Source organism: Podarcis tiliguerta (genome assembly GCF_965153285.1).
Source record: "Podarcis tiliguerta genome assembly, chromosome: 1".
Lineage (NCBI taxonomy): Eukaryota > Metazoa > Chordata > Lepidosauria > Squamata > Lacertidae > Podarcis > Podarcis tiliguerta.
Window position 1 is genome coordinate 124,505,279 of NC_139534.1, and position 123,582 is coordinate 124,628,860.

General features: G+C 45.9%; 2 protein-coding genes and 1 long non-coding RNA gene across 5 annotated transcripts in view; 1 reads left to right on the top strand and 2 right to left on the bottom strand.

The window, feature by feature from the left end:
• Positions 1–5,849, bottom strand: part of MTHFD1 (methylenetetrahydrofolate dehydrogenase, cyclohydrolase and formyltetrahydrofolate synthetase 1) — an 81,134-nt gene extending 75,285 nt beyond the window's left edge. The window contains exon 1 of one of the 2 annotated variants that reach the window (XR_014509848.1): positions 5,533–5,848. Coding sequence is in view for 1 of the 2 variants with exons in the window: in XM_083435084.1 (XP_083291210.1) it covers positions 5,533–5,573 (41 nt within the window). In the remaining variant the exon portion in view is untranslated. Of the gene's footprint in view, positions 1–5,532 lie in introns of both variants that reach the window. The other variant, XM_083435084.1, reaches the window with a different exon arrangement.
• Positions 5,850–55,135: 49,286 nt separating this feature from the next.
• On the top strand, positions 55,136–121,620 carry ESR2 (estrogen receptor 2). 2 transcript variants are annotated; one of them, XM_083437919.1, is made up of 9 exons: positions 55,136–55,501; positions 75,777–76,250; positions 78,725–78,900; positions 83,569–83,685; positions 93,812–94,111; positions 100,381–100,519; positions 102,464–102,597; positions 107,001–107,175; positions 117,187–121,620. In XM_083437919.1, exons 2-9 carry the CDS (start codon positions 75,826–75,828, stop codon positions 117,362–117,364), a joined length of 1,644 nt encoding a protein of 547 aa, XP_083294045.1. In that variant the 5' UTR covers positions 55,136–55,501; positions 75,777–75,825; the 3' UTR covers positions 117,365–121,620. The 2 variants fall into 2 exon arrangements, with proteins under 2 accessions (XP_083294045.1, XP_083294044.1); XM_083437918.1 differs by lacking the exon at positions 117,187–121,620 and having other exon boundaries at positions 55,138–55,501; positions 102,464–102,618; positions 107,016–107,127.
• On the bottom strand, positions 91,089–110,921 carry LOC310677976. Its single transcript, XR_014511542.1, has 3 exons — positions 110,424–110,921; positions 95,504–95,622; positions 91,089–92,747 (listed from the first exon to the last, which is right to left on the bottom strand). It is a non-coding gene; the product is annotated as an uncharacterized lncRNA (long non-coding RNA).
• Positions 121,621–123,582: the final 1,962 nt, after the last annotated feature.

Sequence of the window (123,582 nt, forward strand, 5' to 3'; positions counted from 1 at the left end):
ATCTGGAGGCAGTTTCCGAAATTCACATTTTGCACCTAGCTACTGGCCACTTGTGACCAAGTGCAGATGCTGGGGTGCTAGGACAGCGCCTGATACCTCCAAAATCTGGAGGTGCAAGCCTAGAGATCCTTGGACTGTGTTCACACACTAGTAACACATCCTGAAGAATTCTATCCGTTATATTTTATCTGCACAATCAGAATGGATTTCAGGAACCAAAACGCTTTTCCTGCGCAGCCTGAACAAGAGTGGTAAACAACGTTGTAGTTAATTGTCGTCGCTTGTCTTCACTTACCCCCAGCCCACTGCCCTGCTCACAGTTGTGAAGAATATTCTGACGTCATGAACACTCTGTGTCACCGTTAAGAAAAAGAGGTTGAAATAGGCCAATATATATGTGGGCTGTCCCTGGATCAAGCGACTTTTCTATTTTTTAGTTCTCAAAGTTCTTAATCTAGCTCAAAGTTGTCATCTGAACTAGGCAGATGTTTAACTTAGAATCAATCACAGTCAGGAAAATAAAAGACCTATGCCAAAATGCTAATTAGACATTCCATTTTAGCAACCGTAACCTTGGTTTGAGGAGCCATTTGGCACCTAGGTTATTATATAACCGAGTTTCTAACACTATCTGGAGGGTATAGGTAAAGGGGACCCCTGACCATTAGGTCCAGTCGTGACCGACTCTGGGGTTGCGGCACTCATCTCGCTTTATTGGCCAAGGGAGCCGGCATACAGCTTCCAGGTCATGTGGCCAGCATGACTAAGCCGCTTCTGGCGAACCAGAGCAGCACACGGAAATGCCGTTTACCTTCCCGCTGGAGTGGTACCTATTGATCTACTTGCACTTTGATGTGCTTTCGCACTGCTAGGTTGGCAGGAGCAGGGACCGAGCAATGGGAGCTCACCCCGTCACGGGGATTCGAACCGCTGACCTTCTGATCGGCAAGTCCTAGGCTCTGTGGTTTAACCCACAGTGCCACCCGCGCCCCATATCTGGAGGGTACCAGTTTGCTAAAGGTTGCTCTATAGTGATCTGATTGCTATGCAGGAAAAATGCAATGTGCAATGTGGCCTTTTGATAAGTAAACTACTACCACCGCCAAACAAAAAGGTCCCTTTTGTCTTCTAGTGTAAAGTGAAGTGTTGTATGAACTGTCTCCCCAACTGCAGAGCGCCCACAGCAGCCTAGAGCCCTGCTTCAACAGAAAACACAGATTCAAAGCTGTTCTCAAGTTGTAGGTCATTTCAAAGAATAATCTGGATTGAGCAGCTGTAAACAGAATTTCCCCATCTGTAAAATGGGGAACAGTAATAAATAAATAAATATTAAGTTGCTTCAAATAATGGAAAAAATATATCTCTAAATTTACCTGGCAGAGGGAAAAGCTATGAACTAAACATAAAATTTTGATAAGATTTAAAAGAAAGAGGAGGCTTTGCCCTGCCAGACCTGCGATTGTATTATGAGGCAGCCTGCTTGTGCTGGTTAAAATAATGGATCGTATTGGGAAATGCAGACATTTTAGATCTAGAAGATCATGACATAAAATTTGGCTGGCATGCTTGTCTTTGGTATGGGAAAGCTAAAATTTATATGAGTTTGACAAACCACATTATCAGGAAGAATTTGTATAGATAGAGTCTGGGAGAAGTATAAAAATTTGCTGGAAAGAAAAACACCTCTAAGGTTATCTCTCATTAAGCAATTACAATTAAAAGAGTTACCGGTAATATGGATAGACAATGGGCGACTTATAAGGAATTATTGGATTTTACAAGGAGGGAACCCAGATTGAAACCTTTGGAAAACTTAAGGAGTTGAGTCACGGATTGGTTACAATACCACCAATTACATGATATGTTTAAGCTAAATTAAAAATGGGGTTTTGGACCAAAGCTCACAATTTGAAAGAGAATTATTACAGAACAAGGATAAACATTTATCTAAAATGTATAATTTTTTACTAGAATGGAAAGCAAAAGATGAGCTAGTTAAAGCTTCACTGACACACTGGGCAATAGATATAGGACATAATATAGACTGAAACCTCTGGGAGAAACTTTGGAAGTATGATTTTAGATTTACTGCATGTTATTCACTGAAGGAGAACTATATAAAAATGATTCATAGATGGTATTTAACTCTGAGTAGGTTGGCTAAGATGTATAAATCCGAATCTGATATGTGTTGGAAATGTAAAGAATGGAAGGTACTTCTTTCATATGTGGTGGACATGTAAAAAGGTAAAAGAATATTGGGAAATGATTTATAATGAGCTGGGGAAAAACCCCCAGAGTTCTTTTTGTTAGGAACAATCCAGACAGAAATCCCCAGATTTTATTCCCAGAATAAAGATTATTTATGTATGCTACAACTACAGCTCGAGTTTTGTCAGCCCCAAACTGGAAAGTGAGAGAGGTCCCAGGGAAAGAGGACTGGCGACTTAAGATGTTAGAATAGGCAGAACTTACAGGTTTAATGTATAGAATATGACAGCAAGAAGAATATTTATTTAAGGAGGAGTGGAAAATATTTAGTGACTATATGGAAAATAACTACATTGCTGAAAACAATGGCAGCATTAAAAAACAACAACAGTGTAATTATTGTTTGAGGGACGTAAAAATGGAGAACTGGCAAAAATGGTTTTAGTAAGAATATGCAGGAAGAGTAGATAAACAAAATGAACCAAGGAAGGAGAGGGAGGGAAATCCTTGTTGGATATTTAATGGTATGTAAAATGTCTGTTTTGTTTGTAACATTGAAAATCCAATTTAAACTTTTTTAAAAAAAGAGAGAATCTAGGGGCAGCTGAAAGATTAGCAACTGTATTTCAGTATCAACTTCCATGAACTAATGTCCACTTTACATATCGGATGAAGTCTAGGCTCTAATTCACAAAAGCTGAAACCCCATTAAATCATCGCCACCAAGAAGACACTGTGCTTGTTATAAATCAGATGGGGAGCCTAAGGCAGGCTTTGTCAACCTTGGCCCACCAGATGTTTTGAGACTACAGTTCCCAGCATCCCTGACCACTGGTCCTGCTAGCTAGGGATCGTGGGAGTTGTAGGCCAAAAACATCTGGCGGGCCATAGAAGAAGAAGAAGAAGAGTTTGGATTTGATATCCCGCCTTTCACTCCCTTTAAGGAGTCTCAAAGCGGCTAACATTCTCCTTTCCCTTCCTCCCCCACAACAAACACTCTGTGAGGTGAGTGGGGCTGAGAGACTGTGACTGGCCCAAGGTCACCCAGCAGCTGCATGTGGAGGAGCGGAGACACGAACCCGGTTACCCAGATTACGTGACTACCGCTCTTAACCACTACACCACACTGGCTCTTGAGGAAGCCTGGCCTGTGGCCTTCCAGATGTTGTTGGGCTCAACTCTCACATCAGTCCCATGGCCAATGGATGGGGATTGCGGGAGCTAGAGTACGGGAACTTCTTGTGGACCACCGGTTCCCCACCCCTGTAAAGAACAGATTCACATCGGGAATCGCTTGGAAGACACATTCATGTGAGCATTCCAAGAACCAGGAAAGGAGGAAAGGGCATATGTTGCTGCAGGAATGAAGGAACCTCACAAACAAAGGTCTAAGGCATTCCACAGGCTTGCAAGTTCAACCAGATGAAACTACAAAGGCTCCCTGGTTAAATTTCATGCAGGCCCAGATCCTGTAGTGCAATGCTCTTGCCTGAAGCTGTTTGCTTTGCTGGCTCCCTCGTCTTTCCACTTCTAGCGCTGTGTTAAAATTGTGCAACTGGGTGATGAGCTGGGGGAGGGGGGGGGGAGAAGGGAAAGGCAGCTGCATCAGATGCCAATTATCCGCTTCCAATGCAAAATTGACACATGAAGGTCAACCTGTATGGATTCAGCGGCAGAAATGAAAGAAGTGCCACTAAATTAAAGCAGTCCGCATTGCTCAGCCATCAGCTCTGGTTGCATACGCGCTATACATTTAAAGCCAATGACTTGCCCCTGAATAATCACGGGAACTGTAGTTTACCTCTCGCTGAACTATAATTCCCAGCACCCTTAAATTAAACTACAGCTCCCTGCCTGCAAATTGCCTAGGGACGTATATGTCCAATTCACATATGGGAGACGCAGGGCAGGGCCTTCTCCGTGGTGGCAGCTCCCAGAGTCCCTCCCTCGAGAAGCTCGACTCGCTCCCTCCTTGCTTCCCTCCCACCTTCACGTTCCAATGGGCTGCTGGGAACAGACTGCTTTTAAAGAAAGGGTTGGTGCCGTGCTGCTTTAATTGCAGTTATCCGTATGCTTTTAAGATATTTTATCTATGCATATAGTTTAAATTCGGATTGCTTTCCCTGCCCTTAAGTTTTTAGTGGCTCTTATTTTTGTCCATAAGCCACCTTCCTTGCAAGTAAATAAATATATAATGATAATAGTAAAAAATAAAACGTTGCCCAGAATGGAATGCAACCCTCAGGGTGCAGGGGTAAAATCACAGAATTGTAGGGCTAGAAGGCACCACGACGGTCATCTAGTCTAACCCCCTGCAATGCAGAAATCTCTTGCTTGAACCAATGACCCTGAAATTAAAGAGCCTCATAGCTCGGTTGCTTAGAGCATGGTGCTGATAATGCCAAGGTTGCAGGTTCGATTCCTGCATGGGGCAGCTGCATATTCCTGTGTTGCAGGGGGTTGGACTGGATGACCCTCAGGGTCCCTTCCAACTGGACAATTCTTTGGTTCTATGCTCTAGCGACTGATCTATCGCTGACGACTGGCCATGCTGGCTGGGGCTGATCTGAGTTGCCAGCCCAACAGGAGCTGGAGAGAGCCTAGAGAGGCTAGTCTGCCTTGAGGAAAAGGCCGGTCTCGGGTTCGATTTACAGCCCCATGACGCCACCAGCTTGCAGAGACTCAGCAGCGTCGAGTCTGGCCCGTGCCTGGATGGGAAACCACCTGGGAACCGGGCGTAGGACACACCTTTGGCCTCCAGGCGATGGGAGGAAGGCGGGCGATTTTTATTTAAAGTTAAAACGAACGGCAACTTCTTGCAACAACGAATTAAGTTGGATGGAAGCGAAGGGAAACGGCACGTGGCTTCGGAGGAGTCAGCGTGGGAGGGCTCCCTCCCTCCAAGCACGAGACTCTGAAGCTCACGGTCGTGAGTTCGAGTCCCCCGCTGGGAAAAAGCGCAGCTGATCCCCGTGGTCCCTTCCAACTCCACAATTCCACGAAGCTGGTGAAATCTACGCCAAGTGGCGCGCAAGTCCCGCGGAACTCCACGCGGGCGACTCCTGTCCGGACGTGCGCTGGGGCGCGCAGCAAACCCGGCATCCTTCATCCTAAAGAGGGGTCTGGCCCTCTTGGAGAAGTGGGGCGCAAAGCACGCCCCCCCCCCCACTTACAGCCCCGGCGACCCGAGTCCAGGTGCGCCCTAGCAGGCCCCGAGAGCGATGCATACACGCGTCTCCTTCCTTCCCGCCGCCCGCCTCCCCGCGCGCAAAGCCCGGCCCTCCCCAAAGCCCCGAGGGGGCGGCGGCGGCGGCGACCTACTCAGAAACGGCCTTGCCGCTGATGATCTCGGCGGGAGGCATGGCGACACCCCGGGCGAATGCAGCTCCTGCGCTCAGTGAAGCCCCGATGGTGCCTGCCGAGGGGTCAAAAGAGGCCCGCCCCGCCCTCCCCGCCCCTCTGCACGGGACACCCACGTGGCCGCGAAACTTTTTCCTCTCTCCCCCGCAAGCCCAGGCCGGTCGACCCCGGCCGATCCCCGCCCGCGCCCTCCCCTCCTCGCCGGGGGCGGAGGCAGCAGCAGGAGGAGGAGGGAGCCAGCGGATCTCCAACGCGACTGGCCGCCTCTTCCTCCGGCGCGCCCGCCCCCTCGAGGCCCACGATCCGCCCCTTTGTGCGCGATCCAAGGTGCGTCGGTTCCCCCGAGCGAGTGCAACCGCCTCCCTCCGCCTCCTCCTGAGTAGCTGGGGCCGGTGGGGATCCCTCGCTGCCTTTCGATCTGGTGGAAGAGAGGCCACGGGGTGGAAAGAAGGGTGGTTGTGTCGGACCATAGCTGTCCATTTACAGATTTGAAAATAAGGGACCAGCAGCCTCGAAAATAAGGAATCAGCAGCCAAAGTAAGGGCTTTTGGCTTAGCTTATGCAGAAATCCGCCACTGATGGAGCCATGTTGCTTTGGCTGCGACTGACTGTGTTTTGCAGGGGGTTGGACTAGATCAGGGGTCAGCAACCAGCGGCTCCGGAGCCGCATGTGGCTCTTTTACACCTTTGCCGAGGCGCATTGTGTGCCCCGACACTCCCCACTGTTTTAAATGTCGCAATGGTTTTGCGGCTCCCTTTTTTTTTTCTTCGTCCAAGTGGCTCTTTTTGTCTTAAAGGTTGCAGACCCCTGGACTAGATGATCCTAAGGGTCTACAACTCCGACCAAAGAAGAGTGGCAGACAAAACTGATGAACGACGTCGAGATGGCAAAGCTTACAGGCAGAATTAGAAACCAGGAAGAGGACCTCTTTAAAAAAGAATGGGGAAAGTTTATAATTTAGTTGAAAAGCTATTGTCAAGAGTTACATACATTGGTAGGATTGACAGAAAACTTGTACAGTGGTACCACGGGTTACATACGCTTCAGGTTACATATGCTTCAGGTTACAGACTCTGCTAACCCAGAAGTAGTGCTTCAGGTTAAGAACTTTGCTTCAGGATGAGAACAGAAATCGTGCTCCGGCGGTGCAGTGGCAGCAGGAGGCCCCATTAACTAAAGTGGTGCTTCAGGTTAAGAACAGTTTCAGGTTAAGTACGGACCTCCAGAACGAATTAAGTACTTAACCCGAGGTACCACTGTAGTAAAAATTTGAACTATGGATGGACAAATGATTTATAAAAATAGAGTTATGAAAGGGATGCAGAGGGGGAAATCATTACATTAAGATGCTGCTCTGGTTGGAGGGTATGCTAAGCAGCTCGTCGGGGCTGCTGTTGTCCTGGCGCAAGGAGTTCCATCAGCCCTCCCCCACCCGAGAGAGAGGGAGGGAGGGAGGGAGACTCTCACCCACGCCGCCCGCGAGCCTGGCATGAAGCGCCGCCCTTCTGCGTCCCTCCCCATCCCCTCCTCTTCCTCCTCCCTCAGGCCGCCTCCTGAGCCAACAGTGTGACGCGGCAGCTAAAAAAGCCAATGCAATTCTGGGCTGCATCAATAGGAGTATAGCATCTAGATCAAGGGAAGTTATAGTGCCACTGTATTCTGCTCTGGTCAGACCTCACCTGGAGTACTGTGTCCAGTTCTGGGCACCACAGTTCAAGAAGGGCACTGACAAACTGGAACGTGTCCAGAGGAGGGCAACCAAAATGGTCAAAGGCCTGGAAACGATGCCTTATGAGGAACGGCTAAGGGAGCCGGGCATGTTTAGCCTGGAGAAGAGGAGGTTAAGAGGGGGTGATATGATAGCCATGTTCAAATATATAAAAGGATGTCACATAGAGGAGGGAGAAAGGTTGTTTTCTGCTGCTCCAGAGAAGCGGACACGGAGCAATGGATCCAAACTACAAGAAAGAAGATTCCACCTAAACATTAGGAAGAACTTCCTGACAGTAAGAGCTTTTCAACAGTGGAATTTGCTGCCAAGGGGTGTGGTGGAGTCTCCTTCTTTGGAGGTCTTTAAGCAGAGGCTTGACAACCATATGTCAGGAGTGCTCTGATGGTGTTTCCTGCTTGGCAGGGGGTTGGACTCGATGGCCCTTGTGGTCTCTTCCAACTCTATGATTCTATGATTCTATTCTATGATTCCTCAGCCGCTGCCACCCATCTCCTCATGACCCGCCCCTGAGGGGGAAAAGGGAGAGACGGAGACACGGCAGCTCATGCGCATGCGCTCTCTCGAGGCGGAGGACCCCGAGCCGCTGCTTCCCTCCTGAGCCGGGCGAGCATGAAACCCGGGAAATTTAAGGGACATCATCAATAAGGGACAGCAGCGGGACATGGCACAGGGATAAGGGAGTTTCCCGCCAAATAAGGGACGGTTGACAGCTATGTGTCGGACCCCATCAGTGCTGAAGGCTCACCCAGCCCCGATTCTGTGCGCGTTTACTGTGCTGGGGAGTAAATCCTGCTTTGCCCCTATGGGGACGTTCCAGGGGCTCCCCTTCAAAACTCAGGCTGCCGTCTGAGCACTGGGACAGTTAAGGCATTTTTATTTAGGCTCCCATCTCCCTCACCCCACAATCCACAAGCTAGTTTAGCTGTGGGAAAACTGTCTCTCTTCAAATAGTATGTTGGCATCTGTCCTAGAGACAATGGAGTGTGCCTCCAGGGGTGAAGTAAAAGTGCATGGAAGTGACCTCTCCAAGACACAAACCTGGGCAGTGTGTCTGGAGGTCCTGGGCTGCCCAGACGATAAGACCTGTGGGGTGCAACGGTGGCCCCAGAAAAGAATTAGTTGCCCTGGCATCTGTGGGGCAAACTGCACTTGGAGTAAGCACATTACAGTGGACAATCAGGTTGCGAAAGCGATCCGTGCGGGAGGCACGTTCGCAACCCACAGCGCCATGTCTGCACGCATGTGACACCATTTGGCGCTTCTGCACATGCCCAAAGCATGATTTAGTGTTTCTGGGTTCAGCGCAGTGTGCAACCTGAAAACGCGCAACCTGAAGCCTCTGTAACCTGAGGTATGACTGTACTTTTTTGTAAAAACAAAAAATACTCCAGAAGCTTTTCTTTTGGGAATTATAGGGACAGAACTACCTAAACTGTACAGAAACTTATTCATGTATGCTACTACAGCGGCAAGTGTGTTACTTGTCCCAAAATGGAAAGAAGCAGAAGTCCCAGAAAAGGAAGAATGGATACAAAAACTTACGGAATATGCAGAAATGGCAAAACTTACCGGAAAAATAAGAAATCAAGATAACAAACTTTTTACAGTGGTGCCTTGCAAGACGAAATTAATTCATTCTGCGAGTTTTTTCGTTCTACGAGTTTTTTTGTCTTGCGAAGCACCACTGTGTATTGACGGTTTCCCATAGGAATGCATTGGCGGTTTAAAAAAAAAGGCGCAAGACGTTTCGTCTTGTGAAGCAAGCCCATAGGGAAACCCGTCTTGCGAAGCAACTCAGAAAACGAAAAACTCCTTCGTCTTGCGAGTTTTCCGTCTTCCGAGGCATTTGTCTTGCGAGGTACCACTGTATAAAAGAATGGAAATGGTTTATTGAATACTTACAGATAAATTGTAAACCGATAAGAACATTGGGAGGATTATTGTAATAACCTGCAGTTTCATAAGAATATATATTTAAAGTAGATGTATAAATGAACAAATTAAGTTAATTTGGCTAGGCAGAATATATTGGAAATAAATTTAAGGAACTGCAGAAAGGGGGAAGGAAGTCATGTTTTGAACTGTAAAATTATCAAAATGTATAAAACCCAAAAATCATAAATAAAATTTACAAGCAAGCAAGCAAACAAACAAACAAACAAACAGTGTGCTTAATGTAACTGTGTAGTTTGGCCATCAATCTTTCTTTAAAACCTTGGCCAGGTACAAATCAGAAAGTCAGCCCTCTAACTGGGGCTACAACCTCTCTTTTTAAATTTCAGGTAGGTCTCCTGTTTGAAGAGTTAGCTGGCAGGGAGAAACATAAGGAGTGAAGCTTTTTGCCACTAGATAAATGCAAAAACTGAGAAAGTTTGAATCTTTTGAAATCCGGCTTTGACACAGAAACCCAACCTTAGGATTATCCTGTCCTTCCCCTTTCTCTCATATTATCTTACCTTCAGTCCAGTGTTTTACCAACCAATCCTGTTTCAGAAATTGGAATGTTTGTGAACATTCTGTGTCACTGCAATGGCTCAGTAGGAGGGCCTGAAGCGCTGAAGAGCAGCTTTCAGCTTCATTTGCTCCTATGACCAGCTCTCTCCTTGCTACCATTTCAGCAGACTCTAAAACACATTCTTATTCGCAGTTGCATTTATTGAAGGTTTGCGAAAGGCAGGGGTTTCTATTTTCTATTTTTATTGGGCTGGCCGATGAAATTGAATTGGAAGTAATAAGGTGTTTTATCACTGCTGCTGTCATTATTAGTGTACTGCTTGGTGCTTTATGCGGTTTTAAATTGTTTTTATATGTTGTAAGCCGTAATGGGAAGATAATATATTTTCGAAAGGAAGCATATAAAATAGAATAATATCAATACACTTGCTTTTCAGCTCCTTCCAGATTCAGGACACAAAAATACAGTAAAGATAGTGAGGTTAAAGACAAATACATGAATTGCATCATTAAAATAGCAGCACCAGAGAGGCATAAAACAGCTGGTTCCATTCTTAAAAATAATAATAATTTGCAACGGTTTAAATACAGTCAGGATTAAAAAAATAAAGAAATGCCGATACAGGGCTGCCTTCAGATAAATCTGCTTAATTTTGCCTGGGTGATGCCTGCTATAAATATATATAGGAGATGTCAAAGATCAGTATCTGGGGGGACATGTATTCCAATATTTCATTTATTATTGCATGTGTTATTCCTTCTTCAAGGAGCTCAACGTGGCATATGTAGTTCTCCCTCTCCCTGTTTAACTCCCACAACAACCCTGTGAGGGAGGTTAGGCTAAGTTACTGGGCCAGGGTCACTGTTATGTACTGAAGTTCTCACCCTGGGCCAGCAGGGGGATACTGCAGATCGTTTTCACTCAGGTCCCCATATGCAAATAAGGAATTGAAAGTGACGTTCAGTGATTGGATAGTTACAGAAAGTTGTTACTGTTGCGTTGTAGTGGAGCTCTATATAAGCAGGCTGGCTGAACCCTTCAGTTCAGTTCTGTTCTGGGTCTGTGAATAAACAAGAGCTGTTTGAAGTATTGCCGTGTTGTCTGAAATGTTCACCCACAACTTAACAGTCACCTAGTCAGCTGTGTGGCTAAATTGGGGATTTGGCTGAGTCTCCTAATCTGGCACTGTAACCCAGTGCCTACAAAAAGCATTATTCAGAATAGCCGTTTGCACGACCCACGGAGGACGATAATAGCTGGCCTACCTCATGGAGATGTTGTGAAGGTTGTCAAGATAACAAAGTGTTTGAGCGCTTTGGAAAAGTTCTGTATAAATACTAAGTGGCGTTATTAGCAATCAATGCCAATGAAGTACCGTATTTTTCACTCCATAAGACGCACCAGACCACAAGACGCACCTAGTTTTTGGAGGAGGAAAACAAGAAAAGAAATATTCTGAATCTCAGAAGCCAGAACAGCAAGAGGGATCGCTGCGCAGTGAAAGCAGCCATCCCAGGAGCCAGAACAGCAAGAGGGATTGCTGCTTTAACTGCGCAGCGATCCCTCTTGCTGTTCTGGCTCCTGGGATGGCTGCGCAGCCTGCATTCGCTCCATAAGACGCACACACATTTCCCCTTACTTTTTAGGAGGGAAAAAGTGAGTCTTATAGAGCAAAAAATACGGTACTTTACCGCAACTCCTTTCCTTCCCATCTCTTCCTTGCTGCCCGCACCATTGTGCCTTAAATTATCTCGACAACAACCGCATGCGGCTGTTAAGTGTAATTATTTTACTGATGAGAACCTGGGGTCGAGAGAAGAAAGAGATCTATTAATATCGAAAGCATTTTAGCTGGAGAAGATTTGGAACAATCCCAGAGATGGCCTCAATACGCCCCTCGTTTGAGGTTATCTTGACTCCTCTTCAGGGCGAGGAATGATTCAGAAGGAACAAATGAGTTTACAAATTGACATTTCACACCGCAGCCATAGCAATAATGCTTAGTGTACTTGCAGAGCTGTCTCGATGCTTCTGCAGCATTTTGCCAGCTAATTAACCATGATTGGGCAGGGAGCTGGCGTCCAGCCTCCTTCATCTAAAGGACAGTCACAATATTTGAGTAATCAGAAGTTTTCGGAAGAAACGGGGGCCTGTGAGGAAGATGGTCTTAGGATGAAACAGCAATAATGAGTAGCCAACCGTAAGTAGCAGAGGTAAAGTAGACTCGGGGCTAGCTTTCTAGCCAAGGTTGGGCAAATGGATGCCGCCCCCCCATCACACCCTGAGCTGTGCTTGATATCTTCCCTGGACTTTTTGGGGAAACTGCATTTTCAGTTTGTGACTTAGCAGACAGCTTCTGGTTAAAGAATGGCAGCTTGGTTTCAGAACACAAGCAATTTAAGAATGAAAAGGTAAAGGGACCCCTGACCATTAGGTCCAGTTGTCTCAGAGTCTCTAAGACGTTTCCCATGTCCCATAATTTAGATATCAAGAAGAGGGGGGATAGTATTTCAACTCAGTTGATAAATATTTCCTTCTATCCTACCAGCACTTGCAGTGGGAGTATATTTCCCTGCCTGTTCATATGAAAGTCGGCGTCTTCACCTTCACCCTCACAGGCCGGTAATTTAGTTCTACAAGGAGACTACTGGTAAACAACACAGACCAATCCTTTGAAGTCCTTCTCCCACCAGGACTCAGACTAATATAAAAATTCTCCTTTAGGGCTTATCGTAGGGCCACCGCGGGTCGGTCTCAGATGAAAGGGAAACTCCCAAAGGCCTCACCTTGAACAGGGGAGTTTCTCTTCGAGCAGCTCATCCATCAAACAACTTCTCTCTTGGTGTTTGGCAAGAGAAGGAACCACTACTGCAGCCAATTGGAAGCCACGGCGGATGTTCGGGTTCCAAAGAGTCCCTAGGGTGCTTCCTCAATGTTGCTCCAATCAGCGAAGATAGTGCAGAAACAGAAGCAACAGGAAATGCTGCAGAGTTACTCAGAGAACTAGATATAATATATGGAGCAGGTGATCACAACATTGTGTTTTCGAGCCACTGAAACTGGCAGATTTGTTGCCATCTATATCCCCGATTGTCTTACTCCCACATTACGTTGAACTGCATATCCAAGGAAGGTCAGGACTACCCTTCACCATAAACTCTCAGGGCAGGTTACAGTTCCCAGGCCGTTGCCACCTCAGACTTCTAAGTCAGTTGTGGATGACTCTGGGGTTGCGGCGCTCATCTCGCTTTATTGGCCGAGGGAGCCGGCGTACAGCTTCCGGGTCATGTGGCCAGCGTGACTAAGCCGCTTCTGGCGAACCAGAGCAGCACACGGAAACGCTGTTTACTTTCCCACCGGAGCGGTACCTATTTATCTACTTGCACTTTGACGTGCTTTCGAACTGCTAGGTTGGCAGGAGCAGGGACCGAGCAACGGGACCTCATCCCGTCGCGGGGATTCGAACCGCCAACCTTCTGATCGGCAAGTCCTAGGCTCTGTGGTTTAATCCACAGCGCCACACACGTCCCCTAATTTAAGAATAGGAGCCTCTGAAAAATCCAGCGAATGAGGCAGGGTAAGTGTGCAATAAAAATCTCACCAGGAATAGCCTCCCCCCCAACAAATCTGCTCGTTCAAGACTTTCCCTGACTGCAGGTGGATTTTTCATCAACGCAATCGCCCTGTAGTTACTTAAGCAATAGTTAAATATTAAAACTTCGTATTATGAGCTAGAGTTAGACTTTAACCCCTCAGACCTCCCTTTGCTGTGCTTCGGGTAATTTTTTGGGGTGGGGTGGGGTGGGGTGGGGTGTTACTTAAGTCTTGAATGTTGATCACAAGAAAGCAATGTGAGTAAAATATGAGTAAAAAAACCCCTGTTGTAAACAAAAATTGCCCTTTTCCCTTATCCAAGAGCCCATATAGAGTCCTTACATAGGTTCCCTATTGGTAGGAGAAAATAACAGAGGCCAACCAGAGAATATTGAGAAGCAAAGCAGCTAGTAAGCTTGATCTTTATTGATCTGTTGCAACAGGGTACTCCCTCACACGCAGGAAAGGAGGAGGACCCAGAAAAATGGTGTGCAAGGGCTTATAGAGACTTTTGAAATTGCCACCCTGTAGATCAAGACCACCCCCAGAAACATCATACATACATCACAGAAGGTGTGTAACCTAAGACCACCCCTCAGATACATCATACCTACACCACAGAAAAGGCTGTCTAAACAGAAATTTAAATGTTGTTTATCTCTTGTCCTTGTTTATCTCCTGTCTGGCAGGTTACTTGATTGGGTTGCCTGGGGAGCCTGGCCATTCTTTTGTAATGATAAATACTTAGTTCCTGGGCCATGTCACAAACTCACACCCTGTTCAAACACAGACATACCCTTAAGACAGGATTTGTGAAGGAAAAGACAATGGGGAGGCTTTTCCACTTTGACCTTGCAGAGAAAACATTTGCTCAGTTTAGGAATCAAAATGGCTTCAGGTCGGTCTTCCTGTGCTGATCTATGTACGTGCGGTTATGAACATTGTCATATATGTTATGAACAAGACCATAAAATTCCTATCCCACGTGTATACAGTGCAACAAATAAATGGTGATCAGGTTTGCGCTTCTGTTTGGGAAATATGTGAAGAGCTATCAGTGGGGAACTGGATTTAAATCACTGGTTTTGATGGACCTTTCCCCCCTCTTACTGATTTAAGATGTCTTGATTTAAGTCTGGTACCTGTTGAAGTGTGCTGCATTTGTGCACACTTAACCACAATCCAACTTGTCTTACAGGATATGTGGGGGCTTGTCCAGATTGCTCAGGGGTGCTGCATCAGTGCTCCTCCCCTACCCCGGTGTCTTAAGATCCAGGAATATGATGCCTGTGGTTTTCACTGGTGCAGACCATAGTCAGGAATCAAATCAGCCCCATCAGGCCTTGCACAGTGGTTGGCTTCTCATGCTATCTTCACTGATGTCCTAGAGAAAAGTGCTGTACCCACCTCTCCCCAAGATCCTCTCCTTAATCCAGATTGGGCTCTGCAACCCTGTTTCAGGACTATAGTGGATGCTCGGGTTGCGAACCTGATCCGTGCGGGATGCACATTCGCAACTCGCAGCATTCGCAGCCCACAGTTGCGCGTCTGCACGCACACAGGTTGCGATTTGGTGCTTCTGTGCATACGCAAAGCGCAATTTAGCGCTTCTGCGCATGCGTGACTGCCAAAACCCGGAAGTAACCCGTTCCGGTACTTCCAGGTTCCGGCGGTCCGTAACCTGAAAAAACGCAACCTGAAGCATCTGTAACCCGAGGTATGACTGTACTAGACTCCGCTATCTGGAATAGCACATTGAGGCATAAAGCCAGCTCATGTTTCTTCTGTAACACTGGTGCATTTATCTGAGATAAGTCACGCTACTTCCTTTTCCTTTCTTGATTTGGCATCCATGATTGCGAGGGGTCACAAGACAAGGGAATTCCCTAGAATCAGGGACACAGGCTGGACACAGAGTGCTCTTCAGATCATGCCCAGGGTGCAGAGTGCTTGTGTGGTTTTCGCCAGCTGCACAAATTTATTTCTTCCTTTTTTTCTTCCCAGCACACTGCTTAGTGAGTTTAGTCAGCATGAATCTGGCTGGAGCCCCTTCATTTAAAGCACAGCAGCTAGGATGAAAACCTTCTCAGGGACTCTTTAGCAAGATGGGAACTGATGTTGCTCATGGCTGATTCCTGTTCAAATACAACCTGAAGATGTCTTCAATATCGAGTTCACTGGATTGTCTTAGCAGAGTGCTGCATTGACATCCTCTTTGACAAAAATGTTTTTGTGTGTTTCAACAGTTTCCAAAGTCAGCACGAGGCTGCTGAATACCAAACTGGATCTGGCCCCAAGATATTTACCCTATGAGAGTAGGTTTTAAATGACATCTTCTGATATTTCCTATTCCCTGGAAAAGCTAGTGTCGGGGCATCTGAGGAATTCTCACCCTATGGTCTTCAGTGTTGTAAAATGCAAAGCCCATCTAAGATAGCTTCTCTGAGGAACTGGTTGATGGTAACCTCCCATGTTCCTAATACTTAACTAGATGACAGTCTCTCTCCTGCTCAGCTAGAGCAAACCAAGAACCGCAAGATCCGGGCTTGTCAGTTATACCGTTCCAGCACTTTGCCTGTATTCTCTAGTTCAAGAACTGAAACTCAGCTCCGGCAGAGCTTGAAGGCAACCCTGTCGAGTAAACGGTCAGTAAAGAGGAGTCAAGGTTGGCATGGACCAGAGAGATTTTTTTATCAGCGATGCACTTGGCAAAGACGTCACAGCAGGCTACTGAGTAACTTATGTTTCTAGAAGGATGCCTAGAAGCAATTGCATCACTCTCTACCCAGAAAAACTCTGAGTTCTGCCATCATCGCTAGCATCAAGTAGACATGGAAATTCCTCTGGCCTGGATAGAGGGTACTGACTGCCACCCTAAAACCATATAGCCTGTATTCCAGATGTAATGAAAAGGGGAGATGTCACAGAATTCCAGAGGAAACAGGAGTGGAAATTGCCAATGTTCACTTACACATCCTGAAATATACTCAGAGTCGCAAAGTGATTTCATGCTCTTTATTCAGCTCATAGTGGTGAGGAGGAATGAATGAAAGTCCCCTCAAAGTATCTGCTTTATATACATTATTTACACAATGGGCTGCACATGATTGGCTAATTCTGGAATTCTACTGTAAGCCAATCAGGTTGTGGAGTCACTTATATCTGGAGCATGATTGGGTGGTTCCTGCCAACCAATCATACTGCTGCCTTGTTCTAGGACCAATCAGACTGCTGCAATTTGGATCCTATTGTTCTAGGACCAATCAGACTGCTGCAATTTGGATCCTATTGTTCTAGGACCAATCAGACTGCTGCAGTTTGGATCCTATTCAACTCAGTACATAACACATCCCATGTCCAGAATGGAAATAAATCCAGAAAATATGCTTCACACTCAGGGTTGTTGTTGCTTTCAGCCTACAAATAATATGTAGTTTTCCCCATTTGCATTGGTGTGTTGAAATGAAAAGTGCAATGTAATTAGATAAAGTACGTAAGTTACATACTTTTGCCATGGAGGCCATAGAGACAAATGTGCAGGTTCTGGCAGAAGGCGAATTGCAGCAGAACAGAAACCTCGCTGCATGCAACGAGTGCAGGGGAGAATGCCTTCTTATACCCCATAATCCAGAGTGTCCCACATGGGCACCAAAGGGCAATGTCATCGTTTCACAAAGTAGCACAGTTACATCTTGATGCTGGGGCTCGGTTCCACCAACGCACAATTTTGTGTCAGTGATCAGCTTTATCAGCAGATTGCTGCAACCTCCTGGCTTGGAGGCGCAAACTTTGCAGTACAAATAAAACAACCCCCCAACTACGTATTAGCTGCAAGGGGCAGCCAAGAAAAACAGAAATTTGGCAGGCATCAATTGGGGTAGAGCTCAATGCCCTTTCAAGCATTTCTGCAATCACTGGTTGATATTTTGCCACTTTGCCTTAAGATACTTTTATACTTTATTGTCACTTGTACAACTTGTATACAGTCAGATTACACGAGCACCCCCCACTCAGCTGTCTTATTCTTAATTCCCCTCGTTTACTGACACACACCAAACCCGAAAGTGAGTTGCCCTGTTGTTATCTTTTCATTCAGCAGCCTAACAGCCCATGGATAGAAGCTGTTCTTTACCCTGTTGGTGCGACTAATCATGCTTCTATATCTTCTGCCCGAGGGCAGGAGATCAAGAAAGTGCCGGCCAGGGTGTGAATCATCCCTGAGAATTTTCCTCACTCTCCTGAGGCAACGTTCTGCCGCAATGTCATCCAGTGGATTCATGGGACTGCCCATAATATCTTGTGCTGCATTCACCACCCTCTGTAGGCACTTCCTATCAGTTGATGTCAAACCAGCGTACCACACCGTGATGCAGTATGAAAGGACACTTTCTATTGTGGACCGGTAGAAGGAGATCATCAAATGTTGATGGACATTGTTCTTTCGCAATACTCTGAGGAGATGGAGTCTCTGTTGGGCTTTCTTAACCAGGACTAACTCCCAACTACATAATCACAACATGCACAACCTCAACACTTGATATGGTGTAATGCTTCTGAATACCAGTTGCTGGAGACCACAAGAGGGGAGAATACTTGTGTGCTTGGATCCTGCTCGCAGGTTTACCACAGGCATCTGGTTGACCATCATGAAAACAGGAGGAGAACTGAACTAGATGGGCCACTGGCCTGATCCAGAAGGCTCTTCCAATGTTCTTATGATCAGTACTGGTAGCAGACACAAACATTGCCCTCACACTCAAGGTGGCCCTGGAGGCCACCAGAATTAGATGACAACTCTGTTTCAAAGGGGATGCACAATATGTATTGAAATGAGCTCATTTTCTCCTGCTCGGGGGGTGCGGGGAGGCAGGGCCCTAACCAATGTGTTCCAAGTTACAAGAAAGGAGATTCCGATTAAACATCAGGAAGAACTTTCTGACATTAAAAGCTGTTTGACAGTGGAATGGACTCCCATGAAAGGTGATGGTATCCCTTTCACTGGAGGCTTATAAGCAGAGGTCAGATGGACTGGCCATCTGTAATGGATGCTTTAGTTGAAATTCCTTCATTGCAGTGGGTTGGGCCAGATAACCCTTGGTGGACCTCCCAACTCTACGGTTCTATGATTCTATGACCCAAAATGTTATGGTTTGCCATCACATATCTCCTCCTTGGACGCGGATGGCGCTGTGGGTTAAACCACAGAGCCTAGGACTTGCCGATCAGAAGGCTGGCAGTTCGAATCCCCACGACAGGGTAAGCTCCCGTTGCTCGGTCCCAGCTCCTGCCAACCTAGCAGTTCGAAAGCACATCAAGTGCAAGTAGATAAATAGGTACCGCTCTGGCGGGAAGGTAAATGGCATTTCCGTGCGCTGCTCTGGTTCACCAGAAGTGGCTTAGTCATGCTGGCCACATGACCTGGAAGCTGTACGCCGGCTCCCTTGGCCAGTAAAGCGAGATGAGTGCTGCAACCCCAGAGTCGGTCACGACTGGACCTAATGGTCAGGGGTCCCTTTACCTTTATCTCCTTACGTAGGAGGCCCTCTCAGCAGCTTCATTGACATGTCACAGGTTAATGAATCTCCTTTATATTTAACTTATATGCAGAATTCATCATGCGAAAGGCTGGGCTGGATGAATCCCAAGCCGGAATTAAGATTGCCGGAAGAAATATCAACAACCTCAGATATGCAGATGACACAACCTTGATGGCAGAAAGTGAGGAGGAATTAAAGAACCTTTTAATGAGGGTGAGAAAGGAGAGTGCAAATATGGTCTGAAGCTCAACATCAAAAAAACGAAGATCATGGCCACTGGTCCCATCACCTCCTGGCAAATAGAAGGGGAAGAAATGGAGGCAGTGAGAGATTTTACTTTTTTGGGCTCCATGATCACTGCAGATGGTGACAGCAGTCACAAAATTAAAAGACGCCTGCTCCTTGGGAGAAAGGCGATGGCAAACCTAGACAGCATCTTAAAAAGCAGAGACATCACTTTGCCAACAAAGGTCCGTATAATTAAAGCCATGGTTTTCCCAGTAGTGATGTATGGAAGTGAGAGCTGGACCATAAAGAAGGCTGATCGCTGAAGAATTGATGCTTTTGAATTATGGTGCTGGAGGAGACTCTGGATAGTCCCATGGACTGCAAGAAGATCAAACCTCTCCATTCTGAAGGAAATCAGCCCTGAGTGCTCACTGGAAGGACAGACCCTGAAGCTGAGGCTCCAATACTTTGGCCACCTCATGAGAAGAGAAGACTCCCTGGAAAAGACCCTGATGCTGGGAAAGATGGAGGGCACAAGGAGAAGGGGACGACAGGACGAGATGGTTGGATAGTGTTCTCGAAGCTACAAACATGAGTCTGACCAAACTGTGGGAGACAGTGGAAGACAGGAGCGCCTGACGTGCTCTGGTCCATGGGGTCACGACAACAATATTGATGGATAGCTTGTTGTTGGACTTTGCCTTAGTGGAAATGCATGGTTATCACAATGCAATAGGATTTGTAGACCTACCAGGGAGCTGGAGCTGGCTTTGACTCTCCAGTGAGCAATTACAGCGGCTTCTGTGATCTTTTAATGCAAGGAAGAGGGATGCCTGACTCTCCAGATGTTGGAGAACACCAATCCCATCATCCCTGAACACCGACCATGCTGGCTGGGGCTGGTGGGAATTGGAGTCCATCCTTGACACCACCACCCTGCTCCTTTTGGCCAGGAGAAAGGAGATAGCAATAGAAGGAGGATAGGTTTCATTTCGGGACGCGGGTGGCGCTGTGGGTAAAAGCCTCAGTGCCTAGGGCTTGCCGATCAAAAGGTCGGCGGTTCGAATCCCCGCGGCGGGGTGCGCTCCCGTTGCTCGGTCCCAGCGCCTGCCAACCTAGCAGTTCGAAAGCACTCCCGGGGGCAAGTAGATAAATAGGGACCGCTTACTGGCGGGAAGGTAAAGGGCGTTTCCGTGTGCGGCTCTGGCTCACCAGAGCAGCGATGTCACGCTGGCCACATGACACGGAAGTGTCTCCGGACAGCGCTGGCCCCCGGCCTCTTGAGTGAGATGGGCGCACAACCCTAGAGTCTGTCAAGACTGGCCCATACGGGCAGGGGTACCTTTACCTTTACCTTTACCTTTACCTTTACTAGGTTTCATTTCAACTTTATTGCAGGAAATTGATCCTACATCTACCCTCTAGAACTGCTCCCGCTACATATATCAAACACACGCTGCCTCTATTATCTTTTTGTCTCCTGCTGAAGAACCTCCCTTTCCAACAAACCTTTTAAGTGGAGATTTTTATCCCTCTTCAAGTCTGTATTGAAGCAGTTGAAATTGCGTTCGTATATGTGTTTTATTGTTAAATCACTTCAGGATGTTTTATGGGAAATGATTCACAGACGCAATCGATAATACTTCTAGGGAGGCTGTGCACATCCTGCCCCCATGATGAAGAGCAGCTCCACACAAGACACCAACAGCGCAATCCTGCCTGCTCAGAAGTAAGTCACCTGGAGTGGGGCTTAATCCTAGGCAAATGGGTTCAGGCTTGCGGCTTTAATTCCCTAATGCATTGTTGAGAGTTCCATGGCGTTCATTTTCCTGGAAGTCGCCCAGAGTGGCTGGAGCAACCCAGTCAGATGGACGGCATATACCGTATTTTTTGCTCCATAAGACGCACTTTTTTCCTCCTAAAAAGGAAGGGGAAATGTCTGTGCGTCTTATGGAATGAACGTGTGGTCGATCGCTGGCTCCCTTTCTGGCCACGCCCCCTTGCCCAGGCCTCCATTGTTGAATGTTCTACAGATGGAGGCTGTTTGTTTCCCAAGCGACATGGGACTGGCTGATGAGATTATCTGTCTGGAAACTGTAGAAACGGCTCCCTTTCCTTTCCTAAAGAAGCTGCAGAACGGTGAGTTGAACCCCATAAAAACAGGAGTTTCCCCCTTTGCAAAGCAAGCTCAACAAATTTGAGCTGATCCTCAAAAAAAGGGGCTTTCCCCCTTTGCAAAAGAAGATGCACAACTCTGAGCTGATCCCGCCAAAACCAGGGCTTTCCCCCTTTCCTCCTCTAAAAACTAGGTGCATCTTATGGTCAGGTGCGTCTTATGGAGCGAAAAATACGGTAAATAATAAAATTATTACAGTGGTACCTTGGTTCTCGGACGTAATCCATTCCAGAAGTCTGTTCGTCTTCTAAAACATTTGAAAGCCAAGGCGTGGTTTGCGATTGGTGCAGGCGCCCCAGAAACAATAGCTGACAACTGCATTGGACATTCGACTTCCGAAAAACGTTTGAAAACTGGGACACTTAACTTCCGGGTTTTCGGCGTTCGGGAGCCGAAATGTTTGAGTACCAAGGCATTCGAGAAGCAAGGTTCCATTGTATTTATTATTGTTATTTTCCGTGGTCTTCTTTGCCTCATTAGTGAAATATACTCGGAGTCGAGAGTGGATTTCATGCTCTTTATTGAGCTCATAGTGGTGAGGAGGAATGAAAGTTCCCCCAAAATATCTGCTTTATATACATTATTTACACAATGGGCTGCACGTGATTGGCTAATTCTGGGATTCTCCTATAGGCCAATCAGGTTGTGGATTCGCTTCCACCTGGAGCTGGATTGGGTGGCTCATGCGGGCCAATCATACTGCTGCATTGTTGTAGGACCAATCAGACTGCTGCATTCTGAATCCTATTGTTCTAGGACCAATCAGACTGCTGCATTTTGGATCCTATCCTATTGTTCTAGGACCAGACTGCTGCATTTTGGATCCTATTCGACTCAGTACATAACAATTAGGGATAGGCCTTTCGATCTGCCCTTCTGTCACGGGCATTTCCCAGCCAAAGGAATGCACACAACAGTTGTTTCTACAATTCCAAACACCCATGCACACCAGTCTAGTGTCTCTGGGCAGCTATTCCCAGGTTTGTACTTTAGGGAGCAGTTGCAGCAATGGGGGGGGGGGCACTTCAGTGAGAGGTGGCAGTGCTGTGGACTCTGATGACACAGCAGGCTACAAAGTGCAAAAGCTTCTCTCAGACCATCAGACGAGTCTTACACTGAATTGGAGGAACCACTGTTCACCATAGGCCACCATTCTCCTAAAGAGGAGAAGTCTAGCATGGAAGACTTGCGTATAGTACAGTGGTGCCTCGCAAGACGAAATTAATTCGTTCTGCGAGTCTCTTCGTCTAGCGGTTTTTTCGTCTTGCGGCTTAGCGCTATTAGCGGTTTAGCGGCTATTAGCGGCTATTAGCGGCTATTAAAGGCTTAAGGGATTAGCGGATTAGCTGCTAAAAGGCTATTAGCGGTTTAGCGGCTTAGAAAAAGGGGGTGGGGAGCGGAAAAAAATCTCAAGACGCTCAAGACATTTTCGTCTTGCGAAGCAAGCCCATAGGGAAATTCGTCCTGCGAAGCGCATTGAAAAACGGAAAACCCTTTCGTCTAGCAGGTTTTCCATCTTGCGAGGCATTCGTCTTGCGGGGTACCACTGTACAAGGATCTGAAAGAGCCACAAAGGGTAAACCACCCAAAACAGGGGTCAGCAACCTTTTTCAGCCGTGGGCCGGTCCACTGTCTCTCAGACCATGTGGTGGGCCAGACTATTTTTTTTGGGGGGGGGGGGAGGAATGAATGCCTATGCCTGTCAGGAGTGCATGCAGGAGCCAGGCCCTGTGACCAGTAGGGCCTTGCAGGACTGGGGCCTTCCTAAATTTGTTCTGCAGAGGCAAGGCGTGGCCGCACAGGTGAGGCCAACTGGTAACTCACAGCACCTGGTTGCAAGAGCCGGGAAGGGATATATGGTCAGCATTTCCCTTCGGCTTTTTGCCACAGCAACACGTTTCCTGCCTTGGGCTCCTTGACTCTTTGATCCTCAGAACCTTGACTTCGTGACTCCTTGCTTCTTGATCCTTGGACCCTTGACTTCGTGACTCTCTGCTTCCTGACCATCAGATCCCTGGCTTCAGGACTCTTGTTCCTGCTCCCACCCCACCATCTTGCCCCCGGTCCCAACGTCCTCAGCCGGGACTTCGATCGCCCATAGACCGGACCGTGACAATACCCCACAAATAACCCAGAGATGCATTTTAAATAAAAGCACACATTCTACTCATGTAAAAACACCAGGCAGGCCCCACAAATAACCCAGAGATGCATTTTAAATAAAAGGACACATTCTACTCATGAGAAAACATGCTGATTCCTGGGCCGTCCATGGGCTGGATTGAGAAGACAATTGGGCCGCATCCGGCCCCCGGGCTTTAGGTTGCCTACCCCTGACCCAAAAGATATGCTGAAGAGTTTACTAAAACAGCCAAAGCAGCTGTTGTTTGTAACTCAGAGAAGGTTTGGGAAACTTCAAGCTTCCAAAAGGTCCAAAGTTTAACCTCAGAGGATGCTGAGCCATGGTTAAATGCCATGAAGGATGAACTTGATTCCTTAGAGAGGAACAAGACAAAACCTGTCCTATACAGGTTTACCAAGACAATAGGTCACATTTGTCTTTGCTCACTTCCAAGGGATGTAAACAAAGAACCAAGTACTTGCAGATAAAATTACATCGTGCAAGAGTGTATATCCAGAAAGGACTCATTCAGGTGTCCTACGTGCCAGGAAAAGAAATTCCTGCAGATCTGTTGTGAAAAGTTGTTGACCGGGAACAACTTCAGGTTTATGTACAGCAGCTGCAGTTAGGCTGAAATACTGCAGCAGCGGGTTACATGAAACGGGGGAGGATGTTGAGAATTCCATTCCTCCCGTGCTGCAGATGTGTGAGATTGTTACATGTCACATGTCTGCTTACATTCCAGCACTGATTATAGGAGTCTTGTGAGAGGAAATTGAGATACGCTGTTTCCGCTCTGTATAGCTTTTGCAGCTCTCTCCCCGAGGAAGAAAGACGGAAAGAGAAGCCATGTTTTCTTTGTTCTGTTTACGTTTGATTTAATTTGCAATAAATTAGGCTTAGATGTTAACTCCTCAAGGCTGAGCTTCTGTTTTGAACTCCGCTAATCATGTGCTCATGTCCCTGGATATGGGCCACATCAGTGTGATGGGAGACCGGAGTGATGAATCCCAGGCGATGCTGGATTAGGGGGAGGCACCTGGCCTCGGTGTTATCACCCAACAGTTTATGTACCTTCCCCTAACAGGCTGTGCACATGCACAGAGCACAGAGACTGTGCCTACATGGCAACGTCCTCTGCTCCTCCCTTTTCAGTCCCCTCCTGGTTCTGGATGACAGTTGTGCAGGAGAGGGTGGGGAAGCACACAGCCCTCCACTTGCCTGACCTGCCTCTTCCTCCTCTTCTTCCAACACAACCTGTGCTCCACCCTCCGGCTCTGAAGCTTTCCTTGCCTCTGACTCTTGCCTCTTGGCTGGTACAGTTCCCCACAAATCACTACCCGCCTCTCCTGAGTCAGACACCGGGTCCCATTCCCCTGGTACACTCTCACCAGCATCCTGCCAGTCCCTGACATCTGCTGGACACTTGATGGTTTATTTATTTGTTAGCATTTCCCATATTACTCTAGGCCAGGGGTAGCCAATGTGGTGCTTTCTAGATGCTACTGGACTGCAATTTGGTCTCTTTCAACTATTGGCTGGGCTGGTGGGAGTTACAGTCCAATGACGTATGGAGGGAGGGCACCCTGTTGTCTACCCCTGCTTTAGACACCTCCTGCTCCTCAAATGTCCCAGCCACTGCTCAATAGGTATGAAGCAATCGGGAGAAGCAGGATTAGGTGGAAAAAGGCAGGCTGTTTCACAGGCAGGCACCCAAAAGTGCCAAAGTCCATCGCTTTGGTACTTACGAAACATCGTACTCAGTAGAATAGTTTTCACTTCCAGCTCTGTCGTTGCTTTGTTTCCGATTAACTGAAGCGGAATAGCATATTCTGCGTTTAATTGCATGTTAACCTCTTAAATACAAAAATAAAATTGTGCAGCCTTGCAGCTTTGAACAGGGCAAAGGCAGGAAAGAGAGAAGAGGGAAGCAGTGAAAGAAAGAATATGGGAGCCTCTGCAGGTAAAGGTAAAGGGACCCCTGACCATTAGGTCCAGTCGTGACAGACTCTGGAGTTGTGGCGCTCATCTCGCTTTACTGGTCGAGGGAGCCGGTGTACAGCTTCCAGGTCATGTGGCCCAGCATGACTAAGCCGCTTCTGGCGAACCAGAGCAGCCCACAGAAACGCCGTTTACCTTCCTGCCGGAGTGATACCTATTTATCTACTTGCACATTGACATGTTTTCGAACTGCTAGGTTGGCAGGAGCAGGGACCGAGCAACGGGAGCTCACCCCATCGCAGGGATTCGAACCGCCGACCTTCTGATCGGCAAGTCCTAGGCTCTGTGGTTTAACCCACAGCACCACCCGTGTCCCATGGGAGCCTCTAACGGGTAGCAAATAGGAGGACTGATACACGTGTTATGGGTTTTGATGCAACTGAAGATCTTGCAGTGGTTGTCTCTTCTCCCTGGCCCCTCCTGGTATACTAATTCAACAGCATATCTGGTAACAGGGATGCAAGGAAATGTAATTTTCTCCAGGGCCCTAAACTCTTTGCATGGAAGCCCTGGCACATGCCATTTCCAGGTTCCCTCCGCGGAACAATGCTCTGGGGAACTTACATTTCCCAGGGTCTCTGACGCTTATCATAGAATTGGAAGGGATCCCGAGGGTCATCTAGTCCAACCCCCTGCAATGCAGAAATCTCAGCTAAAGCATCCATGGCAGATGGCCATCCAACCTCTGCTTGAAAACCTCCAATGAAGGAGAGTTCACCACCTCTTGAGGGAGCCCATTCCACTGTCAAACAGCTCTTGCTGTCACAAAGTTCTTCCTGATGTTTATTCGGAATCTCCTTTCTTGTAACTTGAAGCTGTTGGTTCGAGTCTTACCCTCTAGAGCAGGAGAAAACGAGCGTTGTGACACCCACACCCGGTCACATCCAAACATCAAACCTTTTCACAAGACGGGTGTAAAGAGCCATCGGGAGCGGGGGGGGGGGGAGCAGTCAGATACGGTTGTGTGGAACATTCCCAAAATGTTGAGGCATTTGGGTTGCTCCAACTTGCAATTTTGCAATTTACCTGGAATGTGTGGTTATTACAGTCATGCTCCTCTCGCAATCTAACACAAGGAGGAGCTCTTGGCATGGGAAACACTTGGTGCTGGGAAATGTGCAGTGGCCTCGATGTGCTTCAGTGCCAAGCGGAAGCAGACACAAAATACAAATTGGGGACTTGCTTGTGAGGTAGGGCTCTTGCCCTTGATTTGCAGAGCTCAAGGTTACACTACCTGAAGAAAGAAGGTTGCTGGATCAGGCCTTTATAAGTCCCCAATCTGCTGCATTGGGGAAGCTCCAGAAACTGCCTTGTTCCACCTAGTTCAGTAGTGTCTACACTGATTGCCGGCTGCTCTTTGGGATTTCAGACTGGGCATGTTCTCAGCCTTCCCTGCAGATGCCAGGGATTAAACCTGCAATTCAAGCAGGTGTTCTGCCCCTTAGCTACGGCCCTTTCCCCTTGATTTGCTAATAATAATAATAATAATAATAATAATAATAATAATAATTTATTATTTGTACCCCGCCCATCTGGCTGGGTTTCCCCAGCCACTCTGGGCGGCTTCCAACAAAGATGAAAAATACACTAAAATATCACACATTAAAAACTTCCCTGAACAGGGCTGCCTTCAGATGTCTTCTGAATGTCAGGTAGTTGTTCTCCAGGCTAACCTCCTCTTCTCCAGGTAGTTGTTTATCTCTTTGACATCTGGTGGGAGAGCGTTCCACAGGGCGGGCACCACTACCAAGAAGGCCCTCTGCCTGGTTCCCTGTAACTTGGCCTCTCGCAGTGAGGGAACCACCAGAAGGCTCTCGGAGCTGGACCTCAGTGTCCGGGCAGAACAATGGGGGTGGAGACGCTCCTTCAGGTATACTGGGCCGAGGCCATTTAGGGCTTTCAAGGTCAGCACCAACACTTTGAATTGTGCTCGGAAAAGTACTGGGAGCTAATGTAGGTCTTATATAATGTATCCTACCCCACCTTGGGACTATAGAGATGATGCTTGTGTTAGAAATGTTTATATGCATAATTAAAGTCAGCTGTCTGAGCTCTGTGTGTGTGTGTGTAGATATGTGTGTTGTAGGTGTGTGGGGGGGGGTGGATGTAATGTGTATCTATCTATGCAAATGCCACACATACTAAAGTTTATTAACTCAGTGGTTTTTATTTCCATTTATTTCCAACAGGTGTGTTGCTGCAAATTTACTCCTTCAAGTCTCTGTTTTAAACCGATTTGTAATGTTATAAGGGTGTTCATAAAATTACAGAAATGTAGGGTTGGAAGGGACCCTGAGGGTCATCTAGTCCAACCCCCTGCAACGCAGGAATCTCAGCCAAAGCATCCATGATAGATGGCTATACAACCTCTGTTTGAAAACCTCCAAGGAAGGATTCGTTCCGGAGGTCCATTCTTAACCTGAAACTGTTCTTAACCTGAAGCACCACTTTAGCTAATGGGGCCTCCTGCTGCTGCTGCGCCGCCGGAGCACGAATTCTGTTCTCATCCTGAAGCAAAGTTCTTAACCTGAAGCATTATTTCTGTGTTAGCGGAGTCTGTAACCTGAAGCGTATGTAACCCGAGGTACCACTGTATAAGCTAAATACCGTATATACTCGAGTATAAGCCGACTTTTTCCAGCACATTTTTAATGCTGAAAAAGCCCCCTTGGCTTATACTCGAGTGACGGTCCTTTCAGGCTGTTCCATTCTCCTCCTCCGCCTTTTGGGCTGCTTGTTCTTCCTCCGCTGCTGCTGCTGCTGCTGCTGCCACTACCAGGTTTGTGGTGTGGTGAACTGGCTTATTTGTTGTTGTTTAGTCGTTCAGTCGTGTCCGACTCTTCGTGACTCCATGGACCAGAGCACACCAGGCACTCCTGTCTTCCACTGCCTCCCGCAGTTTGGTCAGATTCATGTTTGTAGCTTCGAGAACACTGTCTAACCATCTTGTCCTCTGTCGTCCCCTTCTCCTTGTGCCCTCCATCTTTCCCAACATCAGGGTCTTTTCCAGGGAGTCTTCTCTTCTCATGAGGTGGCCAAAGGATTGGAGCCTCAGCTTCAGGATCTGTCCTTCCAGTGAGCACTCAGGGCTGATTTCCTTAAGAATGGAGAGGTTTGATCTTCTTGCAGTCCATGGGACTCTCAAGAGTCTCCTCCAGCACCATAATTCAAAAGCATCAATTCTTCGGCGATCAGCCTTCTTTATGGTCCAGCTCTCACTTCCATACATCACTACTGGGAAAACCATAGCTTTAACTATACAGACCTTTGTTGGCAAGGTGATGTCTCTACTTTTTAAAATGCTGTCTAGGTTTGTCATTGCTTTCCTCCCAAGAAGCAGGCGTCTCTTAATTTTATACTCGAGTCAAAAAGTTTCCCAAGTTTTTGTGGTAAAATTAGGTGCCTCGGCTTATATTCGGGTCAGCTTATACTCGAGTGTATATGGTAAGCTAAATGCATATAAGTTAAATAAGTAAAATGATCAGGGATAGGAATAAGTAAATCTGCCAATTCTGGTTTCCCTCAGTTTCTCGTTTTTCCAACATTAAGTTCAATTCTCTGCACTTCTCTGCGATGGATTTATTTTTTAAATTCTCATTAGAATTCATCTGCCTTTTAGTGTGGATTTCTCCTCATTTTTCCACATTTTTGTATACAGTTCCCCCAAATTTATTTCACTTATTTATTTCATAGAATTTATATGCTGCTTGATTGTAAAAAAACACTTCAAACACTCAGAAATGTTACTTGTTTTCACCTTAACAGGAAGCGGTGAAACAAAGCGGTTCATGGCTTACAGGTTTTAGTCAGAAAGCACAAAAAAACAAAACAAAACAAAAATCCCACAGGTCTGTATTAATTACATCATTTCCCCTCCACTAGCCCTCCCATCTCATCAAATTTACAGTGCTAATAGAAATCAGGGCAAATAAATGCTAGCCAGGAAAACATCTGTCAGTGGTTTTGTGTGTGTGTGTGTTTACACACACACACACACACACACACAAAAACCCCACCCTGTCATTGGCTGAAAGTCCTGTTGCTTGAGACCTGTTTCCATGGGAACAGGAGCTGGAAACTAAATTGAAAAGTAGCTGATGCAAAGAGCTGAAATAACAGAACAAGGGAAAGCCAGAGCATATGGTCTGTGCTGAAAATGGTGCCGGTCAATTTATATCTCCAATAGAATAAAGCAGTGAGGCTTTTCCTGGACTCGACCCTTTCAGGCTGCAGGTGTAACAAAAATGGGGCAAATACCTCAATTTTGGTTTCTCTCAGATATTCATTTCCCCCCGATCTTAAGTGCAGTCCTCAGCATTTCTGCAACCCTTTGTGATTTTTACAGCATTGACGAGAACTCGTCACCATTTTTGTGCGATTTTTTTCCAACATGCACATTTTTGTATGCAATTTTGCACACTCTTTACGTAATTGCAAAGCGATTTCCCGTAATATAACGCATCTTTCTATATTGTTTGCACAAATATATGCACTTCCATGTGCTCTTTACCCCGCTGTATGCACACGTCACTTTCTGCACATGTCGCTTGGCACATTGTTTCAGAAAGTGAAAATTAGATAGGTTCACCTTTAAGTGTAAACTGAATCAAAATTCTCCCTCAGTCATAGTATTAGCATGTTTACATTCTCCCTAACACACACACACACACACACACACACACACACACACACTGTCTCCAGATAGTCTTTATTTTGCAGGAGGGATTCATGCTTATATCAGAAATTTAGTTAGAGCCAGTGTGGTGTAGTGGTTAAGAGTGGTAGTCTCGTAATCTGGGGAACCGGGTTCGATTCCCCGCTCCTCCACATGCAGCTGCTGGGTGACCTTGGGCCAGTCACACTCCTCTGAAGTCTCTCAGCCCCACTCACCTCACAGAGTGTTTGTTGTGGGGGAGGAAGGGGAAGGAGAATGTTAGCCACTTTGAGACTCTTGAAGGGGAGTGAAAGGCGGGATATCAAATCCAAACTCCTCCTCCTCTTCTTCTTCTTCTTCTTCTTCTTCTTCTTTTGTGCTATTAAAGTAGATGAAAGTGCTCTGTTGCAACAAATCCCTTTGTTTTTGCAATACATCCTTCTTTTTAATTAGCTACACTTACTGTGTTATCAAGCTGGGAACCTGGATCACCTCATTTTGATGCAACACACATTATCATCTAATGAAGGGGCCCTTGTAAGACAATTACCGTATTTTTCGCTCCATAAGACGCACCTGACCATAAGATGCACCTAGTTTTTAGAGGAGGAAAACAAGAATAACAAATATTCTGAACGAAATGGTGGATGTATGATTTTTGTGGTTCATGCTGTGACCACAGACATGATATGTGATTTGACTGTGAGTTTGGGGTAGCCCAATGCAAAAATCCTGAGGATCCATGTGGATCCGTGCTTTGCTCCATTGCGGCCCCACACAACAGTGGGTGCGTGGTTTTTTTGATGCAGGCTGTAGCCATGGACATGCTATGTGATCTCATGGTGAATTTGGGATGACCCAATGCAAAAATCCTGAGGATCCATGGGATTTTACCTCCCCCCTCCCAGGCAGTCTCATTTATCTCTAGTGTCCCTTATCTCCCTCCCCATCACTTGCCGATTAGCTGCTTCCTTTCAACACTCCCTTCCCTCTTATTAAGTGTCTTTTCCTTAACTGGAGCAGTTTTTTGCTCCTCCTTTTCTTCTAATTTCTCTCCTCATTCCTTCCTGTCTCCTCTCCTTACAAGTTCATTGTCTTTACCTCCCCCCTCCCAGGCAGCCTCCTTTATCGCTAGAGTCCCTTATCTCCCTTCCCGATCGCTTGCTGATCAGCTGCTCAGCAGCTTTGTTTCAACACCCCCTTCTCTCTTTCTAAAAAAAAAAAAGAGCACGATCTGCTTTTCACCCCTGGGCAATTCGGCTCCAGGGACCACGCATTTGCTCCATATGATCCATAAGACGCACAGACATTTCCCCTTACTTTTTAGGAGGAAAAAAGTGAGTCTTATGGAGCAAAAAAACAACAACCGGTAACTCCAGGGCCTTAACTATATCACTTACAGCAATACTTGTTTACCTATTGTACACCACTTTAGAACCGATGGCTTTGCGAAGGCAGGATTCAGTGGACTGAGCAGATGAGACCAATAACATCCAATCATTCTATCCATCTTCAAATCCTGATGTTACAAGTTTGTTTTCTCTTTCACGCAAAAAGTCCATAAGAAGTTTCCAGTCCTGAATAAATGTTGATACTGATTTTTCTCTCATTAAACCTTGCCATCTCAGCCATGTCCAATAGTTTTATCGGCCATTCCTCTTTAGTGAGTAGGGCTGTATCTTTCCACTTTTGTGCGTATAACAATATCGCCGCTGTAATCATATATTGGAGTCATTATCCCTGGTCCTTTTCTAGTTGTGTGTCCATTGACCCTAAAAGAGTTCTGGCTTCAATTGAGTATTTAGCCTTTAAAATCTGCTGTATCAGTGTATGTATGTGCATTTAAAGCCTTTTTACATGTCCACAAAGCATGATAAAATGTCCCTTTGTGTTATTGGCACTTCCAGCAAACATTTGAAACATCTTTATACATTCTGAATAGTTTCTCAGGAGTTAAACACCAATGGTACATCATATTATAAAAATCCTCTTTAAGATCATAACATAATGTAAATTTTAACTCCATATGTTCCCACTGTTCTATCTGTATATTATAATCAAAATAAATTGCATCCTTTTCCTACTGAAATGCTCCTGTTCCTGTTTTCGTTACACAGGCTGAAAACTCTCCTTCTCCGTTGGCCCCCAAAGTCCCAGTGGTAAGAAATCTGCAACTTCTGTTAAGCCCTGCACATGCCAGGTCTTGCAGTAAAGAGAGTGCTTACAACTTGTAATAGATGCAATTTCTTGCAATCACACAATGTTCCTGACCTTTAGCTGGTCATAAAGCAAATGTACCTTTACTTATGTCAAGTAACATCAAATTTTCTTTCCTGTTGAATCAGAAGAATGAAGTTATACACTATGCAGGCTAATAGGAAATTTGAGCAAAGTATTCGATCAGAGCTTCGTTGTTAAAAAGACTTTAATGGCCATCAATGCTCTGCTGCAATTTTCTTCTTCAGAGTCTCCCTCCTCTGCTTTTTCCTTGTACATATAGAAGCAGGCGAAGACAACCAAAATAGGGAAAATATTTTGTACGCCAGCTGAGAAGCTCACATTTCAAACGATGGCTTTAAACATGCTCTGTATGAACGTTACCTACATACAAATAATTATAGCTTGTATTCTGCAATATACCCTCCTGCTGCTGGAAGGCTTCCTCAACCTCGGCCCTCCAGATGTTTTTGGCCTACAACTCCCATGATCCCTAGCCAGCAGGACCAGTGGTCAGGGATGATGAGAATTGTAGTCTCAAAACATCTGGAAGGTCAAGGTTGAGGAAGCCTGATCTAGCCTTTAAATCCTTGGGATATTCAACATACCTCAGAAGCTTGGGGGTGGTAGTGGCATACCCTCCAACATTTCTCCGATGAAAATAGGGATATCCCATTCCATAATGCTAATCTTACTATTTATACCCCAGTCGTCTTATTGGGTTGCTCTGGGCAGCCTTCAACATATATAAAAACACAATAAAGCATTAAACCTTTTTAAAAAAAACTTCCCTATACAGGATTGCCTTCAGAGGACTTGGGGGTTGGATTAATCCATACCCTCCAACATTTCTCCAGTGAAAATAGAGACATCCTAAGGAAAAGCAGGACATTCCAGGATCAAATCAGAAACTGGGACAGCTTCTCTAAATCTGGGATGTCCCTGGAAAATAGAGACACTTGTAGGGTCTGTAGTGGCCTGGGAGAGGGCATCTCTGTGGCAGCCCCCAAGTTGTGGGACTCCCTCCAGAGGTGAACCTTGGTAATATGCTGCCCTCTGAGGCCATTTGACACCTTTCCACTGGTTTTGGGAAGGAGGCTATGGGCTCTGGCAGGGTCCTAGAGCCCTCCTACCTCCTTCCAAAAGCCCAAAGTGCTTGCACAGGGCGCTGCTGAAATTTTAGAGCCCCAAATCTGCCACTGAATACAAGTGCTCTCCTGGGCCGCCAATCCCAGAATGCCTCACTCGGTTCCATGTCAGACTTGGTTTCCAGTGCACTGCTGCCATATTAGCAGCAGTAAAACGCTGAAAGTAAGTCACGTTGGAAAAGGAGCAGAGCAGCAGTTTAGCTTGAATGGCGCCATGACTTGCCGACTGGCCCTCCCAAGAGGGAAAAAGCATTTCTTTCAATTCACTTTCTCCATATTATGCAGAAGTTTATTGTCAAGTTGGCCATCCGTGCGCCAGCTTGCAGCTCTTCTAAAGAGTTCCATTTGTAGTAGAGCTTCATATAAAGTTGTTTTTCTCTTCGACGACAGTTTGATTCTCTGGATGAGAAGGCTGAAGGGCCTCTCTTTTCCATGGTAACAGCTTCCAGAATTCTTGAAAGAAGGTCTATTGGAAATGTTGAGAAGTCAAAATTCTGGGGAAGAGGGGGGAAAGCGAGGATGAGCTACACAAGAAAGGGAAACGTAGAACGATAAAGTTGGAAAGGGACAAGGGTACAAAATGGGTTGTTTTGCATACGTCACTGCATTGTAAGTGGCTTAGAAGTCATTTTGGCATTTAGGAAGTATATAAATTAATTTGTTGTTGTCGTTTAGTCGTTTAGTCATGTCTGACTCTTCGTGACCCCATGGACCAGAGCAGACCAGGCACTCCTGTCTTCCACTGCCTCCCGCAGTTTGGTCAAACTCATGCTGGTAGCTTCAAGAACACCATCCAACCATCTCATCCTCTGTTGTCCCCTTCTCCTTGTGCCCTCCATCTTTCCTAACATCAGGGAACATTTGAAGGACAGCTGTGTTTCAGTTCTCATGTTGTTCCAGAAAGTGCAGCATTGATAGATGAACTGAGTCTAATTTCTCACCGACCCCATCTCTTTTGGTACCTATGTGACTACCCTATGGGGACATAAGTGCTGTCATGTCACCCCTCAGTTTTATTCAGGCTAAACATATGCAGTTCATCCAACCTTGTAGAACCATAGAATTGGGAGGCATCCTGAGCTTCATCTCTACCACAGCCCCCTGCAGAGAGATCACCTTAACAACAAAGGTCCGTATAGTTAAAGCCATGGTTTTCCCAGTAGTGATGTATGGAAGTGAGAGCTGGACCATAAAGAAGGCTGATCGCCGAAGAATGGAGGCTTTTGAATTATGGTGCTGGAGGAGACGCCTGAGAGTCCCATGGACTGCAAGAAGATCAAACCTATCCATTCTGAAGGAAATCAGCCCTGAGTGCTCACTGGAAGGACAAATTGTGAAGCTGAGGCTCCAATCCTTTGGCCAGCTCATGAGAAGAGAAGACTCCCTAGAAAAGACCCTGATGCTGGGAAAGATGGAGGGCACAAGGAGAAGGGGACGACAGAGGACAAGATGGTTGGACAGTGTTCTCGAAGCTACCAGCATGAGTCTGACCAAACTGCGGGAGGCAGTGGGAGACAGGAGTGCCTGGCGTGCTCTGGTCCATGGGGTCACGAAGAGTCGGACACGACTAAACGACTAAACAACAACAAAACTTTCCCCCCATAGGACTTGTTTTCTATTCTTCTGACCATGTTTGCTGCCCTACCTTGAACCAGTTTGTCTGCTTAAAGTGAAGGCACCAGCTGAACCTCCCTGGGGACAACATTCCAAAAATGGGGATAACATTCTGCATTAAAAAAAGAAAAAATTAAATAAGACTATAGACAAACTGGATGGTGTGGGTTTTTTGTTTTTTTGTTTTTTTGTTTTGGTCAAACACAAAGCATTTAATTAATGCAAACACAAACCATTTAATTAATGCAAACCATTAATGCAGCAATGGCCAATAAGGTGGTGAGTTTGAAAATAGATCTTGAGAGAGCAGTATGAAGATCTATCCAATGCTGCAAATGGATACTAATAAGCTTCACACTTTGAAAGAAAAGGAAGAAAGAAGGAAGGAAAGAAAGAAAGAACACTTCAGCTACCAAAAGGAGGAGAAAATAGTTCATTTTTTTCTCTCCATTTTCCTCCTCTGCCGAAGTAAATCATTCTGGTCCTTTTAGCAATCCTTAAAAAAACTAATTAGTAATATTCTGATTCATAAATAGGTTGCAGCGTAGTTCACAGAGTGGCAGTTAAAAGAGAGGATGGGAGACAGAAAGAGCGTGAGCCACCAAGTGCTCCACGAAAACACTTAATGTCTTGAGGACTGGCACCTTATTTAACAACCTGAATAAAAAGCTTCTGATAACTTAAAGGTATTTGAGCACTGCATAAAAAATAAAAAAAAGATGAGGAGGAGGCAAAAGCAGACACTCTTCACAAGAAATGTAACCAGCCTACATGGAGATGACCTTATCCATATTATTTTTTAAAAACTAAAAACGATGAGAAAAGTAAAAGAGAGGAATTAAAAGGTGAAAAAAAGGAATGGTTTTCTGAGCCTTTAATTAAAAAGCAATATTGAAGTAGACAGCTATTTCTCCCTAAAGCTGCTCTTCACGGCACCCTTATCACTTCCACTCCTTGATGGAAGCAAGTGATACTCTCTTCACAATTGTTGCAGGGTTGTTTTTTTAGGGGTTTTTTGGTAGCTTGTTGAATTTAGAGAAGCCGCTGAGGAGATGATAGAACTTTTGCATGAGCGCCTTTGATGTTTCTGGCGAAGAGATTCGAAGAAGTCATTTAAACCGAGCACTAAGGAAACTGTAAGAATTCTTGAGCAACTTTTAAGGATCAATGGCTCCCATTGTCATATGTTGCAACCAGGACTGAATATTGGCAGCTGGGGGAGAAAGCTACAAAAACAAGGGACTGTGATGACTTTTACTAGACAAGAGGCCTGAACGTAAGGGCACAAGAAGATCCCTGAAAGATCAGGTCAAAGGGCAATAGCCCTCTCCTGCTTTTGTTTCCCAGTGACTGATGGGTGATATATCACAATAAGATATAGCTATCATGATGACCGGGTGGGACGCAAGTGGCGCTGTGCGTTAAACCACAGATCCTAGGACTTGCCAATCAGAAGGTTGGCGGTTCGAATCCCCACGATGGGGTGAGCTCCCGTTGCTCAGTCCCTGCTCCTGCCAATCTAGCAGTTTGAGAGCACGTCAAAGTGCAAGTAGATAAATAGGTACCACTCTGGCGGGAAGGTAAACGGCGTTTCTGTGCGCCGCTCTGGTTCGCCAGAAATGGCTTAGTCATGCTGGCCACATGACCCGGAAGCTGTATGCCAGCTCCCTCAGCCAATAAATTGAGATGAGTGCCACAACCCCAGAGTTGGCCACAACTGAACCTAATGGTCAGGGGTCCCTGTATGACCAGTAGCTGTTGAGAGTCTCTAGTTAAGCTGTACAGCTTCTAACTGGTGGAGACTGGTAACATGCATTGCTATTGTGAGAAACCAGAGATGTACCACTTGTGAAAAAGCCTAAACAACTTGTTTTGCCACCCTCTGGAAGAAGAAGAAGAAGACAAGAAGAGTTTGGATTTTATATCCCGCTTTATAACTACCCTAAGGAGTCTCAAAGTGGTTAACAATCTCCTACACCAGTGTGGTTAAGAGCAGTGGACTCGTAATCTGGTGAACCGGGTTCGTGTCCCCGCTCCTCCACATGCAGCTGCTGGATGACCTTGGGCCAGTCACACTTCTCTGAAGTCTCTCAGCCCCACTCACCTCACAGAGTGTTTGTTGAGGGGGAGGAAGGGAAAGGAGAATGTTAGCCGCTTTGAGACTCCTTCGGGTAGTGATAAAGCAGGGTATCAAATCCAAACTCTTATTATTATTATTATTATTATTTCCCTTCTTCCCCCGCAACAAACACTCTGTGAGGTGAGTGAGGCTGAGAGACTTCAGAGAAGTGTGACTAGCCCAAGGTCACCCAGCAGCTGCATGTGGAGGAGCAGGGAATTGAACCCGGTTCACCTGATTATGAGTCCACTGCTCTTAACCTGTACACCACACTGGCTCTCTGGACCTCTTATGGAGGAGGCACACGAAGAAGGGCTTCAAATGGTGATCTCAGTGTCCAGGAAGGTTAATAGAGAGAGAGAGAGAGAGAGAGAGAGACGGTCCTTGGGGCATTGCGGTCCTGAGCCATTTAAGGTTTTATGGGCCAAAATCAGCACTTTGAATTGGGCCTGGAAGCTCATTGGCAGCCAATGCAGTCAGGCCTGGATCAGTGCCATATATTCAAACCGTCTTGTCCCCGGTGAGCAACCTGGCCGCCAAATTCTGCACCAGCTGAAGTTTCTGAACCATCTTTGGAGGCAGAGGTAATGCTTCTTTGCAAGAGTACATGCATTTCTCACAAGATGGCAAAGGCTGGCCCAAGATCTTTCATTAGAATCATAGAGTTGGAAGAGACCACAAGGTCCATCGAGTCCAACCCTCTGCCAAGCAGGAAACACCATCAGAGCACTCCTGACATATGGTTGTCAAGCCTCTGCTTAAAGACCTCCAAAGCAGGAGACTCTCCACCACACTCCTTGGCAGCAAATTCCACTGTCAAACAGCTCTTACTGTCAGGAAGTTCTTCCTAATGTTTAGGTGGAATCTTCTTTCTTGTAGTTTGGATCCATTGCTCCGTGTCCGCTTCTCTGGAGCAGCAGAAAACAACCTTTCTCCCTCCTCTATGTGACATCCTTTTATATATTTGAACATGGCGATCATATCACCCCTTAACCTCCTCTTCTCCAGGTTAAACATCCCCAGCTCCCTTAGCCGTTCCTCATAAGGCATCGTTTCCAGGCCTTTGACCATTTTGGTCGCCCTCCACTGGACACGTTCCAGTTTGTCAGTGTCCTTCTTGAACTGTGGTGCCCAGAACTGGACATAGTACTCCAGGTGAGGTCTGACCAGAGCAGAATACAGTGGCACTATTACTTCCCTTGATCTAGATGCTATACTCCTATTGATGCAGCCCAGAATTGCATTGGCTTTTTTAGCTGCCGCGTCACACTGTTGGCTCATGTCAAGTTTGTGGTCAACCAAGACTCCTAGATCCTTTTCACATGTACTGCTCTCAAGCCATCTTGTATTTGTGCCTCTCATTTTTTTTGCAAAAGTACAATACTTTACATTTCTCCCTGTTAAAATTCATCTTGTTTGTTTTTGCCCAGCTCTCTAATCTGTCAAGGTCGTTTTGAAGTGTGATCCTGTCCTCTGGGGTGTTAGCCACCCCTCCCAGTTTGGTGTCATCTGCAAATTTGATCAGGATGCCCTTGAGTCCATCATCCAAGTCGTTGATTAAAGCCCAGCGTCTTTCGCACGTTGAACCTATGCAGTTAAATCAAGCAACACTGAGTTCAACGAAACTTAAACCCAAGCAACTGTTTCCTTTGAGTGGCATGTGCAATAAGCCATAAAGTATAAAATCCTGGCACATCTAAGGGTTTCCCCACAAACACTCCATCGTACAGAACTCTTTTCACACAGGTTGCACCCTAAAAGAGAGGGAGGTCTCTTCTGACTCCCAATTCAGCTGAACTCAAGATATTTCAGTCTCATATTAGACAGCTATTATAAGACTACTGTCATATTGTTGCCACTGGCAATTCATTCACACCTATTATCTTTCTATTGGCTGAAAATATGTTCTCCATAGAGGGTCCTCATTTAGGCTTCATTTCAAAGAGCCTGACGGGTTTGAAACAAAAAAGGATAATTAACCAAGACCAAAAGAAGACAAAACCACCCTTCATATAATTTAGCAAAATATTCTCTCTCTCTCTCTCCCCCTTAGGGTTGTCATATTTCAAAAAGGAAAAACCAGGACACCCCGAAAGACCCCAAAATGGTTGAGATGTTGTTGTATTTAAGGAAAACCCCAAAGTTGCTTTTTTTTCACAAAAATGATACACGATTGACTTGCCTAAAACCCAGGACAAAGCGTCGCCTTTCAGAAATTCCCCCAGGCGTCAATTCCGCCTTTAAAATTCTGGGAAAATCCAGACAGCCTAGACAGCCCTAATCTATCTTTCATCTGTCTATCTTTTAAACAAAGAAATCTTATCAACTTAGCATTTTAACAATGCCCAGCTTTTTGATTGTCCAAAGTGGCCAACAAACTACACTGCAGAGGGTGATCAGTTCCACACACCGGCTCCTTGTGACGTTGCACGTGTGACCTCAGAACATCAGTTACCTTGAGAAGATAGTGCCTCTGTCTCAGGCTGAAAACGACTCCCAGCAGGGGTGGATTCAGAGCTGTGCAAGTTTTAAGAAGAAGGAGCAAGGATCTGACAGGGCCCTAGAGTCCTCCTGCCTTCTTCCCAAAGTCTAGTTAGTGCTTTCCCAACTTTGGGACTCTGCCAGAGCCATGTGCCTCTTTCCCAAAGCCCTGCGCCTCTCTTACCCAGTTCTGGGAAGGCAGAGTGAGGGCTGCTGGGTGTGGGTGTCAAATTTCGACCTCACACAGGGCTCCATATTATCCAAGTCCTCCTCTGCTCCCAGCCCTGATTTATGTGGTTTGTTGGTCACCTTCAGGGCTCATTTGTTGGGTGCCAAGAGCTGGAGTAACCCCACCAATAAATGATGATGTTTCTTCAGAAAGAGGAGCTCCCTATAATGTTCTGTAACAGAGATGGCCATCATCAACTTTGGCCAGCATAGTGGGAGTTTTGATTCTGAACATCTGGAGGGCACCACATTGGCTACTCCTGTAGACCCTGTGAAGAGCATTGGGCTTGCTCATGAGTTAGCTTTTTTGTGACATTACAAAAAAAAACTCACAACGTGGCCCCTGTTTGCACCAGCTCCTTCCCAACATGGAGCTGAGAAACTGTCTATAAAAACACCCCATGTTGGGAGGGTAGCGGACGTCAAGGAAATCTGTGAAATGGTTTTGAAGATGATTCTTCTGGCATTAATAAGAGAAAAATAACAAGCCATTGTCCTTTCCTATAACTGGACTCTGCCTTATGGAGTGATAAATATGGCAGAAAATGAGACTGTCTTGATTACTCTTCAAGCATAAAATAAGGGCTCTTACTAGCAAATCCAGAGGTTTCCTAAGAAATTGGTTAGCCTTTGTGATCCTTCCATTTCTGATGTTATTGGGTAGTTTAGGGCTGCTTAAGCCTAATCATTTTTTTGACAAGGTAAAAAACCACTATTACTGTTGAACATTTTCTTGGCAGAAGAATCTATTTCACAAATTAGGTTCTTGATCATGTTGGCTGGTCAGCGATGTCACCCTCTGTCAAGAGAATGTGTGTGTGCATGCAAAAAAGGAGAAATGCAATGCAAAAAACAACAACACAAAAAACCCCAACAACTCCGTTTAATTGTTTTAGTGGTATGCTTTTCTCTTAACCCCACGTCATTTTAGTTAATGCTTTGAGGTTTGAGTGAACATCTAAAGATTTTCTGCCTTCTTTCTAATATACCCCCTTTGGAGCAATTATCATTAGAGGCAAAAACTCGCACCGATATCAATGGCAGTTCCCCATCCCAATGCTAATTGTTGTGTGTGTGTGCTCTGAGGGGGGCTTTTAATGCCTCAGAAAGGATTATTGTAGACTTGGAAAAGGTTCAGAAAAAAGGCTACCAAGATGATCAAGGGGATGGAGCCTGATGAGGAACAGTTGCAGCGTTTGGGACTTTTTAGTTTAGGAAAAGGGCGAGCAAGAGGTTTTTTAGAATTATGCACCACATGGAGAAAGTGGATAGAAACATGTTCTTCTCCCTCTCTCATAACACTAGAATTTGTGACACCCCATGATGCTGAATTTTGGAAGATTCAGCACAGATAAAGCAAAGGACATGGTTAAACTATGGAACTCACTCTCACAGGTGGAAAAAACAACAAAAAAGGGTTTTGCCCACTTGTTGAACCTGGCCTGTGAGGGTTGAGGAGATTACAATCTGCCTCACCAGGCTAGAAAAGTTCCCTACCCCTATTCTACAGCTTGTTTAATGAGGGATAAACAACCTGTCAAGAATCAATTGCATGTTTTTTCTGAGCAGGCCCAGCCCTACCACTGGCAGAGTGAAATTGTAGCATCCTGCTTGTGGTTAACGCTTAGCTGGAATGAAATATTCAACACAGCAATAGAGAAATTAAAATAATAATTTATTTGTCAGACAAATAAATGATAGGCACAGTGGTATATGGTTACCAAAGCTCTGCACACTCCAGCCCTGATGGCCAGCACTTATATTTCCTCAGCCCAGCCCCCTTGCTCCTCCTTTGGCTGCCTCTATCCAATCAGCCTGGTTGAAATTCCTATTGGCTGTTTGCTAGAACCAATCATAAAAGATACACCCATTTCCTATTACCTTTTATGGGAGACAAAGAGCTATATTTCCTTCTATTCATAAATGGCAAACAAGTAGCCATATATCTTACATTTGCCTCGACAAGGCACCTTAATTACCAGATCACCTTTTGCCCTATTGCCCTATTGCTGTTTTGGCAATAGGGGCAAATGGCTAAAACAGATGCCTCATGGTTTTAAATTCTATCTTAAAGAGAGATCATGAGTTCACCTTCTCACACACCATCAATGAAATAAGAATCTAACATAAGAATCTAACATTTCTTACTTTCTAAATCCTTTGCATTATTAAAGTCAACACGTCTCATAACATAGATAGCTTTTTAGAAGCATTTTCAGAGTAAAAAGAAACTCAGTAAAGAGAAAAACCTCTTCATTTTACACCCCCCTTTTCCCAGCCAGCTGCTGTTCCTATTAGCTCTTGCCCTTTAACCTTAGGAAAATGTGGCTCAAGTCTGATGGGAGGCACATGGTACTATTTTCTGTTAAACTATTTACCAACTCTTAATTAGTGTTTTTGTAGCTTGATTGTATTCTGTAATATGTAGGGGTCAATATAACCTTTGCTCCCTAGCCTGTAATTTCCTTTTACAACTTTGAGGTACTACTATAAATCGGGGGGCCCTGTTCAAGGCGATAAACAACTGCCAAAGTACTTAGCCAGCTGGTTTCTGCCTGGCATGAAACATACAAACATTTTGCAAATATGTTTTTAAGCTCATTTTAAAATGCAGGCCTTGATCAGATGCCTCAAAATGGCAGCCTCAGGAAGCACATAGTTGTTTATTATTATTTTTACTCCTAAGTGGATGTGTTTCTTGGGATTTTCTACCTCAGATACCAAAATACATTGACCAGTTTTGAGTACTAAGCAATCTGCCTGTGGGGAGGCACCAATTGGGGAAGCCTGGGAAGTTTCCTGAAGCATCGGATAACTCAAGAGAATACTAGGCAGACCTCTCTCTCTCCTGAGAGGAATCCTGACACAGAGGGTTTTTTATTTATTTTTTTTTTGGATGGAATACTTCAACTCCCTCCTTTTTTTCTGACTATGATTAAATATTGAAGGGGTATGGGAAATTCAACCATTAAAGAAGCTGATGGATGTGCAAAAATAATAATCCGTAATCTGACATTTTGCCAACATTTTAAATGTTGCGTCTAAAATTATGTCTCTGTGCTTGCCATATGAGGTCAGGCACTGTAAACTGCCATCAGTGTGGGACCTGGAGAAATATAAATAGGCATAGAATATTCTTATTATTAACAGCTCCATCAGAGCCGGCCCAACCACGGGGCAAAGTGAGGTAAGCTCCCCTGGCCCCAGGACAGAGCTGTTAGGGAGTCATTCTGCAAAGAAACAATTAGAAAGTTTCCAGAGTTTTTCCTTCAAGTTTGGGAGTGGTTTAATTAGTGTCAGCTGGAAATGCTAATAAAAAGAAGACCACTCGGCTTCGTTTTTGCAGATGCCGGATAGCAAACGTCTGACCGAAGAGTGCTGCCCTTTGTCATTGTACACCACTTCCGCAAGAGAGGAAGAAAGAAAAGCTCTGCTGGACAGTTTAGAAAGAGGTTTACCCTAACCACCAGTATTAGCGCAGCGAAAGTGTGTGGATGGTAACCTCTAATAAGAGCAACAAGATCTCTCTCCTGGGCCCCCAATCTGTTTGCAGTGGAGGATGCTATCCTGTCGCATCTTGTCTTTCACCTTAGGGCGCAAAATGTCTTGGGCAGGTCCATCAACGTACATGTTGGTCAAAAAGGATTGGGAGTGAGGTCGGCTGATGCCTGAATCAACCGAAGGAGAGATGTTCTTGCCTGGGCCTCTCCTGCATTAAACCCTCTTCCCCCAAATATGCCCGCATGCGGTTGGATGCCAGGATCTAAACAGGAGAGATGCAAAGTACTTCTTTCTGTGAGCGATTGTGGTGGTAGCTAATGTAAGTGCCTACCCACCCCCCATTGATAGAAATGGCTTATGGGGAGGGGGCATGCCCACAGCATTTTGTTTTTCTGTCTCTTTTTCAGCTCTTTTAGGTATGGTGGCCATTTTGTCACACCCCATGGCAGACATTTTGTGACTGGCACCCACAACACTTTCTCAAAATGCGCCCACTGGCTCAAAAAGTTTGGGAACCCCTGATATATAGCCTCAGTGACAACTGCAACAAGTTGAGGAGAGATGCATACATCGAAACATGGTAAACATCGGTCCGGTAGCTACAATTAGTCACAACTCTTCTGCGAATAATTACAATGTGCTTTCAGATATGCGTTTCCTTTTCTACAGGTTGTGGAGTTCACCACAGAGACACATGATGAATAAACAAGAACTTGTCTTTCCCTGTAATGTCAGGAGAGGCCCTGAGCCAAATAGTTTTTTGGGGGGTGTGATAGATGAAATCTCACAGGCCTTAAGGAAAGCAATGAAGTGGGCAAGCGTTTTTTCTCTCTTCTTCTTGTTCCGTGCAACTCATCTTCTTGACAATAACAACAAAGAAAACACTTGTTTGTCTCTCTCCAGCCCCAAATTTTCTAAAAGCAAAGCACTCCAGAGCTAAGTCATTGCAAGTGTTTGCATTGAGCAACGAACAAAGCCCGGCTCCTTCAAGAGATGTGGATGATTCGTAAACAACTTGGCCACTCCATGGGTGACTTCGCCGCTCATCTTTCCTTCTCCTTGTTCCCATCAGGGAAGTAGCATCTCCACCCTGAACTTTTATTTTCTAGTCTGAATGACATTAAACTTACTTTACTTGAAGAATTTTCTCTCCGTAACATGACTCTACTTTCTAGGAAGACCTTTCAGCCAGAAAGCACAGGAGAAGAGCTACGGGGTCCGGGGCTTTTACAAATGTCACCAATAGAAGATGGCCGAGTAAAATATACAGTGGTACCTCGGGATGTGAACGGGATCCGTTCAGAGCCCCATTCGCATCCAGAAGCAAAAGTAACTAGCGATGGCATGTCTGCGCACGCACACTTCGCTTTTTGCTGCTTTTGCGCATGCGCGCAACATCATTTTTGAGCATCTGCGCATGCGCGATCGGCAAAACCTGGAAGTAACGTGCTTCGTTACTTCCAGGTTGCCGTGGAGCGCAACTCGAATGCACTCAACATGAAGCATATTCAACCCAAGGTATGACTGTATGGTTTTTCAATGTTTGCTGTGCTATTTTGCTTACTAGGCATTAGCATGGACAGGCAGACGTTCTTCTAAATGGAATGGGGGGTGATGGCAGGCACTTTTGGGCAGTGCCAGCCTTGAAATGAAGGGAGGGTGACTGTGGTCACACCATGCATGAAGAGCACTGTTAGACCACTTTAACAACCTTGGCTTCCCCCAGCGAATCCTGGGAACGGTTATTTTTAAAGGGTGTAGGGACCTGTGGCTCTAACAACAGTTTCCTTCTGAGAAATTTCACCCCTGCTGTTAATGCTGGATGAAATTATATTGGTTAGTTCAAACTGATAGCTGCAGGAAGCAATATGTAAGAGAGGAAGGCTGGAAGATGTCCACTGTTTCTTTGCAAAGGAGGAAAATAGGGAGAGACCCAGGACACAGAACCAGAACCACACAGTATTTCTCTCAGCAGAGAAACAATTGTGGCAGCAGAGACTCCCCCCCCTTCTGATCCAAAGTAAGACACTGTTCAGTTCAGTTAGATGTTAAGCATGGATGGTATATTTGCAAGGGAAGAGGGAGAACAGAAAAAGAGAACAACTTGGCCGGTCACCCTATGACCTCTCATTGACCACACTCCTGTGACCTCAGTGCAGCCCCACCAAGTTACCATAGTTTTCCGTGTATAGAATCATAGAATCATAGAGTTGGAAGAGACCACAAGGGCCATCGAGTCCAACCCCTGCGAAGCAGGAAACACCATCAGAGCACTCCTGACATATGGTTGTCAAGCCTCTGCTTAAAGACCTCCAAAGAAGGAGACTCCACCACACTCCTTGGCAGCAAATTCCACTGTTGAACAGCTCTTACTGTCAGGAAGTTCTTCCTAATGTTTAGGTGGAATCTTCTTTCTTGTAGTTTGGATCCATTGCTCCGTGTCCGCTTCTCTGGAGCAGCAGAAAACAACCTTTCTCCCTCCTCTATGTGACATCCTTTTATATATTTGAACATGGCTATCATATCACCCCTTAACCTCCTCTTCTCCAGGCTAAACATGCCCAGCTCCCTTAGCCATTCCTCATAAGGCATCGTTTCCAGGCCTTTCACCATTTTGGTTGCCCTCCTCTGGACACATTCCAGTTTGTCAGTGTCCTTCTTGAACTGTGGTGCCCAGAACTGGACACAGTACTCCAGGTGAGGTCTGACCAGAGCAGAATACAGTGGCACTATTACTTCCCTTGATCTAGATGCTATACTCCTATTGATGCAGCCCAGAATTGCATTGGCTTTTTAAATTATAAAATAATTTAAATTTTTGGGTCATCTTAGGCACGGATAGTGCAGGGGGGGGGACGGGTGATTGATTGCAGTCGCGAACATTAGATTGTCAGCGGCGAATGGGCGGGTGATTGGTGGCTGCGGCAAAGGCTGTTGTTGATTGGCTGTCGCTGTGGCAATTGTGCAGACAATTTTCAGCAACCCCCCCCCCCAAAAAAGCTCAACAACTCTGGGCAATCTCCTCCCATTTTCTAAATTTTTAGTCCCCCAAAATAGGGGCCGTCTTATACATGATAAATGTCAAGAACATTTATAAATAAAAGGGCAGCAAAGAAACAGTAAGGTGAAAGTAGGATAAAAAGAAAATGTTCCAATTTCTGATAGCTCAGTTGGTTAGAGCATGGTGCTGATTACAGCAGGGTTGCAGGTTTGATCACCCTATGGGACAGCTGCATATTCCTGCATTGTAGGGGGTTGGACTAGATCAGAGGTTGTCAAACTAAGGCCCGTGGGCCTACTGAGTTCATTAATCCGGCCCACGAACCTTGCGGACCCTGCCATCTGCTCAGTCAGTCCCCACGCTAAACAGGCGCGGCGATTGACTTCTGTGACGCAGCCAATCAAAAGCTGTGGATGCCTCTGGACAGGCAGCGACGCTGGAAGCTCCTGCAGCCAATCAGAACCCGCGGACGCCTCTGGGCGGTGCCCCTTTCTTTCCGCTGAGGTGGCTGAGTGGGGGGAAGCGGCTGCAGCGCGGAGGCTGCCCAGGCCAGCGGCATTGGGGCACCACCCCTTCCTTCCCGCTGAGACAGCCGAGCAGGAGGAATCCAGCGGCATGGGCTCTGTGCCCCCTTAAGACAGAAGACGCCGAAGCTGCAGACGACAAGGCAGCAACTGTGGCGTGTGTGCCATATGCGGGGGGCCCTTTCGGGAGAGGGGGTGCTTTTGGGAGGCGGTGGGTCCGGCCCCCCACAAAGTCTGAGGGACAGTGGACCAGCCCCCTCCTGAAAAGGTTTGCTGACCCCTGGACTAGATGATCCTCAGGATCCTTTCCAACTCTACAATTCTGTGATTCTAATCTGCCTCCCTGTTTCTTTCCTCCTAAGAACGTAAGAGACTGGCTGCTGGATCAGAGAAATGCACACATAGTCCAGCATCCGGTTATCGTATTGGCCAACCGGATGCCCAAGGGAACCTGCAAGCAAGATCTGAGAACAGCGCTCTCCCCATTGTGAATACCAAGATGGTATTCAGAAGCTTTGCTTCCTCCGGTGATGGGGAGAGAATGCAGCCGTCTTGGCTAGTAGCGCCGATAGTCTTCTCTTCCACAAACTGGCCTAATCTTCCCATATGCGCCCCAGATTGGCCCAAAGGCACCAGGAAACCCCCAAACAGCATGTAGGGGGAAGAGTGCTTCTGCAGATGGTGTGTTCCCCATAGTGCAACATGGAATTCCACCCTGAGAGTCCTCCCTTGGTTCAAAAGAAGTGGGAGCAGCTGGGATGTTTGTGCCCTGCCCTTTTGTTTTCCTTTTAAAAAAAGTGGTGACTCAGCATATTTTCCAAAGCACCTTCTTGCCCTGTGATAGCAGGAGACACAAAAGCTGATGGGCAATATACTGTTGCGTGCCACCCCAATCTCTGACTGGTGCGAAATTCCAGGGTTTTGTGTTTCCTTTGGAATTACAGCTGTGGGGGTCTTTGTGATATATGGTTTATGTACATGTATTCGGTCCCTGCTCCTGCCAACCTAGCAGTTCGAAAGCACATCAAAGTGCAAGTAGATAGATAGGTACCGCTCTGGCGGGAAGATAAATGGCGTTTCGTGCACTGCTCTGGTTCGCCAGAAGCGGCTTAGTCATGCTGGCCACATGATCGGAAGCTGTACGCTGGCTCCCTCGGCCAGTAAAGCGAGATGACTCCAGAGTCGGCCATGACTGGACCTAATGGTCAGGGGTCCCTTTACCTTTATATACAACCTGAGTCTATGATGGAGGGGTTCATAGCCATAGCCTTGGATGTGAGCAGAAATCAGGCATGTCTACCCCTCACAGGCTTCAGCCTGCTTCTTCCTCTGGCTTCTAGCTTACACACACACACACACACACACACACACACACCTCAGCTCCGGCCTTTGTCTTTTCTAACTATCTACCAGCAAGTTGAGGGAGGAGGGCGCACCCATTTGCCATCTGGCACAGAGGTCCGCTCTACTTCCTTGTGGGGAGGAGTTTCGGTGGACCACGTGGCCACCCACTCTCCCCCAGGGCCGGGGGACGAAGTCCCACGTTGCCTTGAGGATTCCGGCTGCGTCATCACTCTGCCAGCCAACCCACTGGCTGGTGGGGGCGTGGCCAGGACCATTTAAACGGAGGTGTGAGCTGGAGGGCTTCCTCTTGGCTCGCCTCTTCGATCTCCCTCCCTCCCTCCCTCCCTATTTTGCAGGTTTTTCTTCTTGGCCTTGCTATGGACCTCTATGGACCTTGGTTGGTCACCGTTGAGGGGCCTGGTAGGAATTTTTCCACTTGGCAAAATTGGCACGGGGCCATTTGGTTTTTGCCTACCTCATAGCAACCATCACAACTTTGTAAGGTTTTGCGGTTAGGCATTGTTGGACCTTATGATGGGGGAGGGAAGGTGTGGCCATCACCTGCCCCTCCAAGGTTACGGGTATTCCGTTAAAGGAATCCGGGGGGGGGGGATCTTGTCCGAAGTCCAGAGCAGGGCTAGGGCCATGACACAACCGCGTCGGGAACACTGGGGGGGGCTCGAGTTGGTTTGCATCGACGGGGCTTCCCCTTCTGGTGGTTTACCCTTACCGGACTCACTGCACAGTGGGCAGGAGTCAGATATAGTCCATTCAATGCCTAAGCCAATACCGCTCACATTCTGTAATCAATAAAGTTGTGGCCAAAATTTGCCCAATAACATTAACATCTGTGTTCTGGTGTGTTTTATTCATCAAAGAGGGGTGGTTGCGGGGTCCAGACACACAGCTACTTCGTTTGTTACCCTGGCTATTCCAATACTTTGAACCCTTCCTTAGATTTTAACATTTGGTGGATGCAGGAATTAGAAGAGTCCGGACATACAGCCTACTCCCCCCCCCCCAAACCCCCTCATAACAATATATTAAAAGGTTGACTTTGCATGAAAAGCCCATTTTTCCAATTCTTAAAAATGGAAACATAAATCCTTTCTGCTCCAAGCCCATTAATTTTATTGAGTCCTTTAAATAAAGGGGGGGGGGTGATGGTATGGACTGGACACAGGGTGGGATTTACCATATTTTTCGCACTATAAGACGCACCAGACCACAAGACGCACCTAGTTTTTGGAGGAGGAAAACAAGAAAAAAAATATTCTGAATCTCAGAAGCCAGAACAGCAAGAGGGATCACTGCGCAGTGAAAGCAGCAATCCCTCTTGCTGTTCTGGCTTCTGTGAAAGCTGCGCAGCCTTCATTCGCTCCATAAGACGCACACACATTTCCCCTTGCTTTTTAGGAGGGAAAAAGTGAGTCTTATAGAGCAAAAAATACGGTAGTTATTCTAGCTTAAATGATTAATATGGAGGACAGAGGATCAACCACCAGAGGGCTACATAAAGTAAGGAAAGAGGAATAACTGTCAGATTTGGTTTCTCTCAGGTTCTCAGTTTCCCAGTCTACAGTTTTACTCATTTCCACATTAGTTTGAGATTTATTTATTTATTAGGAGTCTGCATTTATAATGTATATGTATATTAAAATGTACATGTATATTTTTACCTAAAATGTACAATTTTGCAAGCATTCCCTCCCCCAGAATATAATGCTCTCTCTCTTTTTTGCATTGCTTTCACCACTGATTTTTGTGTGCACTTTCCCCTAATATTAGGTACACATTTCTTTCATTGGAGAGCTGCATTGTAAAGAAATCTGAGAAGTGTGAAGGATACCTGCGTTTCAGTTGGTTTGAGAAGTGCAAATGGTGTAGATTCACATCAATACGTGAACCAATCAAATTCATCCCCTACTACTCATCAGGGGCTATTAGAATTAATTACAAACTTAGTTATGTTAGTTTCGGCTATAGCAGATAGCAAGACAAATAAAGTAGGTTTTAGCAGAAGCCGAACTGCAGCAGAACCAAAACAGCGCTGATTACGGCGAACACAGGACGGGATGCCTCCTCCTTACATCCTTAACAGCCATCTTGGGGAGCAAGGTGAGTTCTAACAAGCTAAGAAGAGCCTGCTGGATGAGGCCAAGCCAGTCCACCATCCTGTTCTCACAGTGGCTGAGCAGATACCTGTGGGAAACCATTGATAGCTCACCCCTCCTCCACGATAGGCCTTCTCTCCCATAGGAGGTGGAGTCGTCACCCACGTCTGTTCTGGGAAACAGGCATTGGTAATCCTTGATGCTACCCTGAATGAGACAGAGGAGGACAAAGTACAAAATATGAGGTCTGATCTGTTCAAACACAGACCACCATAATTCCGGGGGGGTGGGGAGTGCAAGTCCTCAAAAAAACGTGACCAGTACTCGTTTTCTCCTTCCCGTCTGCCTCTTTTGCTGAATGTATATTGCTTTGTTCCATTTTGTGTGTGGCTTATAATTTATTTGTTTTCATTATTGTATGTCCTGCAAAGATCACCAGTGCTGAAGCAATGATTCTTCAACATCAACTTCGTTGGGCTGGTCATGTTGTGCGGATGCCTGATGATCGTCTTCCAAAGCAACTATTCTATTCCGAACTTAAAAATGGAAAGCGTAATGCTGGTGGTCAACCAAAGAGGTTTAAAGACTCTCTCAAGGCAAATCTAAAAAAATGCAGTATAAACACCAACAATTGGGAAACACTGGCCTGCGAGCGCTCTAATTGGAGAACAGCCTTTACCAAGGTGTCATGGGCTTTGAAGGGACGCGGGTGGCGCTGTGGGTTAAAGCCTCAGTGCCTAGGGCTTGCCGATCGAAAGGTCGGCGGTTCGAATCCCCGCGGCGGGGTGCGCTCCCGCTGTTCGGTCCCAGCGCCTGCCAACCTAGCAGTTCGAAAGCACCCCTGGGTGCAAGTAGATAAATAGGGACCGCTTACTAGCGGGAAGGTAAACGGCGTTTCTGTGTGCGGCTCTGGCTCGCCAGAGCAGCGATGTCACGCTGGCCACGTGACCCGGAAGTGTCTTCGGACAGCGCTGGCCCTTGGCCTCTTTGAGTGAGATGGGCACACAACCCTAGAATCTGTCAAGACTGGCCCGTACGGGCAGGGGTACCTTTACTTTTACCATGGGCTTTGAAGACACTCAAACTCAGGACGCAAGAGAGAAGCATGTTAAGAGGAAGGCATGCTTGGCAAATCCACACCGTGATCAACTCCCACCCGGAAACCAATGTCCCCACTGTAGAAGGACGTGTGGATCCAGAATTGGCCTCCACAGTCACTTACGGACTCATTGTTAAGACCGTGTTTATGTAAGACAATCTTACTTGGCTACGAGCGATCGCCAAAGAAGAAGAAGACCGCACTCTGTTGTTGTCACCTCCCCCTGGAACCCCATGACGAAGGATGAGGCAAGAAATATTATTCAACAAATAAACAAATCATTTTGAAATATTGGTGGGATGGTTGCTCTGAAGGAGATTCTCCCAAGCCCCTTTGACAGAGTGACAGGTGAAAATCCCCTCAGGAGGAGTCTCGAGCAATATAGAGGAAGAGTTTCCTTATATAAAGAGGCTTTAATTGAGAGACTATAACTGCTTCTTACCAGAACCTTACAAGATGGGGAATGTCTCTCATCTCCCCCTCACCAGCACATTGTTTCTCATCTATAAGCACTCCTTGCAATATCAGCACTGTGGGGATCAGTTGGTTATAAGCTACAAGCAGCTCCCAGCTTTAAAAACCTGCCTGATTTAGAAAAGGATTTATTATTATTTTTTGGAAGGAACAGTGTGGTGCTAGACTTGCATTATCACCCTTGCAAAGCCACTCATTATACATATTTTGTTGTACTCGGTAAGAGTACATATGGCTCCACCATCCCCATATTTGCAAAGTAGCAACATGGCATTAAATTTATATAGTTTTAAGTAATGCCACCCTCCTGTCTTGGAGGCTTTGGTTTAATATTGATTTTGGAAAGAGCAGTGATTCATTCTGTTTTAATTGATCTCACCCCCTGTAGATGTCTGCTGCTGGTTAATGCCCTTCACTGGGAAAGTAGAGCAAGATGATATCTATTGCCGGTAACTGGTATTATCCAGATATATTGCATTGTAGAGCTACCAGATTCTGATGTGGGGAAACTTTAAACCCTTCCAGGCTCAGGGGTTTGCCCAAATCTGGTAGCTCTACAATACTAGTGGGTTCTGGTGCAATCTTGCATGACCTTGCCAAAATCTGGTGAGATCTCGCACGCTCTGAAAGATCTGGCAAGATTTTGTCGGAAGGTGGATGAATCTGTCCATTTTAGTTTCTCTTATCTCCTCGTTTTTCCAGTATCCAGTTTAGTTGATTTGCACATCAGCAGTCTGATTTTTTTTTTAAGTCCTTCTCAAAATTCATCAGGTTTTTAGTGCAAAATTCTACTTATATATCTAGTTCTGTATGGAATTTTGCCTAATATTCACAGAATTTTGCAAAGCAATGGCTCCTTAACATAATGTATTTTTGCGTGTTATTTTCCTGAAATATGTACATTACCCTGCTATATGCATTTTTGTACACTTGATTTTGCTGGAGAATTGCACTGGAGAGGTATGTGAATTTCAAAGAGTGGCTGTGTTTGGGTGCATGTACTTTATCTGGAAAGCGCAAATTATGTAGCTTCACCTTTAATGTGAAATGGATCAGATTTCTCCCCTATGCCTATCCGGAAAACAAGTATCTGTCAGATTTCCTCTTCCCCAATCAACTGACCTGGGATTGTGGGGCAGTAGGTGTATAGGATTGGTGTAGGGCCTTCTCTGTAGTGGTGCCCTGGCTGTGTAAGGGCTCCTCCAGAAGGCCTGTTTACTGATCATTCAGCTTGATTTGCTTGCACAGAGCTTATGGGGAGTTTATATTAGGTCTCTTCCTTAGTGAGGCTACTGCTCATTGTCAAAGCACCTCCCTGCAGTTTTGTGAATAAAAAAATAACATATTATAATAAACGAACATGCAACAACCTATTAAAAAAACCCAGCAGCCTAAAGAACAATAATGCCAGAACTTTGGGCACAGATGAAAATATGGACATCCTTGTGTACTACTAACCTTAACTGCCCCTGTGCATTCTCCAACTAAAGTGTGCCCTCCTTTTTCACATTGCTGATGGCATTTTTTTGCTGGCTCTGCATGAAATGGACTAGAACAGTCATACACACACACACACACACACACACACACCTGCTCTTCGAAGAAACATAAGACTGCCCAGTCTGTAGGGATGGATGAATCTGTCAATCTAGGTCTACTCTTCCAATCATAAGTCCTGTTCTCCACATTTCCACATCAATCTGCATTTTAAAAATAATCTTCATGACTTTTAGTGTGACGTTCTCCTGATATATACTGTATTTTTTGCTCTATAAGACTCACTTTTTCCCTCCTAAAAAGAAAGGGGAAATGTGTGTGCGTCTTATGGAGCGAATGCAGGCTGCGCAGCTATCCCAGAAGCCAGAACAGCAAGAGGGATCACTGCTTTCGCTGCGCAGCGATCCCTCTTGCTGTTCTGGCTTCTAGGATTCAGAATATTTTTTTTCTTGTTTTCCTCCTCCAAAAACTAGGTGCGTCTTATGGTCTGGTGCGTCTTATAGAGCGGAAAATACGGTAATTTTTAAACGCAATTTTTCCCAGGAGGTGCATTTTTGCAAGCACTTTCCCACTTTTGTAGGATGCTGTCCACCAACATGTGCATTTTTATGTACGTTTCCCCCTAGCAAACACATTTTTGCCTACATTACCATGGCTGGAGATACTGCACTGCAAAATTCAGAGAGGTGCAAATTTCAAAAGAGAGACGTGTTTCAGGCCACACATTGCTCCAGGAAGTGCGAATTAAATAAGTCTGCCTTTAAATGTGATCGGAACTGCATTTCTTTCCCATCCTTACCATCCAGTCTCATAGTGAAGATCTGGTTGCAATGAATATCTAGAATGGCTTCTGCTACTCAAGTACATCCAGCGACATTTATCACATCGAGGGGCAGTTATGGTGAGGGTGAAAGTTCGGAAGCAGCCCACTGGTGTTATGTTCATGCATTCATGTGCAATCCCATGCATGCCTGCTCAGAAGTAAGTCCCACTGAGTTTAAGGAGACTTAAGGTAAAGGTAAAGGGACCCCTGACCATTAGGTCCAGTCGTGACCGACTTTGGGGTTGGGGCGCTCATCTCGCTTTATTGGCCGAGGGAGCCGGCGTACAGCTTCCGGGTCATGTGGCCAGCATGACTAAGCCGCTTCTGACGAACCAGAGCAGCGCACGGAAACGCCGTTTATCTTCCCGCTGGAGTGTTACCTATTTATCTACTTTGATGTGCTTTCGAACTGCTAGGTGGGCAGGAGCAGGGACCGAGCAACAGGAGCACAGCCCGTTGCAGGGATTCAAACCGCCAACCTTCTGATCAGCAAGCCCTAGACTCTGTGGTTTAACCCACAGCGCCACCCGTGTCCCTAAGGAGACTTACTCCAAGGTTAATGCAGCCTGCGTGTGGAATCAAGATGCAACTGGCTCTCCTTTTTCCAGATTTAACCAAACTATTGCATTCTGTCAGGGCACAGTCGCAAACTTACTAAATAAATAAAAAAAATCCCTCCCCAACTCCCCCTCCCCCGAGGAATAGAAGGGAGAGAGTTTTTACCAGCAGCACACCCTTAAAAACAATAAAATAAAATACACAGGGACCTGTCCCTGGTTAAGGACACTTGGAGAGTGTGATTCAAATGTTTCCTTTGGTAATTAGGTCTGTGTTGTCAGATAATAGATTATCCTCGCGGTGTCTACAAGGATAGACTAGTTTGGAACGAGCACAGACAAGGCTGGGCACTAGAGCAGGCAATGACTAAGAAGCTTCTGAAATTTGTCATGTCAGGGAAGGAGGGGGAACTTCAACGAAGCTGTTGCTTTTGCCGAGGAAAGAAAACACCGGGCGTCTGCATGTGTGCGTGTGTGCGCACTCACTAGCTGACAAGATACCGCTCCGGAGCGGCTGGTATTTGAGCTCACGGAGGCTGAGCGGTGTGCTGCCGGAGCCGGTCTTGGATACAGCTGTTGCTCTGGTGAGGCAAAAGGAAGCAAAAAAAGCAAACTCGGAAATGCCGGCTCGGCTTTAATGCGTTCCCAGTAATTGCAGAGTCAAGAACGATCCATTCAAAAGCACTCAGGTAGGTGCTTGTATTGAGCTGTGTGAATTTTAATACATATAGAGAGAGATTGTGTATGAGTGATTGAGTGAATGAGAGAGAGAGAGAATAAAAATGATTGCTAGGTAATGGATCATGGAAAGGGGTATGGGAGAACAATAAATGATGCTATTGTTGATTTGATTGATAATAATTCGGGAAAGAGGACAGTTAGATTTAGAAAGCTCAAAATGGCCTTTCTCGGGACCATTTCAGAATTTTTATCTCTTAAAGTTGTCTAGAAAAATTTGCAAAAGTTTGTTTGCTTCCATGTGTGCGTTTAAATGACACCTGAAGAAAAAAGACTGGGGATGGCACAAGTGTTCAAAAAGTCATGTGAATACTTTAACCAAAATGATGGGGAAACTGGATATGAATGAGAGAGAAGCCAAATAATTTATTTTTTCATATGCTTGGAGCTTCCTGTTTCACTGGAGTTTATTTGGGCGAAAAGAACTCAAATCCATTATAAAGATGTGGAGCAGTGGTTTTTGGCTTGAGCCCAGTCTGAGCAGTGGGGGAAATTAAATATGTAATCCTATATACAAATAACTCTGGAGTACTCCTCATTGAGTTCAATGGAGATTACTTCTGAGTCAGAAGACATAGGATCACTATTGGGATGAGTTTTTTCAGCCTTTGTGTCTATGCTCCACGCTTTTTTTTAAGGAATGTTATGAAAGGTGTTAATGCAATGGCATTCCCAATTAATTAATTTCATCAATTCCTCATCCATTCTGCTAATGCCTCGTTAATTCCTAATTCCACTGCATGGAAGTAGCAGTAGACTGTAAACCGGACTCTTATCTGCTGGGTAGAAAAATACTTCCCAGATCTGAGGGGAAATCACACACTGGGCACAATTTGCTCACCGTAAAATGCCTCCAAGTCCCATTGATGTCAGTAGGAAACTTAAGCTGTTGCTTAACTCACTTCCATTGAAACCAATGGGACTCCAAATCTGGCTGGATTTTGCCCAGTGTGTATGCTTCCTAAAACAGAGAGACCCAGACTTGAAGGTCACATCCTTGAAGCCCTCACATCCCTGTTAAGAAAGTTGAATGGGGGGGGGGGCTTGTTGTGGCTACTCTGTACATGCTCAGAACAAGCCTCCTTTTAACTGTATCACATGGTTCCTCTGAGCGTCCTCCTTGCACTGGAAACCTGTCTCCAAGGCATAGTCTTATATGCATCCAATACACATCTCCTGTGGCTATTTCTTGGAGTTGTAGCCCACTCTGTGCCACAGTGATGTCAGGGCAGGTGACGATGCCCTCTCACGCCACGCCAGGGGCTTTGTGCAATTGCCAGCGATGCCTCGAAAGGTTGTGTCTTTGCAGCCTGAAGTGGGGCATTGAAAGGTGAGGGTTCGGATCCTGCCCTCTTAGGGCTTGGCTTCATTACCGTTTTGCATAGCCTTTCCACGAGGAGTGGGTCACATCTCAGACGTAAAGCCCATGCGCTGTCTGCTGCAGATCTCTGGTTCAATCCCACACATCTCTACCCAAGTCCCTGGGAAGCCATATCCAAACAAAGGTTGCAGCAACATACCGAGTTAGCACAACCAATGGTTTGGCGCAGACAAAGGTGGCTTCATGTGCACTCAGTGGCGTAACGTGGGTTGTCAGCACCCGGGGCAAGGCAAGTAATTTGCGCCCCCTAACCCAGGGCAAGGCAAGTAATTTGCGCCCCCCCGCTGCACTGTCCCTCCCCCAGATAGTCCCTCACTCTCTCTCCGCACCGCACCACACGCCTGGCACCCCCCCTCCACAGTGGGCGGCGACCTGGCGGCTTGGATCGGATTCGCACAGCCAGCACTGCAGTGAGAGAGAGTGAGTGAGCCAGGTAGGGGCAGAGAGCTGCGAGTGCGAGCGCCCCCCCCCCCCAGATGTTGCGCCCGGTGCAGCCGGGCCCCCCTGCATCCCCCACGCTACGCCACTGTGTGCACTGTGTCCTTGAACCTCACAATTTCCCGCTTGTTTAAAGCAGGTAGAGGGATTGATCCAGGTAAAGCCCCCCTCCTTCACAAAATGCACACCATCTGTACTCATTTGTTCCTCCCTGACAAAGGCTACTCAGACGATTACTCAGTCCACTTCTTTGGAGAAGCCCAGTGTGGCAAAAGGTCGAGAAGATGGAGCGTTATGCAATTTCTATGCGACGCAGAGATGTAGAGATTGTAGGATTAAACCTCAAGGTAGCGTTTTGGGCTGACTGGTCACATCCGTTAAAAGGGTCTGTGGTTCCGGATCCGTGCAGCACAGCCTGTGTTTATTATATAATTTTGCAGCCGTCTCTTTTATTTTTAATACTTCGCTGAATCGCAATGTGTGTGCGTTCACATTTTTGGAATGCCAATGATAAAAATGGCAAATAGTTGGGCAGAGATCCAGTCCCTGAAAAAAAGAAGAAGTTTGGACGAGCCCAAGAAATTGTGTCTCCTTGGAATATGCAGAAATGCGGGGATCCTATTCTGGTTTTGCAAGATAACCTGAGCAATGATATGCAGCCACCTAATGGCAAACCAGCTTGTTGGGACCCCTTCCTGCTTGCAGCCTTCTCGATTCGAGGAGGACAAAGCAAAAACCAGACAAGCTAGCAGCGCAGGGAGTGCAGAAACCTAGGTGGGCTTTCACAGCATGTATCTATGCATTATTTGTTTCTTTCATAGAAAAGAATAGAATCATAGAGTTGGAAGAGACCACAAGGGCCATCGAGTCCAACCCCCTGCCAAGCAGGAAACACCATCAGAGCACTCCTGACATATGGTTGTCAAGCCTCTGCTTAAAGACCTCCAAAGAAGGAGACTCCACCACACTCCTTGGCAGCAAATTCCACTGTCGAACAGCTCTTACTGTCAGGAAGTTCTTCCTCATGTTTAGGTGGAATCTTCTTTCTTGTAGTTTGGATCCATTGCTCCGTGTCTGCTTCTCTGGAGCAGCAGAAAACAACCTTTCTCCCTCCTCTATATGACATCCTTTTATATATTTGAACATGGCTATCATATCACCCCTTAACCTCCTTTTTTCGAAACATTTCCATGCCGCCCCGAAAGTCAAAATTCCTGGGGCGTTTTGCCATGACAATACAAATAGCAAGATAAAAACAAGGAAGGGCAAGTGCCAAAATAACGAGGAAGAGCCGTAGCTAAGTGGGAAGCACCTGCCTTGGATGCAAAAGGCTCCTGTTTCCATCCCATCTCCATTTACAGCTGCCTGAGTCATTGGAGAGCTGCTGCCTGTCCGTGTTGACAGTACTGGGCTGGATGGACCAATGGTGTGGCTCAGTTTGAGGCTGCTTCCTATGATCTTAATAAATCACCTCAGGTGGGAAATGGCTTAAAGGGTTTTTTTTTTAAATAATATTTTGAAATGAATTTATCTCCAGTGCCTTCTGGAAGGATCAGATTTCATCCACATGTGTGCAAACACTGCAGGGTCTTCTTTTATCCAAACAAGACAGTGGAATACTTTTATCCCCCAGAGGCTGCCATTTTATCCACATGTACCTTTAATGTTTTTAAGTTTACCACATGTTTTTAATGTTCTGTTGAAAGCCACCCAGAGTGGCTAGGGAAACCCAGCCAAATGGGCGGGGTAGAAATAATAATAATAATAATAGTAATAGTAATAATAATAATAATAATAATAATAATAATAATAATAATAGTAATAATAATACCTGGGAGGGAGTTAAGCTCTGTGACAAACATGGACTTATTCCTGAGTAGGCACTTGCAGTGGCGTAGCGTGGGGGGTGCAGGGGGGGCCGGCCGCACCGGGCGCAACATCTGGGGGTTAGGGTTAGGAGGCGCAAATCCACGGGTTAGGGGGCACAAATTACTTGCCTTGCCCCGGGTGCTGACAACCCACGCTACGCCACTGGGCACATGAACACAAATGCACAGTTAAGGATTGTAATTAATAAGTTTTCGAGACCTCGGGTCAATATTTTGCTCTTTCATTTTTCAGAAAAGGAGAGAGATGCCAGACTTGGCTCTAGATGCAGTAGACTATGGACTGGCACATGCTAAAATCCGCCAGCCTCTTCAAAGTAGATTGCAATGACTCTTACCTCTCATTAGTTCTTGGCCATCAGTTAAACACACAAAAGCACACACCACCAGCAACAAAAACAAACAAACAAACCCTGCTATACATTTTGAACTGATTTGAATTTCAAATTTGAGCTTAAAGCTTGAAACAGGAATTGAGGGGATGCTCATCAAATTTGCAGATGACACCAAACTGGGGGGGGGGGGGTAGCCAATGCCGCTGAAGACAGAATCAGAATTCTGTATGACCTTAACAGATTGGAGAACTGGGCGCAAGCTAACAAAACGAATTTCAATAGGGACAAATGTAAGGTTCTGCACTTAGGCAGGAAGAACCGGATGCACAAATATAGGGCTGTTTCCCATACTATTTGGTACAATTGGTCCATGCTTACTCCTGACAGGTCTCTCCAGTGTCTGGTTATGGTGTTTCTGGCTGCTGAAAGTAGGTGGGTTATGAGTGCTTTGTGGTGTAAATAGGCATTGGAAGATATTTAGTAGGGCCAATTCTGGGGTGATGTCTAATACTTGCTTAGTTATTTTACATATTTCTCCTATGGCTGTTGTCCAGAATAGTTGGATTTTGGGGCACTCCCACCACATGTGGAGGTATGTGCCTGTGGAGGTGCACCCTCTCCAACATTTTGGTGAGGTTCCTGGGTGTATTAGCGCTAGTTTTCTTGGTGTTAGGTACCACCTGTAGGTGAGTTTCTTTTCTTTTCGTTGATATGGATTTAAAGGGGGGTATAGACCACATTCTGGTCCATTGAGTGGGGTTAATCTCATAGCCTATATTCTCCCATTGTATTTTGATTGCATCTAGGGGGTTTGTGGGATTTTGGAGTAGTATTTTGTATATTGCGGATACCATCCGTTTACCGTTTCCCTTTGTTGTTAGGAGGAGGTTTTCGAAGGTTGTCAGGGGCCTAGTTGCTGCTGATTTTACTGTTAGGTTGTTTAAGAGGGCAGAAGCTCCCTGAGCTTTGGGATGGATGCACCAGGCCTCTGACAGGATGCGGCCTCATACAGTCACAGAGTGAATGGGATCTCATGAGATTTCTGAACCTGGCAGGATTTGCATTTACAGTGGTACCTCGGGTTACAGATGCTTCAGGTTACATACGCTTGAGGTTACAGACTCCGCTAACCCAGAAATAGTACCTTGGGTTAAGAACTTTGCTTCAGGATGAGAACAGAAATTGTGCGGCTGCAGCGGGAGGCCCCATTAGCTAAAGTGGTGCCTCAGGTTAAGAACAGTTTCAGGTTAAGAACGGACCTCCAGAACGAATTAAGTTCTTAACCTGAGGTACCACTGTATCTCTTTTGGACAGAAATGCCAAGTCTTCTTTTCCTCTACCAGGTTTTCCCCCCATTTGGGTTCCTGTCAAGATTTTGAACACTCGGCCACCTATTTTCGAAAAAAAAATGTTTTCTTATTCAAAGACCTTAGTGCTCAGCACCCAGCATATAAACAGCATTCTAGACCAGGGTTTCCCCAAACAATAATTTTAAAAGGGCAATATTACAAGCAGTTACAAACAGGCTTCTCAGTTGTGGCTCTGTTCCTGTTTGCATGGCAGCACAGAGTTCGCTGTTGGAGGGAGTGATATCAGGACACAGCTGCCCCACGGAGCTCTCCAAAGTACAGAGGTGCCCCGCAAGACGAATGCCTCGCAAGACGGAAAACCCGCTAGACGAAAGGGTTTTCCGTTTTGGAGGTGCTTCGCAGGACGAATTTGCTATGGGCTTGCTTCGCAAGACGAAAATGTCTTGCGATTCCTGGGGTTTTTCCCCCGCTCCCCACCCCCTTTTTCTAAGGCACTAAGCTGCTAATAGCCTTTTAGCAGCTAATCCGCTAATCCCTTAAACCTTTAATAGCCGCTATTAGCCGCTAAACCGCTAATAGCGCTAATCCGTTAATCCGCTAATGGGCTTGCTTCGCAAGACGAAAAAACCGCTAGACGAAGAGACTCATGGAACGGATTCTTTTTGTCTTGCGAGGCACCACTGTATTGATTCTTACTGAGTTCCTGAAACTGACTCTCTGTTCTCAGAGAGCTTAATGCCACTGCTTTCTGCTCTTCACTCCTGACTCTCTCCCCTCCAGATCTAGGGGTTTTAGTGAACCATAAGCTTAACATGAGTCAACTGTGTGATGCGGCAGCAAAAGAAGCTAACACTGTTCCAGGCTGCATCAGCAGAAGTGTAGTGTCTGATCAAGAGAGGTAATAGTACTGCTCTATTCTGCCTTGGTCAGAACACACCTGAAATACTGTGTCTAGTTCTGGGTGCCACAATTTAGGAAGGATGTTGACAAGCTGGAACGTGGACGGAGGAGGGCAATCAAAATGATCAAGGGTCTATAATTGGAAGTAAGGATAAGAAGTTTGTAACGAAAGAGGTTATTGATGTTACAAATATGAAATTGGGAACTGCTAAATATGCATTATGATGAAATTCAGATTGGAAGGTGTCGAGGAAGTCTTCTAGCAATGTAAATATACCAGGGAATAAGGGGGGGGGGGATTCTTCTTTTATCTTTTGCGTTTTTATTGTTGTTAAGTTTTTTATGTTGTGTTAAACATAATGTTTTTTTCTGTGTTTATGTTTGTGTATTATAAGAGAAAACCAATATTTTTTTTTGGGGGGGGGGAATGATCAAGGGTCTGGAAACGAAGGCTGATGAGGGATGGTTGAGGGAATTGGGTATGTTTAGCCTGGAAAAGAGGAGACTGAGAGGAGATATGGTAGCCATCTTCAAATATCTTAAGGGCTGTCACATGGAAGATGGAACAAGTTTGTTTTCCCCTGCTCTGGCAGGTAGGACTCGAACTAGTGGATTTAAGTCACAAGAAAGGAGATTCTGGCTACACATCCGGAAGACTTTTCTGGTGGTAAGAGCTGTTCAGCAGTGGAACAGATTCCCAAGCGGAGTGGTTGACTCTCCTTCCTTGGAGGTTTTCAAGCAGAGGTTGGAGGCCATCTATCATGGATGCTTTAAGCTGAGATTCCTGCATTGCAGGGGGTTGGACTAGATGACCCTCAGGGTCCCTTCCAACTCTACAACTCTACAATTCTAAGATTCTATAATAATAATAATAATAATAATAATAATAATAATAATAATAATTTATTATTTGTACCCCGCCCATCTGGCTGGGTTTCCCCAGCCACTCTGGGCGGCTTTCAACAAAGACCAAAAAAAACACTAAAATGTCACACATTGAAAACCTCCCTGAACAGGGCTGCCTTCAGATGTCTTCTGAATGTCAGGTAGTTGTTTATCTCTTTGACATCAGGTGGGAGGGTGTTCCACAGGGCAGTGCCACTACCGAGAAGGCCCTCTGCCTAGTTCCCTGTAACTTGGCTTCTCGCAGTGAGGGAACCGGCAGAAGGCCCTCGGCGCTGGACCTCCGTGTCCGGGCAGAACGATGGGGGTGGAGACGCTCTTTCAGGTATACTGGACCAAGGCCGTTTAGGGCTTTAAAGGTCAACACCAACACTTCGAATTGTGCTCGTAAATAGGCAGGTTTTCCGAGGAAGCACTAGAACTTCAAAATCAACTTAAATTGCACCACCTGACCCTAGTGGCAGTCTGGATTCCACCTAGAGGCAAGAAGAAAGACCAAATATAAAAATAGCAGGCACTATGGCCCCATGTGCACATAATGGTAGAAGCCAGACTTATTGTGAAATATTGTGAAAGACAGATGTGCTGGTATGGGCTGCCTGATCATTCCCTCGCTGCTCCTTCCCCAGAGGAAGTGGAATAAACAAACCAGAAAACTATGGTTTCCTGTTATGGCTGAAACAGGCCATGGCTTGTTGCTCCCTATTGCTAGCCAACCTTAAGCCATAGTTGTTGTTGGCTAGGGAATGTGAAGTCACTTAGACTTCAAAACAAAGGCACACCCGGTGTTTATTTTTTAAATTGAAGGGTTGGCTAACATCACCAAGAACCCCATGCAATACATAGTCCTTCAGATATTGCTGGACTTCAACTCCCTGCCAGTATGGGATTTATAGTCCAACAACATCTGGAGGGCCACGAATTCCAAATCCCTGTATTAAACGAGGAATACATGAGAAGGTCGGCGGTTCAAATCCCCGTGATGGGGTGAGCTCCCGTTGCTCAGTCCCTGCTCCTGCCAACCTAGCAGTTCAAAAGCACGTCAAAGTGCAAGTAGATAAATAGGTACCGCTCCGGTGGGAAGGTAAACGGTGTTTCCATGTGCTGCTCTGGTTCGCCAGAAGCGGCTTAGTCATGCTGGCCACATGACCCAGAAGCTGTACACCGGCTCCCTTGGCCTGTAAAGCGAGATGAGCGCCGCAACCCCAGAGTCGGCCACGACTGGACCTAATGATGAGGGGTCCCTTTACCTTTACATGAGAACTGCTGGAGCATTCAGGTAGCTCAGACTGTTCCAGGTCAACCGCTGAAACATGGTTATTTTTCTGGATTTATAACTAAGGCAATTTCCATTTTTTTGCACATGACCTGCCTAGAGAACTGTTTCGGTTCATTTACTGCATTGGAAAATGTGGATTAGGTAGGTTCACCTTTATATATGAACTGAATCCAATTCTACACCATCCTCATTTACATCCAGTGGATTTAAGGCACTGCTTGTATGTTTATTCTAAAGATTTGCACCCCACCTTTCTAGGCACAAGCCAGCTCAAGGCAGCTTAAAAGTAAAGGTACCCCTGATCATTAGGTCCAGTCACAGACAGCTATGGGGTGGTGCGCTCATCTCACTCTATAGGTTCAGGGAGCCGGCGTAAGGCTTCCGGGTCATGTGGCCAGCATGACTAAGCCGCTTCTGGCAAACCAGAGCAGCTCACAGAAACGCTGTTTACCTTCCCGCCAGAGTGGTACCTATTTATCTACTTGCACTGGTGTGCTTTCGAACTGCTAGGTTGGCAGGAGCTGGGACCGAGCAACGTGAGCTCACCCCGTCCCGGGGATTCGAACCGCCGACCTTCCGAAAGGCAAGCCCTAGGCTTTGTAGTTTAGACCGCAGTTCCACCCGCGGAAGCTTGCAACGATCTAAATATAATGAAGGTTTATAGGATTTTCAGCTAGTCTTCCATCCAGGCACTCAGCAGGTCGAGATCATCTGAGCTTCACCAAGCTTGATGCATTGTCCTGGGATAGCTAAGTCAGTAGAGCACGAGACTCTTAATCTCAGGGTCATGAGTTCGAGTTCCACATTGGGCAAAAGATTCCTGCCTTGCAGGGGGTTGGACTAGATAACCCTTGGGGTCCCTTCCAGCTCTAACAATTCTATGATTGTATGTGCCTTCCAGCCAGCCTAAGTCGGATATCTCCTCCTATGACCAATCTTAAAAAAGAAGAAGCCAGAAATAGTATTTTAATTTATCTTCCATAGTGGAACACTCCTAAAAGTCTAGCCACTTTGTGGCTTCAGCATCAAAAAAGTTTTGCTCCCCCCGCCAGCACCATCCTAACTTTGCTTAAAATCCAGCCCGATTAAGAGTTCTTGGGGCTTTAGAAGCTTCCTCTCTGTTCTCTGACGTTGCAGTTGGTCCTAAGAAAAATATTGTGGATTGTGGGTCTCTCCCCCCCTACCTTGGAATATAAGAGATGAGTGGGGGGGGGGGGGGAGGGGAAAGGAGAAGAAATTATAAAGCATTTCTAATTAAAGGAGACTGTGGGAGCAAATATCAGCAGCAGGAAATATTTTTTCTCCTGATGCTTAGAAGCGGCTTATCGTGGCTGATATCTTCCTGCTGGCAAGGTCTCAGGCTGAGTCTGCCGGCCTTGAAACCTCCTAAGCTTTGAAGATTTCCTGGCTACCCAGCATCTATGGGACATTACTGCAGCTCCTGATAAACGTCAATATTATAACTGATTGAAATAAACACCTGCATAAAGATGTGCTTTTCTGAAATGAATGGCTAAATTTGTTCTTAAGCGGGTAACACCGTCCCCACAAAAAAAAACAATAAAACTGGTAATGTCACGCATGGATTCCTTTATATTGACACAACTCTTGGGTTTAAAGTTGTGCAAATATGACTCACAGGCTGGATTTAATAGATTTGTCTCTTTGGAAGGAATTGAAGCCCAAAATTTGGACATCAAATATACGATAAGAATATACTTGCGCAGAAAACTGTTGGGTGTGGTTCAAATAAGCACATAGTGCAGGTCGCAGTGACCATCGGTGTTTGCAGAAGCAGGGGGCCAATGTCTAAAACCAATTTCTCTGCAACACGGGCCAAGTTTTGAATTTTTTACCTGCATATTCTTTTTTTAATCAGTTTAACAGACTAGGCCTTGAAAATTTACCATCTACTGTAATTAAGCAATGTCAGTATATTAAGCAACCGGGGGGTGGGGGCGCAGCCCAGAAAGGCTAATAGGAATTAATTGGCTGGTAAAAATATAACAGTGAGCGTATCATGCAAAGTAATGTTGTATCGTTTTGTGACATGGTTTGGATTCTTGGATTATTGCATGTGGGGTTTGGGTTGGTGTGCTCACTGTCTGTGGTGGACATACAGATAGATTTTTGTTCTTGTATCAAGGGCTTTTGAATCAAGAAGAGATGAAGGAGGCCGAGTTCTGCTCTTTGCAACAACAAAACCTAGGAGATTGCTTTAGTTCCTTTGAGAGCTGAGATGTATTGCTTTGCCTTCAAGAATGAGGCTGGCGATCCTGCCAGGAAGCTGGCTTTCTTGCTTTTGTTGTTGTATAGTCGTTCAGTCGTGTCCGACTCTTCGTGACCCCATGGACCAGAGCACGCCAGGCACTCCTGTCTTCCACTGTCTCCCGCAGTTTGGTCAAACTCATGCTGGTAGCTTCGAGAACACTGTCCAACCATCTCGTCCTCTGCCGTCCCTTCTCCTTGTGCCCTCAATCTTTCCCAACATCAGGGCTTTTCCAGGGAATCTTCTCATGAGGTAGCCAAAGTATTGGAGCCTCAGCTTCAGGATCTGTCCTTCCAGTGAGCACTCAGGGCTGATTTCCTTAAGAATGGATAGGTTGGATCTTCTTGCAGTCCATGGGACTCTCAAGAGTCTCCTCCAGCACCATAATTCAAAAGCATCCATTCTTCGGTGATCAGCCTTCTTTATGGTCCAGCTCTCACTTCCATACATCACTACTGGGAGAACCATAGCTTTTACTATACGGACCTTTGTTGGCAAGGTGATGTCTCTGCTTTTCAAGATGCTGTCATTGCTTTTCTCCCAAGAAGTAGGCATCTTTTAATTTTGTGACTGCTGTCACCATCTGCAGTGATCATGGAGCCCAAGAAAGTAAAATCTCTCACTGTCTCCATTTCTTCCCCTTCTATTTGCCAGGAGATGATGGGACCAGTGGCCATGATCTTAGTTTTCTTTTACATGTTGAGCTTCAGACCATATTTTGCGCCCTCCTTTTTCACCCTCATTAAAAGGTTCTTTAATTCCTCCTCACTTTCTGCCATCAAGGTGGTTGTTATGTACTGAAGTTCTCACCCTGGGCCAGCAGGGGGATACTGTAGATAGTTCAGGTCCACATATGCAAATAAGGGATCGAAAGTGACGTTCAGTGATTGGATAGTTACAGAAAATGATTACAGTTACGTTGTACTGGAGCTCTATATAAGCAGGCTGGCTGAACCCTTCAGTTCAGTTCTGTTCTGGCCTGTGAATAAACAAGAGCTGTTTGAAGAATCGCTATGTCGTCTGATATGTTCACCCACAACTTAACAGTTGTGTCATCTGCATATCTGAGGTTGCTGATATTGCTTCTGGCAATCTTAATTCCGCCTTGGGATTCATCCAGCCCAGCCTTGCTTAGGGAGTCAAATAGATGTGAATCATAGAATTGTAGAGGTGGAAGGGGCCGTGAACAGGAGTGCCAACTTGGCCCCGCAACCGTGTCTGCCCGGAGCCATGGGTGCCATGCAGCATGCATGTCCCTGACACCAAAATTTGTGGGTGCCCGACCCCTTCGTGGGGAATTTTGTGGGTGCTCGGGCACCCAGGGCCCCAGGGAGTTGGCACCTGTGTCCATGAGAGTCATCTAGTCGAACCTCCTTCAATGGAGGAATCTTTTGCCCAAAATGGGATTTGAACCCATGACCCTGAGATTAAGAGCCTTGAAAGGGCTACAATTTCACAGACTGGAAATGGGTGTCTTCTGCAGATCAATCAGTCCCCAAATGCCTGGGAGAACAAAAAATGCATTTGCCTGGCACAGAAAAGCTATCTATATTGGTGAACTTCCCTTTGGAGAGCATTCTACAAGCCAGGGTAGGGTTGCCATATTTCAAAAAGTGAAAATCTGGAGACAAAACTTGTTGAGTTTTTTTGGGGGGGGGGCGCAGGTGAAGTTTTGAAATCTGCCAGAACCTACACTTCCGACATGGGTTGCCATATGCCCAGATTTTCTGGACATTTCAGCAATTTCTGCACGGACACTGTTAATAATAATAATAATAATAATAATAATAATATTTTTTATTTATACCCCGCCCTCCCTAGCCAAGGCCGGGTTCAGGGAGGCTAACAACCAATAATAAAAATGAGTTCAATGAATACAACTTAAAAACAAGATTAAAGTACAACATTAAAACATGAAAACAATTAAACTGCAGCCTCATCGCAGGAGGAGAAAGGAAAAAGAAAGAGGGGGAGGGAATCAAATTGACTCCAATCCAAAGGCCAGGCGGAACAACTCTGTCTTACAGGCCTATGGAAAGAAATCAGATCCTGCAGGGCCCTGGCCTCATGAGACAGAGCGTTCCACCAGGCCGGAGCCAGTGTTGAAAAGGCCCTGGCTCTGGTTGAGGCTAATCTAACTCCCTTAGAGCCCGGGACCCCTAGGGTGTTGCTATTTATGGACCTTGAGGCTCTCCATGGGGCATACCGGGAAAGGCGGTCCTGTAGGTACGAGGGTCCTAGGCCGTGAAGGGCTTTAAAGGTCACAACCAGCACCTTAAATCTGACCTTGTACTCCACCGGGAGCCAGTGCAGTTGGAAAAGCACTGGGTGAATATGCTCCCATGGCAGAGACCCCGTGAAGGCCAAATCCTGGTTATGTCTGGAAAATTCCAGACATCTGGCAGCCCAAATAGGGCTACCTCTGAAAAGGCCCGTTCTCTGAAAATCCACCCTCTGGTGCATGGAGGAAGGCCTCCAATGATGATCTCAGGGTGCAGGCAGTCTCACTGTCTGGGTGCAGGATATTGCCACTGCAGCCTGGAGGCGGTATGTGTCTGTGTGCATGTTTCTATAGGTTTGTGCTGTCCTTTTTTCCCGGGGGGGGGGGGGCGACACAGGGGTACGCATACCCCTAAACATTTGGTGAATCTTTGTACTTTTGTCCATTTACAGTGGTTGCAGATGGGATCTGTTCCGGAGCTCCGGTCAGATCCCGAGGTTTTCGCACCTGTTCTGCGCATGCATGCGGTGCGGTAGAGTGTTTCTGTGCATGCGCACGGTGAAGCCCGGAAAAATACTTCCGGGTTTGCTGCATGTGTATCCCGAAGGATATGTAACCAGAGGTGCACATAAGTAGAGGTACCACTGTACTATATTTATTTTTCCAGATTTGAACTATAAAATTGTGATTTTCTTGAGTCAAAACGACAGTACCCTAAACATTTTTTTTAAGAAAAAAAAAGCACTGGATTTGGGTATTATAGAGTTATAAAGACTCCCTGTGTATAGCAAAGTAGCAGAACAGGAAGAGAGATAAACAAAGCCTCTATTTTGGATGTGCAAGTTATTACATCCTGGTGTTTTTTGCTTTTTGTATGGGAGACATCAAAAAATATGGCATCTCCCCACATGAATGATATGACCTTATTCTGTGTATTATGTCATACCCTGCAACATTTCTCTGTTGAAACTAGGGATAGCCCATTCCATAAAGATAATTTTACTATTTAAACCACACACCTCTTACTGGGTTGCCCCAGCCACTCTGGGCAGCTTCCGACATACATAAAAATATAATATATTTTTATGGACTGGCCTCAGTCCAGTATATCTGAAGGAGCGTCTCCACCCCCATTGTTCTGCCCGGACACGGACGTCCAGCACCAAGGGCCTTTTGGCGGTTCCCTCATTGCTAGAAGCCAAGTTACAGGGAACCAGGCAGAGAGCCTTATCGGTAATGGCGCCCGCCCTGTGGAACACCCTCCCACCAGATGTCAAAGAGAAGAACAGCTACCCGACTTTTAGAAAACATCTGAAGGCAGCCCTGTTTAGGGAAGCTTTTCATGTTTGGTGCATTACAGTATTTTAATTTTTTGTTGGAAGCTGCCCAGAGTGGCTGGAGAAGCCCAGCCAGATGGGCAGGGTATAAATAATAAATTATTATTATTATTATTATTATTATTATTATTATTATTATTATTACATTAAACATTAAAGAAACGCTCCCCTATACAGGATTGCCTTCAGATGGCTCGGGGGTCGGATAACGCCATACCCTCCAACATTTATCCAATGAAAATAGGGACATCCTAAGGAAAAGCGGGACATTTCAGGATCAAATCAGAAACTGGGACGGCTTTTCTCAGGGCTGTCCCTGGAAAATAGGGACACTTAGAGGGACTGCTGTATAGATCTCTTTCTTTCTCTCTCTCTCTCCAGACAGTGCTCCTGCAGTCTCAGAGCTGAAGACTGCACAGCATATTCTGTGTTTGCTCTTTGGTTTATTAACGCTAATTGAGGCTTCACAAATTTGCATGCTGAAATTATCCTGGCTTCGCTAGGTATTTGTTGAATGGATTTCAATGCAACAATCAGAGGTTTCCTTGAATAGATGTTGTTACAAGGCTCTAGCACCTATGATTGCTATGATTAAAGGAGAGTTAAGAAGAAAAAGAGCTCATTTCTCCCTTCAGTGCTGTTGCAGTTTGTTTACTTTCTCAAGGCTTTCTTCAGCTGCTTTCTGAGCAGCTATATCTGAAGATGTACAGTGGTAAAAGTAAGCAACTATCTTCATGTATGGAGCGCCGGCACAAGCTGTTGCTGAAATATTGCCACTATAAAAGCTTTAAAATAGATAGATAGATAGATAGATAGATAGATAGATAGATGATAGATGTAGATGATAGATAGATAGTTTCTGTAAAGGGAAATGATGCTGGATCTCAGGCCTACATAGAGCCCAGCATCATTTCCCATTTCAGAAGCTAAATATTGCCCCATTGTAGCATTTCAAATAAATAACCATTTATCATTGATAGTTTGGGCATACAGATGCTTCAGGTTACAGACTCTGCTAACCCAGAAATAGTACCTCGGGTTAAAAACTTTACCTCAGGATGAGAACAGAAATCGCATGGCGGCAGCAGCGGGAAGCCCAATTTAGCTAAAGTGGTGCCTCAGGTTAAGAACACTTTCAGGTTAAGAACGGACCTCCGGAACGTATTAACTTCTTAACCCGCAGTACCATTGTAGTTTTAAAGTCTTTGATCCAGGGCTGGCCCACTCTGGTGGCAAGGGAAGGAACCTGCCTCAGGCGGCAGGATCCACAGGGGCAGAAGATGCAGCCTCCAAGCAGGGCTGGATTTAGGTTTGATGAGGCCCTAAGCTATTGAAGGTAATGGGGCCCTTTATATGTTCAGCTGTCCTTTGTCAACAACAAATTGTCGCTTTTTTGTGTTGAATATATGCTATATGGTAATTTATGGACCTAATAGGTATCTAAAGCCATTGGCACATAATAAATAGGAGCCTACATAACACAAAATACTGTTGCTGTACAGTGGTACCTCAGGTTAAGTACTAATTCGTTCCGGAGGTCTGTTCTTAACCTGAAACTGTTCTTAACCTGAAGCACCACTTTAGCTAATGGGGCCTCCTGCTGCTGCCACGCCGCCGGAGCCCAATTTCTATTCTCATCCTGAAGCAAAGTTCTTAACCTGAAGCACTATTTCTGGGTTAGCGGAGTGTGTAACCTGAAGCGTATGTAACCTGAGGTACTACTGTATGTTGGTTTTATTTTAGTTTTTTTATCTTATATTTTGGTAATGTACATCCATTTTTTCCCCTTTTAATTTTTTTGGGGGCCCCCAAGAGAGTAGGGCCCCAAGCTATAGCTTGTTTAGCTTAAATGTAAATCTAGCAATGCCTCAAAGGAATGTATCGCCTGCTGCAGCTGCAACGGCAACAGCCATGGCGTCTCCTCGGCTGCAGTCCCCATTGCTTCCTCTACATCAGTCTTTTGGCAAAGCCATTTCCGAGCTTGGGAGGAGAGGGGGTTGTGGGTTAACCCCTCCCACACATGCGGGGTGTGGCCTTTTGCCCCCGCAAGATCCAGGGAATCCCCGGGCGTGCCTTCAACCCGGCCCGCCAATCGGCGGGCAGGGGAGGCGTGGCCTAGCCTACTTAAGGCCAGGCACGTCCGGGGACCGCCCTCTTTCCTCTTTCCAGCTGAGCGGTTAATTGTTATGCAAATGAATGGGGGGAAGGAAGCGCCATCACCTTCCCCCAAGGAAAAGGGTAGTCCGGTAGAGGACTCCAGGGGGGCATTGCCTTGTCCGAAACCTAGGGAGGTAAGGGCCTCCGGCACGCCCCAGAGCGGTGACACGCATGGGATCCTAGTTGGCGTACTTCAACAGGACTCCCACGGCTTGTGGATAACCCTTCCCAGTCTCGATAGGAGCCAATGCCTAAGGCCAATACCTTTCAATTCTGTAATCAATAAAGTTGTGGCCTTTTTATGCCCATTAACCTTAAATAACGTGTCCAGTGTCTTCATTTCACATGGGGGAGGGGACTTGCCACGCAAACAGGAGGCACCGCTAATCTCCTCCCACCCTGATTCCTGATGTATATCATTATTCCCTCTTCGTTCCTGACGTAGATCTTCACACACCCCTTTTTCCCTGGTGATAAGGGACGCCATTTTGCCGTTTGCCTCAGGCGCCAAATATCTTGGCCCGGCCCTGCTTTCACCAGTCTCCTAATAAGAAACACATTTTCTGTTCCCTTGTGTTTTTGTGTTGTTTTGTTTCGAAACTGGGCAATTATGGCTACCGATATGAAAAGCCTTAATACATATTTTCCCCAGGATTTCCCCTCAACCATCAATTTACTGTTTGTTTGTTCGTTCGTGCATTTCTCCTTCGGCTTGGTTCGTTTAATCTTTTATCTGTGTACCTATATGACCGTGGCATCTGAATCAGTCGTTGTACTTGATTGGAGAAATAATTGGCAAATTGTTCAGTGGGAGCGGGAACAAAATAAAGATCGTTCAAATACAGAGCAGCTCAGCAAAAGCAGCTAGAAGACTAAATTTGGACATACTGGTGGTGGGGTCATTTTTATAACTTCAGACATCGAAGCTGTACTTCAGTTGTTTTTGATTTGTGAAAGCAGAAAGGTGCTCACTGAATTATTTTGTTGTTGTTGTTTAGTCGTGTCCTACTCTTCGTGACTCACTGAATAACAGTTGTAAATATATTTATAGTTCACACTACATTCTACAAACGCCTGCTTTTAAGAATTGTGTTTCCTAAGGACAAATTATTTCTAATGATGATTGGAAATATTCCTCTTCTTCTTTTAAATACACATGCATACACACTCCTTTAATTGTGCTGAGGGCTGCAAATACAAATTAGTTACATGTACCAGGTCAAACCTTTTGGCAGACTTAAAAGGTGTTCAGAATAATTTGTATTATTATTCTATGCAAATGTTTAGAATACCTGCAGGTAGCAAGCACCTGGTACCATCATTACACGTCGTTAGGTGGCGGGCAAAAACCTTCCTCTTTACCCAGGCCTTCAGTCATTAATCTATGGCCTTTTAAAAATGGGGAAATGTTATTCTGACCTCCTCCCCCCCCCCCCGGTTGCTTTAATAAATCAGCACTGGTGAAATGTTTGGTAGTTCAGATGATGAACCACCACTCTAAATCTCAGAGGCTCCCAAATAGGTTGACAGGAGCAAGTGAGGATCTGAGTAGTCACATTGCTGTCAGCCTTGCAAGATGGCTCAGGCAGAGCCTCAGTACACAACCTTGTGTTTTCAGGGACTGCTTGTGCCTTTGACAATGGTACATTCTTCGAAATCGGAACAAAATGCTCCGTGCAGGATCTACAGGGGGGAATGCAACCTTGCCATCTCTGGCAGATGAGTGCCTAGATTAAGCTAAAATGCTTCTTAGGCAGTGGCGTAGCGTGGGTTGTCAGCACCCGGGGCAAGGCAAGTAATTTGCGCCCCCTAACCCGGGGCAAGGCAAGTAATTTGTGCCCCCCCCGCTGCACTGTCCCCCCCCCCAGATAGTCCCTCGCTCTCTCTCCGCACCGCACCGCACGCCTGGCACCCTCTCCTCCACAGTGGGCGGCGACCAGGCGGCTCGGATCGGATTCGCACAGCCAGCACTGCAGTGAGAGAGAGTGAGTGAGCCAGGTAGGGGCAGAGAGCTGCGAGTGCGAGCGCCCCCCCCCCCCGATGTTGCGCCCAGTGCGGCCGGCCCCCCCTGCACCCCCACGCTATGCCACTGTTCTTAGGATAAAGTTTATCCTAATGTTTTGCCAAAATCTGCTCACCTGATATTTCCACCTGCTGGTCTGAGTCCAGCCCTCTAGAGCAGCAGAGATATTTCCTTAGAATTCAGAAACTGGTAATCTAAGGATTTGTCTTGAAGTCATTTGACCCAGGCAGGTCCTAAAGACTCAGGGATTGTTGATGGAGTTGGGTATGTTCAGCCAGGGGAAGAGGAGATTTAGAGGCCAGAGGTAATACAATAGCATCACATTATTTCAAGAAGTAAAAATCAGGACACAAGTAAAGTTGTTGAGCTTTTTTTTTTTGTAAAAGCAAATTGCTTTTAGGAAAGTTTGCTTTGGGGGGGGGGGGGCAAGTTTCAAAAGCCAAGACATTTCCCAAAATTCCCCCTACAATATGATGCTCTAGATGGCAGAACACAAAATAATGGATTAAAATTTCAAGAAAGGAGATTCTGACTAAATGTTAGGAAGAACGTTCTGACAGAGGGAGCTGTTCGGCAGTGGAGCAGACTCCCTTGGGAGCAGAGGTTGGATGTTTACATGTCATGGATGCTTTAGCTGTGATTCCTGCATTGCAGGGGGTTGGACTAGATGACCCCTGGATTCCCTTCCACCTAAACATTAGGAAGAACTTCCTGACAGTAAGAGCTGTTCGACAGTGGAATTTGCTGCCAAGGAGTGTGGTGGAGTCTCCTTCTTTGGAGGTCTTTAAGCAGAGGCTTGACAACCATATGTCAGGAGTGCTCTGATGGTGTTTCCTGCTTGGCAGGGGGTTGGACTCGATGGCCCTTGTGGTCCCTTCCAACTCTATGATTCTATGATTCTATAAAAATCTGTTATTCTAAATTTATCTTAGATGTTCTAGTGAATAACGTTATTTCAAGTTGTTCCTTGTTCTTCTAGTCTATCTGTGGACCAAGAATCATAATAGGTTAAGGTTGCCGGGTCCTCTTGTACAACAAAGCTCTGGTTCTTCCTCTGGCTTAAGGACTGCGATGACTAATTTTTCTGTAATCAATGTTTTTGAGATTCTGTGCCTGCAAAGCAATTCCTCTGGCAGTGAGGGTCAAAGTTATTATGAGAGCATTGTGAGTGCTTTCATTGGGTCAAAGAGAACAAAGTCTAAATTTAGCCCTGTGTATTTGTTGTGGGTCAGTTGAATGTGCTGTTTTGGTCTTTCCCCTAGAAATTAATGGAAAATATATGTAGGAAGAAGATAAACAGCCAAAGATATCTGCAGGCTTAAAGACATTTTGTGATGTTATATCCCCAGCAATTAAGTTTTAAAAATAAATCAAGCAAGCAAGCAAGCAAGCAAGCACAGAACAACCCAAGGTTCAGAGCACAAGATGGGCAGTCTGTAACCCTCCAAGTTGTCATTGAACTCAAACTCCCATCATCCCCAGTCAACATGGCTAATGGTCAATCAAAAACATCTGAAGGGTGACAGGTTCCCCATCCCTGATCTAGATAGTGGCGAATCCATCCAAGAAAAGTGGAATAATCTGTTGTTATCATACATGATCAGGTCATGTGTCTCTGTAGACATCTTGGACAGGATTCAACCAATGAGTTCCACCAGCAGAAGTTCATGCAAGGACTTCTGCTTGCACAATGGAGGTTGCCCTCCTTTCCACCTGTTTCAGCACCAGAGTCAGGCAGCAAGAGAGAAGACCAAATAAATATAATTCATAATGTTTCTGTTTTCCAGATTGAATATTTGAGGATGACTGCTTGAAGAGGAGGCACTTGGCTCCAGCATGTCCCTCTGTGCATCATCTCACAAGGAGTTGCCACCAATCCAAGATCTCGTATGTACCAAAGCAGAAGTGAAAAGCTCCCTCTCCGAGCTGGTCTCTCCTGTCCCTTTCAGCTGCAGCCAGTCTGCTTTGAGCGTTGAGCACAGCCCAATTTACATCCCATCCTCTTATATGGAAAACAGGCATGAGTATCCGGCCATGACATTCTACACCCCCGCTATGATGAACTACAGCATTCCAAGCACTTTCGGCGACTCGGAAAGTGCCTCTCTCAGACAGTCGACCAGCCCGAGCATGTTATGGTCTGGTTCTGACCACATCTCTCCTTTGACTTTACACTGCCAGTCGTCCGTTTTATTTGCAGAGCAACCAAAAAGCCCGTGGTGCGAAGCAAGACCCGGGGATCATGCCCTTCCTATGCACAGGTAACAAATGCTTATCTATCTGTCTTTCATCAGTTCCAACAGTGTTGTTTCTCCAAAGCATAGGCTTTGGGAGGAGATTGCTGTAGTGTGAACAACTACAGTGGGAACAACTACAAGCAGCCAGTGTGGTGTAGTGGTTAGGAGTGGTAGACTCGTAATCTGGGAAACCGGGTTCGATTCCCCGCTCCTCCACCTGCAGCTGCTGGGTGACCTTGGGCTAGTCACACTTCTCTGAAGTCTCTCAGCCCCACTCACCTCACAGAGTGTTTGTTGTGGGGGAGGAAGGGAAAGGAGAATGTTGGCCGCTTTGAGACTCCTTAAGGGGAGTGAAAGGCGGGATATCAAATCCAAACTCTTCTTTTTCTTTGGAACTCTCTGCTGATTGACACCAGACAGGTATTTTTCACGGTACTCTTTTTGGAGCCTGCCAAAAATGTTTTTCTTTAGGCAAGTCTACCCAGATAATTATTCATATTTGAATATTTTGCACAGTTGTTTTTAACTGTTTCGTTTTCTGATAATTCCATTATTTTCTTCTTTTTGTAAAGCACTCTTTGTTTGCTTTTTTAAAAAACCAAAACAGTAGCAACAAACAAAGGGTATATACGTTATATGTGGCTTTCTTGCTATCATGGCAAGTCGGGCTCATGACAAGAGAATGGCTTATTGGAGCAGAGATTTTGGCCGAACTCCTTCCTCCCTTCTTTTCTGAGAATCGGTTTTAAAGAGTCATTTCTTGTCTTCAGAATGATCTGCCTTTGCAGACACCCCCTCTTTTGCAGTTGTGCTTCTCCTCCCGTTCGTTTTTTTTTTTTTTGTGTGTGGCGGTGTCTTAATGGTGCCATTAATTTATTGCCATGGAAACAATGATTGTGGTATTGAGCAATCGTGAATTATAACTTAAATGAAAGTTCAAAGATGGGAAGAGTATGAACTCCACAGAACCAATCCCTCCCCCTTTCCTTGATTAAATGAGCATAGGCCATTTGTATTATTGTTTTAATGAAAGGGTTTTGTTTTTAAATATGATGTACCAAACTTTGCTTCAGTTAGAAGGGAACCTCTTTGAAGCCCTGAGGCAGTTGACACAATTCAGAGCCCCACACGTGCGGTGAAGCATGCGTGGAGCATCTATGCTTGCAGAGCTCCCTCATTCATTTCAGTGGAGGAGATTCGTTCACACAGGCCCATCTCTTTGGATTTGTTGAGCAACGCCAGCTATTGTAGGGTTGCCATATTTCAAAAAGTAAAAACCAGGACACCCCGAAAGTTGTTGATTTTCCAGCATAAACCCTCCCATTTAATTTTTTTACAAAAACACCAAAAAAAACCAACCCCCGCGATTTTTCGATTGGCTTGACTAACATCCAGGACAAAGTGCCGCCTTTCGGAAATTCACCCTAGATGTCAATTCCATCTTTGAAATCCCAGTAATGTCCGGGAAAATCAGTACCCTAAGATATTGAAGAAATGTTAGCAAGCCTCCCGCTCTTCTCCCTTCCCCTCCCCAACACAAAAATCAAACGTAAAAGTTTTTCATTGAAAACTGTCAGTCTGGCTCAGCTGAGGTAAAAAAAAAGTCATTATTTTTACACATCCTCAGATAAGCAGAAAGGGAAGTGACTAGGGCATGCGTAGGCAAACTAAGGCCCAGGGGCCAGATCCGGCCCAATCGCCTTCTAATTCCGGCCCGCCGACGGTCCAGGAATCAGCATGTTTTTTTTACATGAGTAGAATGTGTGCTTTTATTTAAAATGCATCTCTGGGTTATTTGTGGGGCATAGGAATTCGTTCATCCCCCCCCAAAAAAATAGTCCGGCCCCCCCACAAGGTCTGAGGGACAGTGGACCAGCCCCCTGCTGAAAAAGTTTGCTGACCCCTGGACTTGGGCCTTGGAATAAGGAGCAAACGATGGGTATATATAGGCTATGGACTTCAAAAATATTTTTTGTGTGTGGTAATTTAATATATTTTTTAGGAACAACAATTTTATTATTTGTACCCCATCCGTTTGACTCTGGGCAGCTTCCAGCATACAGTGGTACCTCGGGTTACATATGCTTCAGGTTACATACTGCGCTAACCCAGAAATAGTGCTTCAGGATAAGAACTTTGCTTCAGGATGAGAACAGAAATCGTGCTCTGGCGGCGCGGCGGCAGCAGGAGGCCCCATTAGCTAAAGTGGTGCTTCAAGTTAAGAACAGTTTCAGGTTAAGTACGGACCTCCGGAACAAATTAAGTACTTAACCTGAGGTACCACTGTATACAAAAATGGAATATACAAGGGGCCCTTCCTGCAGCATTGTAAAGGCAGCCAGATTGATGGAGGCACAAAACAAAAAACTGCCGGAGGTTTTGAGGTAAAAAAAAATTAAATCACCCAGAAGTTTTGAGGACTGCCACAAAAAATTACGAGGTAAATATGCAGGTGCCACTTCACTGTTTCCTAATGGCTCTTCTCCTGTTCCCCCCAGAGAAACGCTGAAAAGAAAAGCCAACAGCAACGACTGTACCAGCCCCTCCACAAACAGCCCCGTCTCAAAAAGGGATGCCCATTTCTGTGCCGTGTGCAGCGATTATGCCTCAGGATATCACTATGGCGTTTGGTCGTGCGAGGGCTGCAAAGCATTCTTCAAAAGAAGCATTCAAGGTAAGGGGAATGGCAGGCTTTCCCGGGAAAGGGAATTCTTTGGGGATGCAAATGTATCTGCAAAAGCGTGTGAGTGTGTTACTGCTTTCACAGATAAAAATTGCCCCGCAGATAAAAATGCTTGAATACATGGATCTTGCAATTATGACGGAAAAGATCGGAGATTGTTCAACCCAAAGGTTCAAGAGTGAATGGGAAATTTATAGACAATATTTTTAAAAGAACAGTGCCCTCATATAAAAACTTTAGAATGCTTCGAATAACTCTCGGAATTGATTAAGGTGTAAAGAATACAAACAAGATTTAATAAGGATAAGGTTTATTGGAAAATAGAGGCAAGTAATTAAGAAAACAAAGAACCCATATCAAGGAAGTCGGAAGCTGATGGAATATTCTTGTGAATGGATTGTTCTTGTGATGGATTGCTCTATTGTTTTTTTGTTTGTAAGAGATGTATTTTCTTCTTTTGTTTCGTTTTCTTTTTTCTTTTTTCAAGCTTTTGTTGTTTGTGTATGTGTTGATTTTAAACCATTAAAGATTTTTTTTTTTTTTAAATGTCCCTCTCTCCAGCTACTTTCTTAACATTGGTGGGAGTGGACATAGTCCCCAGTTTGGAAGGAGGGAGAGATGGAAAGCTGAACACCACCCACAATGAACAAACATTAATTTCTTGGGGGAGGGAAGAAGAGAAGAAGAAGAGTTTGGATTTGATATCCTGCCTTTTACTCCCTTTAAGGAGTCTCAAAGCGGCTAACATTCTCCTTTCCCTTCCTCCCCCACAACAAACACTCTGTGAGGTGAGTGGGGCTGAGAGACTTCAAAGAAGTGTGACTGGCCCAAGGTCACCCAGCAGCTGCATGTGGAGGAGCGGAGACGCGAACCCGGTTCCCTAGATTACGAGACTACCGCTCTTAACCACTACACCACACTGGCTCTCAATGACTTTTGAACTCCAGTTCACACTGAATGCTGCTGGTCAGGCTCCGAGTGGTTTACAACAGCCCTGCAGTGTTGTCCAGCATCATTAAGCGCCTGTTGCACGTTGAAGAGTCTGAAGGAAAGAGAGTTCAGTGACCACCCTCCCAGTGGTGTGATCCATTGCCTTTCTCTCGACCCTGGAGCTTGGGCCTTGTCAGAGGAATCTATGCATAGGATTGCATCCTGTGCCCCATTCCTGCTCTTGAATTAGCCTGAAATCCATGTTTGCTCAGAGGAAAATTTCATTCTCCTTGAATGGTTACTCCCCAATAACTGGTCAGTTTTAGTGCAGGTCTTATTACAGGAGCTTAATGTTATTCAGGGAAAGCAAAACATGTGCATGTCATATGTTCTGTTCACTTCTGCTTTATAGAACAGGACAAAATAACCTTTTGAAGGCCGTGACATATGCTGAGAAACTTGGTGGCCCAACATTTTAATCTTGCTTCCAGCGGACCTTTGACTGCAAACAACCTTCGCTGCCAACCACAGGCTTCACATCTGCTCTCTGAAGGCTTATCAAAAACCACCCAGCAGTCCTGCAAAACTGATTTTTCAGGTCACGTTAAACTAAATTTTCTTAGTATCTGTGTCAAAGAGCAAACAAGCTCCTCCACACTGAAATATCTAAGCTGAAAAATTTCATAAAGCTTTTGTGAAGGCTTATTGAAATTCAGCACAAAATGTTTGCAATAATTTTATGTTCCAGGGCAGCTTCCTACTTGAGGCTTATATATTTGCAAGGGACGGAGGAGAATGAAACAGAATTTGCCTTTTCTTTCCCTGAAAGCTAGCCTTGCTGATAACCCACAGACATTACTAGCTTGCAGATATTTTTATTAGCTGGGAGCAGAGCTGGGAGAGCTGGCAGAGGAGTGAGTGAGATTTCTGCCCTTCCTGAAACATGCCAAAAAACCCAAAGTGCTGCACTAGCAAGCACAAAACAACCCCTCTGCTACGCCACAAATCCAACTCAATGGTGTAACGTTGGAAAGTGTCAATCACTTCTACCTTGGCAGTTACCTTTCCACAAGGGCCAACATTGATACCAAAATCCAGCATTGCCTGAGCTTGGCAAGTGCAGCTTTCTGCCGACTGAAGTGCAGAATATTTGAGAACCAGGACATTCACAGGGAAACCAAAATGCTTGTTTACAAAGCTATTGTACTACCAACCTTACTGTACGCTTGTGAAACATGGACCACTTATAAACGCCATCTCCAGCTCCTTGAAAGATTCCATCAATGGCGTCTCCGAAAATTTTTAACTATCACTTGGGAAGACAGGTGAACAAATGCCAGTGTACTGGAAGAAGCAAAGATCACCAGTGTTGAAGCAATGATTCTTCAACATCAACTTTGTTGGACTGATCATGCCTGATTATCGTCTTCTAAACAACTACTCTATTCCGAACTTAAAAATGGAAAGCGTAATGCTGGTGGTCAACAAAAGAGGTTGAAAAACTCACTCAAGGCAAATCTTTAAAAATGTAGTATAAACACCAACAATTGGAAAACACTGGCCTGCGAGCGCTCCAATTGGAGAACAGCCTTTTCCAAAGGTGTCATTGACTTTGAAGACACTTGAACTCAGGACGCAAGGGAGAAAGGTGCTAAGAGGAAGGCACATTTGGCAAATCCTCACCATGATCAATTCCTGCTGCAAACCTATGTCCCCACAGTATAAGGACGTGTTGATCCAGAATTGGCCTCCCAAGTCACCTATGGGTTCACTGTTAAGACTGTGTTCATGGAAGACAATCTTACTCAGCTACGAGTGATCGCCAAAGAAGAGAAGAATTGCATTTCTGTGCTGGACGAGGGGACAACCCACCTGGTTTCTGTGCTGGGTGCAGTGGAAGGACTTGACTGCATGCAATTCCTTCTCACTTCTGGCTACCAGGTGCATGCTTCATGAAAGCCGACTATAAACCTACATGCATACAGCCTCTCTAAAGGTGAAGGTGAAAGAAAAGGAAAGGGGGAAGCTTAGCCAGGCAGCTGGTAGGCCTTCCAAGGCTTGTGCGTGTTCCCTGTTGCTACGATGCTGTTTGTCAAATCAAGGATGCCTGACTGCTCAGGGCCACATACCAAGTGCTTAATGCAGTGAGATCAGCATGCAGAAGCCGAGGCTTCGTTTGGCAGCCTTCCACGTGGCAGCTGTGTTGAAAGACAATCCTGGGGTCCTCCGAGGGCAAGCCAAGCTCGCCACTGTCGCCCCACGATACAGGAAAACCTAGGAATTGCCAGCTCACTGTGTGAAATGCCTTGTTTCCCAAATAGGGATGGGAGGATCTGCCAGTTTTGATTCTCACATTTTCCTATCTTAAATTCGGTTCTTCACCGTCTGTATCAATTTGAGAATTTCCTTTAAAAAAGGGAAAAAATCCTCCTTCCCCAAACCAGCACATTTTTATACGCAATTTTGACCACTGTGCACATATCAAATACATTGCCTTTTTGTATGTTGCTATCCCTATTCTGTTCATTTTGCCTGCCTTTTAGCGCAGGCATTTCGATAAGGGTGGATTTTGAATGATAGCCATGTTCCCGTTTACATATTGTTTCAAAGAGTGTGAATTTGATAGATTTGCTTTCATGGACTGGCTGGATGCAGAGGGAGTGGTGGGAGGCACCAGCTGGGGAACTCCCAAGAGACCCCCAGGGGAAGAAGGCTCAGAGCCAGGGGGTTGCTGGTGGGGCAACAACAAGGTGGTCAGAGGAAGAAGAGGGAGCAGACTGGGAGGAGGAAGAGGTGTCGGAGGTTGAAGAGGCAACAGGGCTTAGTGAGCAGAGAGAGGCTGTGACAGAGAGCAGTCCAGAATCAGAGGCAGAATCAGAGGCTGGAGAGGAGGGAGGTCAGGAGACAGAGGCGAGGCAGGCTGCTGAAGAATCTGAATCTGAATTATTTTTCCTTAGCTCTAATTATTCACCTCAGATAGAGGAAGGGGGAGAGAAGCACTAATTACAGAGGAGCCTCTGCCTGGAGATGCTACTCCATTGCCATCTTAGAATCCTGATAGTTATTAAATTAGCCCCATCCTTTTTCCGCTGAAGAATCCAGGGAGTCTCCTCCTCTTCCTGCTGCGACCAGCTCACCTCCTCCTTGGTCTCCCAGAACCCAGAGAGGCATGAAGAGGCCAGAGCCTATCAGGCAAGACGAAGGAGCCTCAAGTTGCTTGGGAAGGACCCAGGAGTGGAGGAAGCTTAGGCAACCATAGGAAGACAAAGAGCTGCTGTCTCTGCCTCATAGGGGCAAGACCTACTGAAGAAGCTGCTGTGCTCACTAGGCATGAGCTGCCTTGTTTCTTTGTATAAAGAGTTAAATTCACTGACACCTTGTGAGTTATTGCTGACCTGTTCCTGACACCCGCCCTGACAATTTGGCTCTAAATGTGAACTGAATCAAATTTCTTCCCTATCCTTAGTCGCAAATCACATAAACCTAGGAGTCTGCCTTATCCCAAGTCAGTCCATTTAGCTCAGTATATTCTACACAGACTGGCAGCAGCTCTTCACAGTTTCAGGCATGAGTTCAGTACTACTTGGAGCTGTCGGGGATTCGAACCTGGAACCTACTACATGCCAGGCAAATGCTTAACCTCTGGACCAATCGCCACAGGTGTAATCACAGTCCTCAGCAGTGATTTCCTTCTTCTTCAGATGTTCCCCCTTTTATCTCTCCTTGCAGGACACAACGATTACATTTGCCCAGCGACAAATCAGTGCACGATAGATAAAAACAGACGTAAAAGCTGCCAAGCCTGCCGACTTCGGAAATGCTACGAAGTCGGGATGATGAAATGTGGTGAGTTTTGCATTCCGTTGGGTCTGTCCTGTCGCATTTCTCAGTTACAGATCTTTGCTCGCATTCTAGAGGAGTCGCGGGCTCTCATCCTGACCACCGTTATGTATGTGCGAATTCTATTACAGTGGTACCTTGGTTTGCAACCGTTTTGGATTACAACCATGTCAAACCCGGAGGTGCGTGTCCCTTTTTTTGGATTACAACCCCCCCTCCCTTTTTGGGAGGCCCCATTGGTGAAAGTGCGCCTTGGGTTACAACCTGTTTTGGTTTACAACTGGACCTCCGGAACGGATTATGGTTGTAAACCAAGGTACCACTGTAATGCCAATGGTAAAAAGGTAAAGGTACCCCTGCCCGTACGGGCCAGTCTTGACAGACTCTAGGGTTGTGCGCCCATCTCACTCAAAGAGGCCAAGGGCCAGCGCTGTCCGAAGACACTTCCGGGTCACGTGGCCAGCGTGACATCACTGCTCTGGCAAGCCAGAGCCGCACACGGAAACGCCGTTTACCTTCCCACTAGTAAGCGGTCCCTATTTATCTACTTGCACCCAGGGGTGCTTTCGAACTGCTAGGTTGGCAGGCGCTGGGACCGAAAGACGGGAGCGCACCCCGCCGCGGGGATTCGAACTGCCGACCTTTCGATCGGCAAGCCCTAGGCACTGAGGCTTTAACCCACAGCGCCACCCGCGTCCAGGCATGCCAATGGTAGGTGGATCCAGAACTCCAGTTAGTCATTCAATCTTAGCTTAATCATCCAATATTGTTTGGGAACCCTTTGGAGGGAAAGGGTTGCATACTGGTCAGTACTACCAGAAAAAAATACTGCTGGTTTAAAGAACAACAAGAACAACAACAAAAATAATTCTGGAAGGTTATATGCAACTGGGATAGAACTGGTCTTTCCCATGGGGCTGATCCCTCTGTCTTAAGTTTGTCTCCAAAATGCTGATGAAACTTTAAGGGTGCCATCATTGATATTTTTCATTCTCATGGTTCAGGCAGACTGTACTGGCTTGACTTTAGTGAGTCACCACTGAACCTGTTGTACTAAAAATCCATTTTGGGAAAAGCTGACAATACCTCCTGCCTGCCTGAAGTCACATGTCCTCAGTTTGCTCCTCCCCTTCCCATTGCATTCTGCTGGATGCTCTTGACTGTGTTAGGCTGCAGGCACAGAGCCAGCATGAAGCTACAGAGATGTTGCTCTGCCTTGCCTGCTGCCCTTACTAAGCCTCTGCGATGCCTGCTGTTTCATCGACTGCCTTGGTAACGCTGAACTAATACAAACTAAAGGGGAAACACGATCTGGTTGAATGTGGACTTGATAACTGTTGATAGATTACATTGCTTTTCATGTCTGGGTTATGCCCAGGTCAGGTAATCCCTGTTGCTACACCCTAGATGCCCTATTATTTGAGATTCCTATCCAGGAGAAACATTCTAGGGGAAACTTACAATTCATAAGGAACTGCAGTGGACACAGCAATCCAGATACACTGCCCATCTTGTCTTGTGCGTTGTCCTTTGCAGGGACAAGACACTGCCAGATTGCTATTTTTGTGTGAGCTTCAGGTTATGCAATTAAAGCACACCTTCCAACATGGTGGAAAATAAAATCGGGATGTGCATCTTTAGAGACCATGCTCCTGTGCAAGTTGCATGAATTGTGTGAGAATGCAGCCCCCCCAAAACACAGCCTTTTGGGACTGAGCTCTTGTGGGAGCCAAAACAAGACATCCCAGGGTCTAATCCAGTGCTATTTTTCCAGAAAAGGGGTGTCAGAGCCCACCTTGTTTTCTTAGAATGGCAATGGCACTCACCTGAGAGGTGCGCTCCAGTGCGCTCTGGCCTGAAAAAAAGCCCTGGTCCAATGAGAAGCCAGGTTGGCTTCTGTAATTGCAGACTGTTCTGCTCAAAGCAGGACATTGGGGTGGGGGCATGTTAAAGTGGATTTGGAGCTCTTGTGCAACAAACCCACTTCCTCCTAAAATGGACTTTTGTGATAAGGCAAGTGATGGGGATATGCACTGAAAAATAAGGGACAAGAATTTATTTATTGGTCATGTAACCACCCCACAAGCAAATGAGATCAAGTGCTCAGTACAGAGGTAGTGTGTAAGTCACCTCCCTCCCTCCCTTCTCCCCCCTTCTTCTCTCTTTCTCTTTCTTCCAAGGCCCTCAAGGCAGTTTACACTCTCCAGACACTGAAATGCAATTACAAACGAACAGGTTGCAGAAGACTTAGCACTAAAGCAGCAGACTTGTCTCTCATTTCTGATGGTCTCCATCAGAATCTGATGGCCGGATCTTCCTAGCCAGGGTTTCTCACTTCCCACCAGGGCGCAGAGGGTCTTTAAATGAGGTCTTTTTCGCTCCCTAAGACACACTTTTTTCCTCCTAAAAAAGCGAAATGTCTGTGCATCTTATGAAGCGCATGCTGCGCGGAGGAGGGATGTGTAAGCAGTTTCTGTCCGCTTTGCTGCTTTAAAGTGAGCGACAGAGGAGGGACGGAAGGGGAGCCATGAGGCTCCGTTTTAAAGCAGCAAAGCAGAGAGGAGCTGTCCGCTTTGCTCCTTTACAGCAAGCAGCAGAGGAGTCACTGATGGGTGCCATGGCTCCCCTTCATTCAGAATATTTTTTCACGTGTTTTCCTCCTCTAAAAACTAGGTGCGTCTTATGGAGCGAAAAATACAGTAGTAAGTTTTTAGCAGGCGGTGGACCAGGCTTCCCCAGCTGTACTGCCTGGGGTCATGGTGGTCTCTTCAGGAGCTGACCACATGACTTCACTGGCCTGGACTCTGCTTTTCCTTCAGCTGTCACTTGACACTGTCACAGATGGCCAGGCTCTTTAATAAAGTTGTCATCATTACCTAGCTAGAAGGATCAACAGTGCAGTGTGCACATGCCCAGGAGACATGAGGCCATTGATTGGGAATGGAGGAATGACAGCACGGTTTGAACGAGAGCCAGTGTGGTGTAGTGGTTAAGAGTGGTAGTCTCGTAATCTGGGGAACCGGGTTCGCGTCTCCGCTCCTCCACATGCAGCTGCTGGGTGACCTTGGACCTTGAAGTCTCTCAGCCCCACTCACCTCACAGAGTGTTTGTTGTGGTGGAGGAAGGGAAAGGAGAATGTTAGCCACTTTGAGACTCCTTAAAGGGAGTGAAAGGCGGGATATCAAATCCAAACTCCTCCTCCTCCTCCTCTTCTTCTTCTTCTTCTTCTTCTTCTTCTTCTTCTTCCCATGAGGTAGAATGAAAGCTGCCTTTCATCTTTCCATAAGGCAAGTGACACGATGGCACATTTAAATGTAAGGGGCACAGGTCCCTCAGGCAGCTGCAGGAGTTGCCTCAGGGCCCCAATACAGGCTGCTAGAGCTGCCTTAGCACAATGTCCTATATTCAAGTCACTCCCTGAAATCAACAATGTGCCTGGATAAATATTCTAGGATCCTGGGTTTGGTACTGCTGTGAAGTGGTGAGCAGGCCAGGCTGTGAACCAGGAGGTCCCCTATCTAGACCTTGCCTCTGCCATGAACCCAATTTACTACCTCTCAGCCTTAGTTCCAGATTGGCAGCAAACATATAGGCACTGCCCCAGCCCCTGCAATAATCATCTGAGGCCTTTCTTCATGTGCCTTCACCATATCAGGTCCAGAGGATGGCAACGCAAGAATGGGCCTTTTCTGTGGTGGCTCCCCGCTTGCTCTCTCCAGGGAGGTTTGCCTGGCACCTTCACTACCTATCTTTAGGCCTCAGGCAAAAACATTCCTCTTTTCCCAGGCCTATGGCTAGTTTAAAAATCTGTGGCTGTGTGTTGGGGGGGGGATATTGTTTTTGTTTGTTACTATGGTATATATGTCTTTTGCGATTTTATATTGTAAACTGCCCCGTGATCCTCGGAGGAAGGGAGGCATGAAAATTTAATAAATAACAATAATAATTCACAACTTATAAATGAAGGACTGTAGTAAGGATCACCAAGGGCCTAACTACATGTTAGTAACAGGGTTAGCAATCACATTATAGGATTTAAAAACTGAACGCCAAGTGCAGGCTACTGTGGTTGTCAGCAGAAGTTTAGTACGTGGGTTTGTGAAGTTTAAAACTCCGCTCCCTGGCTGTGATTTTGGTAAAAATTACCAATTACCACTGAGGGGGAAATTCACATTGACAGCAATTCCAGTGCTAGTTGCTTTTGTGTGTGTGTGTGCGTGCGTACGTGCGTGCCTTACCTCAAAAAGGATATTGTAAAGTTGGGAAGGGTTCAGGGCAGCCAACGTGATTGAGGGGATGGAGCAACTTTGCTTATGAGGGAAAGCTGCAGCATTTGGGACTTTTTCGTTTAGAGAAAAGGCGAATAAGATGCAGTATGTTAGAAGCTTAGAAAATTAGGCACAGTGCAGAGAAAGTGGATAGAGAAATGTTTTATAGTACTAGAACTCATGGACATCCTGTGGTGCTGAATGTTTTAATGTCTGATGCTGCACTGTTTTTAATATTTGGTTGGAAGCTGCCCAGAGCGGCTGGGGAAACCCAGCCAGATGGGCAGGGTATAAATAATAAATTATTGTTATTATTATTATTATTATTATTATTATTATTATTATTATTATTATTATTCAGGACAGATAAGAGTGTAGCTGAACTATGGAACTCGCTCCAAGAGGAAGCAGTGATGGCCACCAACTTAGATAGCTTTAAAAGGGGATTGGACAAATTCATGTTGTTGTTGTTTAGTCATTTAGTCGTGTCCGACTCTTCATGACCCACTGGACCAGAGCACGGCAGGCACTCCTGTCTTCCACTGCCTCCCACAGTTTGGTTAAACTCATCCTGGTAGCTTAGAGAACACTGTCCAACCATCTCGTCCTCTGTCGTCCCCTTCTCCTTGTGCCCTCCATCTTTCCCAACATCATGATCTTTTCCAGGGAGTCTTCTCTTCTCATGAGGTGGCCAAAGTATTGGAGCCTCAGCTTCACAATCTGTCCTTCCAGTGAGTGCTCAGGGCTGATTTCCTTAAGAATGGATAGGTTTGCTCTTCTTGCAGTCCATGGGACTCTCCAGAGTCTCCTCCATCACCATAATTCCAAAGCATCAATTCTTCAGCGATCAACCTTCTTTATGGTCCAGCTCTCACTTCCATACATCACTACTGGGAAAACCATGGCTTTAATTAAGGGATGCAGGTGGCGCTGTGGGTTAAACCACAGAGCCTAGGACTTGCCGATCAGGTTGGCGGTTCGAATCCCTACGACGGGGTGAGCTCCCGTTGCTTGGTCCCTGCTCCTGCCCAACTAGCAATTCGAAAGCACCTCAAAGTGCAAGTAGATAAATAGGTACCGCTCCAGCGGGAAGGTAAACAGCGTTTCCATGCGCTGCTCTGGTTCGCCAGAAGCGGCTTAGTCATGCTGTACGCTGGCTCCCTCGGCCAATAAAGCAAGATGAGCGCCGCAACCCCAGAGTCGGTCACGACTGGACCTAATGGTCCCATTTTTTTTTCTTTGCCATATATTATACCATTTCGTTTTATTTGTATGCAATGGGGAATTTTTTTTTCAAGGTCCAGGAATGCTTTCCTAAACTTCGGTGTCACTCGAGTTGAATTGCAGAGTGGTTTTCAAGGAGAAAGAATATTATTGACACTTATGACTTCACGCTGAAAATGAAAAGCGGTTTTCAATCATGTGTCTCATTTCATTTGGGGAGCCTGCCCAGCACAATCATTAGCCTTTTATTCTAGGAGAGGGAAACAGATATTATATATATATACTGCAATCAAAGCTGAATTCTCTCAGGCTACCCAATCAGTTCATTTATACAACAACTGTGATAAAAGGGTGTTGTTGTCTGTCAGCCTTGGATTTTAGGCTGTTGGGATCAACAGAAGCAGAACTCGGCAGAAGAGACTGGTTACTTACTCATTCTGATCATTTAGAAGCGAAATCTCCTACTGACTTTTATATGCAAATTTAAAATAAATAGGTGTGTACTGAAGGTGCAGTGAGGTAGGGGTATGGCAGATAAGCACTCTGTTCTGTCTTCGGAGCAATCATAGAAACTACAAAAAGCACCCCCCCAAAAAAAAACAAACCCACACACACACCAGGGTTTTGGTTATTCATGGTATGATAAAAATGACAATTTGTTTTCTGCTAGAATTGTAGAGTTGGAAGGGACCCATCTTGTCCAAACTCCAGTGAAGGCGAGTCCACTGCTTGTCAAAGGAGTCCATTCCACTGTCGAATAGCTCTTACCGCCAAGTTTGTGGTTCGATTCTCTCAAACAAAGCCATGGTTTCTAAGCCAAGAAGAAACCTTCACTACAAATTGTGGTTTGTTTGGAGTGAAATGAATGACAATTCCCAGTTCAGACATAAATCTAAGCCAGGGGTTGGGTGGCATGTTTTCTCTGCATGCTAGAGGGGAGGAACAAAGCAGCCCAAATCTAGGTATTCGTTACAATTCATTTACTATGGCCTTACAGTGAATGCAAAGGGACGCGGGTGGCGCTGTGGGTTAAAGCCTCAGCACCTAGGACTTGCTGATCGAAAGGTCGGCGGTTCGAATCCCCGCAGCGGGGTGCGCTCCCGTCGTTCGGTCCCAGCGCCTGCCAACCTAGCAGTTTGAAAGCACCCTCGGGTGCAAGTAGATAAATAGGGACCGCTTACCAGCGGGAAGGTAAACGGCGTTCCGTGTGCTGCGCTGGCTCACCAGATGCAGCTTGTCACGCTGGCCACGTGACCCGGAAGTGTCTTCGGACAGCGCTGGCTCCCGGCCTCTAGAGTGAGATGAGCGCACAACCCTAGAGTCTGGCAAGACTGGCCTGTACGGGCAGGGGTACCTTTACCTTTACCTACAGTGAGTGCAGACTGGTGCATTCCCTGTTCAGGCATAGCAGTACATCAGAGACCATGTCAGTGTGATGACTGCTGGCTAATTCCTTGAGGCTAGTCAGAGATGACGGGTTGATCTTCAGCAAGGAGCGCATGAAGGGAAGTTTCTCTCCCCTGCCTTTGGAATGGGACACCTTCAGCCAATGCCAAGAGTAGAGAAACAGTGTTGAATTAAGAGGACAAAGAATGAGACAGGGAGCTGGATTGCAAGCAGCCCAGCAGGTTCCAGGGCCACCTGGATCATGACCAGCAGCTTTAATGCTTGCATTAGGATCTGATGTATATTTGTAAATAAAACAAACAATTCAAAGACAAGTCTTCAGTGAAGTCTCATCCAAAGCAAAATATACCCTGTAATGATACCTCTGGAACTTCTAATCACTTCGGGAAGTGGAGAGGGCTTAGTAAGAAAAAGCAATGGAAAATGTTGTAATAATCCGGGACCCAGCAATCAAATATCAAAACTGGGACATGATATTTATAATTTCAGGGTGGGTGAATCAGGGCTGGTGATTGCCTCCATTGAATCTTTAAATAGACCTAACGGGCAGTGTTCTTTCCAGTGCTCAACAGCAGTGAATCGCTGACATGTGGTGTTCTGGCTAGAATGATCTCTTTGCTGTTTACTAAAGGGTAATTGGCAGTGAGGAACTAGCTGTGACGTTAACATATGAGAGTGCTGGAGGTGAAATAGTTAAACAGGTCACCCAATCAGAACCCAGGGGGGGTGGAGTCAGAGGGACTATAAAACCAGCTCTGGGAAGGGCGAAGGGAAGAGTTCGTTGGGAGGTTGGTTGGAGTGGGAGTGAATTGGGATAGAGTCTGTGGGCAGGTTGAGTTAGTGTAGCGAAATAAGCTGAGTCAGGAACAGTTAGGAGCTAGGAAGACAAGTAAATATCTGAGAGGTGGTTTAGTGAGGGAGAGCAGGTAGCGGAAGTTATAGGTCTGGATAGGCACCCCATGAATGTAATTGACCAATACCATTTATGAAACCACACGCTTGTTAAACTGCAATAAATAAACAGAAGTATACGTTCCAATTTAACCCTGACTGGACTCAGTATTGTACCAGGTAGGGCCTGGGTGGTAGCAGCGTGAAATTAAGTGGTGGCACAGGGATCAATAGAAGGTGTAACATCCGGGGACCCTGTGTGATCGCCACACTAGTGTGCCCAAGCAGGGCAATGGCGATGCCAACGGAGGGTGTTTGGACTCCATATAAAAGATGACAAATAGGGGTTGGTATTTTCAAAAGGAAGGTGAGAAGTTCAGGTGCTTTTCTTCAGCAAGCTTCTCTTCAGGAAATTTCCAGGAGGGTTGTGTGGCGCACTTTCTGCACCTATTCCTCCCCATTCTCTGAGACTCTGGCTTTTCCCTTGTAGTGTGCAGGGAGAGGAGGGAAAGCACAGTGCAGAATGAAAACAAAGGAGAGGGCAGGCTCATATGATGAAGAGAGCACCAGGCTGGCATCGCTGGGATAAGATGAGTCACTTGTTTGACCACGAATATATGTGCTGCTGCTTCCACTTCCACTTTTCTGACTTTATTAATGGTGGTGGTAATTACAGCGAGTCAGCATGGCATTGATTTTTGGCAAAATAATGGCAAGGTTGACGCAGGGTCTCTAAGGGTTGCAAGAACAGGTGCAACATAGATACTCCTGGACAGCAGTGGCTTTTGGAAAATTCTTCTCATAATGATCAGTTTCATAAAGAAAAAAAAATTATGACCAATAATGCCTGGTGCACTAATTTAATATGTGTAGACTTCTTGACTTGCAAACTTGTTACAGTCATACCTCGGAAGTCTAATGGAATCTGTTCTGGAAGTCCATTAGACTTCCAAAATATTGGGAAACCAAAGCGTGGCTTCTGATTGGCTGCAGGAAGCTCCCGGAAGCTGCCGAAGCCCCGTCGAACGTTTGGCTTCCAAATGAACGCTCAAAAACTGGAACACTCACTTCCGGTTTTCGATTGTTCGGGAGCTGGAACATTCAACTCCCAAGGCGTTTGGGAGCCGGGGTACGACTGTATATTCCAAGGAAAAATAGAAATATTTCACATTTATAAATGAGTTACCAACTTACCAAGTGATATGTCTTAAAAGGCCTGTTGTTGTTTTCAGTTCTGTTGAAATTTCCAATAGAGTTTGGAAGCGATTGATGTTTGACCTGACATAAAAGAGAAAATTGAGTTGCTGACTTACCGTAATCATGGATTATTTGCTTCTCATTATTGCTACTTCAAACCTTTTCTCACCACATGGAGAGGAATCGCAGTAAAATAAACATGCTACACTTAGGAATTATTATTTTTCATATAAAAAGGCTCCCTATTTAGTGCTTTAAAACAAATTCATTCATTACATTCTTAAAGCCATAACATTATTTTAAATTAAGAAGAAAACAAAAGGGTTAACACCTACAGTATTTGAAATGGGCTGCGGGGTGTGTGTGTGTGAGAACAGTAACTTGGAGCAGGGCTTTTAGTGTACCTGTCCCTGTTCTGTGGAATAGCATTCCTGCTGAGGTACAACAATTGAAGACATTTTTGTTCTCTCAGGCTTTAGTCTTGTTTTAAACGTATATGCTTGTTTTTCTGTTTTTAACCACTTTTAATTATCTTGTGAGTGAATAGACAGTGGTTTAGAAAGTGACTAAATTAACTGCATGCAACACTATGGCTGTGTGCTCATTATGCTAAATACTGTAGTTGGGAATGAGCCCATTCCTCAGTGGCAGCAACATTGCAAACCAAACATATATATAAAATCCAGCATACTCCTTCATCGCAGGGGTTTGTCCCTTCCAACTTTATGATTCTGTGAGGGTCCTGCTGCCTCATTCATTGAGTAGCAAAGCACTTCACAAAAGGTCAGATTTGCAGAAATAAAGTAATAGAACATTCCAACAGAACATTCAATGAACATTGATATCAGCTATAAACTGAAGGTCCACATTCGTGGCTGGGGAATGCCTGAGCAAAAAGTTAAGCTTTTAATGGATGGAGAAAGCATGCAACCATTAGTGCCCACCTAATTTCCAGGTCTACAACCTGAATGCCGGACGCACTGGGGAATTTGGTAATTAGTACATTGTTCTTGTATTGGCCAGTTTTGTGTTTTAAAACATTGTTATTAGAATATTATTATTATTTATTATACCCTGCACAAGGGAATTGTGGTGACTGGGTTAATGAAAAACTTCCTTTAGTTCTGAAATATTGTGAATTTCAGGTTCAAGAAGAGAGCGCTGTGGCTATCGCATAATTCGCCGCCACCGTAACTCAGACGATCCAGTGCACTGCGTAGGCAAAGTTAAGAAGAACAATGAAGCCATAATTCAAGTAAAAGAACTGCTGGTCAATGCACTGACCCCGGAACAGTTCGTTTCCATATTACTTGAAGCCGAGCCGCCAAATGTGTTGGTGAGCCGCCCCAGCAAACCATTTACAGAAGCCTCCATGATGATGTCGCTGACGAAGCTTGCAGACAAAGAACTGGTCCACATGATTGCCTGGGCCAAAAAGATTCCTGGTAAGAATTTTGAACATTGCAGTTTTCCCAGTGGACTTTTCTGCCATGTAACATACATTGCAGACATAAGCACTAGTGTAATTTAAATCCCAGAACAGATCCCATATTGTGATTTGGTTATGCAACCTGGTTTGTGCCATCGCTAGTAACAAGACACATGTTGAAATAACAGTAGCAAAATCACAGCTAAGAAGCTCTAATCATATACCGTATTTTTCGCTCCATAGGTCGCACCGGACCATAGGGCGCACCTAGTTTTTAGGGGGGGAAATAAAGGGAAAAAAATTATTTCCCCCCCCCAGCCCCAAAGAGCAAAGAAGCCAAGACAGCGATAGCTTCCTGAAGCCTGGAGGGCGAGAGGGATCTCCAGGCTTCAGCGAAAGCCTGCATTCGCTCCATAGGACGCACACACATTTCCCCTTCATTTTTGGAGGGGAAAAAGTGTGTCCTATAGAGCGATAAATACGGTATATCACTGACACCCTTCTTTGGAAATTGGAAACCAATTCCAGACTTCAACATTAATAAACTTTACTTGCAGAAACCTATAGATGAATTAAAGCACAACATTTACAGCCCCGTGCTTCTCCAAGCATGGGCTTACAGTCTCTTCTTCTAACTTCCAAACAACTGCAATTTCCTCTCTTTCCAGAGCTCAGCACTTTCAGCCTTCTGTATCTCAATTAGGCCATGCCTTACAGCTCCTACGGGAGACCTCCAAAGAAGAAGCGCTCCCACACTCATTCAACTTAGCAGTGTTCACAGTGGATTCTAAAACACAGTCATCTTGCTGCACATAAAATTGGAGTCTTTCCTTCACTAGATACCTCTCATGCGACCAACGTTAGCCAGTCGCATGAGAACTACTAGACTCTAGAATTCATTTACCAACCAATCGAATTTAAGCAACCTGGTAATGCATACAAGCATTTTCAATTTCGGTGAATTAAATTGCTGTACTTAAAAACACATGCTTTGAATGTAGAATGTTTCAGGTTCAATCCCTGACCATTTCCCAGGAACCGCAGGAAGCTGTGACTCTGCAGACATTGCAGTACCCCAGCTCTCATCGGCCCCAGCAAGCGTAGCCATGATCAGGTAGCAGGTGATGGAAAAGACTTTGACCTTGGAAAGCCACTGCTACTCAGAGTAGGCGATACAGATGCTGTTGGACAGTAGGGTAGCTAGGAATAAGGAAGCACCTTATGCAATTGGTGGAATGTCTTTGCAATTCCAGGCATAACTTTGTAATCAGAACGCCCACCCAACAGCTGCAATTTCTTATCTATATGGCTACTTTTCTTTTTTTCCTCGTGAGTGATTTGGGCAGAGTGAATGGAATCAATCCAAAGCCCTTTAAAAAATGAAAATAGAATAAAAAGATCAACTTACTTTTCTTTTCTTTTAAAGTGCTGGAGAATCAGTCCCTTCAGCCGTTTTAACAGTCTTGGCAATTTCTAATTTTTCTAAGGCGTCTGAAATGTGCACACAGCAGGGCGACTGAGAGCTGCCTGTTGCAAGTGGAAGGAAGGATCATAAATACAAGAAGAGCATTATATCTGAAAAGTCTCAAATGAAATTTAAAGTCACTGAGGTCTTGAGTGGGCGCTCCGGCGACGAGTAATTTTACTCTGATCATTGGAAAATGCCAGGCATTTGCACTCAAGCTGGGGAATGAATCCATTTTCACATTTGAGTGGCTGCTTATTTTGTCACTTAAAGTGTTGGTGGTAGGAGATAGAAAGAGAGGAAGAGAGAAAGAGATAAAGAGAGAGAGTTTGGTAAGAGTGTCTGATTTCCCAACCCCAAGGTAGTAAATGCTGCTGTTAAAGATTCAATACAGTGGTGCCCCGCAAGACGAATGCCTCGCATGACGGAAAACCCGTAAGAGTTTTCCATTTTCAGAGGTGCTTCGCAGGACGAATTTCTCTATGGGCTTGCGATTCTTGAGTTTTTTTTCCGCTCCCCAACCCCTTTTTCTAAAGCGCTAAGCTGCTAATAGCCTTTTAGCAGCTAATCCGCTAATCCCTTAAGCCTTTAATGGCCGTTAATAGCCCTTAAACTGCTAATAGCGCTAATAGCGCTAATCCGCTAATGGGCTTGCTTCGCAAGATGAAAAAACCGCAAGACGAAGAGACTCGCGGAACGGATTCTTTTCGTCTTGCAAGGCACCACTGTATTCCTTTCATATAGGGTGGGGGAGGGGGAAAACGACCTCTCTTTTCACAAGTTGATGATCCTCGGAATTACTGACCTCTTCAATTTCAGGCTGATCTGCCTTTTCTCTTTTCATTTGACTCTGAGCAGAAATGCAAACTAAATTCAAAGCATTATTTTTCAATAATCAAGTTGGCATGCTGTACTTGTGTAGCAAGGTGCATCTGTGGTGCGAACGACGGCAGGGCGGGGAGAATGAATAACAGTGCGATCATACTGTAAATTTAGTACCACAGATATTTGCACAGTCCCCCCCCCCCATTGTGCAACAGCATTCACACAGGCCAACAGAGCAGCGTTGTAACTCGCATGGTGACTCTGGAAGTAGGATACTGAGAGGAATATTAGTGTAGTGGGCAGCAGGAGTTGGAGAACAGCACAGGGACTTTTTTCCTTTTTTTTCAGAGGATGGGTAAGGATGTCAACCGCAAGAGCACCAGGGTAACTGATGCCCCCTCCTTGCATTGGCAAATACAAGAGGTGACAACGAGGCAGGGCTGTCTTAACCATAGGTGTTAGGGGTGTGAGGCACCCGGGCGCTGGGCTCTCAGGGGCGCCAGGCTGAGAGTCCGGGGCCCGAGAGCTGGAGTCCGGGGAAGAGCCCGCCCGTTGGCAGGGCCTTGCGGGGCCAGGCAGAGGCCCGGGCCAGGTAGATAATGTGCCCCCCCTTTTTTTACCCTGGGGATAACTGAAGTCTTATAAATAAGTATATAAATACCGTATTTTTCGCTCTATAAGACGCACCAGACCACAAGACGCACCTAGTTTTTGGAGGAGGAAAACAAGAAAAAAAATATTCTGAATCTCAGAAGCCAGAACAGTAAGAGGGATCGCTGTGCAGTGAAAGCAGCAATCCCTCTTGCTGTTCTGGCTTCTGGGATAGCTGCGCAGCCTACATTCGCTCCATAAGACGCACACACATTTCCCCTTACTTTTTAGGAGGGAAAAAGGGAGTCTTATAGAGCAAAAAATACGGTAATTTTCACAAAAGGTATGCTGACAAATAATTTTATTTCAAGGCTTGAACCGTATCTGCATATAAAGACAAAATGGAAAATATAGATATACGATTGTGAATATGCTGACCGAGGCCACCTTTGGAATTGGAGGCCCATATGGTCCATATGCCCCCCCCCCCCCGTCTGGGCCTGCCCGTTGGTCTGAGCACTGCGGCAGGCCCTTCTGCTACGGATGGCTCTGCACTGCGAATTTGGGGGCAACCGAGCCAGCGAGATGCTGAGGTGGCCAATTAGCTCCGCCCTCCTGCCTGGGATTGGCATAGGGCCGCAGAGAGGCCTTCCCATAGCATGCTGCCTACCTGACGAGGTGTCCAGCCTCGCGCTCTTCGGTGCGCTGCTCTGCCCTACCTGCGCGCCTCGATGGCCGGCCCAGAGTGCGCTGCCCCCCCCCCATAAAGGTCGACAACTCTGGGCAACCTGGGGGGAGGTACTGGGCGGGTTTTTGCACCCCGTCGTCACATATGCTTAAGACAGCCCTGCAACGAGGCTTTGGAGTTTGCCACAGATTATCGCAGCAGTAGTCAAAGAATGGGGGGCATCCGTAAGCAGAGGGTGGGGTCAGTGGCGTAGCGTGGGTTGTCAGCACCCGGGGCAAGGCAAGTAATTTGCACCCCCTAACCCGTGGATTTGCGCCCCCTAACCCTAACCCCCAGATGTTGCGCCCGGTGCGGCCGGCCCCCCCTGCACCCCCCACGCTACGCCACTGGGTGGGGTCCTTATTCTTTCCCTTTGATGGTGTTCCTTCTTCATTCATGACAGCAGTTTGAAATGGGAGATGGTTTGCCGCCCTAAACAAAGTTTAAAAGTTGCTCTTCACCAGGCTGAATATATTTTGTTACAGCTCAGTGCACTGAACCTATGCCATTCAGGAGTAAGCACCATTCAGTTCAAAGGAGCTTTACTCCCAGAAAACAATTCAGAGAGCTGCAGTCATAGAATCATAGAGTCGTAGTAGGGTTGGAAGGGACCCCAGGGTCATCTAGTCCAACCCCCTGGCCATGCAGAAATCACAACGACAGACAAAAAAGCTTTGTGCCAGGCAAGCACGATTTGGACAAACTTGGGAGTAGCAAAGAACTTGATAGGACATTGAAAAGCAGAAATGACCTATTCCTAGATAACAGAGAGCCGTGTGCGTGTGTGAAAGTAGGTGAAATTTATATTAATTGCCCCTGCCTACTTTTGCTCTGGCCCTGCGCACCACTGGCATGTGGCCCCTAGAATGTTGCCCGGAAGGAAATGTGGCCCCTGAACTGAAAACAACAACAACAACTGAAAACTGAACTGAAAAAAGTTCCTTTTTCAAGCAGGATGGGCGGCAGAAGCAGCAGAGCTTTGTTACATTTATATGTGAGCAAAATGTTGGTGCCTCAGCTCTTCTCCTGCACGTATCTGTATCCTTATTCCCCCCTCCTCTTCCTCCTCCTTTGCCTTTTCTTTTTCAGTTTGCCACTTTCCCCCTCTCTACAAAGATGACACTTCTCCTTCCCATAAGGCTTTGCTTCTGGTGCCAAGAGAGAACAGCAGGTTGCTACTGACTCATTCCCAAGTGGTTTCACGCTGTTCTTGCTCTTGGGATGCAGTGTGTAGGAGGGGGTGTGAGAGATCCCGCGGGGTGGATCGCCATCCGTTAATTTCCCAGCGGCCCTCATTTTAGTGAGGATAGCCTCCTCACCCTTTCTTTAGCATCCCAAATGATGGAGCAGGACATTTGAGAGAGCACAGCACCACGGCACTAAGACCAGGTCCATATGGCAGGCTTTTTGCACTGCGTTGCCACTGCGAAGTTCTGGAAGGAAGATCTCTTTCATTTCCCAAGTTGCATTTGTGTGGTCTATACTTTGCTCGCCTCTCGTGCTGCTGCTTCTGCCTGCTTTTCTTCGCTGCCTTGAAATATGCCACAGTTCAAAAAGAAAAGGGAAAGGGAGGCTTTTGTTGACATTCCTGTCTGGAGACAGGCTTCATCCTGTGTGCCAACAGCACAAGTATGGGGATCAGTTTTGTTCAAAGAAGTAATCCAAAAAAGATAAGGAGTTGGTTTATGAGCAGACCAGGAACAAGCAGAAACTAGCCAAGTTTGTTGATCCTCTTGCGTTGGGGTTGTCATATTTCAGAGAGTGAAAATCCGGACACAAAAGTTGTGGAACTTTTTTTTAGTTTTGCCCAAAGTTGTTGAGCTTGCAAGATCTCAAAAAAAATAAAAAGAGAGGAAGCTATTTTAAAGGGAATTCGCCAAAATCTAGACTTCCGACATGGCTTGCCATACGTCTGGATTAGACATTAGAAAGCTCCATCCCTTGCATTATACAAGGCTATTTCAGAAGGAAGGAAAGGGAAAGGGAAACTGTTTTTCCATTTCCGACTCTCCAGAACCCCTCACAAGTATAAAATGTTCCAGTTCAAGGCTATTCCTTATACTGACTCAGCCAGTTTGTCTTAGCTCAGTATTGTTGACATCAGCTGCTACCAGCTCTATCCAAGGTCTCAGGTAGAAGGTCTCTTCCATTACCTGCTACCTGATATGTTTAGCACAACAGCGGAAGGCTGCAAGTGAAAATGAAGGTCTCCTTTTCCTCTTTAGCTGCCTCCCCAATTACAGTATTAAGCAATTGCAGGTTTGCTGGATCGATCAACAGAAACGCTTCTCTTAGGGGCTGGGGACGCACTGCAGAATTTTGTTGCTGTCCCACTTGTATTAATGGATATGGGCATGTAGAAACAAACCGGCTTTCCTGTGTGCTCAGATCCTTGTCAGCCTCTCCAGCAACTGCCGCCCTGGGTTTCCCGTCGTCGGGAGGATGACGCACAATGCCCAAAGCCCCGTGAGATCAAGAGATTAAGTGCTGCCAGCCTGGAAAAGTTCATGGCTTCTCTGGTTTTAAAAATGACATTCAAAGATGCGAGGCATTCAAAGTTCTGATTCTGAAATGATTTGGTGCTTTCGAAAGTCACACTTTTCCGTTCTAGAAAAAGTTGGGTGGTTGAGCGGATGTTTATGATGTAATGACACGCCCCCCTTTCCTCCCCGTAAAGGCTTTATAGAACTCAGTCTGTTCGATCAAGTAAGGCTTTTGGAAAGCTGTTGGCTCGAAGTGTTGATGGTGGGTCTGATGTGGAGATCCATCGATCACCCTGGCAAGCTCATCTTCGCGCCAGATCTCGTACTCGACAGGTGAGAAAACGAATCGTCTTTTGGGGTTAAGGGGCTCCTTTTTATTTTTGCTTGTTAGTTTGATTTGCATTTCAACCTTGTGGCACAGAAACATCGTGGGGGCTGCCAACGTGGACACTTTAATGGGGGATAAGACATTCGTGGAGGATGAAGCTATCCGTGATGGCTACCAAGAATGATGACTGCATTCCACCATCAGTATTGGAGATGACAAGCCTCTGAAAACTGGCGAATATGAGTTCTGTTGTTCTCATGCCTTGCTTGTGACCTTCTCAGAGCATCTTTTGGGCTGTTGTGGGAAGAGGACTAGTTGGGCCTTTGTTGTAATAATGAAAATATTTGAAGTCCTTAAACCATAGAATCATAGAGTTAGAAGGGACCACAAAGGTCATCTGGTACAGGGGTCAGAAACTTTTTCAGCAGGGGGCCAGTCCACTGTCCCTCAGACCTTGTGGAGGGCTGGACTGAATTTTTTTTTGGGGGGGGGGAACGAATTCCTATGCTGCACAAATAATCCAGAGATGCATTTTAAATAAAAGCACACATTCTAGTCATGTAAAAATACTAGGCAGGCCCCACAACTAACACAGAGATGCATTTTGAATAAAAGGACACATTCTACTCATGTAAAAACATGCTGATTCCCGGACTGTCCAGGGGCCGGATTTAGAAGGAGATTGGGCTGGATCCAGCCCCCAGGCCTTAGTTTGCCTATCCATGATCTAGTCCAACCCCCTACAATGCAGGAGTCTTACACCCAACATGGGGCGCAAATCCACGACCCTGAGATTAAAAATCTCATGTTCTACCGACCAAGCTAAAGAAACCTTTCAAATTACAGTTCCTAACATTAGAATAACTGCACTCACCACTAGAAACCTCCAGATGATTGCCAAGCAGAGCATATGGTGATAGGCTGCTAATAATAATAATAATAATAATAATAATAATAATAATAATAATAATGGTAATATAGTAATAATTTTCTGGGGTGAATTTCAAGCCAGGATTGGGAATCTGTGACCCAATTGCTGGACTCCTGGATAGGAATGGATGAATCTTCAGTTTCAGGTCTCTAAGTTTATTTTGCCGGCCTTAAATTAAGTTAACCACAATTAGTGCAGCAACTTACGATTTTTGCAAATAAACAATTCTCATGAATATTTGCCAGCATTTTCATGTGAATTTCTCTGCAACAATTTCCTCTAATATACTACATTTCGTATGTTATTTTCACTAATATATTATGCACATTTCCCCCTAATATATGCACTGTTGTACATATTGTTTGGTTGGAGACCAAAGTTCAGTGAAGTGTGAATGTCAAAGGATAACTGTGTTTTAGTTTGTGTATGAGTGGAACAAGTGCAAATTACGTTGTTTCTAATTACAATGCAAATAAAATTGAATTTCTCCTCTCCTCCCAAACTCCCACCAGCTCCAGTCAGCAGAGATAGTGAGGGATGATGGGCGTTGTAGCCTAACAACGTCTGAGGGGCTGCAGGTTCTTCATTTGCATTGTAAAGTGAAGGAAAAGGATTTTGTGCAAGACACGTAGCATTTCAAGGTGCTCTTTTCAAAGACAAAACAAAAACTGGATGTCAACAAAAATGGCAAATACAGTGGTACCTCTGGTTAAGAACTTAATTTGTTCCAGAGGTCCGTTCTTAACCTGAAACTGTTCTTAACCTGAGGTACCACTTTAGCTAATGGGGCCTCCCGCTGTTGCCACACCGCCGGCATGCGATTTCTGTTCTCATCCTGAGGTAAAGTTCTTAACCCGAGGTACTATTTCTGGGTTAGCGGAGTCTGTAACCTGAAGCATTTGTAACCCGAGGTACCACTGTACATACTAGAGCATACTGGTGTGTTTTTGTTTTGGCTTTTTAAAAAAGGAAATGCTGTTTTGTGTCCTCAGTAATTCTTTTATGTCTCCAAAATTAGGGATGAAGGGAAATGTGTAGAAGGAATTTTGGAAATCTTTGACATGCTCTTGGCGACGACTTCAAGGCTCCGGGAGCTGAAATTGCAGCACAAGGAATATATTTGTGTCAAGGCCATGATCCTCCTCAATTCCAGTGAGTAGACGCTTCAGTCATGTCAAGCTGTACTTATTACAGGGAACAAAAAGTTGGGTGGTAGCAGAAGAAATACGAAAGGGCACAAGAGCCATTAAGGTAAAGGGAGTAATAAATGCCCTAAGTGCTTTTTCCGTCCTCATGCTCTAATGGTTTTATGACTGGTACACAGAAATAATACTGAGGTCACCACATGCCACTTCATCCTAGACACCGTGTTGTTATACTCCCCAAAGGCAAAACTTAAGGACCCTTAATGAAGCTGCGTGCAACCTGGGACTTGAGCAGTTACTCCTCAGTGCCTGCCCATCCGTGAGGCAGACTGAGGTGACTGCCTCAGGCGGCAGAATCCAAGGGGCACCTCTGTGGACACGCCTCCCCACTGTCACTGGAGAAGCGGAGGCTTCCAGGTTCTGGCAAGTTCTCGTGGGAGCCCCACAAAATCTTGTGAGAGCCCAGTGAGCAGGGGCGGAGGAAGGGGGAGCAGTGGGGGTGGGGTGTCCCGGACGTCACCACTGAGGGGGTGACAAAATGCCTGCCGGCACTCACCGCGGGGCCTGCAGCGCGCCTGAGCCACGCATCTCTCCTGGGAGTGACGCAGTGGCTTGGGTGCCCACAGACTCCGCACTGCCCCAAACAGTCTGCCCGCTGCCTCCCCCTCAGCTGTAGGGTGGCTGAGTGGGAGGAGGCAGGCAGACTCCTTGGAGGCCCCATGGAGCATCCTGCCCTCGCTGGCCCCACACCAGGGTGCAGGGCACGCATGCCACCCCAGGCGCCTGATCTGCTTGCTCTGCCACTGCCAGTGAGATCTTGCTAGCCATGTAACCCTGATAAGCGAGGCTATGGAGGGGGTGGCAAGGGGAGTTTTGCGCCCACAGATGTGCCCCATTTTGCCTCAGGCAGAGAGTTAGGACAGGCTGCCCCTGTCCCTCACACTTGGTTCGAATCACGCTGGTGTTCATCCTCATGCACGTGACTGACCTAGGGAGTGAAGAGATTTAAAACTGCTTTCATTTTTTCTGGGAAGTGGCTGCTGTGTCCCCTTAGGTCTGCTCTTATCGGACCACAGGCTGCTGCCCAACTCTGAATGGGACAGATACATCCAGCTGCTATTTGTCTACGAATCTTCAATGAAATATCATGAAATATCAATATTTCAAAGGGGGGAAGCATGTTCTTAACTGCCACTTAGCTAGTTAAACTAAATATCCTCGCCATCAACGCGCACGAGGCTTTGTAGAATTTTTTTTTAAGTCCCTGCCCCAAGGAACGTACAAATGATATTTCAGCAGTGATGGCGGGACAACTGGGTTAGCAGGAGAAGAGGCGAGAAAAGAAAGAACAGTGAATGGAAGGGGCGAGATTATTAGAGAATATGAGCAAATGCAATTACACATATTTAACTTGGATTGGGGTGGAGAAAGAAGATAAAGGGATTAAGCCAAAGGTGTTTGAAAAGGTGGCTTTTAAGCAGAGATGCTGGCAAAGTTCTCCTGAGTCAAGATAATTGACTTGCGAAAGAGCACCTTAAAGAGCAGATGAGCTTTTAAAGTGTCAATGTAAAAACATAGCAGCACAGTTCCAAACATCTTCTCTTCCCTCTTTGCCTGTCTTCTTTCCAAGACACGTTCTAGCTTGCAATATGCAATGGTCCCCTCACAAACGCAAGAACATCCCATCCAAATTCTCTCTTACATTGAGACAAATCATGCTTCTCATCCAATATCACCCATCCCATTCTATTCTCACTGATCACACTCTTCCACTGATACTCACAAGCACACCCTCCACCTAATCTCTCCAATATCTCCCACTCAGTTGCCCGTTAACATCAATCACGCCTTCCACTCAACTAAAAAATTACTGCAGAAACACCAGGAGACGACACCACTCACTGATGAAACCATATAAAATATCAAAACAAAATCGCTACCCACCAATCACACAGACGTACTGTTCTAGGTAGTAGCTCTGGTTGCTAACTCTGATTGCTACCTTTCAACTAAGGATTCCTTCCTTTCACCAAGTCATGGCCTCAGACTTTTACTGTTATTTATTAATTTATATACCGCTTCTAAGCCATTCGAAGCTATAAAAGCCAATTACAAAATGCCAACCTCCTTCATTAAAGCACACCCACTGAAACACCAGAATAAACAACAGTGATTAAAATATGCTGCAAAACAATACAGCCATCATAACCGAGAGACCCCTCTCAAGAGATCAACCATGGTTTCTTCAAGAGCTGACAGAGTGCTGTTACCTCAGGGGCCTTTTGTATTTCAGCGGGAGGGCATTCCAGTAATACTGTACCAGGACTTTTTATCAGCCGGAACGCACTGGAACTCAGTTCTGGCACCTCTCCGGTGGGCACTGTTACCATTATAAGAGAACAAGGGAGTTCCAGCACCTCTTTTCCTAGAAAAATAAAGGTAAAGGGACCCCTGACCAGAGCACGGAAACACCGTTTACCTTCCCACCAGAGCGGTACCTATTTATCTACTTGCACTTTGACATGCTTTCAAACTGCTAGGTTGGCAGGAGCAGGGACTGAGCAACGGAAGCTCACCCTGTTGCGGGGATTCGAACCGCCAACCTTCTGATCAGCAAGTCCTAGTCTCTGTGGTTTAACCCACAGCACCACACGCGTCCCAGAAAAATAGCACTGCGTAATACTGATGTGACCAGAGAGAGGACCTGCCTCTTTCACGTCACCACAAGCCCATAATAATTAGGCTGCCTGTGGAAAATACTGTTATGAAGAACCAGGATCTCCAGATGCAAACAGCAACACTGAGATGAGTTCTTGCTCCTGTCTCCTGCGGCATGCATGGGAAAAGCATACGTATTTGCAAAAGGTCTCAAGTTTAAGGCAGAATCCAAATAGGGTGTTCGGTTGGCACAAGTTTTTTGCTTGCACCGTCTCCTAACCCAGGCAAACATCCTAAATCTGTTCTAGGGTGATGTGAAATTAAGGTTGGATACCAGCCTTTAGGGACACGGGTTGCGCTGTGGGTTAAACCACAGAGCCTAGGACTTGCCGATCAGAAGGTCGGTGGTTCGAATCCCCCTGATGGGGTGAGCTCCCATTGCTCGGTCCCTGCTCCTGCCAACCTAGCAGTTCGAAAGCACGTCAAAGTGCAAGTAGATAAATAGGTACCGCTCCGGCGGGAAGGTAAACGGCGTTTCTGTGTGCTGCTCTGGTTCGCCAGAAGCAGCTTAGTCATGCTGGCCACATGACCCGGAAGCTGTCTGCGGACAAACGCCGGCTCCCTCGGCCTATAGAGCAAGATGAGCGCGCAACCCCAGAGTCGGTCACGACTGGACCTAATGGTCAGGGTTCCCTTTACCTTTACTTACCAGCCCTTAATCTTTACATCTCACTTAAAAGGAGCAGGGAGCAGGGTCTGGGAATGACCTCCACCTGTTAGCCACTGCCAATCAGTGTAGACATTACTGGGCTTGATGGGTGAATAGTCTGACCCATTTCAAGGCAGTTCCTATATGTAATTAATGAAGAAGAAGAAGAAGAGTTTGGATTTGATATCCCGCTTTATCACTACCCGAAGGAGTCTCAAAGCGGCTAACATTCTCCTTTCCCTTCCTCCCCCACAACAAACACTCTGTGAGGTGAGTGGGGCTGAGAGACTTCAGAGAAATGTGACTGGCCCAAGGTCACCCAGCAGCTGCATGTGGAGGAGCGGAGACGCGAACCCGGTTCCCCAGATTACAAGACTACCGCTCTCAACCACTACACCACACTGGCTCCATATGTCATGGAAACGTATGACATATGTCACTCCCATTTTCTTTCTTAAATCATAATCTCGGTGGCGAAAATGTTCTAGAGTCAAACAATTTATGGAGATGACTTCAATTTTTCCATATAGAGGTGATGGAAAATGTAGTATTTCCAGGCACACACAATGTGTATGGAATTGGAACCAAGTTGTCACCTGATCCTAAACCTATTTCCTTGGAAAGTATAGCTGCAGCTCAGTGCATTGCATGCAGAAGGTTCAATCCTTGCCATTATCAGGTGGGACTAGGTAAAAGTTGCACCCACAACCCTGAGGAGCTGCTGCCAGTCTGTGCTGCCAGTACTGAATGAGATGGAGCAATGGTTCAATTTGGGATGGAGCAGCTTCCTGAATACCACATGTTCAACACATGTGGGTGGGTGTCTCTACAAAGTTTCAAGTAACTATGTTCTACCTCCACAGTCAGTTGCCACTGAATACCAGTTTCTGGGAACTGGAAGTAAGTGGCCACAGTTGCACTCAAGCACACTTTGGGAAGCTTCCCAGGCTGAGCTACTGTAGATAAGCCACACACACACACACACCGACGCAGTACAGCTCTTATTCCTTAAACTCTGCTCATTTGGCATCTTTCTTGCGTAGATCCACTCTCCACAGCTGCAGGAGAGTCCGAGAGCAACAAGAAACTGAGTCACCTGCTGAACTCTGTGACGGACGCCTTGGTGTGGGTCATTTCAAAGAGCGGGGTCCCTTTGGCCCAACAGACGACACGCTTGGCGAACTTGCTGATGCTGCTCTCACATGTCCGGCACGCAAGGTAAGGCCATTCTAGGGGGTGATCCAGATTCCCATCTGTTATGGTAAAATCTGGGTGCGAGGCTGCTCTGCCACCCAGCTCGTCGGACTAAGTCCGCGGGTCCCTGGGGAGGAAAATGAGTTCAGCCAGAGAGGAGCAAACTGCAGAAGATCCATGTTTATTGCGCAACAGGTTCAAGGCGAGATTGAACAGCGAGAAAGGGGTGACATGAACTTTTGAAACTTCCCTCCATGTCCCAGAATACAGTGCAAAATACATCCCAGTTACATCATGAATACATTAAGAAGAGGTTGGGTTACACAGATTACATCATGAATATATTAAGAAGAGGTTGGGTTACACAGGATTAACATATGGAGGAGGGAGGGGGGAATATGCAGAGCTGGGGATATGCGTAGATAAGCACATCCTGAGTACCGGTGATGAGAAGACAATGGTCCATGTATGCATAGTCTGCCACCTGGCATTGCCCAGAGGAAAGGCTTGGCAGAGTGATTTGACAGGATTAGGGTCTTGACACCTTGTTTGAGGGATTATGGAGGACAGGGGAGGTGTCATGGAGTCCTAGAGAAATTGAGCAAATTGGCACGTTGATTTTCTATGAATTTTATAGATTTTAGTCCCTTTTGTCATTGACAATTGGAAATAAATGGATATATTGTAGCGAAGAAGGAGGTGAAGAAGACACCGCCCCCCTCCGTATCACATCCTAGAGACCGTCAGCCATTTTTAAAAAATCTGTGGCAAAAAGCAACAGCAGGGCAGATGACTGGCCTGCTCTTTAGGTGTCCATTTATCTTTTCCTCTTATTTTTGTCGACTCCTCACCCTTTTCCCCATGGAGCTGTAGTTTTCCCCCTTCTGCTGCACCCTATTTTCTATCTGTCAAATCATAATCACAATAATCTAATTCCTTCTGTTGCTCATAGCTCAAATCCTGCTTGCAAGTTCACCGTACTATAATATTTCTTTAAACAGTCTGAAAAAAGGCATCCATTCTTCCAGGATGTTAGCTGATCCCGGATCAGTCCCCTGGTCCATGTATCACAATCTTTCTCAATGCTGCGTTTCCAGCTGTTGCTGGACTACAACTCCCATCATCCCTGGCCACTCTTACTGCTGGCTAGGGGAGGATGGGAGTTGTTGTCCAACAACAGCTGGGGACTCAAGGTTGAGAAAGGCTTCTGTAGCACATTATCCAGATTTCAGGCTTGCCAGATCTAGTTTGGTTTTTATTAGAGTCCCAAGAGCTCTTAACTAGAAGCAAGGGGGAAAGACAGTTGGAATGCAAGAACAAAGTGTCTCTGAGTGTGTTCTGAGTCAAGGAATTTGTTTTCAGTACCAAGACTAAAGAGAGCTCACTGTCCTTTCCCACAAGAATCCAGCCCTGGTTAGCGTTCTTCATTTTGACAACTGAATTTAGCTAGGAAAAAAGATCGCCGTTGTAAATAAGTGAGAGTCGGTATTTGAGGAGGCAGCAATTTCCACCCTGTACCGTGTTCATCACAAACAGCCTTGCTTCCATTCCTCCACACTTCAGCTTCCCCTAAAACCTCCATTGCTCTCACTATCTGTTGTGGCTGAAACTAACATACATTGGCTTGCTGATGTAGTGCAAGACCACGGGGTGCTGTTGTTTTGGAACAGACAAATCGGTGGTTCGCTTTGTGACCAGTGTATGAACATGCTGGTTCCGCATTTTGAGCTAATGCTTTCTTAAGTTTAGCTTGCTTTGCATTGGGATTCCAAAAACTGTGCCCTTCATTGAAAGACGTTGGCTGATGGTTTTGTCTACAAAAGGACTCCTTGTTCTCAGTGAGCAGTTGGATAGTTTAAATGGGCTCTTAATAAACTGAGAAGCAAATCTTAACTGCAATGGAGTACTTGTGTTTTCCCAAGGCTTCCGATCATAAACCACGAAAGATAAGGCTATCAGTATCTACTAGACACAACCGCCATATGTAATCTGCAGGTTCAGAGGCACTATGCTGTTGTGAATATCAGCTGCTGGTGAGCCACAACAAGAGAGAGCTGTTGTCATGTTGTCCTGCTTGCTAGCTAGCTTCCCAGAGGCATCTGATTAGCTGCTTGTGGGAACAGAATGCTGAATGAGATGGCCCCCTCCTGCTGGGCTCTCCTTAAGTTCTCTTGCTTGGTCTCACGGTACTCACTAATCAGGCAAGACTAGGTGGCCTTGTGCTCTGATCCAGGAGGGCTGTTGGTATGATTTTGCTGGCATCATTCTTAGTCCACTAAGCAGATCAAGTCTCTATTCAGGAGACTTGATTTACCCTCAACAGTTAACCCAAGTGCTATTAAAATACTCCGTTCAGGATAACATTCAGTTGGTTAGAGCGTGATGCTGAGAACGCCAAGGTTGCAGGTTCGATCCCTGCATTGGGCAGCTGCATATTCCTGCAATGCGGGGGGTTGGATTAGATGATCCTCAGGGTCCCTTCCAACTCTACAAATCCATGATGGTTCTGGTTTAGACTACGTGGGCCATCACATGAGGATGGTCTCATGATACTATTTATGCCTTGGGTTTGTTCCAAAGAAACAACTCACCCTAAGGTCAGACTTCCTCCAGACTGCATCATTTCAGCTGGGAGATGGCATATTCAAATGCTCCTTTCCACACAAACCAAATGATGTTGGAGAAAAGGCTTGCCGAAGTCTCTTCTTCCTGGCAGCTGGTTTTCTATGTGCAACAAATTCTGTATACGGGTCAGCATTCAGCCACGATAGCTATGCACATTCAGTTGCAATCAGGTCCTGCTTGGAGACTTCCCATAGGCATCTGGTTGGCTGATGTGGGAACAGGATGCTAGCCTAGATGGGCCATTGGCTTGATCCAGTAGGCTCTGCTGATGTTCTTAATTTTCCACCCATATCCTGCAGCCATAAAGCCCAGGCACAGTTTTGCTGCTTGGTGAGTGCTGGGTATAGACTGGATCCTCCCTGTGGGCATATCTAATAAGAATGGTAACTTCTTTAGATTTTCCTTGCAGAACTAAGACACGTTATATTTTTTTCACAAGGCAAAAAAGGCTATTCAGCAGCTGCATTGCTCACAAAATTATATCATAGGGTGGTAGAGTTGGAAGGGATCTTTAGGGACATCTAGTCCAACCCCCTGCAATACAGGAATCTCCACTAAAGCATTCATGACAGGTGGCCATCCAACCTCTGATCAAAAACCTCCAAGGAAGGAGATTCCACAACCTTCCATGGTCAAATAGCTCTTACCGTCAGAAAGTTCTTCCTGATGTTCAGTTGGAATCTCCTTTCTTGTAACTTGGAGCCATTGGTTCGAGTCCTACCCTCCAGAGCAGGAGAAAACAAGCTTTCGCCCTCTTCCAAGAGTGATATTAGAAGATGGCTGTCATATCTCCTCTCAGCCTCCTCTTTTCCAGTTTCATTCATTCTGAAAATTTCCAGTGCTGTTATAAATGCGTCCTGGGTCTTCATTTCAAAGGAATTCTATGACTCACAAAAGGCAACAGCCTCTGTGGTTTTTCTGATGAAATAGCTGCTATCTCTGTCTGACGCATTCAGAACTTTAGGTTAGAGAAGTCAAGGCCTCAGTTTAAGTTGCTCTCATGTCTTCAAACCCCAGAGTCAGCAACTAACTGTGTTCAACACTCACGTCTGGAAAATAATATCTAGCTCTTCTCATACAAATATCCTATTGTTTTTTGTTTTGTTTTTAAATTAAGATCTTTGTACACTGCCTTGAACAGAAAGATGTCCTGGATTTCAATTGGTATGTTATTTTGCAAGTACATGCAGTATTACAGTGGCTGTGTTTGGATGGTAAAGGTAAAAGTAAAGGGACCCCTGACCATTAGGTCCAGTCGTGACCGATTCTGGGGTTGCGGCGTTCATCTCACTTTATTGGCCGAGGGAGCCAGGTTACAGCTTCTGGGTCATGTGGCCAGCATGACTAAGCCGCTTCTGGCGAACCAGAGCAGCGCACGGAAACGGCGTTTACCTTCCCGCCAGAGCGGTACCTATTTATCTACTTGCACTTTGATGTGCTTTCGAACTCCTGGGTTGGCAGGAGCAGGGACCGAGCAATGGGAGCTCACCCCGTTGCGGGGAATCGAACCGCCGGCAAGTCCTAGGCTCTGTGGTTTAACCCACAGTGCCACCGACCTTCCTTGTGTTTGGATGATGTAATGCTAAATCTTGGTTTGGTGTACATGAACAAGCCTAGCTTCCCTCCAGAGTCACATGCTGCAGTTACAACTGGGAGATTTGAAGCTTCTGTTTCCATTTTAGATTCACCACAATTTAGCATGTTGTCCAGATTCTAAACTGTGGTTAATCTTAACTATGGTTAGTGGGAAACAAAGCAGTTTCATAAACCATGGGTTGAAGCTGGCTTGTTTCCATGGATTGTACTTAAGGTTAACCAAAGTTTGTCCAGGTTTGGATGACATGGTATCAGCTGCCCTCCAAGATCCCTTAGGGGAGATCCCCTGTGGACTGGAGCAGGGTGCCCCTGCCCCTCCCATCTAATGATCCAGCCCAACACCTCTTCTGCTGAAGGAAAGTTGTGACAATAGCAATGAAGTAACCTGAAAAGAAATGCTGCCAGAATTTCAATTGTTAACATTATAGGGTGGGTGGATGGGAAGCTCACTCGAAGGCCGAGGCGGAGGCATCAAGCATGTAGCCCCTTTTATGCTCCTGGGGTGCACCAGTCCTCCACAGTCTCCTCTCTGGTCCACCCAACCCAGAAGCCTCAGCACCTGGGAGCCCAGCAACGAAGCTGATTGGCTCGCAGTTCCACCACAGTCCAATTGTGAGGCATGCACGCTTCATTCTTCACACTCCCAAAATCTCTTTCTGTCTCTGTTTTAAATGGATTCCGGCCCTAAATATCTGTTTGTTTCATCACCTTTCTTTCAAGAAGAACAGAAATTGGACAAGCGTTTCCATTAACGTTGCTGGATTGTATTTCTTCCCAGCAAAAGAGTAGATGAGTTTTGGCTGAATAAATGATTACCATGCATTCTTTTCTCTTTTTTTGCTCTGCCCACCCCTTGCAATTATTTATTCTTTGATAGTGTTAGAAGTCCGTTCAGTAATTATGTTAAAATGTTCGCTCATCACAGGAAAGCGTATCCGTTCCTTTTCTCCCACTTTTTAAAAATGACACATTAAAATGATTTGAATCAAATTATTTTAGTTGTATGTAGGAATGACCTCAGGAATACTTGGCTTTTGTTTTTCCAGCAGTGAAGATAAGGAATGGAGCAACTTGGTTTATGGCTTATTTGTGTGTGTGTGCATGTATTTCCATTAACCCAATTATTGACTGCAGGAATGCAAATCAAAACAGTATGTTAAACTATAGACTGAATAGCAGTATTGAAAAAATACTGTGGCACGAATGGGGAACCAGTAGCCATCTGGTTGTTGTCAGACTACAACTCCCATCATCCATGGCCATTGGGCACAATGGCTAGGAATGATGGGAGTTGGAGTCCAGCAACATTTGTTGAGCCACAGGTTACCCAGCCCTGTGCTGGGCAGCCATTGTGATATCTTCCAACTGTTGTTGGACTACAGCTCCCATCAGCCCTAGCCAGCATGGCCAACAGTCAAGGATCATGGGAGTTGTAGTCCTAACAGCACCTGTAGGGCACCACATTGGCACATGATCTTACTCCAGTCACATTTTTCTTGTGAATGTAAACAGTCCAAAACAACCCACTGTGGAGCAGAGCGCTCATTGGCATCACAAAGTTTCCTCTTCTACTTCCTTTCCTGTTTGGCTAATGTAAGTAGCTTGTAAGGTAAAGGGACCCCTGACCATTAGGTCCAGTCGTGGCCGACTCTGGGGTTGCGGTGCTCATCTCCCTTTATTGGCCAAGGGAGCTGGCATACAGCTTCTGGGTCATGTGGCCAGCATGACTAAGCCGCTTCTGGCAAACCAGAGCAGCGCATGGAAATGCCGTTTACCTCCCCTATTTATCTACTTGCACTTTGACGTGCTTTCGAACTGCTCGGTTGCTCATCTCACTTTACTGGCCGAGGGAGCCTGCATAGAGCTTCCGGGTCATGTGGCCAGCATGACTAAGCTGCTTCTGGCGAACCAGAGCAGTGCACAGAAACACCGTTTGCCTTCCCGCTGGAGCGGTACCTATTTATCTACTTGCACTTTGATGTGCTTTCAAACTGCTAGATTAGCAGGAGCAGGGACCAAGCAATGGGAGCTCACCCCATCGGGGATTCAAACCGCCGACCTTCTGATCAGCAAGTCCTAGGCTCTGTAGTTTAACCCACAGTGCCACCCGCGTCCCTAAGTAGCTTGAGAAAGGTTCAAAAGCAATTTTTAAGCCTCCTGTGTGAAAATGTACTTAGGTACTCAGCTGGTTTGCCATGGCAGAGACTACATTCGCAAGCTCCAGTGAGGTGGCCAAGTTCGGAGAAGATGGAACAGACTGGACCACTTCAGCTGTGTGTGAATGGGAGGGGAGGCAAGATACGAGAAAATAATTCTTGTAGGTAGAAAATTACTCCATCAGGGAGAGCAAGTCTAGGTCAGGACTCTCATTCTGTGCTAATGTTCTGCCTCCAGGGTGTTTAGAAGCATTTAGAAATGTCACACAGAAACATCTTCGCCTGAAGTGGTGCAGACCAGTTTACCACCTCATTCTGAATTACGTCTGCTGCAGATATCTGCTATCTGGCTCTAATGCTTAATAGCAAGAACCATGCACACAACTCTTATTTGCCCCCAGTTCATAGAACTGTAGAGATTGAAGGGACCCCAAGGGTCATCTAGTCCAACCCGCTTGCAAAGCAGGAATCTCAACTAAAGCATCCATGACAGATGGCCATCCAACCTCTGCTTAGAAACCTCCAGTGAAGGAGAGTTCCACTGTTGAGCAGCTCTTACCCCAATAAAGTTTTTCCTGATGTTTAGTTTGGAATCTCCTTTCTTGTAATTTGAATCCATTGCTTTGGGTCCAGAGCAGGAGAAAACAAACTTGCTCCACCCTCCATGCGACAGTCCTTGAGATACCTGAAGATGGCTAGCGTATCTCCTCTCAGCCTCCTCTTTTCCAGGCTAAACATACCCAGCTCTTTCAACCGTTCCTTATAAGGCTTGGTTTCCAGACCCTGGATCATCTTGGTTGCCCTCCTCTGCACATGTTGACAACTTCATGGCATGGAGGAAATTAAATGTTCATTGAGAGGGATGGAATGGCCGTTAACTTAACTAGAGCAGGGGTCCCCAAACTAAGACCCGCGGGCCGGATAAGGCCCAAGGGACTCGTTTATCCAGCCCGTGGCGACCCTGCCGCCTGCTGCCACTGCCCACTCTTACCGGCGGGGCGCTGCGCGGCTGCCCACTTCCAGGTTGGAGGAGGAAGAAGAAGAAGAAGAAGAAGAAGAAGAAGAAGAAGAAGAAGAAGAAGAGTTTGGATTTGATATCCCGCCTTTCACTCCCTTTAAGGAGTCTCAAAGCGGCTAACATTCTCCTTTCCCTTCCTCCCCCACAACAAACACTCTGTGAGGTGAGTGGGGCTGAGAGACTGTGACTGGCCCAAGGTCACCCAGCAGCTGCATGTGGAGGAGCGGAGACGCGAACCCGGTTCCCCAGATTACGAGACTACCGCTCTTAACCACTACACCACACTGGCTCTCTCCGGAGGAGCACCGGAAGTAGCTTGTGCGCATGCGCAAGCGTTATTTCCGGTGCACATCCTTGTCGGAGGAGACCCGTGCGCATGTGCACAAGCTATTTCCGGTGCTTCTCCAACCTGGAAGTGCACCGGAAATAGCGTGTGCACATGCGTATCGTCACGTGCTCCCCTGCCCTCCGGCCCGCCGTGCGATCGGCGCTGGAGACACCAGCCCGAGGCGCGGTAAGTTTCCTGACCCCTGAACTAGAGCATCAGATGCAGAGCAGGGGAGAAGAGGATGTCCAGTGGTTGACAATGCTTTTATTGCTTTGAGACAGAAATTCCACAGGTGCCTCTCTTCTCAATAAAAAATTAATGGCTAGTCACAATGCATAAAATGCTACAAAACCATGTATTTTTTTTTAATTGATACACCAAAAAAAAAAAAAAAAAAAAAATGCAAAAATACAAACAAAACAGTGATAAAGACAATATTAATTACAAATCAATAAAGCAAAAAGCGGTCCTTGGACTATAGACCCGACCTCCCGTCCATTCCCTGTTTCAGCTATCTATTATTTGTTGTCTGTAAGACAGAGTTGTTCCGCCTGGCCTTTGGCTTGGAGCCAATTTGATTCCCTCCCTCCCTCTCTTTCTTTTTTCTTTTCCTTCTCCTCCTGCAATGAGGCTACATTTTAATATTTTAATGTTCCATTATTTTAATGTTGTATTTTACTTTTGTTTTTAAGTTGTAATCATTCATCTTGTTTTTATTATTGCTTGTAAGCCGCTCTGAGCCCGGCCTTGGCTGGGGAGGGCGGGGTATAAATAAAAAATTATTATTATTATTATTATTATTATTATTATTATTATTACACATTTTTATCTTAAATTAACTAGTTATTGATTTATCTTAGGTTTCATATCTTTCTTAAATCTACTACTAAAGTTACGCAAATGCTGCGACAGAGTTTAAACTACTGTAATTGTTTTTCAAGTAAACTTTGAAGACTTCCCATTTCGAGATGAATTCCTGTTTTGGTTTATTCTTTGTTTTTTTTCTCTGACAAACTATCTAACTCCGCATAATCTGTTAGCTTTTGGATCCATTCATGGGTAGAGGAGATTTCATCAATCTTCCACTTTGTAGCAATAAGAACTCTTGCTGCCACTGTGGTGTATAAAAATATACTCTTCATTTTTTGCGGGCTATCCAAATCTGTGATCCCCAAAAGATAAGCTTCTGGTTTTCTCTTAAAGGAAATCTTTATTAATTTTTGTATTTCTAAGTGGATAGTCTCCCAAAATGCCTGGATTTTTTTTGCATAGCCACCACATATGATAGAAAGTGCCTGATTTATCTCTGCACCTCCAGCAATTACTTGGGACACTTTCGTACATCTTTGACAGTTTCCAAGGTGTTAGATACCATCGGTGTTGCATTTTTAGGAAGTTTTCTCTTAAGACGTAACAGTTTGTGAATTTCCAACTATTCCTCCACAAATTTTCCCACTGTGGCATGGTTATTGAATACCCAAAGTCTTGTGACCACTTTACCATGGCCGCTGTGACCTCCTCCTCCTTGACTTCCCAGTCAAAAAATTAATGGCAAGTCACAATGCATAAAATGCCACAAAACATACAAAACCATGTAATAGGGTCAAACTGAGAAACAACCTATAAAATTATTATTTCCCTGACCTCTTCCCAGCTACCGTATTTTTCGCTCTATAGGACGCACTTTTCCCCCTCCAAAAATTAAGGGGAAATGTGGGTGCGTCCTATGGAGCGAATGCAAGCTCCTTGGCTTCAGCGACAGCAACGCGAAGCCTCCGCGCTCCGGAGGCTACGCATTGCTTTCGCTGAAGCCTGGAGAGCGAGAGAGGTCGGTGCGCACTGACCCCTCTCGCTCTCCAGGCTTCAGGGATAGCCGCCTGAAGCCTCCGGAGCGCAGCGGGAACTCGCGCTGCGCTCCGAAGGCTTCGGGTTCCTTTTGCTGAAGCCGGGAGAGCAAGACTCTTCTGGCTTCAGCAGAGAGGGAGAGCTGCGCAGCGCCCCTTCAGCCAAGCAGGAGGAGAAATGGAAGGGGCTCCATTTCTCCTGCCGCTTTGCTGAAGGGGCGCTGAGCAGAGAGGGGGAGATTTTTTTTTCTTGTTCTCCTCCTCTGAAACAAGGTGTGTCCTATGGTCGGGTGCGTCCTATAGAGCGAAAATATGGTACTTCTGCTGTCATGGTCTGGGAAAGGCTTCTAGAGGGTGGGGCAAGGCAGGTGGGAAAAGCTGTTGCCTGACGGACAGCAGAAAGTCTCTCTCCCCACAGTGCATTTTAAACCTCAGTGGCTTGCTGTGACCTCTTTGCTTTCTTCACAGTAACAAAGGGATGGAGCACCTTCTCAGCATGAAATGCAAGAATGTCGTTCCCGTCTACGACCTACTGTTGGAGATGCTCAACGCTCACACCCTCCGAAACAAAGCGAAAACCTCTGCCTCTAATATCCAGGTCACCCCATCGGAACAAACTAAGAGCGCAGATGGACCTCAGCAGTGATTTCGTACCAGAACGGGAGCCCAGGGAAGCACCAAGAAAACAATCCCAAGATTCAAAATGTGGGTGTTTGCTTTAAAAGAAAGAAGGCACAAATTTTGACCTCTCTCTCGCCTGGAGTTTTTTAATGGGATTGTACTCTAATCTTTTTACACTGGATGTGGTATGTCTTGGAAAAGCCTCAAGGGGTTGGAATGGAAGAATCTGCCGGTGAATGTAGCTTTATCATCAACTCTGCACTTCTGGAGTGCCTTTTAGAGGAGACTGTTGAAGTGCCATATGCGCCTTAAGCTTCATGGTTATCCTAGTTGGGTGGCAGAACACAATTTTTTTGTAGAAAGGAGGAGGTTGGGTGATGCACAGACCTAGGGTTCCACTGCAAAAAAATGGGAGCAGCCTCTTCTTACCGAAGTAGCCTATGAAATACGCTGTACATTACAGCAGACAGGAGGGATCCCATCCACCTTAAGAAAGACGTGCTGTTCCAAACTGAAAAAGACATGGATAAGTTTACCTTTGCGCAACTGCGCCTTTGATCAGTAGTGGGAGAAGGAGGTCCTCCTATTTAAAGGAAAGCGCTTGGAGAGTTTGTATCCTGACCCACTTTGACAATGTGGACCAGAAGCTTATTTTTTATTATGACAAAGCTCCAGTTTCTATGGACTGTTATCTAAGCATTTGCCGTGTTTGATTTCTGTGCTCAAGCACTTGAGTGGGTGCAAAAGGCTTGCCCTTCTCGTTTCCTGCTGCAGACTCGTGCAACGTATTGCCATGTGTGGAGGAATTATTGCTATGAATAGTCAGAATTCGTGAGTAATTATTTCATGCTTAGCTACACAGGATCGATATGATTGTGGCTATAACTGTGGAAACAGGTTTTGGTGTCCATAAATGTATTCATCCTATTGGGGGGGGGGGGAGCACAGAATAAGGTGCCTTCCGGTGGACCAATTAGAGTATGTCCCAACAGGAGCAGATGAAACTGCTATGTGCCATAGCAGTGCATGAATTCCAGTGCACAAGCAGCTCTCCCAGTAGCAAGCGCTTGCCCAGTTACTTCAGTGGAGGAGGCATCTCTGCACACCAAAAGAGAACATGCACAAGTTAATGTGAAAGTCTGATTACTCCCCATGCAAATGTGGCAGCATTTCTTGCGTGCGTTAGCTAATGCACCTTGGATAGAAAAGGGAGCCTGCAGCATGTCTGTCTTCAGGCTTCATGGGAAAGCCATGGGAAAACTCTTGGATAGCTCAGTTGGTTAGAGCAGAGTGCTGATAATTCCAAGGTTGCAGGTTTGATCCCCAAATGGGACAGCTGCATATTCCTGCATTGCAGGCAGTTGGACTAGGCAAACTCAGCCCTCCAGATGTTTTGAGACTACAATTCCCATCATCCCCGACCACTGGTCCTGTTAGCTAGGGATGATGGGAGTTGTAGTCCCAAAAATATCTGGAGGGCTGAGTTTGCCTATGCCTGGACTAGACAATCCTCAGGGGCCCTTCCAACTCTACAATTCTATGATTCTTACCTGGTTCTATTATTCTTACCTGATACTTAGCATGGGAAATGTCCAGTGGGAGGCAGCTTACCCCTAGACACCCTCCCATGTACTAGGAGAATCCAGTGACAACCACAGTTGCCTCTTTAGACCAGCACTGGCACACACACACACACACACACACACACACACACATTTGACCTATGGGAATACGAAGCCCTGAAACTATATCAGTTTCCATGCAGTTAGAGCAATCCGGCAGTGTGCTTCCCTGCCCCATGGGCTGCTGAGCCATTATTTGTATCTCAACTGCACTCTCAATTTATGGCCTGAAAGCTACCGCAAGGGCAGAGAACTTGTGACTGCCCAGATGGCAGCATTTCCAATGGACATGGATGGCGAGAGTTGGCATCCGAAAACATCTGCAAAGCCACAGAACACGCCCCCCCAGCCCTGAGCCAGTGGCATGCTTTATTTTGGGCTGCAACTCCCAAACTTCTGATCTGTGTGACACCCCTTTTTCCTGAATTAAAACTGGAGGCACCTTTCACTCCTCTGGCACACAAACAGTTTGCAATGTAGTCTGTAAAAGCTGATGCCAAAATAATCTGTTGTAATGAAAACAACGTTAGAGTCTTGCAGCCCCTCAAAGACTCCCATGGCTACCCCTCTGCACATAGAAACAGCTCAGTCCTTCACAAGTGTGGCACTTTTTGTCCTGGCTCACCTGTCTCCCCATCTCTGCTTATCCCTCCCCCTTCAAATCTCACCTGAAAACCCTAACCTTGTTCACTTTTTAACATGGCATCTCGGACTGTGGTTGCTCAGCGCTTGCTCCTATTCCAGTGCTCGTAGCTTCTGCCTGTTTGCTGTGGAAGCATTGTCAGATTATGTGTCATGTTGCCAGCATGCGGCCTCCTGACCAAGCCCAGTAGGGCCTCAACAGGAGCTGTGCCACCAACATGGCACCTAATTGTGCAGTCAGTGGAATGGGCGCAATCCCAGAGACGGCGACAGCCACATGTTCAACATCACCCAGGCCTTTTGCAACTTACCCCTCACTTTCACCGTGCCTTCATCTCCTTGTTGGTTATATTTCACTGTTGCTTGTTTTGCCTCTTCTCTTTTGCTTTGTTCATTCTATGTCAGTTGTAATCAGGGGTCGTTTTACGTCAGTGTGATGCCCAGAACGCAGCCCATTGGCACCAAATAAACATTGTGCAAACAAGCACTGCGAGACTTTTCTCCGTAATTGGACAATGTTGCAGGTGCATGGCCCTGTTTCGTATGTGCATGATGTACATAAATTGATGTCTCTGTATACATGACGAATTATGGCTAATTGTTAGAACTGACTCGTTTTAGGAGATTGTGTCTGAAGGGAAGATGGGGGGGTATAGGAAAGGGCCATTGGCTCTTCCATACACACAGCTGGCCAGCTGATTTTGCAAACACCTCCTGATGAATCTGTGTGTGAACCAGCCCAATGAAAGTTTGACACGATGCTGTGAAGAAATGCTTCAAATCTTTGCCTGCGGGGAATCTGCGAAGGCCATGGAGATTTATTCTGTTTGCTGAGCTAAAATGGACTTTGGATGCAAATATCAAATATCAAAAGGCATCACATTTTAACAAGAGGTAGGAATAAATATCCACTGGAAAAATGCAGAGATGCTGCCAGGCATTTTTGTCTCTCTTACCAATGGGCCTTCTGACTCTTTGTAAAGCACAGAGTTGGGGGGGACGGGACAAAACAGGTTACTTGTTATCTGGGCTATGCATAAATGGTGACTTGGGGGGGGGTACGGAAACAGTATGGAATTCATCTTCCTCAGAATTTTAGCTTTCATTTAAACCCCCCCCCCACACACAAAGTTTCTAGTTTTTAGGGATGTAAAGTTTTTCTTGAAATGCCTCCAGGGTGCAGCTGAATGTTTCAATGCCCTGAGTAGCCCATTGCCCAGGCTCACATAGAGCAAAACCTGAACAAATTATGCAAAACAAGAGAACATAAGCAAATTTACTTAATTTAAACTAGTTGTGGTTGTTTTAAATTATCTAAATTCGATCCACCCTGTACACAACCCTGGCAAGAATGTTAGAAGAGATGGAAATGCAGTTGGAAAGCTCACTATCGATGTGTGTGAAGACACAGATTTCCTAGTGTCATGAAGGGGATGGTCTAATCCAGAGGAAGAATAGGAGGAGCTCAAGGAGATGGATCTGGGCAATCCTGGAGAGTGTCCTAGTAGATGAGGGAGGTTGAACCAGGAACCGGAGAAGTGTCTGAGTCTGGGGAGGAGGCCAGTAGTCCGGGGAATGAAGAGAGGAGGGGGTGGACCAAGGAGGCAGATAGAGGGGTGTTCTGCCCCCGACACTGGGCATTCCTAATGAGATACCTCCTGCTGGGGAGCTGCCACCCCACCTTGGCAGTATCTTCACCTACCAAATGAGACTAAATTGGATGCTGAGGTGGCGCTGACCCCTGTCTCCATCTGCAAGGGCACAAGAGATGCCAATGCGAACCTCACAAGCCCAGCCCACTCAAAGGAGTGCCAGTTCTGCAGAGTCCTGGGGCTCTGGCTGCTTGCTGCGCTGTGTGCTCCGCCCAAAAGCAAGGTGCAGGGGGCACATCGCTTATTGGGTGAACGTCTTGCGCTTAGCTATGTATTTATACCTCCGATGTACCTGCTGTACCTGCTGTACCTTGTGCCTTGCTTATGTACCAATCTGACTTATGCATTAAAGCCTTTGCCAGAAACTGAGCTGGGAGTTCCAAGTTCTTCCTCTGACCGGCAGCGAGGGCCAGGGTCTAACGGTCTGCAATTTCAGTGAAAAGCAATTTCTGCAAATTATTACTATTATTATCATGCTGTGGGGTTTTTTTTTGCAGGGTGTATGCTGCATGCCCTAGTTCCTTCTAATTCCTGGATCCAGAGGGCACTCAACAGGTTCTGGATAAAGCCTTTTATTAATCTGCATTGGCATTGTTTGCAAAGTCATACTCATGGGCCTTTTCAGATTGAGTTTCAAAATTGAGTTTCTCCACCACAGTTCAAGAAGGACACTGACAAACTGGAACGTGTCCAGAGGAGGGCAACCAAAATGGCCAAAGGCCTGGAAACGATGCCTTATGAGGAACGGCTAAGGGAGCTGGGCATGCTTAGCCTGGAGAAGAGGAGGTTAAGGGGTGATATGATAGCCATGTTCAAATATATAAAAGGATGTCACATAGAGGAGGGAGAAAGGTTGTTTTCTGCTGCTCCAGAGAAGCGGACATGGAGCAATGGATCCAAACTACAAGAAAGAAGATTCCACCTAAACATTAGGAAGAACTTCCTGACAGTAAGAGCTGTTTGACAGTGGAATTTGCTGCCAAGGAGTGTGGTGGAGTCTCCTTCTTTGGAGGTCTTTAAGCAGAGGCTTGACAACCATATGTCAGGAGTGCTCTGATGGTGTTTCCTGCTTGGCAGGGGGTTGGACTCGATGGCCCTTGTGGTCTCTTCCAACTCTATGATTCTATGATTCTATGAAAATATGGCTCCTGGCTACAGGGCCGGATTTAGGTTTGATGAGGCCCTAAGCTACTGAAGGTAATAAGGCCCTTAATATGTCTAGCTGTCCTTTGTCAACAACAAATTGTCGCTGTTTTTTGTGTTGAATATATGCTATATTGTAATTTATGGACCTAAAGCCTCTAGTGCAATCTTCTGCAATACAGGAATCTCAGCTAAAGCATCCATGACAGATGGCCATCCAACCTCTGCTTGAAAACCTCCAAGGAAGGAGAGTCCACAACCTCTGTTCCACTGCCGAATGGCTCTGTCAGAGTTTTTCCGAATGTTAGTCGGAATCTCCTTTCTTGCAACTTGAAGCCATTGGTTCGAGTCCTCCAGAGCAGGAGAAAACAAGCAGCAACTAGGGTGAATTGCAAAAGGGAACTCAGTGCATGGCAGCCAAACTTGGACTTTGTTGTCACTGAGTGACAAGGATGCATAACTTTGGAGACAATTGCAACAAAAGATGGAGTGCAACTCTTTCCAACGTACAAATGTGTGTGACATGCTGGGTTCAAACAACTTTCCCCCCTGCACTTTCTGCTTCCACCATTTGGTGGGGCATATTCTTTTCTCTACAGCATTACACCAGCTGTTGCAGAAAATGTTGGGGTTGACTTTTGCAGCTCAACTCCTCAAAGGACTCTGAGTCCCTTAAGTCCATGATCAGTCAGAGAAGAATGGTTGAAGGCAGGAACCAGTAGAAGGAAAGCAAGGAAGATCTTTGTTTTCCTGTTGCAACAGAGTCCTCCCATTTGCAAGGGACCCAGAACAAAGATGGGCAGGAACTTTAAAAAACTTTATGAACCCCTAGGCTTAGCCTGAGACCACCCCAAAAACATCATACATGTGTCACAGAAAGACAACAGACATTTGAGTCTCCTGTCTGTTGAGATAATGCTTGCTGAAGGAACCTGGCCAGCTCCTTGGAGTCAGTGAATTTCTTAATTCTTGAATCCAGGTCACACACCTGCCCTATTCATATATAAAATATGCCCTTAAAACAGGATTTGCAAATGAAAGAACTACAGAGAAAGGTTTCTCTAAGATATTCCTTCTGCAGAGGAAAAATTTTGAGTCATTAGGAGAGCCAAGGTGGTATTTGGGATTCAGTTAAGCATAACTTTCTCAGGGAATGTTTCCTTAATTCTGAAGGATTGGGGTTT

Coding starts and splice junctions, on each gene's coding strand:
- ESR2 (XM_083437919.1), top strand. CDS start 75,826: ATGTCCCTCTGTGCATCATCTCACAAGGAGTTGCCACCAATCCAAGAT. Junction 83,686..93,811: donor AGTCGGGATGATGAAATGTG/GTGAGTTTTGCA, acceptor TGTGAATTTCAG/GTTCAAGAAGAGAGCGCTGT. Junction 100,520..102,463: donor CCAGATCTCGTACTCGACAG/GTGAGAAAACGA, acceptor CTCCAAAATTAG/GGATGAAGGGAAATGTGTAG.